This window comes from Ammospiza nelsoni, chromosome 1 (genome assembly GCF_027579445.1).
Source record: "Ammospiza nelsoni isolate bAmmNel1 chromosome 1, bAmmNel1.pri, whole genome shotgun sequence".
In the NCBI taxonomy this organism is placed as follows: domain Eukaryota; kingdom Metazoa; phylum Chordata; class Aves; order Passeriformes; family Passerellidae; genus Ammospiza; species Ammospiza nelsoni.
In genome coordinates, this window is record NC_080633.1 from 72117066 (window position 1) to 72261244 (window position 144179).

General features: G+C 41.5%; 1 protein-coding gene across 1 annotated transcript; it reads right to left on the bottom strand.

Moving 5' to 3' along the window:
- Positions 1–2492: 2492 nt before the first annotated feature.
- Positions 2493–119682, bottom strand: CDH20 (cadherin 20). The gene is made up of 12 exons (XM_059467913.1): positions 119481–119682; positions 39783–40150; positions 32984–33278; positions 31165–31284; positions 27870–28037; positions 25856–26043; positions 21008–21261; positions 17518–17654; positions 14921–15042; positions 12880–12997; positions 5519–5770; positions 2493–4101 (listed from the first exon to the last, which is right to left on the bottom strand). Exons 2-12 carry the CDS (start codon positions 40023–40025, stop codon positions 3602–3604), a joined length of 2397 nt encoding a protein of 798 aa, XP_059323896.1. The 5' UTR covers positions 40026–40150; positions 119481–119682; the 3' UTR covers positions 2493–3601.
- Between the last annotated feature and the right edge of the window lie 24497 nt (positions 119683–144179).

The window sequence follows — 144179 nt, forward strand, 5'->3', positions numbered from 1 at the left end:
TAAGTCCTTTTTTTTTTCCATGAGAACTGGCAGCCGAGGAAAAAATGTCATCAGAGAAACAAGTCAAAATGAATAGTGGAAAAAGCTCTGTACACTCAGACCAGCCTTGGAGCACAAGGGGATTAGGGACACTGGTGAGGGCACATAGGACCTTGTCCTGGCCCTCTGACATTTCTGTCCTTACAGCAGGGCAGTGGATAGAGTGGCTGCCATGCAGAACTGAGACTGTCCCTTGGAGGTGTCTGGTGGCGTGGCAAAGCCCAGTCCCTCCACCAAGGCAGGCTGAGCTCCCTGGCTGTAAACCATGAGCAGGTTTTACGTAGTGCTGCAAATGTTCATGCACACAGCCAGGGCTGCCCTTGAGCAGGAGGCTGAGGACCTGTGTAACCAGTGTGCTTGTTTTACTGACAGTCTTTGGCACCATGCATTTCCTTTGGGCTTGGAGTCTCCTCTTCTACTCTGGGCCTGCTGAGCCCTGATGTGTCTGAAAATGGATCCTTTTCATATCTCATCAGCAAAACCAGAGGGTTCTTCTGTTTTGTTTGTGGCAGTGTGATAGATGCAAGTGTTGTTTGTTGGCATAGAGATTTCACAGACTGCAGAAACACTGTCACCTGCTCCATAAAATGGAAAAAAGGTGCCAGGCTGCCAAGTGCCTACTAAACACCAGCTGGTAAGTGTCGCAACATCAAGCTGTGCAGCTATTGACTGTGATCACAAGTGGAGGCAAACCTGAGGACAGAGAGCCTAATGCTGCCATGCAGCTTAGGAAGGTGGGTTATGAATTCCCCTGTGGCATGAGTGCAAGGCCCTGGCAAAAGGGCTGCTTTCCATAATGGGGGATACACATCCTGGGAAGCTGCTCCTGGCTCCTGCACAGCCTGTCTGGCAGAGACCACATCTGGAGGCTTCTGTGGACTCAAAACAGACCATCAGGCAGCTCATCCTGGGGTAACTCTCATGCAAGAGGTTGAAGGCAGTGTGATGCTGGACTGTACTTTTACACCCCATCCTCCCACTCTGCCTGCTATAGGAGATTTAAACCATCATGGAATCAAGATATGAAGAACAATCTAGAGGCTTTTTTGTTACTGTAGACTGTGACTACTGGGAGAGACAGTAATTGTCTGAAAATTCCAAATCATAGCTCTGTGGAGGGACAAGGTCATCTATGTGCATTGCAGGCTTGTATGGGGTACACGCCTTATACTTCCCCTGGAAGGCTTTCAGCAATGAGTCTACTGATGCCTAGAAGAACTGCCTGGAAAGGTAACAGAGCTTTAACAGCTGAGGCTTTAAGAAGAAAGAGGCATCTGCTTAAAATATGTAAAACTATTGTTTAGATCAGACAGGGAAGTGGTGGAATAGATGTCCTCCTGCCTGTGTTCTGTGGTATCTGTCATGGCAGGAGGCAAGGAAGCTCTCAGACTTGCAGCAGCAGCTTTGTGTCCTTTAGACTACTTCGTGTCCTTTAGACTACTTCCTTGATCATGATGGCTGCAGTTCTAATTGAATGTTTTTAAATCAATATGACATGTGAGGGTGAGTGTTTCAGTATGAGTAAAAGAATCACTATCAAATAATTATCAGTGCTCTTTCTGCAATGGTATAAAGCATGTTCAGGTGATAAGCAGAACCCTTGGCATACTATTTGGGAAGGCCCAGATTTTCATCACATCAGATTAACAAGAAAGAAGTCACTAAAACCTTTTTTCCTTGGTGGGTGCATAGTTCTCCAGGGATGCGTGGCATTGTGTGAGTCTATGGAAACAAGGCTCCTGCCTTAAATTGGTACAACCTAACATTAGCAAAGGACAGACTGCAATGTTTTGTGCCCATCTGCAACAGGAACTGAGCACGGCACGCCCATAGTGGAAGTATGGTAGCTGGGTGGTTACGTGCACTATGTGTGCACATCTATTTTCTGGGCAACTGGAGGTGTAGAGAGTCCTTAGCTAGAAATAAACCTGCAAATTCCATTGCAGACTGTTCTGCTTTCAGAGGCCTTTTGCCACTTTCCATGAAACTTGTGTTAGTGTAATTTCCCTAGCTCTTCTCATTTACACATGCAAACACCTGGGCACAAAACTGACTGCAGAGTAAGAATAAATAGGTATTTTATCTTAGTCTGTCATGGCTCTAAAGGCATGAGACTTGTCAGGGCTGTGTAACTGGTTTCCAAGCCTATCAATGCCCCGGCCTTAATGTTTCAAAAAAATCAAGCAAGACTTTTTTTTGACTTCATCATGATTTGATTAGAAAAGTAACTAGTCTGGTGGGCTGTACTTGGGCAGATTCACTGCTAAGGGCAATGTCCAAGTGACCAATGATAAAAGAAGAAGACAATCTGCTCACTTCTGCAGACTGAAGCTTTGTCTCCTTGACATGATGCTGATGAACCATTTTTTCTTGATGCTCAAGGCATGTCAAGCTGCAGATAAGCACTAACTGCTGTGTGCAAAGTAGTCAATAAATTGCCATCAGACTTTCCCTTCTGTTTAACTTTTATTAAAAGAGGTGCTAAGGTACTGTACTGTATGCAGTACATCATATTTATTACCAAAATTAACAAATATACAAAACTTATACATGTAATTTTCTTACATCCATTTATTTGTCTATAATACTGCATTTATTCAAGTAGGTTATCTACAGTATGTAAACATCCCTTGGATTGACCTCACACAGATTAGGAAAGCCCATCTAACCCATGTAGTTACCAAATATAGCTTTTTCTTATTTTAAAATTTATTTGGCTTTCATTGGTAAAATCTAATCTTCACATTTGGCACATGGAAGAGACATCTACAGTGCAAAAGAGGCAGATTTTCTGGTTTTGTTCTGAGCAGTTTAGCAGAGTCATGGTTTTAAAGAGTCAAGAAATAAATTTACACAAACTTGATAGGAGATGGATTAGTGTTAACGCCAGTGACTCACAGATCAGCCACTAAACTAGAGCAGAAATTCAAAGCCTCTTCCCCAGCCCTCTCAGTCACGTGGGAAAAGAACCTCCAACCTCAGCCTTGTTTCTAAAGGATTAAAAAAGAGCTCTGTTAGCAACAGAGGGAGGAGTTTAGTTTACAAGAAGCCCTCTGAGATTCCAGTTTCAATTTTCTGCTTTGTGGATTTTTTCTTTTGTTAGCAAGCAATTCTTTTCTGTTTTAATGGGGAAAGAAATGACCAGTGGAAAGCAACTCTTCTGTGGGGACAACTTCTCAGTGAGTTGGAGATTACAGTTGGAGTTTAAAGATCTTTGAACCCTGATGTATAGAGCTCAGTAAGCTGCCGTGTACAAAGGGGAAGAGAAAGGAAGAGAGAGAGAGAGAGAGAGAGCAATGCCATGGAGCTCTCCAATTTTGCTGTAAGAACCAGGAAAAAACTTCCTTCCTTCTGTTTCTCATAGTTTCAAAAATGTGACTTAATTTAACTGAGTAAAGCTGATCCAGAGAGAATTTCATTCACACCCTTCTTCCCATTCTCATCCAAGCACTGTATTGCTATTTTTTCATGAGGCCTCACCCATGTCCGTGGAAGCATCTGATGAGAATGGACTGAACTGGACACCGTTTCACATGGAAAGCCCTCTGCCATTCCTCTCCTGTTACCACAGAACCCCGCTGCTGTCCGTGGCCCCGTACATCTCAGCCAGCTTCTTGAAGCGCGGCCCCCAGTCCGTCAGGTAGTCGTAGCTCTGGTCTGAGTCTGTCGTCACGGACTGTAAGGAGCTGAGCGACTCAGCCACCGAGCCATTCCCTTCAAACATGTAGGTCTGCAGGGAGTCGAAGGGAGGTGCCCACAGGTCCATGTCAGCTTCGTACAGCTTGGCGAGCACGTAGTTGTGGACATTGTTGTCCATGATGCACGCCTGAGGCACGTATCGGGAGAGGCTCTCTATCTCAGGGAGCATGTCCTGCCGGTTCTTCACCACCATCTGGGCCTCCCGCGGGTTCCACATGGCAGCGATGTCGAAGGCCTCCGTGTCCTCCTCCCCACCGCCCTCGTCATCATACCTGACGATGTTCTCGTGGATGTTCTCCTCCTCGTCGATGATGTACGGCTGCTTCCGCTGGCGCCGCATGGAGAGGATGAGGAGCACCAGCACTGCGGGAACCAAGCAAGACACAGGGCTGTCAGCAAGGACACAGATCTTGCTGGGGCTTCAGACTTTCCTCGGCCCTACTTTCCCCTGAGCCCAACTAGCCCCTTGGATTTAAAGAGCTGCGGTGTTGGAAAGCTGAGGGGTGTAGAAATCTCTCTCTCTCTCACACCCCAGTCAAAACTGGTAACTTGAGGTCCTGCTAATCTGTCCCCTTCCTCACCTGAATTCTTAACTCCTGGTGACACAGGACATGGATATCTAGTGGTGGTTGCCTCTTTTAAGCTACCCGGCTCAGAGGTCAGTAACAGTTTATCTGCAGCAGCAGTGCCATAGAGATATTTTGCTTTCTGCTCTGTGGGTGGGTTTTGCAGCCTGCTTTGGGGATGCCTCTTGAGCTGGCCACTGCATGTGACAGAAATGGATGGTCCTAAGGCACCACCATGATATGTCTGCCTACACAGCAAAATGCAGAGCTAGCCCTTAGTCTGCTGTAAGGAATTTTTTGTTTATCTGCAAGCCTCCTGCAGTGCTGCAGTGCTGGTGCTCCTCACCCCCGCTGTGCTTATTAGCATGGGGAAAAGTGGTTGTACAGGCACCAGAGCCCTTTTCTTTTGAAAATGTGCTTGGTGACTTGGTGACTATTTCCAGAGTTAGAACTCAGAAAAGATTTTGGATACTGAAATTTGGAGCAAATGTATCTAGGCTCCTTTGAACAGCCAGAACTGAGGCCCTTTAAAACAATTTTTCCTGTATCTTACTACACTGTTCCTCAAACTGTGTCCTTTGAAACTTCAGAGAATGTGTGTTTTGAGCTAGTATATCATGATTTGAGAGAGCGAACAAGGGAACTGAAGTTCTTTTGGTACCAACAGCTAACAGGGGACATAGGATGTCTGGGCAAGGAAAGCATGAAATTTAATTGTGGAGACAGAACTCATGCAAGACCCTCAGCCCCTTTACTGCAGCACAGGCACCATTTAAATGTAGAGTCACAAGGAAAAAGGATGGAGGTGGGGATATCTCTCTCCTAGACAAAAAATGGAACTGGGTTTACCACTACTGTTTCCTGTGGATCAGGATGAGAAACTAACCTGCCCCAAGCCACAGCTCTCAATACTTCCCACTGCCATACCCTTGCAGGAAAGCATGGCCATATCAGACATCCTAGCACTTGGGGCATCTGGCAGAAATATTTACAGGCAATACCTTTTTCCCCATTCCTACAGTCCAGGTCCTGAAACCATATGCAGCTGACTACACCATGGAGTCCTTGATTTGGCCCTTTAGGCATGCATGCATCTACATATATAGGTAAACACAGATATGTGTGTGTGTGTTTGGGTCCTACACCTTTGGTGCATCAGCACCATGGCCAGAACCGAGAAGTCTGTCCCTCCCAGGAAGAAGTGCAGACTTTACCCAGCAGGACGAAGATGCAGGCGAGGATGGCGATGAGGGCCCCTCGGCTGAGGCTGACGGGCAGGACGTAGGCCTCAGCGTTGCAGGACATCACCACGCCCTCCTGGTCACAGCTGCACACGTGCACGGTCAGCGTGCCCGTGCTGCTCAGCACCGGGCGCCCATTGTCGCTGATCAGGATGGGCAGGTAGAAGGTGCTCTGCTCGTTTTGTCTGAAGCCAGAGCGCCGTGTCAAAATCCACGCTGTATTGTCTAGGGGCAGGGAGTAAACAGAGAGGATGGCTTATAGGCAGAGCAAGTACATTCAGCAGAGAAATAATGTTTAAAAAAAAACAGCCTTGGAGCCACATCCATTTTTTCTTCTCTCTTCTTTTGTTTTTTTTAATTCGTCAATCACTAATTATTTTGCGACTCCTTCCCCTCTTCCAGTATCTTCTCAGGCCATAGATCCAAACCTGAGAGGCATACACACATTAAGAGTTGCCTTTACCCCTTGTGATATAAGATGCCAGAGCAAACTCACAGTATTCAGATTTCAGAGGCCAAGACAGAAATGAGCAATTGAAGGCAACTTGTTGTTCCTGTTTGCTTATGCTCAGCAGCTTTTCTAGGTCTCAGACACTGCCACCATTTTGGAGATGCTGGCATATAACCTTTGTTGACATGTGATGGTACTCTGTGGTTTTTGATACATGGCATGACCATCTGCTTGAGGCAACAAGGGGACAAAGGAAAAAACCCAGCTTGCTACCCTAAAGCAGCAGTGAGTTGAAAATTCGCAACTAAACATTTTTTCTGTGAAGTACATGCAATTTCTTTAGTACTTCTGCCATAGAAAAAAGCCAGAATGCTTTGTGTTGTCGTCAGAATTAGTCTGCTTTGATTTGACCATTCTGCTTCATTTAGTGTGACTGCCTGTTTTTATAAGAACTTAAATCAAAAGGAATCAAAATTATGCTGCTGACAAAAATAGTAAAAGAGTGACCTAACAGCCAGTTGCTGTTGGCCATTTCAGGGGAAATTCCTACCTTTGGGGCTTTTTCCTTCATATTCAACATGCTTTTTAAAATGTCAACATTTACCAGTGGCATTTGAATTCCTTTCTATCTCCTCCCTCAAATTTCTCAGTATGTGCACCAAGTTTCCTAATCTAAAAAAGTGGAAAAAAAGTGAAAAATGGATTCAGGAGCTTGTTCTCAATTCTCATCTCAGGATGCCAAAGAAGAACTCTTTGGAGATGACTGTTGATTTTTTCAGTGCTTTTGGAAAGTGCAGGACTGAATGTCTCCAGTGTGAACTGAGTCACCAAAGAGACTAAAGAAACTTGCATGAAAATTGTCCTTTCTTACAAACATGTCTGCAAAGCTAGGGCCAAGAAAGATTACTGGGGAACAGTACAGGTATTTTTTCTCTTTGGCAGACCTACAAGCTCTGATTCTCTGCACTGATGCTGTGGCAGTTTTTGGGAAATTATCTTCATGCAGTTTCTTTTACTACTTAGTTTTATTTCCTGTTCCCTTTGTTCAAAAGAGGTCACACAGTCTGGCCATCTGCATCTCCAGGTTGTTACCAATGTACATTTGCTATGCTTGAAAATGCAGGATACTGATCAGCTGTCCCAGGTGGATTGGCACAATGGGATTGCTGCCTGGAAAAGGCAATAAACCTTCTGATCACAGGTAGACTCTGAAAAAACCTAAAATATTAACATAGAAGTGTTCAATTTCCTTATTATTCCTCTGTCCGTTCACTGCTAAGATTTAAATCTTGGCTGATTTTTTTTTTCAGTGTAGATACTCAGGTTACATGCAGATCAATTCAGCTATATGATCTACTGTAGTCTAGACATCAAAAATGATTTAATGGCTTGTTGAAGGGAAATCAGGAGCTTCAACTCCATGTACAGCCAACTATGGAATACAGGCAAACTCAAGCTAGATTAGCCAGATTTGTCTCCTAGACTAAAACTATGGCCCAAATTACAAACTCTGTGCCTCTAATCTTATGGCATCAGAGAGTACAGGCACACCTAAGTATTGAGATGTCAGGTTCCACAGTTTGTGAGATCAATTTAAATTTGTGACATGTTTTTAAAAAGAATCTCAGGGTCTTTTTTCTTGCACGTGAAAGACATTTCAAGCTTTTACTCTAAAACCATAAAATTCTGAAGTGTGCTACATGTCTGCATGCAAATATATAGTGATTTGTAATGTCTTGTTAAATCATGCGGTCCTAAGAGCTGGAGCTTCAAGGAAAAAGCACCAGGTGCAAGAGAAAATCCAAAAGTTGCTTAAAACTGATTATGTGTCAGTGTTTACTGATTTCACCTTTGATATGTAGTGCAGCTCTGAGTGTGTGCAGTGGGTATGGACAGACATAGGTAGGTATCTTCCTCGGAGCAAACAATAGGATAAGAGAAAATAGCCTCAAGTTGTGCTAGGGGAGGCTTGGATATTAGGAATAATTTCTTCACTGAATGGATGGTCAGGCTTTGGAGAAGGCTGTCCAGGGAAGTGTTTGAGTCACCGTCTCTGGAGACATTCAAAAGATGTGTAGATGGGGCACTTAGGGCTATGGTTTAGTGGGGGACTCAGAAGCATTAGATTAACAGTTGGACTCAATGATTTTGAAGGCCTTTTCCAACCTAAATGGCTCCACGATTCAGGAATGTGTCCCAAAGCTCATCAGAGAGCAGTACCCCATGCCTCCCATGGCTTCTGGGCAAAGGGAATGCTGTGGACAGGAGCCCTTGCCCGGTCAAGCCTTTCCCTTCTCTCTACTGGGGCACATACAAGTGCTTTCTCTCCCTTGGGCTGTTTATGTGCCCTCTATATGTGCTCCACAGCTATTAATATCACACCTTTTCATCACTGGGCCAGTTTTGGCACAAGGAAAAGCAGCCCAAAGGCAGAAAGTGGCAAAGTGCTTTTATGCTCTGTCAATGAAAATACTTGAGTCACCCTAACTGGAGTAATTTGGTTGTATTTCTCTTTCCTGGGTGAAAGATTCACTTTCTTTAAACTGACTTACACTAGAAGTCACAGCTTCTATTCAGGTGACAGCAAACCTTCATTTCATGTAAAATTGCTCTTTGTGAGGGAAAAAAAGATTAATTATTCTGAGCTGGTCGTACTTTGCCTGCAAAAGAAGTCACAAGCTGTTGACAGAAGCTGAGCAAAATTAGGTAGTGAGAGCTCTCAAGAGTTTTTAACCACTCTTTTCAGGCCAAAACCAAGTTTCTATAATCTAATATTGAAAGATATATATGTATAAATACCTCTGCTGTGATGCCCTGACCATATCATCCAGGTCTTAAATGTTCTTGGTAATTAAATTCTCTTTGTAACTCCCAGGATTACATTCTGGGCCTTTTGCTTCATTTTGCTTTGTACTAGGCAGGCATCCAAATCATCCCTAAAGAATTGTTCTACCTGTTACTCTGCAAGTGAAATGCACTGGTGCCAAAGCTTGTTGTGTGACTCATCAAAAGCCAATGTGATTTGACGTGCTAGCGCAGTGCGAAGGACGAGCTGGAATGTGATGCAGCATGGCAGAAACTGAAATACACAATTTTATTCCAAATTTGATATCTGCTAAGCCCCAGCCATCAAGAGAAGAGGGCTTGTGAGGACATGAAAGCCCTATTATATTAAAAAAGAACAAGCAGGCCTGATAAGAATGCACAATGTTTTTCCTCTCAGCATCCAGCCCAGCAACTTTGGCTCGTGGAGGGTGGCTGGCAGCACTTAGCTCCAGCACTGAGCAGAGATGCTGAAGGTTGCAGCATGGCTGGTTCCACATTTGTGTGAAAACTGAACTTCCCACAGGCCTGCAGGCTGGTGTCTTCATGTGGTTGTGAGAACAAGCCAGGGAGCACCATCTTCCTGCAGCTTTCTGCCTCTCTGGAAAAGATGTACCTCTCTGGAGAGGTCAGGGGAGCTAACCACTGTGTAGGTCCCAACCTTGAGATCAGAGCTAACCACTGCTCTTCTCACAAGAAAGGCTTGGTTTCTTTCTGCACAAACCTGTAGAAGAACTGGGGATGATCAGCCTGACAATTTTGTTAGACTTTAAAACCTGATTGTAGTAATTATGAAGAGCTAGGAATAATATAAATAAATATTCCACCAGGAGTGGGAGAAAGAACACAAGGAAGCAGGCAAACTAGACACCACTGAGTTGGGGAAAGAGTCAAACCTTTCCTTGAGGATTTTCAGCTCACTGCTTACATGTGTGAAGTAAACCACAGATTTAGGGAAGGGAGAAATAGCTAAAATTTTTCCCAGGAGAAATTTAATTGTAATGCAAAAGACTGCCAGGATACTATGCCTGGGTGGGTATGACAGATCCTGATTGTGCACCTATTATAAGAGGCTTCTGTCTTCAACAGTTCCTGGCTCCCAAAGATGGAGGGCAGTGATTAAGGTTCAACAGAAGATAAGCTCAGAGCTTAATCTAGAAATGCAGTAAACTTATTTTGTAGCTTGTTCTTACAGCAAACCTCTCTTTCTAACTTATTCCCAGCATAGTCTCACCTAGAAGAGGGTGGAAGGAGGATGTCTTGCCAATGCCCTACAGCAGACAGCGAAGAGATGGCAGACTCCAGCTCAATTCCCTGCTTCATCACATTTATCCTATAAGGCCTTGAGAAGCCATTTGTGCCCAGATTGTTGCAGCTACTTAACATGTCTATTTCTCATTGATTTTACTGAACTCAAAGAGAATCCAGCATGTAAGTAGCTTAATTTCTCCTTGCCCCAGATCCCCATCTATAAAGGAGAACAATAGGATTTCTCTGTCTGCTGAAGATATGCAAAGGATGAATAGTCTGAAGAAGTTCTCAGAGACTAAAATTACAAGGGCCAAAAAAAAATGTAAAACAGCTCATCAGAATGCAAACTGTGATCTATGTGTTGCTCAGTATAAATCAAGGTTTTAATTGTTGCCAAGGAGGCTCCATGTCTTGCAGTTTCTCTTACTGCTATATTGGACAACCAAGTAATCAGCACAATTGCTAATCCTAACAGCGCCTTCCCGCAGCCTGGGAAGCATTCCTGTCTCGTGTTTATGGGCACAGGCTGTGACTAGCAAAGTGTGTTCTGCTTCTTGTCTAGCCACCCTGTGACAAACAGTGTAGCTACCCCCTCTGTGCCCAAGTTAAATGATTTATATAGCTCTTAGTGGCCCCTAGATGAAAATATAAGCATAAATTACTTTTACTGAAATGACTACTGCTCTCCAAATTGCTGAGGCAGTAAATAAACCCTTAATCATAGAGTCATAGAATATGCTGTGTTATAGGGGACCCTTCAGGACGAGTCCAACTCCTGACCCTGCACAGGATACACCAAGAGTCACACTGTGTGCATGAGAACTTTGCCCAAGGGCTTCTTGAACTGAAACAGGTTTGGTGCTGTGACCACTTCCCTGGGGAGCCTTTCCAGTGCTCATACAGCCTCTGGGTGAAAAACCTCTTCCTCATATACTTCCCTGACTTAGTTTCACGCTGTTTTGTCAAGTCCTGTCTGGTAACCAGAGAGAAGAGGTCAGTACCTGCCCCTCTGCTTCCCCTCACATGGAAATGGTAGAGTGCAATGAGGTCTCCCCTCAGTCTTCTCCAGGATGAAGAGATAAGTGACCCCAGCTGCACCCTATACAGCTTCCCCTAAAATGCTTCACCATCCTCATGGCCCTTCTTTTGGATGCTCTCTAATAGCTTAATATTCTTCTTATGCTATGGTTTACTATGTGGATCATTCAAATAGTCAGTGGTTTGATACTTATAATTTTTATTTCAAATTTGTAACTAATAGTACCTTAAGCTTCTTGTGATATATACATATACATATACATACATATATATATATATATATATATATATATATATATATATGGAAAACTGGTATTTTATAGAGAGTGGGAAGCACAGCCATTTAGTCACTGCTGTCACTATAAATTATTGCAAACATGGCCTGAGACAGAAAAAGTGCATCTGATGCTGGGAGTTTTGTGAGTTTCTTTTTTTAGAACAATGCCTTGAGGTTGAAATGAGCTTTCTTTGCCAAATGATTTAGCGATAGTTGTGTTATATTTGTTCATTTATTTTGGCAATAAATACTCACAGATAAAAAAGGAGAGAAAGAGGGGGATAAAAATGCAAGAAGTTGTGTGGGGAGCCTTCAGGGACACTACAGAGAAAAATACTTTTGGGATGAAAGAGCATGCTGTGGAGGAATGCTCCAGACACTGCAAGTATCATGTTTTAAGACATGTTTGGTAAGTGAATGCATGGGATTCTTTATAAGCCTTTCTGTTGCTCTTTGATATGCCTGGAGTGGGCCAGATAGCAGCTTATGTCAGTAAGTGTGGCAAGCAGCGTGTGGGAGCAAGGCTGGGCTTGGAGGCTGGCCATAGATGCTGCAGGTGGCCAGTCTTTCTCCCCATTTATCCTGGATTTGCTGATCCGTGGTACTTTACACACTAAACTCATACAACCCAGCCCCTCAGTACTGACTTTCCAAGCTCTGCACCAGGTCACTCAAGGTCATCCCTCTTTCCTAATGAAGGCTGGTGTGGGCGTGATTTTAGCCATGGAAATCATCTATCAACAGCAGTCATACAAAGGCCTGCTACGGCAGGACTTTCCTGCAGGCTCCAAAACCACCAAAGCTTTCCCAAAAGAATCAAATTCCACTGGTTAAAATGCTCAAATGCCAGTGATTTGCCATGAGTCTTCCCACTGGTGTTTCAGTTTCTACTTAGGTCATCTTACACAGACCTTTAGCTGTACACCAAGTTACTTCCCCAAGGGTCTGCGAGTCCTCCCTACTTCCCTCTTTCTCTAGGGAAATGAGGATGTGCAAGGAGAAAGAAAAAAGAGCTTGTGGGAAAAGACTGAAACAGTACAAAGACCTTCCTTTTTTCTGTGCCTGGGAGAAAACATGAAGAGTACAACAAAAAAAAAAAAAAAGAGCAATGTAATTCCCTTCAGATTTGTCTTCTAGTTCCAGTTACTATCCTACCTTTAAGCATATCCTTTTGAGCAAATGCAATTTCCACTCCGATAATCCGAGATGCCTGCAGCCTGACCAAAAGACCTGAATTTGCACAAAACACTGGCACATTTTCCTCGAAAAAGGAAAAGGAGCCTATTGCTAGAGAATATTTATAGAGAAGAAAATATCCTATAACCTTCAAGTGTATTAAGTAATATGTCATTTTATTATTGCCTTTAAGGAGCAGGTGTCACTTGGTATTATTTGAAATGGCAATCTTATCACCCACTGTAAGTCACAGCTTCTCAAGTCCAATTCAGGCATTAGAAATTAGAGTAGCTAACTGTCTGTGTCCACTCTGATTACCTTGATTGTCCCTTAGAGTAAAGTTGGGGTTGTTGGCTGCCTCTGGAGCCAGGCTGTAGTAGAAGTGCTGACCCTCCTGTGGGTCATCCTTGTCGATGGCACTCACTGTCTGGATCAGCTACAAAACACAAGAGAAAAGTAGAAATGGGTGAGAAGCAAAATATTTATAATATAAATAACAATCAAACTGATAACAGGTATTTTATATCTGTAAATATAAGGAACTGGAGCATTTCCATAAAATTGCTTTCCAGAGGTACAATCTTCTGTCAAGAAGAGACTCAAAAGCTTGCAGGGGTCATCTATTTTTCTGTGGTCATGCACATCACTTTTAAACAAAGGAAGGTTATTTGGTTATTTGGTTTACCTCAAATAACACATGCTTTCCTGTCATGCATCCCTATCTTCTGTTGCACATTTCTTTTTGTCCTTTGGAGGCCCAGGTTTTTCAGAAGATTTATTGTGCATTAGAGAGCTTGTAAGAAAGCTCATACTTACTTTCAGCTTCATTATGCAGGTAGAAAAGGACTTCAGGTTGATTATTTTGCCACTCTTTTAGTTTTAAATCAATAAAATTCTTCCCAAGATGTCAGTGGAAATGAGAGAAAAGCCAACCATGCAGAATGCATATGTAATAAATAACACCAAACTAAAGAAACTAAGACAATGCTAAATCCAGAAAGAGATTTGTTACTTCACTTATGGAGGCTTTGTAAAGTAGGTCTAACAGCTTGAAGCACAATGAGCACTGTCTGAATAAACGTTCTGGCATCTTTTTGGACAAGGAATAAATCTTCACCTGGATTTTTTAACTTGAAAGTTATTTTGGGATTCAAAGGCAAATGTCAGACCCGTAAAGGCTCTTTCACCATGTTAAAACTGATTTCAGAACTTTTTAAAATGTGGTAATAGAATTTAGTGTTCCCTGTTGAAGGAAGTAGTCCAGGTTAGCATTCATAATAATATTGAACTTAAACAGCTTATTACCTAGGACACTTACCCTTCAAAACCAGGAAAAACGGTCTAGGCAGTGACTTCTATTGCCTATATTACTAAAAAGCTCTGTAAACTGGTGAGATGAAAATATCCTATCCATGATAGTTGTAAGAACAGTTACCCCAGCAGTGAGCAGCTATTTCATTCTGTTTCACACAGCTGGGAGAAGGTTCTGCAAACACACAGTGATACTACTTGTATATTTTTTCCTTCACAGATCACGAGAGGTGTGTCTGTGTGTTTAAGTGCTATTTAAGCTAGTCAGCTGTGCATGAGGAGGCACCAGTCCCCACCGTGGATGCTGGTGGTGGAGCAAGAAGAGGCTCCCCACAAACAATCAGCAGCAGAGCTTGCAGCAGGTCCTGCCAGGGAGAGCTCACATCTGTCTCTGGCACTGGTGACCTTGTTCAAAGGCTTTGATGGGGTTTTGGAAGGGAGAGGAGAAGAATCTTCACCTCTTGCTTGAAGCTGATCCTTTAGAGTGCGTGCAACGGGAAGTTTGTGTTGCTTTTGACTCTCTGTGGTCTCCCGTTTACAGCAGAACATATTCTGCTTGGCACCCCTTTGAACCTGATGTAGTGAGTTATGTCCAGCTCCCATAAGTCCAGGTGTGCTTAAGGCTCTTTAAACATTTAGTAGTAAGACTTGTCTGTCACACGTGGCCTGAGCTGGTTCTGTGGCACTTCTCATAACACTTCTCCTCTCTTTGATGCTGCTACAGGACACACTGGCTGTTTGCCTGCTGGCACATGCCTAAGGGAAGGCTTTATTTCAGCTATGAAATGTATTGTGCAGTGAGCCTAGAATCTACTTTGGGAGAATAAAAGAAATGTGGGAGAAACAGAAGAGATAGATACTCTATGTGATGCTCCTTCCAGTGGGATATGCTTGCCTTTGGAATGAAGCACAGACAGCTGCTGATAAGAGTTTAGATGAAATGTGTGAGTAGCTGAGCCCTCTTCCCAACACTCACCCTTCCTGGCATGCTGCCTCCATGTAGGACAGCATACCCTTCCCAACCCCTGGGGGTACAAGCATTTCTCACCTGGCCTGCTTTGGCATTTTCACAAACAAAAGCTTCATAAAATCTCGCAAACTCTGGCGCGTTATCGTTCACATCCAGGACTTTCACTGTCACAGAGACGCTGCCCACCTGTGAGGGGTTATCTGGAACAAGAAGGTTTAATGTAAGGAAAGGCAGAATGTGGGAAGGGGAAGAGGCTGCTCCTCACTTGGCTCAAGAGGTAAATCAGGTTTTCCACTACTAGCTTGTGTTAAGCACATTTTCCCATTGGGAACTGTGGTGACTTGGGTATTGTGTGACTCAGAGTGAAGCTGCAAATGCTGCTCTCTGTCTAGCCTGACTTCCCATTTAATCACATATTTTACAAACAAAGCAATTCTGTAAAAGACTTCAACCTGGTTCAGTCCAATGAATTATTTCTACAGCAAATGTTTTAGACAATGCCCCATTTTTTTTTATTGTCCTTCAACCGGGCAATACTCTTTGTTGAGCCTCCCTACTGATAGCATGAATTTGGAAGGTACTTTTTTAAGGACAGACTTGTTATTTAGAACTTGTTAAAAATGGCAGTTTCTATCTCCAGTTCAGAGATGGTTTTGCTCAAAATTTATGTTCCTTGAACTCAAAAATAGTGTCAAGTCTTTGATACTTTGTACAGAGAGGTTTAAAATGTAATAACACATGAAATTGAACAGAAAAGCTTTCAGTGAAGCTTAAAATTGCAATGAAAATTTTACATTCTGCATGACACCATTTGTGATGTTTCTGTCCCACTGGTGCATTAACTTTCTTTGTCAGTAAATCTGTACATCTTTTTGCATATCTTCACAAATTCCCAACTAAGTGGCTACAGAATAATTTGTTTTTCTTACTGTTCTTGTCTGCCTCAAATCGTCTTTCCCCCCCTCATTTAATGACAAAATAAAACTGTAATCAGAAAGAAAAAAATGTTAAGGGATCAGAAGAAGTGCAAAAACCAAGAAAAATTTTTAATATTAGTATTTCATCTTCTTTCAGCTGTAGCATTTTGTACATTTACCTCCAAATATATCTCCCTTTATAGCAAGAAATGATATATTCATATAAACAATAGAGAGTTTGCATAAACTCTGGAATTTTTATTAAATGTTCAGTGTACTGCAGTTCACAACATGTGTTGCATTGTGTCATTCAAATAATCCTCAAACTATGTTGTTTCTCCCTAATTTGTAATGTAATCCTTCAGCTTCCCACATATGCATACATACATCTTGCTAACACACCTGTTGTTGTGGCAGGTGAGTTCACACTCTTAGAAATAATTGATCTAACCTTTAGGGCTATTCAGGAGTGTAGAGCTATGAAATTTTTGAAACTATTCACTAAATTAAAATGCACATGTACAGAGCAAAACTGACAGAGGATTGATGGAAAGGGAACAAAGGAAGACGTGCCTTCCTATTGCTCTCACCCTCAATGCTGCTACAGGGGCAGCTTTTACAGACTCATGGTATTGCAATGGCCATTGGTGGCTGAAAATAAAAGTAGTGTCAAAACAGATGGGGGTGAAATCCCATTGTCTCAACCACTTTCACTACTTAAAAGGGCACAGAAAGGCATCATGTGCTGGAACAGCCTGCAAATACGTGGCAGAGTAACTCCAACTCTTGTGAAATATTTCCCCTGCTTTCAAGCTGGCTGATTGCAATTTGGGCAAACTTGTTGAAACTTTGTTCCTCTCAAAGTGCTCCATATCTCTGGCACAGGCTAGATGTGCAGGAATCTTTCTGAGACACAAGGAATGACTCAGCTATTGGCACCAAGCTGCAGAAAAGCTGCTGCCTCTCACAGATGAACTGAGATCTTGAGCAAAAGTTATGTGAACTGAAGGAATTTCAGGTGAAGACTAGGTGAACCTTTTCTTTGCTTATATGTCTGAAGTTCCTTTATGAAGCTCACATATGTGAGCATTTCAAACTCAGCTAAATTTTTTATACTGACACAATGAAATGAGCATCTCCTTCTTCTCACGGCCTTGAAAAATACCCGGCACAGATGAATCCTGATCTGAGTTTTAGCTCATTGTAAAACCCAAAAGCATAATGAGTTCAGCATACTCAAAGATACCAAAGCACTCTGGCCCAAATTATTTATGTAGCAAGCAGATGGCGATGTCATTTACTTGCTGCTGAACCAGAGCAGATTTCAACTAGTGACCTAGCAGTGTAGGATCACTGCTGCCTACCCATCCCTGCACCACTCAGTCCTCCCAGGCAGGACTGGGAGCTCTAGCAGCTGTGCAGCCTTTGCAGTATTTTCTTTAGCCTGGCTTTCTGAAGTGAGAGGGCTCTGCCAGAAACACATCAGGAGGAGTTTTAAATAAATCCCTGGAATGCAAATGAATTGAAAAAGAAGGACTCTGCATTTAATTGCCATCCTCTATGCCTCCCACCACCCCGTGAAAATGAGCATAAAAAAAACATAAAATGCAGTATTTGCTGGTTGATGTCAGAGGAGCAATTCACTTAATGCGCCTTCCCACTCGGAGCATAACAATATGTGAACTTTGAATTCAGGCCCCTCAGCCTGCTTTGTCTGCTGTATCTCTTTAGTCTGTGTCCAGTCTGCATTCTCCTTACTCAGCTCCATGGCCAGCACAGTGATGTTGTGCCAAGAAATGTCCTCTCGGTCAAGAGGTCTTGCGGTCATCAGTGCTCCCGATGTTACGTCGACATAAAAGAACCGTCCCGGATCACTGCTCCTGTCAATCGAGTATCTGCAAGAACACATACGAAAAATATTATGCAACCCTTGTGAAAACTGTGTGTTACAGCCACCAAAGTATCCCAGCAATGGGGACAGTGTCGTACAAAGCAGATCCACATTCTTCCACAACCTAGTTATGTGCTCCTTTGACTTGCATAGGTCCAGAGTGAGATGCTGGAAAAAGTTCATGTGGCTAATGAATTGGTACTTGAATGAAGCTGGAATACAGGAAGATTTAGAGGAAGAAGCCTCAAAATAAGGCACAGAACAGTGCAGGAACATCTGCTTTACAGAGAAAATCTGCCAGTGAGAAGTATAATTTTTTTTCTGAGAGAACTAATTATGCCCTGTCTCTAGGCAAATTCAGACAGGATGAAAATGGCTTCAGATCAGCTCATTCTCTGAGCCCCTAGGTTGATGAGGAGGAACCATTCCCTTCCTTTTCTTCTGTATTCTCTCCTTCTTGAGGGGAATAAATTCCACCTGCATCCTGAAGCATGTCCCTGATGGAGCTGTGTCAGCACAAGGGGGATGTGCGCCTTTCTCACAGCATCCAGTCAGAGAAAACAGCTCCTTCTGTGAGGCTGATTCATTGTAGTTACTGAACCTTCCTGACCAATGTTGTGTCAGTTCAGTGCTGGGAACCAGCTTCCTGCCCCTGTGAGTGGGGGAATGTGGTGAAGCCTGCAGGCCAGAAAACCTGGGCAGGGAGGCAGCTGATGGACAGAGGTCACTGCAGTACTCGATCAGAGGGATGATTTCTCAGAGTGGGTAAAATACTCAGTATCCTTCACAGGCATTGCCTTGCTCTTAAAGGCACTTTGTGCAAGCTGCCTTCCCAGCTGACTGCTAGCATGGCAAGGGATACTTTGGCCAAAGCCATACACAGGCCTAGGTAAATGTCACAGCCTAGAACAGAGACCAGACTTTCTGTCCTTTTTGTTGGTACTTTCATTAGAGTGGATGGGAATTGAAAGCATTAGTCACAACAGAAACTGAACAGGGCTTATTCTTCTGAATTTTCTCCTTTCAGCATGAATGCATTCACTGGAACAAGCATGTCAGCCTTTTCTTTACATAGGGACTTATTAAACCGGGATATAAAACACTATTGAGATATATTGTTGGGAAATTCCTTTACACTCTTTTTTAGAACAATCAAAGAGGAAGGGATGGCAGGTTTGTATCCCTTTCCTTCCCAGGCCTTCCTAACTCTTCATCAATAAAAAGATTCCTCAGGCATTTGATTTATTTAGACAATGAGTGTTCCTATATTTTGATATAATAATTATTCTTGTATGAGTGCTATAAAAATAATTTCTCTGACATTTTAAGGCCAATGAGTATCTGAAATTGACTATAGCCTTGTGATTAGTGGTTCAAAAATAAGCACCGGTGTCAAGAGGCACAGGTGGATTTTTTCTAGATTCTCCAGCTAAGTTCTCTTGTTAAGTGTACCTGCTCCTGCACACTTGTTTCCACGGTACTATTTAGATAATCTTCCTGAATCATTTAACAACAATCATGGCATATTTCCAGCCATCAGAATTTCATAGTGTGGGAGCCAGGTACTGGATGCATGGAAAGTGAGGATTTGAGCCAGGTCACAGTGTAAATTTCAAATGGATTTCAGCTTGTGCAACATAGTAAATCTTTGGGATTATTGTCTTTTTTAGCTTGCCTTGCCCTGTGCAAAGTGAATTCAGCTTAAAACGTTGCCAGGCTGATACTGCACAGAGTTGGAATGAATGGAGGAGACCACAGAAAAGGCAAGAACTAATTCTGACTATCTGCATTTTAGACAGCACTACAAATGGTATTTATTATTACTTTTTAAATCTGTTCCTTTACCTCAACATGGGGGAAAAGGAGGGAAGGAATGAGGGAAGAAAGGGCAGTGGAAAAGGAGGAAGGGGGGGAGAAAAGAGGAAGGAAGTTGTCGAAGAACAGAGTTACAAAAGAGTCTGTGCATATTTACAACTTTTTTTTTTTAAATGTATCTTTGTTGATGGATTCTGTGGTTTATAGAGTGTTGTTCATCAAGGGCAGAGCTTCAGTCACTACAAAGCTCTGAAACAACTAAGAAAAAACTCATTAAAAATAACAATGATCAATTCTACCCTCTGATAGTCCTCAGAATTATTCTTATACTATTTTAAGCAGATTAGCAGAGAGCTGTTTGCATTGCAGGGTTTAGATGATGCTAGACAGTATTCAATCAGCAAAATAGGATGCAAATGGAAAAAAAGTTTAGAGTAATGAAATTGTGATGCAGACAGTATAATAGTTTTACTGAGGAATTTGAGGCAATGTCATGAGAAGTATGATAACCTTATAATGTAGGCAGAAAAGATAGGTATATTAAAGTAGCAGAGATGAAAAAAAATAATTAGACCAGCAACACAGAGTGCTGTACCATTAAGAAGAACAGGCTTTGTGTCTGCTCAGATCTTCTAGCTGAAGCCCACAGGATTGCTCATTTAGATTTTACTTTTTTTTCAAAAAATCCTAGTACTCAATGTTTCAACTCCCTCCTGTATTTCCCAGGACTGTTCCTGAACACAGGCATGTCAGAAGCTGGGCCAATGCATGGGTAGTCAAACAGCAGCTCAACACCTGAAACTCTCAGATGAGAGGAGCAGCCAACCTCCTGGGATAATCAAAGTGCCTGCACTAGTAGGTAGTGAAAATTTCTGTGTGGGCTGGCCTTGGACAAGAGCACTCTCCTCTGATAAATGGGGCTGGCAGTGGCCGGCAGCCACTATGGAAGAGAGTGCTGTGATCACACAAATCTGCTCCTTTGGCTCCTTGCTGAGTTGCACCTATGAAGCTCCCATGGTTGTAAATGCACCTTTATCTTTCTTACTGCCTTATGGGAATATCTAACTCTGCATCTTTGACCAGACACTAGATAATTTAACAGTTCTTGTATATTTATTAGCATGCATTCACTCTACTCTGAAAGTAGTTGTGTGTTTTAGCTTATTGACAAGTGCAAACTTTGAAAGAGAAGGGGGAAAAAAGAGAAGCAAGTTGATCCCCTTGCCATCAGGATGGCAGTGGGTTTTCAGCAACGCTGTCAGGTTTTGTGCCAGCACAGGGAAGATTCTGAGGTTTGTTTTTAATGTCAGGACATGCCTGACCAGCTCATTGCAAGGTTTGATGCTGATGTCTTCCACACCACAGAACAGGGAGAGCTCCTGCATCGCTTTGACAGAGTCCTCAGTGTGTGAGGTCTGGTTTGTCAAACCCACTGATGACCACTACTGGCTGGAAAGAAAGAATCCCTCTTACTCACCACTGCCCCACCAACCAGATGTGTTAAGGACTGCTCGTGGGGCAGCACACAAAGAGAGGACAGACCTGATGGAGTTGTTGGTCACGTCTGGGTCCTTGGCAGAAATGATCTGTATGGTGGTCCCAATCTCCACATCCTCGGGCACTTCCACAAAGTAGATGCTGGGCTCGAACACAGGAGGCTCATCCACGTCCTCCACACTGATGTGGACAGTGGTGGTGTCACGGAAGGGACCCAGGTTCAGGAACCGCATTTCCAGGTGAGGGTTGGCACCCTCTACCTTCAAGGTGTAGCTTTTCTTGCTCTCAAAACTTAAAGGCTGAGGAGAAAAAATTAAATCTACCATCAGGCACACCGAGCCATATCATTATTACTTTTAATTTCAATGGCAACAAAGATAAATATTTGCAGATGCAGAAAAAGCTTTGAAAGACAGTAGTATTAGAAATGGCACTGTATGTGTTTTCTGTCCTTAATTTGATAGTTGAGCTGAAAAGGCAGGAGAAATACTTGCAGATCACTTCAAAAGACATACTCTTCCATTCTTCTTGCTAAAATGAAAATATAAACAGCCACCCTGCCACTGCATCATGATTCACACAACCTGTTTCATGCCACTCTGAGGAAAATACATGAAGAAACAGACAGTAATAGGAGTACCTGAAAATAAGGTAAGGCAGTTGGTTCCTCAAAAATGGGCCCAGTGGCAGGAACAAGGATGCTCACACAGGAGGTAGAGGTCCCAGTTAGCATCCTCTTTTTTCTCCTGAGGACACCAGAGTCTTGTCTCCAAGAACCCTGGTTGCCAAGCTGGTAAGGGGCTCCAGTGGGAGCAGGGAACATGGTCAGCCTCTCTTTCAAGTTCTTGTTCCAGTTTTTATCCATAATCCATCCTTCCTAGAAGTGAGGTTTTTTCACCTCCTCCTTTCAGTAAGTATCCTAAACATGGGTTCACCATCCAGGTGTAATGAGTGCTAGGATTTGAATCTGCTCCCTGCCTAGAGAATAGATTAATTTCAAAGTGGTTTAATTATAAAATATCCCTGATATCTTCCTCTGGGGACTTTTGCACTTCATATGAAATGTGAATTATTAAAAACTCAAGTATTATTTGAGGCAGGGAGTGAGAATGGTCTCTTTTTCCCTTTTCCCTCTTCCCTTTTCTTTCCTTTCTGAGACAATGGATAAAGGGGGCCAGCTTACTCTGTTAGTAGTTACCTGAATTTGATTTCCTATCTAGATAAAACTACTTATTTGGTATACATGGATATAGAAGTAACTAATGCTGACACTGAACCTTTCAATAAATAACATTTTCATCTCCCTTCCATCTTCTTTTCACAGATCCCTGAAGAAAATAAGGTATCTCCAAATCTTCTTAGATCTGAATGAAAATTTCCATATTTAATGTGCTACTTACCAGTCTTGGTAAGAGATTACAGTAAGGATTTAACAAACCAGAATAACAGTATGGAAGGGTCAGTCCAAAATATAAAAAAATGCCACCAGATGAAATACAGCTCACAGAGGATACAGTCATGCTTCTCAAATTGCATTCAGAAGTTGCAAGCAATTGCAGTGTGGTTAAATGGTCACAACCCTTTACTTGGATAATCTGGGCAGGTCTGATGCTGAAAACCAGCACAGTGAATTCCCTTAGCTTGCACAGATTCTGAGCAAGACAAATCTTGTACCAGGAAAGAAATGGCTAATCTCAGGGTCACCCAGTGGGGCATACCCCTCTATGCTATATGAGCAGTTTTCAAAAAGAGCGGCTTTATATGGACATAAGGATTTGAGCCTCATGTGTGGAATTGCCACACACAGCAGCAGTTCATTTTGACTGCAGTAAGATATCTGCTGTTCCCATCCAATCCCTTTGCTTCTTCTTTTCAGCTCTTTCTATTTGAAGACCAATCACCAGACTGACACATGGAGATGGGAAGCAAAATAAAAGAGAAGGAGGATGCCAACACCATTGGAAGTCAAAGGTACAAAGATCATGACTGTGGCAGTAAATTTATCCTTTGCCAGTCATAACCCATTTCTTTTCTGCCCTGTTCAATGGAGCAGCTGACCCTGTTCTGCAGCCATGAGGTGTGTATTAGTTTAAGCAGCATCAGCAGAAGATTTCCATGCTCAGGCATGCCTCAAAACACCTCCTGGATCCAACCAAGCCTTCAATACTTGTCTGCTGCCCCAACAGCTTCCTCCTTCAGAAGTGGACATGTTACAGTGACATATGAAAGCTCATGCTTTCACAGTAGATTACCAGTACTGATGTCCTGCATAGGAATGCCTGACTAAAGACTGGCATTCTTGAAATTATAAAACTGAAGATCACTCAGCATTTAGTACATGAGAGTGAGAAATGAAGACTGGAATGGGAACAGGTTTCTGTGCTGGGGACGTGATGGTCCAGTATTGCTGGAGATGCTGCTCAGTGAGTGAGGCAGTACAAACTGTGCAGTCTGTGGCAGCAGCTACAAGCAGGTGGTCTGAAACCTGCTCTAGCTGCCTTTAGCTCCACCTGGTACATCAGCAACTACTGCAGGCATAGCACTTGTCAGTTAGGGTTTGGTGAGGTCTACAAATGTAACATCCCTGGCTGCAGAGTCATTATTGTCTACCAGTTGCATATTTATGAGCTGTAAAAATAGCAGTAAGATATTCAAAGGACCAAGCTACACTTATTGTCCATCTGGCTGGGAATGTGCAATGCAAAGGTGCCTAAACATATACTAAGAAAGAATTGAATTGTTTCACATGTGAAGAAAACTGCATGAGAAACACTGCATGTACACTAAAAAGCTAAGATATAAAAAAGCAGTTAAATCACAGACTTAACAGCTGTAAAACCCAATTACATTATTAAAACACATAATCACCTAGATCAAGTTAGAAAAATGAGAAAAATCAGACAAGTGTGCTAGACCACTGCATTTTTGATGTTCCTGTTCGCCTTCATTGTCAAAGATGACTTTACCTCCCATTTCTCTCCTGTGCTAATGCCTCAGCACACTGTCCCTCTCATCAGACTTTTCTCCCATGGGTGCATTCAAACTTCTTCCCAATGCTGGTCCCATGGAGAGGGCAGGCAAGTTACCTTCTCCTGTGAACTTAGCATGCTGCAAAACACAGCCAAGAGGAGAGGCAGCCCATGGAAAACTCTCCTTGTCCTTGTCCTTCTGGCACTGCTGACACAGGCACTGAGAGAGGGCACCATGCAGGGGGGAATTTGGCAAGACCCACTGTGAGAAAGTGGTTGATCAGGCAATGTCAGGGAAGGAAGGCAGGACAGGACAGGGCTCTCCTGTGTGCTGTGCTGGCTGGGTTACCCAGCACCCTGCCTTCCATGGGCAGTGCAGAAGGGAAGGCAGGGAGAAGAGGAAAGTAGGGTGAGCATCAGTATCCCAGGCAGGCAGCCTGGAAGGTACTGTAAATCTTCAGGAGGTGCTCAACATTTTGTGGGATTAGTAGGCTGTGATAAGTAGCCACAACACCACAAGCAGCAGTCTTGCCAGTAACTGTAAGTTCTGGCTTTCTGATGCCTGTGTTAGAAGTGCTAATTATTTTGCTTGGGAAATCTGTCAAGAAAAATTAAAGGGGAAGTTTTGCTTACTTTTAAAAAAGATTTCATTCTTGGTTTAGAAATTCTCTCTTCCCTCTCCTCCCATTTTGATATCTTTTTATATCGACACCAGCTGAATTTTTTTTGGAAGGAATTCAAAGGACAACAATCCCAGTATTGATAATCACAGCATTACATAAAGCTAGAGACATACATAAAATATTACGAATGTTTATGTACAGTAGGTGGATTGAGCAATATGCACCTGATGCCAGTATATCAGTATATATCTGGTATGATTGATACCATACATTTTATAACTCCTCTGGACATACAAGAAAATGTAGCAAAACTGTATTCATAATAACGAAGGTCAAGCTTATTGCCACATTTGCTCAAAAGAAACTATTTTCTTTCATTGATAAATGAGTGGAAAATTACATTGGAGTTTGCATTCAGCATCTATTTCATTCCAGAAGATATGCTTAACTTTAGGGACTAATATGCACAAAACAAAATGCTGGGGAAAGGTGACCATAAATACATGCTTAAATGCTTTGCTGCAGGGCATAGAGGCTTGCAAGGTCAAAGCTCTCCCCTGTATTGTTCCATTTTAGTGCACAATTTAATCCCAGGCCATTTAAATGGAAACTATACTTCCTTATTAGTACACTAGAGATGCTTAGGCAGAAATATGGTTACAATTTCATAACCTAGAAACAGAGTTGAACTTCTAACATTTATGTACGATTGTAGAATAAATATCCCATAGCAGGGAGCCTAAGCAAAATACTCAATGCCTTCCTGCATAGCCTGTGGTACAGAGTACCAGCAGTTTCACAGCTGCCATTTTAGAGACAGCTTCCTCTAGACTAATTAGCATTTATGGATCTTCAAGCAGCAATTAAAAAAAAAATAAACACTGCCTGGGTTTTATTGGTTTATAAATAATTCCAAGGCATGCTTTATTATTGTTTGTGGAACACCACAGTGAAAAATATGTACAGTTCAAATGCAAATATTGATCTAATTTCTTGCATTGTAGGATAATTAAGCTACAGAGAATATTTAAATAGATAAATAAGGAGTCAGAGCATTCCTTTGGTGGGAAAAGACATGTTTATGTTAATGATGTTCCCACTTTATAAAAGTTGTTCTTAGGAATGCAGTCTGCTTTCATATTTTAGCAATAAATGTTAAAGAAATTGTGTTTTACAGCCAGAAAGGGGCTACTGTCACATAATGGGAACCAAGTTACTGCAGGCATAGGGAATATTCCACACATAAAATGTAACCCGGACAGTTAGCCATATAAATCACTATAAAAAGGAAACTTTTTTACCTTTCTTACAGTGATGATGCCAACTTGGTAATTAGGATCAGTGTTAATATCAAAGACATCCAGTCCATCTCCATCCACAAGGCTGTATTTCATCTCTGCATTAATGCCTTCGTCCAGGTCTTTAGCAACCACGCGGCCCACGGTGGAGCTGATGGGAGCAGACTCCAGCACACTCATCTGATAATGCTCTGGCACAAGCAGCACACAGGGAGAGAGGGGAAAAACAGGCTGTGAGGAGGAACCAAAAAAACTGCAAAACAATGCAGTGGATCAGGGAGGCCACAACACTGCATGGCCTGCAGAGAGTCTTTAGCACCTGTGCCAAAGTTGTGACTGCCACGTGATTTCCTTTAAAAGCCACAGCCCAGCTAAATTTCCTGGGGAAGTTTTATTTAGGTGTTTGTTATAGGAACAAGTTTGTTGAATGGGTTTTTTTAAAAACAGCAATACATCTGAAGATAGGAACTTCAACTAGAAAAATAGGGCAATTAGCACCAGTGCTGTTGCAGCCATGATATAAAGCAGGATATGTAACAGATTTAATAGGACAGGTATCCTTTTATTTGAACAGTTTGTACAGCAGGAATAAACAAGTTTTGAGCAACACAAATCCTTTCTCAAGTCCCTTCAAAGTTCTTTTCAGCCCTGAAGAAGGAATTTACCAGTTATTCTATTAAAATGTATTGCCTCTCCCTACAAATACTGTCTTGACCACATTTGTGGCATTGCTAATTTGCTTAACAGCAAGAGTGGGGAAATAACAACCTGCTATTTTAAAAGTGTATTTTGAAAATATAAATGCTGTACCTAAAATACTTCTCTGGCGTCATGCTTTACTTTCAAACCTTCCTTGCTGCACCCCCTCTGTTGACTGCATCAACTTTAGAAGGCTATTCTAAGCTTTAGAAGGCAGAATAACACCAAGGACGGGGTTTGATGAATTGTAATTTTTCTTAATCAAGAGTTTGATATCAGTTATAATTCATGCCACTTTGAAAACACAGCTGGCAATGGCGTGCTCAAGAAGTTGCTCTAGCAGAAGAAAAGTGGAAGTTGAGAGTTCTTGCTGATCCTAGTGGAATACTTTGATTTACCAGTGCAACATGCAGTAACAGATGGAGAAGAAGAATACCATCAAAAAGAACTGCGGGAGTTTGCATTACTCAGCTAAATGAGAAAAAAGTCAAAACCAAAATGGCCTGACATTGATTTACACCACTAAAAGAATCCATTTTCTTTAAAAATCCCAAATTACATCCCTTGGAAGATTTAGTCCAATCAAAACTGAAAAGCTTCTTTCAAATTTTTAATGGCAATATAGAATTATGTAAATGAATGTGATAAAAAATCTTATTAACAAAGAGCAAAATATTGCAAATCTTGTTTTGAAGTTCACTTTTGTAAATACAAAGTTGTGTTTCTGGTAAGAGTGGAGCTGCCTATTTTTGCATCCATTAAGTATGGCTCTTACATATCTTAGGGTTTAACTGTATATTGCCAAGGTTTAGATGAACCTTTCCTGGAGAACAGCCTGTGTGACAACCCACTCCACACTGGCAGCACAGCTCCCAGATGCTCCCCTGCTGTGGCCTGGCTGGAGTGTTGAATGAATTGTCTTTCAACTTCCAGCACCACCACATGTCCCTGATTTGAGAGACATCCTCTGGAGATAAGATGAAAAGGCAATCAGAGTAGCAATTAGTAGCCAAAGGCAATGGCCATGAGCAGTCTAAAAACAAAAGTTCTCCTTCCTGCCTTTTTCTGTAAATTAATTTCCCATCCTTTTAAAAAAAAAAGTGTTGCTTTTGATAATTTTGGAGGTCAGAAACTTTTTCTGCAAGGCAAGGTGTTGAATAATTCCTTTTGACATTTTTTTTAAGGACAGTTCCATATCAAATCTGAAATTCTGCCCATCTCTAGTTGTCACTATCCTGAGTTTGAAAATGGCTGTCATGAGAGCAAACACAAAACTCAGCCACCCCTTTTTGCCTGTCGTGGCCCCAAGGGTACTCACTCTGTGGAAATCTGGGTGGATTGTCATTGACATCAGAGAGAGAGATGTTGACTGTGGTTGTTCCAGCTAATCCTCCCAGCTGTCCACCCATATCCTTGGCCTGGATAATCACTTCGTAATATTCTTTTGCTTCTCGGTCCATGTTCATTAGAGCTGTTCTAATTAAGCCTGAGATTGAGGGTGGAAAGGCATTTGGGGAACAAAAGAAAATGGCTGTTAGAGAATACACAAAGAGGGTAGAGGGCTCTTGCTCCTGCATCCTATTCTCTGTGTCAAGAGTGACTCCAGGCTCTGCACCGAGTCCCACCTTTCCTGGCAGAGTAAAACCCACCCAAGTGGAATCTAGGTTAACAGAAGGTGTGAATTTTAAAGAAGCCAGTTAAAATGCATCAGCTCTGGGACAGGCTGCACGTTCAAAATTAAAATGTTGCCTTCCAAGGAAAAGCTTTTTGGGAACAGTGTGCTAGGTCGAATTAAAGGCCCTGCCGAGGATGACAAACTCTGCACATCACTGGAAGTGTTGTGCTTTGCTAAAACATCCATCAAGACAAGTTTTCCAGAGCACGCAGTCCCAGCGACCACCTGGCAGGAGCCCGGGGGGCTTTGCTCCGGGACCCAGGCTGGGGCTGTGAGTGCAGAATGCGGGGAAACACCGCTGCCCCCCCTCCGGAGGGGCCACCGTGCTCCCCAGACCGCAGGGCGTCCCTTCCCTTCGGGGTAACACTTCTGCGAGACGACATCAGGTGGCAGCAGCACTTCTCTTATGGAGGCTGCGAGCGCCGGCCCGGGCAGCGCCGCGGGACTGCCGGGCGCTCCGGGCGTGCCGCTGTGCCCGGGCCGGCTCCGCGTCCCCGCTGTCCCCCCGCTGTCCTCCTGCAGCCCTGCCAGCCCCAGCCAGCCCCACAGCACCGCCGGGTGCTCCCTCGAGCAGCCGCCAGTGCAGCCCGGGGACGCGCTGCCATGGGACAATCCCTCGCTAGCGACACGTTTGGGATGTCCTTAGGGCGGGGGCAGGCGTGTCAGCCCCAGGCACCATCCCAGTCGCACGGTTCAACAGGCAGCACTTGCACATCAGGACACTATTAACTTGACTGATCTGCATTTAGCCTTTATTTTTAGCAGAAAGGCAATGTATGGGTTTAATAAAAAAGCAGTAAAAAGATATTGTGTTGGCAATTATCGCTGTGTGCGAAGGGAAGAAATAGTGACCATTAGGAAGAGCTCGCAGTGTGCTGCTTTAATCTTCCAGTGTGGAGCCCTTCAGAGTCCCATCCTGCAAAGCTGAATGCCTCCTGTGAAGTGCTGTAGTTCCCCACCTCCCATGGATATATAAATAAGATATGAAAATACGTAGCATTTTGGGAGGTATTTTCTCCATATATGAACACTTTGTAGGGAATTTCCACTCTTGGCTTGACCTAAAAAAAGACATCAGTGCCTAAACTCCAGGCTCTGCCATGCCTGTCTTTGGGGCCTCCGGTCCCTAGAGGACACCAGGACTCAGAACCAGATCAGGTACCCAGAGATGCAGCAGTGCAGAGCAGGGAGCATCTGATGCTGCTGCACACAGTCAGTCAGCAAAGAAATGCTAAGGATGGTGGTGAACATAAAACAAACCCATCCTTAGGGCTATGGGAAAGGCTATGGGAAAGGTTAAGATCCTCAGGTCTGCCAAAGAAATGTACTGGAACCATTTCTTTCACTAAAGTGAGTGAGGTTTGTGCTCTTAAGGAAACAGAAAAGAGCAAAGGTCCTTTTTTTCTATAAGAGCCAGTTGGTTTCTTAGGAAGTGGGAGAGTTCCTTTATCTTCTAGGGGAATATGATTGTGGTTAGGCTGTAAAAGTGTTCTGGAAAAAGGGAGGAGGAGGCTCTCAACTTTCCTTTGAAGCTGTGCTTTCACGTAGACACTTGTTCAGCACCTGTGAGGACAGTGACAGAATAGGAATAGGAGCACACCTCTGGAACCAAGAGTCTGTGTAGGGAGGTAAATGGTAGGGACTCCAAATGCTACTAGAGGAGGACTGTGCTGAAATGAGTTGTCCACTACTGGGTGTTTTAATCACTATCTATCAATGCAAAGGAGCTGTTGGTCACTTATGCTCTAGCTCTATTTTAGAAAAACGTCAGAGCTGCAATTGCATTTTGTGAGCTACCAAATCCCACAGGTGAGTTTGCACAGGGGAAGTTGATTACAGTCCTGTGTTTGTCATAGGGAAATGGTTTATGGCTCACAACAGTGCTTACCCTAAATGGGAGTCCAGTTGCTGACTGAGGCAGCTAAAGGCTGAGGCATTTCTGAGCCTGTCTAGAGATGCAGGTCTAGGTGACTGGGAAGTTAATCAGAGGAGAAAAATACCTTTTCTGGTTTAAATACTGATAAAGTACATGCTTTTGGACTTAAGGGCCTATCTTCTGTATAAGCTGCATTCTAGTGGTTAAATCTGTTCTGGATCTGACCCTGAATATTGATACTTTGTTTTCTTAGAAATAATTTGGTTCTCAACAAATTTATAATTACATCTTTATTTGTTTGTCGTTGACACCTGATTACAAAGGAGCTTTAGTAACTTTTTAATATTATAAATATAAACAAAACTGAGAAAATAGCATGCCACATACAAGTTTGTCTTTACCTACACCGTAAACTGCTAACTTTGGAAGAAGTTTATTCAGTTTTTTTCCTATGTTGTCCCCTAGGGCTCTGCAGTGACTATTGTCTCACGAGTTTCTGACCTTAGCACTACAGATACCCTTTAGAAACTGTCAAAATCTGCCAGATTCCACTTTTGAATATAAACCTTGGATGTATAGAGAAAAGAGAGAGAGAAAGCAAGTGAAACAGAGAGGATGTCCTATAGATGAATGTAAGGTTATTAACAAGAATACCCTTAGGTAAAACTACTCTAGATAACTGCATCTTTAGCTTGCACTTTCCAGTCCTGGCTGGTTCATAGATTTTTTTTCCCCCTAAGCCTTGTTATCAACTAGATCTGTTTTAAGACATTTTTCAATGATAGAAACCAACAAGAGTATTTACAGCACCAAACCCATCTAGATCCTGAGTTGCAGAATATGGTCATTCAGGGGAATATATCACTGGAAAAAGCACATTCTTCTTCTGGAGCTCACTGCCACCGCATTACTTTACCCCTCACATAGTGCTGCTCTGTCTTGGCTCCAAGCCACAAAGCCACATTTTTCTGACCACAGCTATGATGCACTGCCCTTTTTTTTCTGCTTGCAACTTTTTCTTTTGGTTTCCACACTGACTCATTCCCTGATGAAATAACATACCTGTCCGAGAGTCCACAGAGAAATATGGTTGTCCTTGGAGAATACTGTATACGACTCTTGCGCTGTTCCCATAGGTTGGGTCATCAGCATCTGTCGCTGTCACCTGGATAACAGAGGTGCCTGACAAAAAAACCATCAAGGTAAGACTTTGTGGGATAAAGGACTGGCAGGAAAAGTACACAATTCAAAGTAAATTGAAATGCCTAACAAGAGCTTTCCCACACAGAACTTTTTCACTTGATGCTCGTAGTGCTTGTACTTATTGTTCATACTTGTAGCTCATTATCACTAAAGGAATTAATAGGTATTAAGTCATCATGCTTCTATAAGAAGATATAAAAGAGCAAGTACGCTATGGACCACAGTTACAGAATTGCTGAGCTAACAGTACTTTGTTATGGTTGACAGAGAGATGGTAATTATATACTGCTTGCTTCTTTTCCCCTTGTCTTGATTTTGAATATTTTTAGGAGGCAGCTCAAAGAAGTTCCATAGCTCTGCTGACATAAATCATGAACTGTTTTAACCGGCCCATAGATGCTGCAAGTTAACTGAGGGATGGAAATTGTACACAAACAGTGAGCATGAAGGGATGTATCTCTGAGATAATCTCTCTGTGGGACTGCAGTTTACATTGTATGGCCTAAAGATTATACACTGCTGAAGTGCCTTTGCAACCCACACAGAGGCGTATATATTTCTTTTTTCAATTGGTTTTCAAGGTCTGCTTCCTCTGAAGCTAGTAATGGCTTGCAGGTGATGTAATTTATCAAGAACAAGGAGAAGGTGAGGCACAATTGAAATATGTGTGGGTTTTGACTCCTTAAAATGTCAGGCAATGCCTTTATGAATGTATCTAGCCTTCTACATAATGTTTTGTGTTACAAACAAATCTGATGTTACTAGATAAGTGCTTGAAGATAAATCTGAATTCAAGCTAGCCATTACCATTAAAAATATTATTACTGACTGGAACTTCTGTATTTGATGCCTCTCTCTAGCTTTATGTCAACATAATATTGAAGAATGAGAAGTTGAAGCATATCTGTATCTTCAGGACTTGAAATTTATATGGTATTATTATCTCTGCAGCGATGTCACAGAGACAAAAAGCAGTAAGCAAACAAAGACAAAGCAAAAAGAAAAAAAAAAGTCCAGAAAAACAATATTTTATGTGATTATTTGAATTCTTATATGGAAATGATTTCTCCTGACTTGTGTCAGGATAGGAAAATAGGAAGGCTGCTCTTTGTCTTCTGCGTTGCAATAACAGAAGTGTCTTCAACATGATCCCATTCTGTAAAAGTGGAGGGCAAATAGTAACAGAATCTCAGGATTCACTGAACTTTTAGTGCAGGCTTACATGAATTAGAAGGAACCAATGATTGTTTTATGTCTCCCTGTTTTCAAGGGCTCCTGGACAGTAGCTGAGCTCTCAGTATGAAATTGATTAGGTTGCTAGGACTGTGTTATTTTCAGGATGGTAATGACTGTCCAATGGATTTTATTATTTCTACCATCTGATGTCAAAGGAGAGGGGGCACTATGTAATACAAATTGTCTAAACATGGCATGTTTGAATCACACCTTTTTCATCTCTCAGGCTTCCCTTGGCATGTTTTCTTTCAGAGGAGCTGATGCTGTTGTAAAGCCTGTTGTCTCTTTCCTACAGCAAGCAGGCACCCCAGGATAAACTCCTCTGTCCTGCAGCTCCTGCACAAGGGGCAGAAGCTGAGATCAAGGAGTCAGGGAATTTGTGTTTTGGTGACCATCTCCAATTTGCTCATAGGGGAAAGAGACTCCACAAAATCTGTCTTACCCACAGGTGACATTTCTGGAACAGAGGCTATGTAAGGTCCATCGAGGAACTTGGGTTCATTGTCATTGATGTCTTGAATTTTGATGATAAACTCTGACTCTGGTTCCATGGGCCGGCCCGTTCTCCTGTCCAGAGCCTGTGCTCTGAGGGTGTACTGTGACCTTTCTTCCCGGTCCAGCCGCTGAATGGCATGAATGTCCCCTGTCGTGTCATCTATTGTGAACACAATGCCAGCTCCCTCTCCTGAGAGGATGTACTTGATGGAGCCATCTCCCCTGTCCATGTCAGAGTGGAGCTGTGGAAAGGAACAGGATTCAATTAGACCATGGGCTGGGTAAGCAGCTGCTGAGAAACACTGAGCATGTGATCATCCCCAGCATTCTGGTCTCACTGTTGGGACTCACAAGCTGGTTCTAATGAACTCGCTTTGCTGAAAGAGGCAAATAGTAAAGTTGGTATCGCGTAGCTGCAATTAAAAACCCTCTCCTGTCTTCCTGCTTCTGCACCCACAGCTGTGCCAAAAGAAAAGGCAGAGGCACCCAAACAGGAACAGGCTCTGTGCCTTTTTGGAATTTCACTCAACACAATAATTATCTTTTGCCTTGTTACAATGGCCACTGAGAAGATTTGGGACAAAGTGAGGACAGCAAAGCTGCAGACTGTGATTCCTCACACGGCTTAAGAGGAGTCAAATACTACAGGAGTAGCATAATGTTGGGGCAAATAAGGCAAATCTGTTTGGGGTCAAGGGGAAAGCAGAATGGGAGAGCTGCCCAGTAAGTGTTATGATTCAGAAATATTTTAATCTTTTTCCATTAAATTTTAGTAATAAAATTAGCCTGGATCATTACATCTTCAGGAAGGAATATTGTCAAACAGCGAGCTAAGCAGCAAAAAACAGTTGCTTATGCCCATGGCAGGCTACAGAAATTAGAACCATCCCAGATTATCTAGGAAATCTGCAAACGAATTTATTGCATGACTGCTAATTAGTTCTGAGCAGCCACAGATAACTGTGAGTGCAACAGAAAAGAGCAAGAGTAAACATAGTACCAATTATAATCTAAAACAGGGAAACAAATAATTCTGGGGACTACATTCTGTTAAACACCTGGTTCCCATGAAATACTGGAATGACTGTCAAAAGCAATCAAATTGGTTAATTTCACTCACACTATGAAAATCCACAATGGTATGCTCATACTTCCATGCCTTTGAGGAACAGAGCATAAAGATCAATGCCCAGTGGCAGTAATCATTCAGTACCAAAAGACAGGAAGGCAATAGACTTGAGGTACAAAAATCAAAATGGTTCAGATGTGAATACTGTTTTCCAGTGTGATTATCATTGTGGGTGATGAATAAAGGATAAATAATAATTTTAAAAACGCAGTGAAAGTGGGCTGGATTCAATGAAACACATTTTAAAATGCATATATGGGCAAATTATCTCAGAAATTTGGTCGGAATTAGGTGTGTGTTTAATGCTTTGATGAGCTTAAAGGACAGATGGGAGTAATCTTGGAGGATGGGGCCAAACATAGGTAAATATTTCAACTGGAGAGAAAAATCTTAGAATAATAAACTGAATATATGAACACAGTATTTGAAGAAATAATCCGAACAGAAATGCATAATTTGTGTCAAAAAGCAGAAGTCAAACTTTGTACAGTTGATTATAGACTATTCTGTCAAGAAAGAAAGAAGAAATCTCATCTCTGAGCTGTTTAAAACATAAGGATCATATACAATAACTTATTACATAGGAGAAAGTTCAATAGGAATGTGGGCAAAATGACTTATCTGACCTAAGCATTTCTAGTGCCACTGAAGCAGGTCCTCAGCTGTTTTAGGGCACATGATGCTGATCCTGTTGGCTGGGGAGTGGCAAGACCTTTTCCCCCAGTAAAGGGTCTGGTCGGGAGACACTCATTCTCCAAAGCGTGTCTCCCCTATTTGCCTCTTAGTTTGGTCAGGTGATCTATGCAAAACTTGGACCCTCTCCTGATTTTAGGGCGAGAGTGCTTTCAGTTGAGGTGGGATCCCATGGTTTTCCATGGCATATCCCAGCCTGCAGACAGGTCTGTATGGAGGTGGCCCATGGGCTCCAAGCAGCTTCTGGGACAGTGAATGTTAAGGGCAGCAGCGCTGCAATGTGGCTGCAGGAGCTGAAGGTCCAGGTTGAGACAATGGCTGTGTCAGGCCACTGGTATTTCACTTCCTCCTCCTCTGCCTCCATCCCTGCAGTGGCTACTGCATCTGAGAAACATCGGTGTTTTGGAGAAAATCTGGCAGCTTTCAGGCGATGCATTAACTGAATGGTGGAAGAACAAGCCCAGAAAAATTTGGCAGTGGTAAGCAGTTAAATTTAGATGGCTGCCATGTGTATTGATTCACATGCAGGCACCAGGACTGCAAACTGGTATATCTTCAGGAAACACCATCTTGTGATTAGTTTAAAAAAAGACAGTGGTTGTCATTATTTATCCTAAACACCCATTACTCAGAGATTATCACTGCAGGAGCTAGTAAACAGGATACTTCCACAAGGAGGACACTATTATAGCTTTTCAAATTGATTCAGAACCACTAAGCTACATCTTGGGCATTTGTTTTAGTGCATTAGTGCTCCAGTGAAAGAATACAGCTGCCGAGACAGATACAGATGTTAGACCTGATTGGGGAATTAGAGCTGGGCTTGATGGAAGAAAATGTGTTTTGGAACACCAACAAGTCCTCATTAAATAAGGAAAGGAAAAAAAGAAAAGAGAAAGAGGAAGGCAAAGTCAAATGCAAAGTCAAAAGGCAAAAATGAAACAGAAAAGAAAGAGAAAAATGAAAAAGAAATTAAAAACAAGGAAAAAAGAAAACAGGAAAAGAAAAGGGAACAGGAACAGGAAAAGAAAATTAAGAAGGAGAAAAATAAGAAGGAAAAGAGAAAGAAAAAAAAAGCATTTTTTTAAATAGCAGTAGGTGTTCAGGAATTTTCTGAATACTTAGAAGCAAATAATGAATCAAACTTATGGGTTAAATTACACTTTCTGCCCAAAGCCCTGTTTGGAATAAATGCAGTTGTGAAGGGAGCAAACAAGGAATGAACATGGCATGCTGCTAAGAATTTGGGAGTACAAGAGGATCTCTGTCTAGCTGTGATTTGTTAGAAACATTGGGTCTCAACCAAGGCTAGGCAGTAACAAATGCTAGCAGCACTTTTGTAGCTTCTTGTATAACCCACTCTTTCAAGACAAAGCAAAAAAGAGTGTAAAAGACAAAAAGACATAACACTGCCAGACTGCAATAAATTTGAAAGAATTTGGTGTCTGAAGGGACTGAAGTTCACACCAAACCTAATATCAGAATGCTGTAGTTTGGAGTGTAAAAGTCACTGTGTTGGAAAGGTGATATAGTTTTAAGTTGGCTCTGTTTTATGGGTGGTGCAATAAATTGTGCTGCCATGTGGTGGATACAGAGTAGGAGGAATTAATTTTTACTTTCTCCTTCATATTAAGGAATGGGTTATTGGAGGAATAAAGCTGATAACTCCTGAGAAGTTTTTAACTGTGTCAACCCGCGTTGCTCCTTTTGATGAGAACTGTACAAAAAATTAAGGATGTTACATCTGCATTGGAATGACACATTTCCTGGCAAAGGGCATGTGGAAGAGAGTAGCATTGCAGTGAGCGGCTCAGGGGAGAACCCACACAGCTCTGCTAAGCAGTCTGTGAGTCTATGACTCCATCCTTGATGTGCCTCTCCCTTCTCTGCTTCCAGGGAGGTAGCACCTGCAGGGGATTTTTGTAAGGATTCAGGAGTGAGTGTGGCTGATGTACATTGATAGTCTGCAGAGAGGTTGCATTTTATTCATTTATTCAGCTGCTGTGATTCAAATGCTTCTTTGAAACAGGGTTAGGGAGCCTCCAACATGGCAAAATGGTGAAGTGTGTTCCCAGTTCAATTACTGACACAGTGTAGGCTGCTCATTGAATGTGGAAAATACCTGCTGTAGCAAATGAAGGGGCTTTGGTTTCCCTGGTTCATCCTATTAGCCAATAATGGCCACCTCTAGGAAAACCGAAGCCTTGTATTTATCTGTGACAGGACCAGGAACCCTCTGAAGCTGAAGTACTTTAAATCACTATCATGAGCACTGGAGAAAAGGAAAATTGTACTGACTCCACATCAGGAAGTTTCTTTCATTTCTCTGTCCAAAACATATTTTGCACCTTGCCTTAACAGTTGTCTAGGGAAGTTCACAGAATCATAGCAGCCTTGGAAATCAAATTAGGCAAGCCTGGACCTGTAGTTCAAGCCAAGGTGCTTTTTTGGTTGCTCCAGTCATACAGAACCAGCCAGAACCAGCTGCACAGCTGGCTCTGTGCTGTGCATTCTTTCTCCTTCTGACAGGGGCTTGGAGAGAGCAGATGGATAAAAGCAAGACCTGGCTATGAGGATGTTTCAGGATGCTGTGATTGATATCAGTTATACCTGGCCTGGTATGGGACCCAGGGCTGGTGTGAGCAGCCAGCAGCAGACTGAAAGCCCTGTTGCACCTCTACCCCACTCTGTGCAAGCCTTACAGAGCTATTTTTGAGCCAGCCTGAGGTGACTCGGGCTGAAAAATTTCTGGCCTGCAGAACAATTAATTCACCCCACAGTCTATTCCCTAATGACTCCTTTCCTAAGGATCCCTGAGACTCAGGCAGCGCAAATGCAGGCGAGCGATAAGTTGAGGGAGGCTGCTGCCTCTCTAGAGTGCCTGTGCTCCAGGCTGGGCGAGGCGAGGGGAAGCCTCTGCCTCACAGAGCACCAGAGCCACCATCCCACTGCTCTGCTGGCTGCTCCCCACCCCACTGGGGGTGGGACACCATGGAATGTGTGAGCCCCAGACGCCCCTCCTGGCAGCAGAGTTCCCTGGTGCCGGGACGACATGGAGCTCTGCCGAGTTAGGAGGCCTTGCGAGGGATCCAGCCGTGTCAGCTCAGCAGTGCAGGGGACTAATTGGCCCTGTTAACCGTGGGTGCTAATTAGCCCTTGTGCACCCCGGTGCGAGCACAGCCAGTGCCCCGGCAGCCTTGGAGAAGCTCCCTGATGGCAGCTTGGGCTTCAGAGCGGAGGGTGCAGGCCATGAGGAGCTGTCTTGGTGTCCTCGTGTCCTTCCCTTGGGCAAAGCTGAGCAGTGGCAAGCTCAGGAGTGCTGCTGACTGTGCCAAATATGTGTGCTCCTAATGACAACAGCAGGTCTAAAAGATGAGCTGGTTTCTCCCCATGCGTATTTTACCTAAGATTCGGCTCACAAGCAGAAGCCTGAAGTCATTTCAGATGTAACTGAGAATGTGGAATAATAAGTCTGGCCCTTGTTCTGAAGCTGGGAATTGCCTGAAAACAAATATTAATTTCTTTATTCAATAGAGATCTCAAGACCTGAAAAGCTAGGTGCACAGATGAATGAAGACTAATGAGGTCTCATCTGGAGGCAATCACTAGTAATGCCATTCCTGTGGGAGGAAGGCAAGCACATCTTGCTGTCAGTCATGCAGGGATAAATCAGGAGGAGGTCTTCTGAAGTCTGCAGATCCATTTTGATTTATATTGGTGTGACTGAGAGCACAGTTTAGCTCTATGGAGCTGTAGAATGATAAATATGAGTCCAAACTGGGCTTCTGGATATGTAATTTTTTTTTCTGCAGATGGATAGCTTGGAAGGAAAACTGGAGCCTATATCTCATAAAATATAAACAATGAAATGTGAAGGAATTCTTTTCTGACATACTTTCTAAGTTATTTTTCATATATACCTATGTGTATTCTCCACTTGTCATAGCTGTATCTGATATTCTAGGCATGTAAATCTTGATTGTGTTGTTCAAATACTTAAGCACATTAACTCTCTCTGCGTTATTGTCCAGATTTGTCACCTTGGTGTAGGATAGAAGCAAACTTGATGCTGACCATAATAACACCTTGAATAACAGGGTTAATACAGGGTCAGTGATTCAGGTCTTTAAAAACCAAAAAGGAGGATGGTTATAGTAAGACAGATTGTGACAGCAGACGTCACTTGTCTAATTTCCATCATCTTCTTCCTCAGAGAGACACAGAAAAGTAAATGCAAAATATTACCAAGTATATGTACAGGATGGGCTCAGGAATATATTTTACACATATTTGTACTGATGGGTAGGTTCGTGGGGCATAAGGGATCTAAAAATAGGGCCCTTCATAGTTGGATTTAATGAGGTGCCCATCTACCCTTCTAGATGTGGAGAAACTTTTCTGTAGTCCACAAAATTAACCAGCAGTCAAGACGTGGTAAACCAGAATATACTCTGACCCTGAAGATTTACTGAAAACAAAAACTAAAATGTCAGTTTTCAAGGGAAACTGGCTACTTAATTTGATTTTGAATTGCAGTTTCTAGCTGATTTGATCATGGACAGAAGCATGATCACAAACTCTTCCTTTCTTTCCTAATCCTTATATGTCAATATAACCTTGCTTTGCCTTGACATTGTAGGAGTCCCTGGAAAATATCCTGCAGATTTTCTAACACTACCTCAAATTGCAGATGATGATTGATGCAGCAGATCTCTTTGAAATAGGCAATATATTGACAGCCCCTTGAAACAGAAATTCTTCCCAAACAGAGGTGACATGGGGGAAAAGCTCTTGGGAGCAGAAGTGAAATTAATGCGGATGAAAGAAGGCAAAGGCACTCGAGGAAACATCCTGTGTTTCACCACAATCTACAAATACTCAGATGGATACACTCTTATAGACATCTTCCCACTGTGGATCTTACCTTCCCAACATAGAGAGGGTCAGTTCCTGTGTATTCCTCCAGAACAAAAAACTGGTTCCACACCCAGCTCCTCTTCATACGCTGGTGCAGCTTGTCTGACAGGTTGTCTTCTTGCCCTTCAGTGAGGGGCCTCGCACTTCCTGACAGCACAGTTGTAGTAAGGTCCATCAGTCCCCAAAAATACAAGGAGACACCAAGTCCAAACAAGTTCTTTGCATTGCTCATTCTACCTGAAGTCCACATCCGTATACTAGGACTGACTTAAAAGTCCAAACACAATAACTTGGGTCCCTTGAGAATAAAGAAGGTCCTCTATGTAGTCCTTTGAAATGTCCAGGAGAGATCCTGGTTCTCAGAAATGCAGTATCCTGTAAAGTAAAAGGAAATTCATAAGAGGATGCCTTTTTTCTCAAGGCAAATGAGTTTTCTCAATAGGCAAATATGCTATAAGGTATTTAATCCTCTGTATAAAAATGTAAGATCACGATGCACAACTTTTGAAAACAGAAATACTATTACCATATAAGCTGAAGACTTGAAGCCTTAGGTACAAGTCATATCAGGGTTTAGTCAATAAGTATGAGTTCTTGACTTTGCTAATTTACCTGTAGGGTTGCTTTATGATATTGATTGGCATGAGTTAAGTGCATACATTTTAGAAATATTTATGACCAGAAGTCCTTAGAGAATATTTAAATACAGTTCACTCTGGAAAATTTTGATAGCTGGAGAACAATATTTGGCAATCATCTTTCTGTTTGGAAACTGTGCCATTGTCATTACACACATGTCCATGCACACATGTCTACATAAATACAGATATTATTGCTATATTGCAAACCTTGAGTATAATTTCTGGAAGCTCCAAGTTATTTCTGGCTTTAATTATACTCTCAGCCTCTCTGTTGCTTGAATTCAGGTTTCACACTCTGTTGCCTCCTCTCTGAGGAACTGATTGCTGCTACAAATGCAACATTTCTAGAATTTGAATGGTCAGTTAATCATTTTATAACCCACAAAATGTTTCACAGTGCTGATGGCCACATAGTCTATGTCCAAGCAAGTCATGCTAACATGTTTTTTTCTTTCACAGTCCTTAAAGATCTGTTTAGACAAAGGAATAATGACCTCTATCAGAGGACCCTTTCTCATCAGTCTAGGGTCTTTTCTTGTCATAAAGTCAGTTTAGTTGGTGACCTCACTCCAGGCTATGGATTATGGCAAACCTTTAGCAAACTATTTTGCTGAACTTAATGATCTAGTGCTGCACACAAGTTACTCTGTCAAAGCACTCCATACATCCTCTGTTGGTCCAGTATTTTTACTGCTTCTTTAAGGAACATTTATGACTAACAGAATGTTTTGTTTTCATGACAAAAAATAGACATTTTTCATGACAAACAGGCTAATTAGGAAAGGTACGTGGAGCTCTGAGTCTTAAGCCATTAGTTTGCACTTCCTTTTACTGCTGTTCTACACTTAGGTGTTTAGGCTTAGTTAATTGTTTCATCCTGTGGAGATAAATGTACAAGATGTCTGTCAAACATTTCCAACTGAAATCTTTGAAAGATTTCAAAAGAATAAAAAAGCATTTTAGACAGTTGTGTGACATTAAAGACTGAGACAATGCAGTGTTTTTAACAGAGAGGGAGAGTATGATTGTGAATTCCCCGGCATAAAGGCAGTTACAACTGGAGAACTGGGTACACTTAGAAACCTACTGAAATAGAAATTCAAAAAATAATCCGAAAGTTGGCTGAAATCTGAAAAGGGCAGTATAAGACTGGAAGTGATGTCCACAGGGGGAGCAGAGATAAAATGACCATCTAAGACTAACTTCTACACAAAATAATGTTTCCAAGTATAAAGCCCAGAAGTATGACCACACAGTGCTGCTAGCCTATACAGCTGTAAAGTGTAGCAAACTAATGGATCCTTTACCTTGAAAAAGTTTACAACCTAAGCCTGAATAGATATGACAAAGAAAGTCAAAACTATAAGCACAGAACATGGTAAAATCCTTCTAAGCAGAGCAATGTCCAGAACTGCTTGTTGTTTAGATACTGGCTACATAATATGCCAGGGTTTGTTGTCTGCAAAGCTAAAGACTGGGGATTTACCCCAAGCAGTATAAGCCCAGAAGGACCACAGTAATCTCTGTGTGTCTGTCACTTCATGAAGAAGTTGTCAGCTCTTTGTGAGAGGCAGGGACGTGGCTCACAGTCCCTGCTGGATGCCCACAGCCACAGGAGAACTATGTCCAAGAGCTATGTGTGCAAGGCTTGCCTCTGTCCTGTGATGCCTTTGCTCCAAACCTCCAACGCACCTCTGCCCTGGGAGAAAGAAGGCTGAAGCCCTCCACTCATAAGCATGCCCACCATGTTCTTGGTGTGTTCTAAACAAGAAGTTATTCTTAGCAAAGTCAGGGGGACATTATTTACAATCCATGTTTTGCTGGTGAGTAAATGTAGGGAAGAGCTTCCCACCACCCCCCAGTATAGTTTGAGGGAATACACCCTGCGACGGGAAGAGAAACTGTGGGCAGGCTATGATCCAGCAGCTAAGGTCCTACCTGGAGCTTTTGCTTTAAGAAACTCCCCCTACTGCACAGATTAGTTGCATTTTTGTTAATGTGGCAAAAGGGTGGTACAGCACTATGGACCAATTCCTGTGGCAATCAGAATTGTTTGCAGGTGAATTCTCAAACTACAAATTCAAAACTAATGGTGTCAGGTGTTTCCTGCAATTAAGTTCAGCCATCAAGGATCAACAGTGCTTAAGCAAAGGTATCAAAACATTGTTAAGTGAACTTGCAGAGTTACCAGTATACCTGTAAGGAGGCAATAGCAAAAGAAATCTGATCATCAGGATGCTTTTCATCCACATGTGCATTAAATCAGGAAGAAGCAAGGTAAGTAAAAGCAGTGAAAAAGAGGTCAAGAGGAGTGATATAAATGCTTCAAGCTCTTTGTGAGAACAGCATTTGCCACCAGAATGTGCAGTTCCATGAGGAACCTTTCTTGAAAACAGTGTGCAACTCAGTGGTCCCTGGCAGCAATAGCCCTAAGAACATTTCTTATTCCAAATGCAATCTCATTCTGCAGTATGGCAACTGTCAGGAAACTTGCCATTAAGTAATGTAAAGTCTTGTAAAAGGATGTTCCTTCCTTGAGTACCAGTAATTTCCCCATTTACTGCTAGCCCATGGTGACATGGTCATATATTTTTGTAGAAATGGAAGAAAGCAGTAGTATTGAAGTGGAACAGAGTTTTTTTTTTTTTTTCTTTGTTAATAGCAGAGTTTCTGCTTTCTCATGCCTTTCCAAAACTGTGAGCAAGCAGGCTCAAACCCATTGCATTTTGCTCCTTGCCTAAGGGCAAATTGATACCATTAATAACAATGTTTAGTCCACTGTGGTTCCTCTCCGAGACTGAAGGAGAATGACATTTTTTTCTGTCTAAGGTCTTCAGCTGATGTTAAAGGGATGAAAAAGGCCTCTGTTAACTCCTGGGCTGAGGTGCTGCTGATCTCTCTGGGTCCTTTTTCCCACAGTGTCACCAACTTTAGGTGTGTGCTTTGGCTTCTGCATCTGCAAGGCCTGCAGGCCAAGGCAGACAGGCAAGGCATTTCTGAGTGGCGTAAAAAGGCACTCACATAAATTTAGGTTTGGACTGTTTGGTAGCACAAGTGGTGGCTGAGATAGAGTTAAGGCCATGGGTGACTGAGTGTCTCAGGGGACTCATGCAGATGAGTGTAATGGACGAGTACAGGGTCACTTCAGCTGTAGACACAACACTTGGTTAGGATAAGAGCCACGTGCTTGGGGTGGATTAGCTTGGTGGGGTCTCTAGACTTAGAGAGTCCACAGTGGTTTTTGCCACAGATGGATGGCTCAGGCTTGGAGGCAGATTTTGTTCCTTGCAGGGAATTGGGGGGCCCCACACAGGAAGGGTTGCTTGGCATTGCTGAGTGAGGCAGAACTGAACTGTTAATGTTCCCTTAATGCAAATTGTTTCTTGGAGCCGTTCAAAATGCATTCTTAAGGAAATCTGCAAAGATGAAATTGATGAGCCTGTGCTTGCCATATGAAATATATATTACAGAAACATATTTCATGACTCAGCATGGGGATGTGAAAAGAATTTGAAGGCAGTAAAGAGAGGGAAATCTTTGTTTTCCTTGCTCAGACACAAAATTTATTGAGCCTGGGAAAACTACAAGACCAAAATCTGTGAGATTTCTGCAGAGGGTGCTTTGTTTTTCAAGAATAACTTAAATGTTTCATTTTGTTTCTCACAGTTGTCTATTCCGTGGTAAAACATGTAGGTGTATCTGTACAGTTTATATCCCTGACCCAAAGTAAATGTCTTTCTTGCCCTGGCTTTTGTGATGAATATTTGATTATCAGCTCGGTTGTTTAGGTTACTTTCTCTGTTCTTGCCTTGCGCCTTGCAAGCATTGCTGAAAATCCTTTTTTTTTTTTTTTGTCAGTCAGCAGTTACCAATACAACTTTTGGCTTCATAAAGACCCATGAAGATCTGATTGATCTTTGTGCTACTTGTGGTCCATACATGGTACAAAAGAACTACCTAATTATTCTACAAAAAAAAAGAGTTCACCAATGAAAGTATTAATTTCTCTTTTAGCCCGTATTGCAAATTAAAGTAGGCATATTCCAAGTGTGAACTACTCTACATGCTCCAATTCTACAGAAATTTCCACCCCCCCCACCCCCCTGCCCCAGCACATATTTATTCTGTAATTAAGTTGTTCTTAATTGAATAGCTAATTCTGGACAAAGATGAAAAGGAAAATGAAATAACTGCCAGAACCAACTTCTGGCATTTCTTGCAAGTGACCCATTTATCTTGTTAATTCTGAAGAGAACAACACTTCCAACAAAAGGATAAAACCATTTATAGTTTGGATGACCATATGGGCACCCAGAGAGTTCCACTGGGATTGAAATGTATTGTGCTCAACACATATTTACATAAATGCCAAGGATTTTATAGTCAAAAAGCTCAGACTTGAAAAGCTTCACTGACATGCTTACTGCACTCATCACAATGTGCAAGTGGTCTCCCAGAAAGTCAGTGCACTATTTGCATTCATAAAATTAATTACATGCCTATATCTTTTATGCCTGATCCTTGTAATGGATTTTGCTGTGGAGATTCAGGACTCTTGTAGAATGCTACAGACCTTAGTGGAACCCATGCAGACACCTGGCTTGAGTGGGAGCAATTCATTTGTAGCATTACACTGAGAAAGTGGAGAAGAGAGGCAACCAGTATTAAACTCCCCCTTCCATTTTCTCTGTACATGAGTACACAAATTCATGTTATCCTTAAGTAAACACTTCAAATATGTCATGCATAGTAGTACATACACTGCACTAGGAATATGCTAAAGAAAATGATTTATGTGTTGAATAACACATTTAAAGATTTTCCCCCCAGTATTTTGCAAAAAAAAACTAAACAGGTTGGTAATGACCACAGTAGGAAGAAATTAAATTTGACTAAAAAGAATTCTCCAAATGAGCTATTTACTTTGTTTCTTGAATTTCTCAATTTTGATATTTTAAACCAAGGTGGAGGTGGGAGTACTGTGCAGGTTTTTACCCACCATGAAATGGATTATTCTTTTATGTTTTCACAGATTAGCTCTTAGGGCTCCTGTACCCTCATTTGCTGTTGCTTTGGCATACGACACTTTTGCAATAAGCCCACAGGAGCACCAGTCAGTAAGCAGCTGTAGGCTGTATTCTGCACCAGACACACCACCACAATGGGTGTTAAAGTCATCCACCAGGGGCGGAGGCTCTGCTGATCCAGGAACTAAAATTTCTTAAGAAATTAATGCCCTGCTTGTCTCCTTTTCAGCCCTAATGAGGTTATGTCTTGGAGTGCTGTTTCCAGTTCTGAGCTTCTGAGTACGAGAGAGAGACATGGGGCTCCTGGAGCAGGTCCAGCAGAGGGCAATCAAGATCGTCAAGGGACTGGAGCATCTCTCCTACAAGGAGAGGCTGAGGGAGCTGGGCCTGCTCAGTCTCAAGAATGACTGAGAGGGACCTCATCAATGTCTATAAGTATCTGAAGGGAGAGAGTCAAGAGAATGGATCCAGGTTCTGCTCAGCAGTGCCCCACAACAGGACAGGAGGCAATGGGCAGAAACTGATGCCCAGGAAGTTCCACCTGAACACAAGGAGGAACTTTACTGTGGAGATGACTGAGCACCGGAACAGATTTCCCAGAGAAGTTGTGGAGTCTCCCTCACAGAAGATATGCAAGAGCTGTCTGGTTGCAATTTTGTGCCATGTACTCTAGGATGACCCTGCTGGAGCAGGGAGATTGGACCAAATTACCTCTGTGGTCCCATCTGGCCTGACCCATCCTGTGATCCTGTAACTCTACAATTTTAGAAGTCCTAATGCTTGCAGTACCTAAGTTAGTTATCTCTAAACAGGCATACTCCTAAATATTTCTGTACTACTTCCAGAACTACCTATGTTTTATCTCTGGCCCAGGACACTCCTACTGTTACTATTACCTGTTGTTGTACTTTCTGGGCAAGTTTAAGTTAAAAGGAAAAATCTAGAGGCACTATTACTTTTCTTGAAAACAGACTGGGCCTAAACATGTATTTTTATTTTTACTTCACTTTATTAAGATCTTCATAAATACAATGAAACTTGACAATGTACCATATGGTGCATAAACATTAACTCCAAATACAATCCATTGTCATAAAATTATATCTACAGACTAGTCAACAACCTCTCCTGGGACACATCAGTGAACTGAATTTTGTTCAAGATCCGAAGTCCTTCAAAGCTTCGGAGTGTCTGCAGAGTGAAAAATCCCACAGAATGACAGAGGGAGTCTCATCGTATAAATCCCAGCCCTATGGTTATAGATGCATAAAAAGATCAAAAAGAATGAAAGACACACAGAGTCACAAAGTAAACATTTCCAAATAGAATTATGCTGATAAATTGCATCAGGGGAAGATTTGATCCCTAGCTTTTACTCAGTGTGAGGCACTGTAAATACTACTGTAAAGAGCAGTACAGAAGTACAGGACTGTTTCTAAAGCTCCATGCATGTCTAACTAACTCTGCTGAAGTCAACTTCAACAGGAAGTAAGTGTAGCATTGCAAATACACTGCAAAATTCAAATAAATTTCAGATAAAACAGCCCCTCTTTCAGCAAGGATGTGCAAAGATACACAAAACCTATGAAAATCATACTAATTATGCTTTCATTATTGAGCAAAAACTCCTTTTAATTCTAACATCCTGACTACTTTTGCCATGCTGTCAAAAAGCCTGTACAAACAACTCTAAATTGTGAATTGATGTTCACATAAAGTAGCACATATGGTGATTAAAAAAAAAATCAAACAAAAAAACCAAACTGTAAAGCCCTTCCTCTCCTCAAAGTGTGACCTTTCTTTGCAGCTGTACCAGGAGTCTTTGCTCAGACTTGTCTCAAGGCCCCTGAGCAATTCAGGCATCTGCCATTCCCTTGCTATGGGATAAAATCTGTTCTTGTTGCACACCTGGAATGCATTTTGAACCTGAGGTGTCCCTGCCTATGCTGCATGGTGGCTACGGTAGCAGATCATGTTCTTTAGCTACAAAACATTGCATTTTGTGTCTGCTAGTCCCCACAATATGGCATATTTCCATGTAGCAGTGAAAAATTATCTCTTTCTTATCCCACACCTACTGGACAGTTGATAAGGCTCTCTGATAATCCCAAATGCCAAAGACAGAGAAGGTGTTATCTCCTATCTGGTGACAGATATGAGAAGCAGCCGTCTGCCTGCACCGAGTAGAGGTAATATATCCTCCCATGCATAAAGATCAAAACCAATGATTGACAAGGGCCTATGTGCTGTTGCTGGTGAAGACAACTTCCTACTTTCATTGTGACTGCGTTCCTTGTTAATTTGGAATTTCATACAGCATTTTGTCATATTAGAAATGGACTCCAATCCATTTCCAAAAGCAGCTTCAACATTTGTTGAAGACAAAGAAGTGAACAGGTAATTTCTTTTTCTAACCAGAAATTAATATTTTGTTATCTCTCATAATTACTGTATGCACCCACTGGCATTTAGTGGATAGTGGAATTTTCTGTTGTTTTTGGTTTGTCTGTTTCTGGGTTTTGTTGTTGTTGTTTGTTTTTTTTATGGTGTCTTTTCATAGGAAAGGATATTCTTTAAATTAACTTTTAAAATAGCTGTAAGTGCTCTAAAGGTGAAAATCTTTCCTCTAATTCCCATTTCTTGACTATGACATTGCTCAGCAGTACAACACTGGCACCTGCACCTCCCCTGATCTCATTGATTGCCTAGTCTGAGCAGGAGGGCATACACTACTAACCAACAGGACGAACATTTTCAAGTCATCTCCAAGCTACAGTATATGAAACCAAACCAGCAAAAGAAACAGAAGTCTTACAGCCTCCTTCTCTGTCTGAAATACTAGAATCTACCTTGTTTTTAACACCTAGCTTCAAAGTGTTTCTAGAAATAATAGAATATGAGTACTTAGCCTTCACAGGACACTTTCAAGCTGCAAGAATAAAGTAAGAAGCAATAAATGTGTGCTGACCTCATTTGTCCCAGTTCTAAGACAGCAAGCAAAAGGTTCATAAAGCCTGAAAAACAACCTCCCATGCTTTGCATGCCAGCCTCTAGGTTTTGGTCTTCAAACTCAACTGTTGCAGTTTCCATGAAGAGTGTGTGTAATGCATTATCTAATTGTCCTCTGTAAATGTGACATGCTCTAACAACACCTACCCCTCACAAAGAAGTATGTGTTATCTATTTTCCATCTTCTTCATAATCCACTGTTGGGACATGTTTCCACCTTTCCCAGTGCCTCCCATTTCAGAGGATGAGTATCCTAGATGAAGCTCTTCCTCTGTCTGGATTGCTTAATGGCTAAGCAGAACAAGCATTTACTAGAATATAAAAGATCTTTTGTCTTGCTGGCAAACTCTTTGCTTGTCATTTTGTTACAGGTGAATCGTTCAGAGAAGAATCCAAAACCCCGTGCTCCATCTGTTTTAGTATTCAATTTGTAATGGTGATGTAATAGCAGCTTTTGTAAGAGCTGAGGTATTCTTGGCCAAAATTCCCATCCTTCCATTATCTGCTGTGAGCCATCTGGTTGCTGTCCTTCAGAGGGGAGAATCTTCTGCAGCTGTTTTGAGTCTGATTTCCCAAAGAAATGAGCTGATACAGCAATATAATTGCACTGATATTCTCTTAGCATTGTGAAAGGAGAGATCCCAAGGATTACTGTATTTCATAAAATCATAGAATCATTAGTGTTGGAAAAGACCTTTAAGATTGAGTCCAACTGTTTGCCCAGCATTTCTATCTGCTCCCTGGGGATTAGCAGGTTTATTTGAGAAGTGGGAACCAGGTTAATGTCCCCATGAGGAAAGTGCGGGCAGTTATACAATCTCCTTGACTATGGGATCATCTTGCATGCAGCTCTGCCATAGTAACTGAGGTATGCTAGCTGTTATGACAAGGCAGCTGCAAGGAGCTGTAATTATTGTGTATGAAGGAAGAGATATGAGGGAAAGACATTTCCATAATAAACCAGGCTTTGTAGTTCTATTCCTTTTCACTTGTTTGTTATAAGTCTTAGAGAAAAAATTTATTCACATATAAATTCTAGGGGCCTCTCTGCTGCTTTAAAGCATTTCCAGCAATCAGTAGAGCACATCAATGCAACCTTTTGAGTATGCACCTGAAAGTAAAGTATGGCTTTCATTCACTGCTACTGATGGTCACTAAAAGGTCATTTGGTGCCTCTTCAATATTTAGGTACACCTCCTCTTTAGGCAGGGAGACATTGGTGGTGTACAAAGAATGAATGACCCTGAACACAGCACATGGACACAGAGAAACCCTACAAGCAGCATCTGCAGGGACATCAAGGCCCATTTCTCCCACTGTTGGTAGCCACTTCATGTAACCCCTCAAATAATTTGAAGATCCTTTCTTAGATCTGTATGTGTACTTCAGCAACAAGATTCTTCTTACATACCTTCTAGATGTATTCCTTCTTACTTATGGATCTGCCTTTTTATCAGCAAGTTCTGCACTGCAATCTTTTGAGATACCAGGATGGGCTTGTCAAACTAGATTTCTGCTCTAGTGTTGGGATTTTGCCTTTGGAAATTGCCAGTAGCTGGTACTTCCAAATAGTTAAACACCCTCTTCACATGCTTTGAAAGAGATAGTTCAGAAATGAAAGAAATTCTGACAAAAGAAACTTGACATCAGAATAGCTGTGACTAACAGCAGCAAAGAGGATTACACCAGGACGCTGGAAAAATGGTACATCCCAAGTGGGAATGGAGTGGTCTTCTAGTCTGACACAAGTGAAATCCTAATGAGACAACATGTAAAAAAGGAAAAGTGGTATTTTTCTTAGATATTGAACTACAGATTGCTGGGAAAATGTATGAGATGTGAAAGATGTGCATGCATATTTAAATAATTTGCCTGAAAGATGGTTACACACGGAAATTTTGCTTCAAGTTAAACCTGAGAACTCCAGACTTGATGTAATTTGTTTCTTCCTCCTTGTTGCAGAAGTCTGATTAATTAGCTATTTTGTATTTGAAGTTTCGGAGAGGGGAAGAAGAAGTGGAAAATAAAGAACAATGGGAATAAGCACTAGTGCTCAATGCTGAGGTCAATAATGTGATACTGCTTGATACATAATCTTTAGTTAACCATAAAAAATAAGATTGTAGTGTTGTGAGATGATGGAAATGGTGAGAACAATTCCTTGCTGACCCTTGTAATCAGTTTATGCACTGAAGCGTGAGTTTTGATTTCTTCCTTTTGACTGAAGAATCGTTTTTTCTCTTTAAAAAAATGTAGCCATATAAATACTACCTTCAGTTTCTCCCTTTTTTTCCCCAGCCTTTTTCTGAAGCTTTTCAGCTTCTCTTTTAAATTTGAGGGAAGCATGAAGACATAGATTGATCCATTTTTATTTCATCAACTTCATCATAGCCAAAAGCCAGATACAGTGCCCAGTGAAAATTGATGGGATATTATATATTATATTCTGTCTTCTCTCAAGTCATATAACCTATATTTTTGAAATCTCTTGCAAAATTAATCATTCCACACTGAATTTTCCCCCAGGTACTTCAGAAACCAGCTAAAGCAATAGACAAAATTAGTGAATACCTTCATGTGATTACAGAAGATAAGTGAGTTCCTAGAGGACTGGCAGGGAAAAACTATTATACTATATTTAAGGAGAAGGGAGCAGTGGGGAAGAGGAACCAGTGAATTAGTGAATTACAGACTCTTCATTATAACTTTAGTATGTGGATAGTTACTGGAACGAACAACCAAATTTTCAGCATCTAGAGGATAATAAGTGCTAGGGATTTGCAAACATGTATTAATGTGTGAAGAACAAGTTGACCACAAAACCAGACTGATTTTCCTCTCTGGTTAAGATAACTGGCCTAGTCTATGTGAAAGGAGAGAAAGGCACTACAACTTGACCTTTGTGAAATGTCTCACACAACTCCACAATTCATTGTCAAAGGCAGCGTAGGTCAGTAAGACCCAGGTGAAATGACAGTGACAGACCGGAAAACAACCTGAAGAACCACTGTCAGCAGCTCAGTGTTAAACTGGGAGTCAGCATTGAGTGGTCCTGCAGGGTTTTGCTTCATGACCAGAACACTGGATGGTTATGCTAAAAGTTACAAAGTGTGAGAAGGACATCAGGCTGGGAGATTTTGTAAGCACTCGGGAATATGGGGGTAGAATTCAAAATGATCTTGGCAAACTGGAGAAATGTTTGGAAATCAATACCAGAAAATTCAATAAGGACAAGTGAAAAACACAAGCCTTGGAAGAGCAAAATCAAATGCCCAGGTATAGAGAGAGATGAGTAACAGCCTATGAGTCAGCATTGTAGGAAAGGAGATGACCACAAACTGAATAGGAGACAACACTATTGCAAGGGTCGTTCCAAAGGAGGAAAATGCCACTCTGTGCTGTGTCCACAGGATGCTGGGCAAGCTTCTTGTATCGTGTCTGTGGAGCATTTTTACTGGCAACCTCAACATAAAAAAGGCAGCACCTCACAGCTGAAAATGAGACATGGACAGACTCCCAAACTGCTGCCAGGAAAACAGCAAGAAACTTTAGCAGAGGTCTGAAAAAACAGGACTGGTGAAAAGGTTAAAATTTGTATTTTCTGAGTCGGGAGAACAAGATTTGGGTGAGGGCATAAAACCAGATTAAAAAAAAGTATAATGCATACTAACAGGTATAACAAGAAGAGTACTGATGTACATCTTAATTTCCAGGACAGGTGAAGTGAAATAAGCCTATTTTGAAGCAAGAGGAATTTAGGTTACAAGTACACTAAACCTCTAAGAATAAGTCAGGTGGAAATTGGAACAGGTGACTGATAGAAATTGTGTAGTCTCATTTTTTTGTTTAGCTTTTAAGAAAAGACTTGAGAATAATCTTGGAGTTGTTCAGGTGATCTTTGATTTTGCATCAAAAACAAAAGACAGAAGTAATTTAGAAAAGTTTTACATTTCTACAACCCTGAAATGCAAATAAAAATTACATCTTATAATGTAAAATAAAAGGTCTGAAGACTCATTATATCTAGACTCATCTATAATTTCTTTGGATCTTTCCACCTCGTTGTCTCCTCCTCTGTTAGGCTGAATCTACATGTTCCAATTGTGTTTACTGCGTGAGTACTCAAATAAACCAGCTGGTTGTACTGTGTGGTAGAGAGAAACCTAACCAGGAATGGATAGTATTGTTAGGCATATGTGTACATACCAATGCATCCTGGAATGATCAGTGTTTCTCATGATAATTAGGAGAAAAGATGAAGAAAAAAGCCCTCATGCTTTTCTTAATCATCACAAGAAACATCTCTTTCCAGGGAAGAGATGATCAGAAGGTGTTTGTTCAGGATTGCCATACTGTGGGGCTAATGGGGAATAAAGCATTTACTCCCGCTCCACTTTGTTTGCTCTGGAGGGTCCCCACTTCTGTACAGCAGTAATATCATGACAGGTAAATCAGATCCAGAGCTTTGTATGCTTAAATGGTGTTTCTTTTAAAAGAGACTATCCTGTCAAGCAGGAGGTTGTACCCTCGATCCCAATATAAGAACTTTTGTGTTGCAAGCTACTCTGTAATCTCCCTAACAACACTGAAGAGCTTCCTTACTTCATAAAATGACCATCAAAAGATGTTCCATTGATTCAGAAGGAGCCTCTGATTCTGCATGTGCTAATTGATACTTTATTAAAGTCTAAGTTAGCATACAAAAGTGCTAACTAGGCCAAACTCCCTGCAGCTTTGTAAAAGACCATTATTCCCCATTGCCTTTTAAATCCCTATAAGAGAAGATAAGGACTATCTACTCATTTTTTCTCATTGATTCCCACTTCTGAGAATAGGTTCACATCCATATATCCAAGCAAAAATAATTAAGTGACCCCTCCTATTAAGTACAAGGTATTTTCAATGAAACAAAGTTTGAATGCCAGTGACTCCATCCTAGCTAGCTGTACAGCATCACGGGGCACAGCAAGAAATGCTTCTTTGCATTAGGCAGTTAACATGGAAAAGAGACCCTAGGTATGTCTGCCTTTTAAAAATTGATTGACACTTTCTGTAAGAGTACAAGTGTTCTTTTTCATCTCTTTTAAACTCACTTTTTTGTTTATATAAATCCACCTAAAGCTGGCATTGATTGTCTTACTTTTGGCCTATGTCTAACAGTGATGCTCTTTACATTACTGCATTTGATCTTGGACTTGCCATGCTTCAATGTGAAGGGTTTCAATACGCATAAGAACCAAATTCCCCTCCCCAACCAATTTTTTTCCCCAAAAAAGCTTCTGTCCAAGTTTCTAGATTTCTACAGACTTTGCTCAGGGTAAATCTTGCTTGGCTCATTTGCACCTCCCAGGGTACTTCAGTAAGAATATTCAGGTGAGCAGAGCCATGAAGATATGACCTACAGTTCTGCAGATGCATTTAAAAGGCATAAAAGAATTTCAAAACCTACCTATATACTTTGTAGGTACCCCTGTAGGTTTGATATTGAAATGGCAGAATTAAATGCCTATATTGTATCTTTAGCCTATTAATTGTCTCATTATCAACATTGAATAACAGCAGGCACAAAATATGTGTCAAGAAACTAAAATTTTATTCAGATACTATTTATACTACTGTGACATTCCTGGGGATGGATGTGCAATATAAATTCATAGTATTACCTGTCAAAAATCTATCACCTCTTCTCCAGTCCCTGGAATATCTTTCCTTCAAGGAATATTTTTCTTGCCAATCACATGATAATAAGCAAAATGTAGCCTAAATGAAATTTTCTACTTTTTAGTGCCAGAATGATCTCCAATTCCATAATATAAGGGGATGGGGTTTCTAAATATTTCACTCAAGTAAAATTAAATAGCATAATATAATGTTATATAATATACTATAAAGGGATATAACATAATTTAATACAATATGATGCATATGGAAAGCATAGTGTCCATTTTACCTAGGAGATGAGGTGTGCTTATGAAAATGCATCACTTGATAATACCAGGAAGAGCAAACTAAAGATGCATGCAGCTCATGTCCCAGCTCTAAAGCAGGGGGTTATGAGACACCTTTAAATCCACAGTTTGTGATGCACTGAAGAAATGATCAGATTTGATTAAGTCAGTTGCTGATAATTTCTAGTTAAATATTGAAGGTAGAGTAATAAACCAGTGAATGTGATTGACTTGGGAAGCCTTGGCAAACATCTGCATTTTTAGAGGATTTAAATAGAGAAGTGGTATCTTGCAAAACTGATATAGGGAGGGCATTGCAGTCTGCTGGAGTGACACAGACACCCGGAGGACCGGGGTTGCCCCGGTTCTGCACACAGGCAGTCTCAAGCACCACCAGCAATTACTTGCTGAGCTGTGGTTTGTCTGCTGCACCCACTCTGCCTGCCTGCACTTCCCACCTGCTCCAGCTGGCAGAGACCATGCCTGGGATGCCAGCTTTGAGAAGCACCTGCAAATGGCTGTGGGGCCCCAGTGGGTGCCTGGCTTGCATCCTCACCATTCTGAAATGGAGATGAAAGACCCATAGTGCCTGTCCTGGACGGAAGCTCTGCGGAGTTTGTACAGTAAAAATCAGGCAGAGGAAAGTCTCTGCCCCATGGACTGCAGAATCTCTGCCTGCTCTGCTTTCAGAGACCCCCTGATAGAGAGCCACTCCACTGTGTGAGGAGTGTAGCTGGCTGGGGAGCTGGAGGGATGGCTCCAGTAGAGCAGCAAGGTAATCATTGCCTCTCATGCAGTGTCAGAGGCAGGAAGAGGAAAGTGAGGATTTCCCCATGCATGAGGACCACACTGCTTTGCTTGCAGAGAATTTTCACAGGCAGCCTGTCTTTGCAGCCTTTAAAAAAAAAATAAATACAGGAGTTTATTCTTTAATGATAATCCCCACACAACATCAACTTCAGAGTGAACTCTGTAGCAGTAGTTCCTGGTCATTTTGCTATGAAGAAAAACTGTACAAACTAGTAAAATGTGAACAATGTTACTTGGAAAAAATATGTCAAGGACAACAAAACTTTTGATTTCTGGTTTAATATTCATTTAGTATTTAAAGAAAAAAACACAGTGTCTGTCCAATGTTATTAATTAGCATGAGCTTCATTCACTGTAACTCTTCTTTCTCTTCAAAGAAACACATACATTGTTATATATCCCCTATTTTGTATTCCCACAAGGCCCATTTCAAAACAGCTTGTGTTGTTTCTGATGCAATACTATATCAATCTGATTATATTGTACATAATAAGATATGCCCTCAGATAGAGCACTGCATGGATTTTTATTTAGAAGGACGCCTTTGATGTTATGTGAACTAGGAAATTTTAAAATTCTGCTGAAATAAAAATGAAATTTTGTGTTACTGTAATCAATCTTAATCCACCACAGAAGTCTGGGCTCTGCATAAGTGCCAGTCTAATCTACTTCCAAATATAAGCTTCCATCTAGACACTCAAGACATGCAGATTAGCTGTTTGAACAGGAATTTTCTGAATGCACAAATAGAAATGTATGTGCCTAATGCCTATTTTACAAAACATCTTTTCAATTAGAAGAGTTTTGCAACCAGTTTAAGAATAATTTGTCCATGTCACTGTCACTTTCCAGTAATGCCTAGGTCTAAATTTCCAGTCTCCTTGAACAGACTACAAGGAGCAAATAATAGAATTATTCTGAGCCTCTTATATGGATACCAGTGAACACAAAAAACAGCTACCAAATAATTCTGAAGCACTGCCTCAGACAGCTTGTCCACATATTAGAGAACATAGCAGATTAATTGTTTCTTACCGAGATAAAAATACAATGCTTTTAAAATCTTTCCTTGGTTTGAGCAACCCACTGCATACAATAGGAAGCAATAGAGAAATTGTACTTTCTGCCACTGAGAAAAATAAATAGTAATATTACAACATACCTTTCACTATGTTTGCATTTCTCTGTTCTTTCATTTGCTGCTGCAGCTCAGTTTACACACTGCATTTCTCTTGTGCTCTTCTGGGCAATGTGTACAACAGGTTGCCTCAGCAGCTCTGCCTTATTTTCAACATAACCCACTCCAAAGAACAAGTCTGGTTTGTACTACAGCATGCAGCAACTTTCAGTAAGAAGAAAAGACATCATCACAAACCAATCAGACACTCTTTGTCTGATGATCTCGCCTCTTTCTCAACTGATGCACCAGTGTGTGAATGGAACCAGTAATCCAGGAGTTGACGTATACAGACACCATTCACTCGAAGGGATGCTGGGAGAATATAAGCTACATGAGAGAACAGTGGAAACAATAGCAAACTCATGTTGAGGTGGCTGGGAATGAATAATGCATGTGTTGGGGAAACAGTTGCCCCGTTCTGGTGTAGAGGGCGTGGAAAGAGTGGGTGTGTGAGGTACTTCCCTGATCATGTTAGCATTTCTAATTAAAATCATAGTCTGCTCGGACCCAGAAGACACCGTATGATGGGAAAACAATGCACAAACTTCCAAGGTGGGACAAATTCTTTTTACATGGACCCACAGAAGAAGTAGCTCAGATGCAAATGTAGTATTTTATGTAGGCAAGCAGGCACTGACAAGTGAAACCAAAGGACCAAGAGAAATCCTAGCAGGTGATGTGTTTTGATCTGGTATTGTTTAGATACACCATATAAATTAATGCTTCATCTTAGAAGAACTACCCTTTCAAATTGTTGTTAATTAAGTAATAATCCCTGAGAAATGTGTTGTTACCAACAGTTAGGAGCAACTTTATTATGCTTTCCCCAGGCTATTAATGCTCAAACACAATGGCCACTAATTGCAGTAAGAACTAATTTCCCAGCAATTACACATGCACTTTCTAAGTATCTGGTGGCACAGTTCTTGCTTTTAAACTTTGTTTTTTCCACTTATCTAACTAGAGCATTGGTCAGTCATAAAAATTCTCTAATCGTCCTGCACAGAAATTACCATTAACAAAAAGAAAGCTGATGTGCGCTACCTTCGTACATTATTAATTTTTTGTCGCAGACAACAACAGCAAAGGTTATAATCCCTGTAAACAATGCATCAGCTCTAAGTTCAGCAAAGCTAGCAAAAGCATTTTCAATCAGTGCAGTGAGCTTTGGATAGGTCTCGACAGTTTCTTTAAAACCAAGCAGGGGGTCTGCTGTTTTCTAAATTTACATTACAGCTTTTCTTCTGCAATATGTTATTAATGCAATAAGAAATCATTTTTGGAATGCCAATGACCAAACTTTGACATTTCGTCCTGTCAGCTGTTTTCAGTGTAGACAAATTAGGTGGCCATTATTATTATTATTATTATTATTATTATTATTATTATTATTATTATTGTTGTTGTTGTTGTTGTTGTTGTTGTTGTTGTTGTTGAGCATTGTTAAAGGGATAAATTGAGAAAATTAATCCAGAGGCATGGGAAAAAAAAAATCTACCTGGAATTTAAAGTGATTTTCTCCACAAACACTTTTCCCCTTGGCTCAGGAGCAGAGTATAAGGAAAAAGCCTTAAAGAATAGCTGCCATTGTCATTACATTTTAAAAGCATTCACATGACAATTTAAAAAGAACTGCCATTTCAGCTATTTCTTAAATAACCTCTTTCTTCCTCCATAATCATGGAATATATTTCTTTCACCTTTTGACTAGCACTTTGGTTTTTTTTAAATAAACTTACACACTCATTTTGCAGGAAATTATATTTTAAAATGCTTCTCAGAGGTGTTTTATCATAACACATTCATTTGGGTTGAATTAATGTTGAATCCTGATTTTCAGAAATTGAGGGAGAGGAAGAGAAAGAGAAAAGAAAAGAAATAAAGCTGAGCTTCCACCCCAGCTCCAAAACACACTTACCTTCCATTCACATTTCTAAATCAATCTAAGCATGACCTTTATCTGTAATAACAGAATTATTCTGATACTTCTGAAACACAGAGAGCAGCAATGTAGTTATCTGCTGGACTAGCCAGTCCAGTTTTTTCCCCCACTCTCTTCACCAGTGCACAGTTTGTTTTCAAGCCTTCAATGCCACAGTGTCAGTCCTCGCTTCACAGTTTTTATTCCTTTTTCTTTTTTTTAGGTCCTTGTCTCTCTCTTTTCTCCATTAAGATGCGGATGGGCTGGTACCTCAGCCAATATGTCTATACATGCCTGAATAGACTTGCAGAAAAGCAGGGTCTCCTTTTGTCTGGGCCCGTGAGGCTATATGTCATTCCGCACCAACAGGCAAGGGCTCCTCTCTCAGTGGGAGATTTCCAATAATTGCCAGAACAAATTAAACTCGGGCTTATCTGCTCCTCTCCCTTTTCAGCTTGAAAATGGAGGAACAAGACCAATTTTAGCTGTGACAATGTGGCATAGAAATAGATTGGATACAGCTTATGTGAAGTCATGCTGTAGATAGCAGGGGCTGGACACAGCTTGGAGGAGTGAGGTGATGTTGTGCTACATGGACTCAGTGGATGCTTCTGATTTGACAAACAGGAAATGAGTTGGGAGGTCAAGAGTAGACTATCTAGTTACCATTGTCACAAGTGAAGGACTATTACTGATAATAAATTTAGATGTGGCACTCAGGGACATGGTTTGGCAGTGGACTTGGCCTGTAGGTTAATGGCTGATGATCTTGAGGTCTTTTCCAACATAACCATTCTATGTTTCTATACTGGGAGTGGACTGGGCAGCCCAGAAACACAGTACAGGCTGAAGATATGTAGGCATGTTTTGAAAAATAAAAATGAAATAAATTCAATAAATTCTGGATATTTCCCCACACAAACACAGCTCCTTCCCTGCCTTTGTCCCCCACAACTTACATCTTGTGTCTTAATCTACATGAAAGCATCACAAAGAACAGCCTTAACCTGTGACAGATCAATGGGGAGAGTTCTGCCTTGTCTCTGCAGTGGGTATTTGGAAGTCTTGGGCTGAAAAGACTGTATTAAGAGATAGTATAATTATCAGACACAAATTTTCTATAGAAAAGAGCTGTCATCTTCCTTTGCAGATGAAATAAAATGAGCTCAAAGTGCTTTCTCCAGGCAAAGCCAGACTGGAAACCACACAAAGGAATGAATTCTTTGACACTGCCTGACAGATAGAAATCTGAACTATCAGATTTGAAAGGGACCCTTAATTCTTGGGGCTGCTGAATGCCAATGAGAAGTATTCGGATCTTCTCTTGACCAACACCATTACTGCTATCAAATAAGAATATGTCAAACACCTTTCAACACACTGTTGTCAGTCAAGCTCTAAAAAGCCATCATTCACTGTAAACTATCTTCTCAACTAGCACTTTGTCTTGGTCAGACTCCTCCAGCCACAAAGTCAGTGAGAAATTAATAGAGAAAAAAACTCCAGCAGTTCTTAGTACTGGCAGCTCTTCAGCTCTTTTTTCTCCAGCTCTCATGTCCCTGACCCATGTCAGAAAATCAAGCATGAAGTGTGACAGAGTAATTAATGAAGACCAGAGGAGGTAACTTCAGATTGCTAGAACTGGATGGAACATCTCTTAGTAAGGTCACCCCTGTGTCCTATCACAGGACACCAGAAAGAAGAGATCACCACCTCCCTCTCCACTTCCCTGTCAGGAGGAAGGTGTAGACAGCAATGAGGTCACACCCCTGCTGTCTCCCATTCCCATTCCCTAAGCTGAACAAACCCATTATCCTCAGCCACTCCTCCTAAGTCAGGCCCTTTACTCCTTTCACCATCTTAGTTGCCCCCCTTTGAACATTTGCCAATACTTTAGTATTCTTATATTGTGGAGCCCAAAACTGCACACTGTACCAGAGGTGAAGTCCTGCCTACGTTGAGTTGTAGAATATTTTCTAAGTACTTGGGACAAATGTTTGCCTAACATAATAAAGTACTAGGGTCTTGCTTTTGTCATTTATTTAGAAGAGTTCATTTTAGCATGACACATAAAAAGTAAAAATCTAGTAAAAGAAGTAAAAACACTGGGGAAAAACCAGACAGATTGAAAAAAAAAGTAAAATGCAAAGTCATATTTTCAATTTATAATGTCAATCCCAAAAGTGCCCCTTTGACCTTGATAACTTCAGAAAATTGTGAAACTTAAATAAGCAATTTTGTTTCTTAAACAGCCCCTAACTAAAATAATTAGCTAAAGACATGGCATAATTTTATATAATTTTTAAGTGTCTCTAGAGGAAGTTGTGCAAAATTCAAAATAGGTTCATTCTCTATTAGATATGCAAGAAAAAAATAGCAAAATGTAAGTTTTACAGTGTGATCTTTAGTTCTAAAATCTGTGAACAGTCAGCAAAACTGGAACAGCAAGTCCATTCTGAATTGACTTTTTATGATCATAAACCCAAGAATTCAACTTTTTCAGAAGAATGGACTTCAGAGAGTCTTCAGTATTTTATGCCTCATGCATTCTTGTTACCAGTTATCCTTTTTGGTCAGGTCATATATGGGTGAGTCACCATCCAATGGACAAATGCTCACATTCAAAAAGGGTATTTTACAGTGAAGACAGAACTCAGGTTTTCTGTTTTGGACTTGAAACCGCAGCTAAGTCAATAAAACTTATACTGCTGCCAAGAAAATATGATCAATTTCAATCATTATTTATTGTCTAGGAACATTTATTACTTAGAGGGAGTCATTAAAGTGTATTCCATGCCTATAATGTGGGGTAGATTGTCATCAGCCTTAACTAGAGCCATGCTGGAGAAAAGTGAATATAAAATAAAACTGTCCTTTCTTTTTATAAACAGACAAAAGAAAAAATGAAAATAAACTTTTGAAGACAAACATAGAAGACTAATTGTATGTCAGGATGAAGTTATGGATGACCTCTAAAGTGGTTGCCAGTACAAAGTCAAGAAGAAACAGCATTCATGGGAGGAATTAGTACCCACCTGCCTGCCCACTGGTGACCCCTCTTTGGAGCCTTGGGAATGAGGGCTGACTTTGCTGGCTGTGGCACTGAATCTGCCTGGTCTGATACTTTAAACAGGAACAAAATCAACCACTTCAAAAGGTGCCCTGCCAATCAGCCATGAGACTGGGCAGGGAACAAAACTTTCCCAAACCAATCACCGCAGGATTGGTATCTGTTGGACCTTTTTTGGCTCATTTTAGCTGTTGCTAAAGTCTTAAAAGCCTTGCTGCAGCCACAGTGAGTGAAAAGCAGCCACAAGCAGTTTTGTGTGGGTGGGCACATGGCTGCCTTGATGCCCCTATCCTTGGAGGTGGGCAGTCCTACCTAAGGGGTCCCTGGCTAGAGGGTTTTCTCCATTCTAGCAGTCCTGGGACAAGAGGCAGAGGGCCCCTGCAACAAGGCAGCACTTGCAACCATGCCAGAGGAGACAAGCGGGGGAGGAACCCGTGCCTGACTCACTCCTTTTCCACTTCCCCTTGTTACTGATGGCTCAGATATTTTCTTGTAGTCTTTCCCTCCAAAAATTGGAGACAATGGCTCAAGTAAAGGAGCTTCCATTTGGATTAAAGCAGGGGATCCTGACTGTACAGCAAGCAGCAGCCTTTAGTGCAATAGTGGGTGGTCCTGAAGGGTCGGAGCTCTCCTACTCTCGTGACTGAGCAGCATGTCTCAGTCAGCAGCTCCATGCAACAACTCAGTTTATCAGCAGTTTGAGCTGGCAATTACTGTTGAATATCAGGCCAAAGAGGTTTGGCCTTCCCTTGATAGGACAAGCTAATCCCCTGTCCTGTCTATTGAGGACTGCCTGTTCTGCTGTTTGATGTACTGGGGCAGAAATGATACCAGGCTGATCTCCACAGCCTTTGTGCTGCTGGCCTCATGCTCAGAGCTGGAGCACTCTGAGGGCCATTGCAGCTGCTCAAGTTTTTTCTTCATACACAATTTTTTTCCTGGTTCAGCAAACCTCCAGTGCCCAAACAGAAACAGGCCCCTTCCTTGTTTCAACCTGCAGTAGCTTTTGAGCACTCATGTCACTTTGCATTATGATTCCCCATGTTTTTAAAAGTTGTGGAAGGGCTGGAAAAAGTAGTGAATGGGAGATTCCTCAGGAACATACACTTGCCACAGATACTTCTTGTTAATTCTGCAGATGGTGTTCTTTCTTCTGAACAGGACATTAAAATGAGTTCTTGTTTATGTGAGGCTATTAAAAGATGCACTAGTCCATTCAACAAGGGCAGTAATGAAGTCTTCTGTCTCCTTTCCAAATTCCAAATCAGTTTAATGACATGTGCAAGGCACTGTGCAAAGCCCCATCAATGGATGCTGGATTTCTGCTAATACCTTCTGTCTAAGTAAATTCCCTTTGTTCTTTCATTTGTGTGTGGCAGTCATCTTCAGTGCCTACCCTGGCTATTTGAGGGTGTATATCCCCTTTCACTGCTGTTCTGCTTTATTTCAAATGTGGTCTGGGGAAAAATGAAATTATTCTTGCCCACTTAAAATTGTGATGAAAGATTCTATAATTGTGCATTAATTATTCATCACTGGTAGTATTACACATACTGATGTTTTCCTCAAATTATAGTGTACCCCCCTGAGCCATAAACATGTTAAAGAGCTGTAGCTCCTTAAACAAATTTGGCACAGAACTCAAATGAATTTCACCAAAGAGGTAGGATCAAAATCAGGTTTTGTGAATAGAGAATCACTTCATCACCTAGGGAAAAGTTTAGAGAAGGAAACAACAAAGAGCTCAGAAATGTGCGTTGTTGATAGCTTACAGTGTGCCATGAAGCCTTTGCATCAGAGAGAACACAGTTCAGAGCCACTAAAGCTCATCACCATATGCACAGCAAAGACATTGAGATCTCTGCTGAGCACAGGGCTGCCTAACACCAGCCTCACAATTACCCTATAGGCTGTCCAGCCTGATTAACTACGGACATCAACAAAAATGATGGCTGGAAATTCCTGCAGCTAAATATATCTTTGCTCTGTAAAGCTGGTTTGGGTCTAAATACAAAGTTGTCTGCACAACTGTGCGTAACAATCAACTACCAGCAGCAACCCTTAATGGCTCTGTTCAATGTAAACTGTGCACTTAGGAGTGATTGTGGTGTAATTATAGAAAAATACATTAACAAGTAAAGCTTTAAAGCAAAAAAAGCACCCAAAAATCAAATACTAAGTTGGAAATGATGTTATGAATCTCAGGTAATGTCAATACAAACTGCAGTCATTTTACATAGGGACAGCAATAAAAAAGGACTGGTAGTAGGTTGTTATGAATGTGTTGGTGAATGTTCTGCTGTTTTGTTGCTTTTTCTAAGTCCTACCAACAGATGCAATTAAAAGAAAACAGGACTAAGTTCTAAAAAGGAATCTTCTGCAGTGATAATCACAATAGGCTTAATGGCTGCCAGTTCTCTACTTCCAATAGGAGGCAGCTAGGAACTTTCCACTCAATACAGTGGTATTAATGCTGGAATTTTCCTTTCCTCTCAAGCCTTATAGAGTCCAGGGTCTCAGCGAAACAATGGACTACAGGCGGTGAGCAGTGAGGTGAGAAAGGATGCTGGATGTTGTCCTGTTGCTAGATGGAAATGTCAGTATTAGTGAAAGCAAGTGTAACTGCATATATGTGGGTATACTTTTTAGTTAGCCTACTATCTTCCTATCCAAGAGGATTCAGCAACTTCCCAAATCTGTGGCAGAAAAGGCAGAGCAGGAAGCTGCTGCTGGTCAGTGGGGAAGTCTTTCCTATGGTGCCTTGCATGAACCCAGGACTTTGCTGGCCTTTCCACTAATGGTGATTGGAAAGCACAATGATTGCTGCAAGCAGGAGGAGAGTGAAAGCAGTTCAAAACCATTCTATGCTTTTTGGCTGTGGCACTGCACTGACATGAGGAAAGTCTGAGGAGCCCATACTCAATTATTTAGATTTGTCTCATCTGTCCAGACTGAAGGATTATGCAGGGTCACAGAACTGTTATCTCGTGTCTCTTATGTCAAGAGATGACAGGATTTTTGTTACACAGGAAAATCATGGATACGTACATCTGACATGATCTGATACTACACAGCCTGCCTGCACTCTCCAGCAGTACATGAAATATGCAGCCCATGTCAGGCTGCTCAAAAGGCACGTCCCTGGCACTTCTTGTGAGCTGCAGTCTCATCAGGAAATAAGATGCTATAAATCATTAAATCAGCACCAATCAGCCACCTATTGCTGTGCAGAAGAAAGGCTCACTCAACAAACATTCCTAGTAAGAAATAACCACTAACAATGAGCACTGCACTAATTTCTACATTATCTAACACCGGCTACGGTACCAAAAAACTCCTATGTCCACTGCTACTGAAACATCAGAATAATGAACAAGCATTAGAATAACATTCAAAAAGCTGTTTGTAATTCTGTGTTTGTATCAATAATTGTGCACCCATTTAAGGACTCTCAGAACTGGCAGCTCCCAGTGACATGAAGCATCCAGAGAGGCATTCACTGACCATGTTTCATGTGAAATTCTAGGGATGGTACAGTGGCAGACAACTTTGTTGTGAAAAACCTAGCACCTTATAGCACTTTACTTTCCAGCTTATGTGATTGGAAAACACAATTTCCCCATAATATAACATGTATTTGCAGGAGTAATTTTCAGCTGAAACAAGCACTTTCCTCCGGGTTTCTCATAATAAGTGAAGTCTGTAAATTTTTTTCTTTTCTTTACTCTTGGCTTTTGGAGAGGTCAAGGACAAGCAAAGGTAAAAGAATTTCAGGTTTCTCAGGCTGTCTTGCAAACACCAGACACAACCTACTCTGGTCTGTGCAAGCACAAAGTTGCTGCTCTGAAAAGATAGCCATATGGAAAATTTCTCTTTGGCCAAAGAAAGAAGGAAGCTCTGCTCATCTTCCACTTCTAGGTCCTCTTCTCCTCCCTCTACCATCTCATTAAGGCAGACTCTTTCATCTCCCTTGAATTCTCAGTCTGAGCAAGATGAGGGGTTTATGCAGCTTTTTTGCATCTTTCTTTGAACGCCCAAAACTTTTTCACCTCTTCATTGCAGACACAAATGTTCCTGTCCTTTGCCTTTGTTGAGTCTCAGAGTTCACTTGACTTGCAAGGCAATGGGGGCAGTGACCTATTTCTATAAGGCTGGCATGAAAAGTTTGCTAGCACTCATTTTGCTCAAAAGCAACCCCCCTAGGCTCTGCAGATGTTTAAACGGCTCAGGGATGCCCAGGACTCACTCAGGCAGCAGAAGAGCTGCCTCTGATACAGAGCATCTGTATAGCCTGCCACGATTTGAAGCCTCAAAATTCAGCTGTATATCACATTGCTGGGAGTAATACCACTTGTATTGTCTACCTAGAGAATAAAGGATTTTTAGCTGGATTTCCCAAAGAAATGGCTGTATAGTAGTTTCTTTCTGCCTGTCAGTCCTCATCTACTGAAACTGGAATCCATTTAGCCAATTTCAACCCTATTTGACAGAAAAGATGTTATAGTGTATAGGGAAGAGGATTATCTGCGATATACCCAAAGGACTTATTTTTTCACAGAAAATTTTGTATATGCATGCATTTAGGTTGAGAGCAAGCTCTTCAAGTATATCTGCTTCTTTAATATGCCACATATACACTGCTTGCATGGTTGTCTAATGGATGTCATCTTTTTAATGTGTATTTACAGACAGTTTAAAATATGCACTGGGATCTTAATTTGGAATGAGAATGATAGTATGCAATTAAAATCTGAAATGAAATACAGCAAGAACATTGTAGGTTATAATTGCAATTGTTACCAGTAAAAAGATGACATGCCTGAGATATGGTCTGTCTATCATTTTGTGAGTGAAAGTTCCTCAAGGAAAGAACTGCTATTTGTTATAGGGTTGTACACTGTCAGTAAGAGCGGTCACCTTGATCCTCTCTACTAACATAATAAAGCTGAGTTGAATTGAGTTGAGTCAAGGGAAGATAAAACCAGGCAGTATCACAGATGACCATGAGTGACACTAGAGTACTTTCCCAAGTTTTAGAAGATGATGCCAGCACTGCATCTTTAGCAATCTCTGTGTGGTAAAAGTTAGTGACCTTTTAATGGTGACAGTTATATGAAGTAGTTTGAATAATTACCCCTGAAAAGATCCTTTTATATATCTTTACAGACATCCTGCAATGAGATGCTCTTTTGTGGCATTTTCATTTCCATTCTAAACCATATTAACGATTCACAGAGTTGGAGAATCAGATGGGGAGAAAAAAACCCCAAAACAATTTCCTGCTTTCAGTGCTATTGCTTAGAGGCTCTGCCTCAGAAGCAGCCAAGCACTCTCTGCAGCCATGATGGCTCAGAGCTCCTCACCAAGCAGGAAATTTGGGGCACTCTTCCCTCACAGTACTTTCTCCATTGTAACTGCTACCAGGCAGATAATGGGGAAAGAGCATTGCTAACAGCTGCAAAGAGCAGTAAACAAAGCTACAAACAAAACTGCTTAGGGAAATTATCATTTGGTGTTGCTGGCTTTAAAACCTGCATCTGTAAGTTTGCAAATAATTGCTTGTACTTAATTCAGTATAGAGCATACTGCAACAGAAAAAATGCAGGAGGAAGGAGGTGATGAAAATTGGAGAGAAGGAGACTGTGTAACAAGCAAGACAAGAGACCTTAAAGTTATAAAGGCGTTTAAAACATCAGGGGGTATTTTTGTTGTTGTTTTTGCTGTTACAATTGTTTTCTTTTTCCTAACAGATGTTCAAGGAATTATATACAGACTAAGAAATATCCTGGCCATATAGGAGAGGAATAGAAGTTAAATTTTTTCTCTGCTCTTTTGCAAGAAATCACTGAGGTGATGGACTCAGTTGTATTAATTTCATCAAACCCTTCTGCATTATTATTAGCCTGCAGGAAAGTTAAGCCTACATAGATCTGAACCTCCTTCACTCAAAAGACAGATCCCAAATCACTGCTCCTTTTCTGTTTTGCATTTTCCGCAAGGTAGACAGAATAAAATAAATGTTTAGCAAGGGGAAACAGGCTCCACAATACCCACACAGACCTGTACAGGATATGAAATGGACTTTAGAAGCACTTTGTGCCATGTTCTTTTAGCTTGTTGGTGTAGTTTAAAACAAAGGTGATGACAACTGATAACAAATATTCATCTTCTCAGGGAAAAGTACCCTCACATCATTATGAAGCAGATGCTGAAACTTAGTTTTGTGAGATTCAGAGGTGGCATCCTTGGAAGACTTAGTGATCTCAATCAACTTTATTTTTCCCTGAGGTTTGTTCATGGTTGCAAACCATCAGTCAGTTCTCTAAGATCTGTTGCAGGTGGAGACAGTTCCACTGTTTTGAGAATCCTGACATAAAGGGGTGTAGGGCATAAAAATTACAAACCTAAGGAGCATTCAGGCAATCAGCGTTTTCCCAAGGGTTTAAATATTCTGTTAAAAAACACCCTGAGTGACAACAGTACTTCAACTTTCCTTACATTTAAATGGGCTAATTCTTGTAAGAAACAAAGAAGTGGGGTAGAAGGAGGGAAGGTAGATTTTTATTCCAAGGTCTAAGCAGCTGTTGTAGAGAACGTGAAAAACACAGAGCCTGAGACCTCATAAGAAAACAAGCATCCTTAGGTCCTTTTTGGACATTTTTTTCCCCTCAGTGAATATTTTCACAAATTCGCTTGATCTACTACCTTCTGTCTTTAATTAAGATGCTGGCAGGTATGTTTTGCTTGAATTCATGCCAGAGGATTTATTCCAATCTCCTCCTTTTATGATATGTTCATCTGGAAGAGCAGAAAAAAAATTATTCACTAGTTCCTGTGAAGGGTACATACATACTCCTTTATGTGTTGGAAATCCCTGTGGACCTTGGCAGAAGAGAAACGTTTAGAAGATATGACACCTCTAAAATAATCAGTTTTTGCTGTCTGCTGTGGGCTCTGACTTCCTGACTTGCAGTGAGCAGGAGTGAAGTCACTGAGTGGTCCCATGGAAGTTTGTGTTGCTTCAATAGCTGGAGCTGAGGGAGATCCCTTTGGAAGGTCTGAGGCAAGAGAGAAGAACCTGTCTCTAAGTCATATATTCATATGTCCACATTCATCAGAAAGTCAGAAGTGGAAAAAAACCATCAGTCTAGACTGTTTCCAACACAGTTACTCAACCAGGGCCAAATTTGCCATTGATGCATATTAAGAAGGTATTTACGAATAGCTCACAGAATAAGGAATCAGCATGAATACATGTATTGCAAACTGGCCACAAGCAGGGAAAAAAAATGCTGCTTGAACAATATCCAGCAAATATGCTATTCAGCTGATCTGTATGGTTTTTGTTTAAAAAAAAAATCAACAAAACCTCCCCCTCTCTTCCCACTATTCAGATTGCTCTCCAGAAATGGTACAATATGTTCCTGCCATTGTAAGCATCCAGCAGCCCAACCCACGCTGACAGTACAGCTCTGGCACAGCACATCCTACAATGAAGGGCTCCCAGTGTCCATGAACTTGCTTTCAATGCTCTCTGTACCTGCTATTGACAGAAAGGACTCAGAGGAGATGCCCCCTCCCTCTCTCTCACCCACCTTTTTTCCCTCATACCCTGCTCCACAGTGGCCCTTTGATGAGATCACATAGTAGTACTGATTTTTATTTTCACATTTTGACTGCTGCAGCATTTTTCTGTCCCACTCTCCTTGGCTCCAGATCTGTGGGGCATTTGTTAGCAGCCTGGTTTACCTTTACTAGCTAAATGCAAGGCAATGATGGTGCACCCATCTGGCAATGGGCAGAATGAGCCAGGCACAGCCCAGCAGCACCAACATTGTGCTTGAAGCCCCCAGCCTGTCTCAGGACTGAAATTCCTGCCTTTATCAGAAGCTGTGAAAGTTTATCTTTAATTAAAGTCCAACAAAGATACACTGGGGCTCAGAAGGCTTGTGCTTTTGCTGCTAAGGTAAGAAGATAGGGCATCACTCCATTCTGTTCTGCTAAAATGAGGAATCAGCATGAACTGTGTAATTAAGGGCTGAAAGGAGAAAAAAATGAAATTGAATTAAACCTTACAGCATAATGCAAAGAATCAATAGCTTTATTTGCTGCTTAATGATGATGATACTGTTCTCATTTCATTATGTGTGAGTCACAACCAGCTTTTTGTTGGCTTAATTACATTCTTTAGCAAGTAAACTGAGGCATAAAATTTACAGCAGCAACACCTGTTAAAAAAAAGCTTAAGAATGTCATCAGCTGGTCTGGAACAGTAAAATGAATTTGCTTACCAGCACACTCGATTATTAAGATATGACATTATCTTTTTTCCCTTTTTCTCTCTCTCTTTTTTTTTTTTTTTTTTTTTCTTTCCTTTTTTTAGCAATAAAGGCTTCTTTTGTCTGACAGGACAGAAACCCCAAACATCCTCTGGCAGTGCATCCTGTGATCTGAGCCCTACAATGACCTGTTTCAGTTTTCACATGTTTGGGATTACAGAGTAAATCCTAGATCACTCTGTCTCTGTGAAGTGACTCCAGCTTTTGGCAATGGTTGAACAACATTGTATTTTTTGCCTTTCCTTTTCATGGCCTCTCTACCAAAAATATCATGTAAAGAAGCAGAAAGAGGAACAGAAGTGGGTGAGAAAAGAACTCAAAGGAGACAGCTGAGGAAGGAATGACTGTCACAAGACTGAAGGCATTGTAGGTGTTTTTTGAAGCAAAATGGCAATGGGAAACACTCATTCATTTTATTTTGAGGTCTTACAGAGTGCTTCAGCCTCAGAGAGGTTTAGTTATGGTGAATCTGGGAAGGGACATAGATGTAAATGAGTTCCAGTAGACTGCAGATGCAAGGAGGCACTGGCAAAATGAGAAACAGATATAGGGTAGGCAGTGACCAGTTTCTTTGTCTTTATTTCTCCTCTTCCCATCTGTTTTGCTCATGGTTCCTCTTTCTCCTTTGTCTGTGTCTCTGTAGGTCTGGGTCTTGTTAGCAGCCTCCCTTTTTCCCCAGCACCTTGGTGAGGTCCCTAGGGGCTATTTCTCTTACAACAACAACAGCAATGGGGTGAAAATTCAGGGCTGCAGAGGCCTCTGGGTACTTGGGCTGCCCTGTAGCTCCTCCGGGACCCAGCTGCATGCCCAGAGGAGGCTGAAGGTGCAGGCCCAGCCACATCCATCCTGGACTGAGCTGCTACAATGGGCAGGTGCCAGGGGCCATTCTGGCACACATCCCACAGCAAGGATGGGGTGCCAAGCGCGACTGCTGCTCCTCAGATTTGGCTGGAAGTGGCAGGTCTTTCTGATTGAAATACATTAGTTTACTTTTGCCAGAAAAGCTCTCTTTTCCCTCCCTCTTGTGCATTCTGCAGTGCCTGTGCCACCACTGGACATTCCTGTTCCAGGGCAGCAGCGGGACTCATAATGACTGCTGCCATTTTCCAGTTGCTTTACAGGTCTGCCCTTAGCTCTGGTCTCAATTAACAGGGATTGCATATTTTAATATTACTCTGAACTGCAGAAATGAGGAGCTTTAAACAGCTCAAAAGTCACATCAAGCCTAATATTGTTTTCCTCTAATCAGAAGATCTTTGCTGTGAAGAGGTGGAGAGGTGGCCCTGACAATGGGGTGTCTGCACAGAGCAGACAGATTTTCATAGCTCTTGTGGAACCTGCAGATTTCCTTGGGGATCTAATGAATTAAACATTAAACCAATGTATGTTGCAGTAGATACAATCCCATGATTAAATTCAGAAAAAAAATTATAAAGACATCTACACATGAAGACCCGCAAGACCTCTATGTCCCACAGCATAACTGGGAGTATTGAAATGCAGTGTTCTCCTAGGAAGTTCTGCTACAGCAAAAATCACATTGTGCATGTCTGTGATTATTATTTTATGTGTGATTTTCTGCATAATATACATTCAGCTTGAGACTAAAGGGGATATTTGTTTTCTGACTGCAGACTTTGCAAACCATATGTACACCTGGACTGGTGAAGTCTTTTACACAGCTACCAAGCATGAATGGCTAATTGGCAAAACTGCACTGCTGCTGCTGGACCTCGTACAGTTCTGTTGGCCTCACTGCAATTAGTCAGGCTGCGACTAATTAGCTCTCTGTAAACACTTCTGAGGATGATGCTTATGATAGAATAGAAACCTCAGCTCCTACTGTCTGCCTATCTGCATTGAGTCTGCAGGACAAAATAAAGGGAAAAGCAACTGGAGAAACTCAGACTTTTGTTAGACCCCCTGAGCAAGAAGATGCTCTTTTTATGTGGTAATTTTTCACAGTAAAGTTACATACAAATGGATCAAAATCCCCCTCCTCCCCTGTCTTTAGGCTGTCGAATGCTTTATTAGATGCTTTTCTCCTAGAGACAAGGAATCTCTGACAGAGGACTGTCAGCCTATTAGAATGATAATTCAGGATCTTCCCTCCAAGTTCATGAGCCCTTTTCTTATACACAAGGCCAGGAAGGATTCTAAGGGAGCTGCAAACTAAAATATGCTGCCCAGTTCTTTCCATGATAGCTTTTGGGAATAAAAAAAGGAAAGTGCTGTGTGAGCAGTTGATGCCCACTCCCTTCCATTGCCATGCATACATTGTCTTCACATTGCTCATGGCTTGTATTTACTATTTTCCTTCTATGAAAGCAGAAAATGAGAGAAAGGGCATCATCCACTTCTAAGGAGGCTGTGACAGATAAAGATTGTCAACAGCTTGGGTAACTGGGGACCAGAGAGCTGGAGATCTCTGTGCTGTGTACCAGGAGTTGATATTTCAGTGCTGGCACATGCCAATCTTTTTCTACCTAGAGGGGAATCTGACTCTTAAACAGCCAGGAGACTGAAGGTCTCTGACTTCTGAAGGTCTCTCTAGCCCTTCAAATTAAGATATTTCAAATGGAGGCCATTGTCTGATTAAATAATATACCAGGACTGGTTTTGCAGGGATTTCTGTTTTGTGAACTGTTTAAATTGCTTTAAATACAATGGAACTTAGAGGTTACTTTTGTTTTGTGTTTTTTTTTTTTTTTTTCCTCTGAAACCTTAAATAAATGAAGAAAGAATTGCATAATTAGAAAGAGCCCTTACATTCAAAACAAGAGGCTTGACTAATTTTGAGTAAATAATAACATTTTCCTTAGCTTAAAGATCCATTAAGTAAAATCAAATTGCAAGGTCCTGATTGTGATGTGGTAGTGAAGCTGTGGTATATTAACAGCTTTGTCTGTACGTGAGTGGGAGTATGGAGAGGGAAAATGCTTTCATAGAAAATAAAGCAAACAGCGCTGTTGTGTTTGCAAGGATGTTAGGAGTCTGCAGATGAGGGAGGTAAACAATTGCTTTTATTAATAGCAACAGATCAATGCCACTAGATTAGCAGAAACTAGGAATAAAGCAAAAGACAAAATATTTTTTTCTAGTTGCACCCCTTCACCTCCATTGCTGAGCACAGTCCTTAGCTATGAACTGGAAGCAGTAACATACCCTACCAAGTTTGGGCTCAAATTTTGAGACCCAATAAAAATTTTTCCAAGATATATAAACTAAACAGAAAGTATCATTGTGCATACACTGAGGATGCTACATGTAAGGATGGAAGAGCAGATGAATGAGTCAGTGGCTCAGTAAGTGCTCCTCTTTGTCTCTCCAGTTTTCCTCTGGGAAGAATAAACTAATCCAAACCAAGAGAGGTTTGCTTACTGCCTTGGCAAGGAATAATATAATAAAATAGCTCCAGCTCCAGATGTTTCACCTGTACCCATGGTGGGAGGCAGGAGGTAGGAAGTAGGAGCTCCTGAAATTTCTTTCAGGCTGGAGCCAGAAAATGATCAGATCTCATGAAAAAGCAAAGGTGTGGAGGCAAAGATGTGCATCTGGGACTTTTAAAGGGGTTTTGGGAGCTAATTACCAGGCTAGCTAGGCTAATTAGTACTGAGTGTCATTGCACGTGTAGCTTATCTTCGGGCTTGTCTCTTCAACTTGTCAATAGCTGCCTGAACGTGAGCCAGCACGTGCCTAGGTGGCCAAGAAGGCCAGTGGCTTCCTGGCTTTTATCAAAAGCAGTGGGGCCAACAGGAAGGAGCAGGGCAGTGATTGTACCCCTGTATGCTGGGGTTCTATGAGGAGCAGCTGAGGGAGCTGGGGGTGTTCAGCCTGGAGAAAATGAGGCTCAGGGATGACCTTATCACTCTCAACAACTGCCTGAAAGGAGGATGTAGCCAGGTAGAGGTCAGCCTCTTGGAGGTTAAAAGTGATGGGACAAGATAAATGCGGCCTCAAGCTGCACCAGGGGAGATTTGGATTGGATATTAGGAAAAATATCTTCATGGAAAGTGTTGTCAAACATTGGAGCAGGCTGCCCAGGAATGTGGTAGAGTAACAATCTCTGGAGGTATTTAAAAAATGTACAGATTTTTAAAATGTGGTACTTGGTTTAGACATGGTTTAGTGGTGGATTTGGCAGTGCTGGGTTAATATTCAGACTTGATGATCTCACAGGTCCTTTCCAACTGAATTGTTTCTGTGATTCATTGGTGTTGGAGAGCTGTAACTCTCACAGGCTACAAAAGGCTGTAGGAACCCCTGTCCTGCCAGCACGTCAGTACAAAAGCTTCCAGATAAAAAGGAAAACCAGAGTTATTTACATAGGCAGTTTAATGGGAAGACACCCATGGCTATACCAGAAATTTTGCCCATGTATTAACTGGAGAAAGTCTCATAGTTCTCAAGGCTTAGACAATTTTGTCACTTGGGAAGCAAAAGTGCAATTTAGCATATTTTCTTTACAAATACTCAAAAAATTCTCTCTATAAAATTAACAATTAGAATCAAATTCAGAATTTATAAAAAAAATAAATCAATGGTCTAACTTCTGAAAATTCAAGTTCAAGATATCAAACTAATAATTACAAAATTTTTCTCTCAAGAGTTCCTTCATTATGTTTTGAATATTTGGTTTTTTTTAATGTCAGCCTCTAAATGACATTAACATATCTGAGAATTTCCATTTGCCATTGTATATATATATCACTGCAGTATCAGGGACAAAACCTTAGCTCCTATCTGGGTCAAAATACTCACTTAATGATTTGATACATTTCTGTATTTTATCTTTCCTAGAAGATCAACAGCCATGAGCTCCTGAGGGAAGTTATCTAGTCAGATCACACATTTTCACAAGACTATAGCCAAAATCTGTGAAAACTGCAAAAGGTTTCTGATTTGCAAATCCACACACAACCAAATTTTTCGACACTGCTAAACGTTGTCATGCAGTTCTCAGTCATAGAGAATTCAGACTTTAGCACAGGATGTTACGACTAGATGATTTGCTATTGTAAGAAATAATGAAAGCTAAATTACACTTAACAAATGAATAACAAGAGCCCTTTCCCATTATCCTCTTTATATTATCCTGATCATGTGGTATATTACAAAATTCAGTCATTCAAAATGGGTATCCCATTTCTTATTTTACACTGAATGTAATTTGAGAGAGGAAAAGTAAGGTACACACTTTATTTGGGTTAATCAGCTGTGCATGTCTTGGGGGAAATAATTTGCAACTTGCAGCTCTAGGGAAAAAACCTCAGAGGTTGTAATGGATCATACACACCAAACAAAATTCAAAGATGTCCTGCACATCCAAGAAAAGGAAACACCATAGTGGAATGTATGGAGAGGAAAAAAGCAAGACATGTGAAAGAGCCCTTCTCATTGCATTGGCACTGAAGAGGCTTCCTGGGGGGCTGCACTCAGATTTGGGCACTGTGCCGCAGCCAGTGTGTGGCTCAGGTGGAGGGAGGGCAGAGGCAAGCACCGAGTGAGATCGGGGTCTGGAAAACGTGGCTTCAGAGGAAAGTCTGCGTTTAATTAGCCTGAAGAAGAAAGTACTAATGAGGCAACATCACAACAGTCACCAAACACACAGAAGTATGGTGTGAGGCAGAGAGGCAAAGCTCACGGTGCGTGCCCACAGCAGATGCCCGAGTTGGGGGCCCTCCCTGCCTGCAAGGGACGATTGGCCACATGTGACCTTGCAAGGACAAGGCTTATCAGGCACTGCAGAAGGTTGCATGTGGAGCCACTTGCACCTCCATTCCCAACAATGTTTAAACCCAGGCCAGGATAATTGATCCTTTGCTCAGGCAGGAGTGGCCTCTTGACCCTGCAGCCGTGCTTTATTCCCATTTTAGAGCCGTACAAATGCTGCTAGGCCAGAGCAGGGCACTGACACCTGTCCCAGGCTCTCACCTGTGCCAATGGTTGGTAATGAATGTTTCAAAGGATGTGCAAAAACTACATAACGCAACAGTGGAACAAACTCGATGTCAAAAATGTGTTAGTACTTAGCTTCCTTTTGGAAGATTATGGCTTTATGACACATTGTCTTTTTAAGCTGACCCAGGGTAACAATAGACATTCTCAATGTACATATACTTTTCTACCCTTTTATCATTTTTTACTAGATGATTTGCTTCAGTGGTAGCTAGTGGCATTGAATTCCATATTTAACTGTGCTTTTGGGTAAAAATATGTCCCATCTTAGCAGTTAGTTATGAGTTATAAAGAAAAGGTAATTAGGAGTTCCCAAGTTGCCTCATCTACATTATTCATTACTTGGTGTACTTCTATCATGCTCCATGTTATTTATTTAATCTCCAGGCTAAGGAGGTTCAAGATTTTCACTATCTTTTCATATGGAAGTCTTTTTGTGTCTGTAGTAATTTTCATCACTGGTCCCTGAATCATCTCTGCTGAGCAGCATATGCAAATCTTTTTTCATCTAACTGAAGCAAGGGAAGAAAATGCATGGATATTTTTGAGTTTTTGGGGGCAGGGAGGGAAGATTTTATGTTCATATTTGTTTTCAGATCATTCTTTGCATGGCTGATTTTCCACAGATTTCAAAATATATGGCTACAGTACAGGAATTGCAGACAGTTCTGCAAGTTTGTTCTGAACTTGGGAAACAGTGCGTGCAAAACATATTGATTTCTTTGTCTGTATCGATCCTTCTTCATTACTTAAGTCTCAAGCCATAAAATCTGATAGTTAGAAAAAATTCTGATAACCTATACTTAGCCTATTAGAATTTCTGTTACAGGTGGCATGTATTGTTCCATTTTAAAAGCATAGCAAAAAACTGAATTCAATTCAATAATCAACTGATTATTATTTTCTCCAGTAAAATTTAATCTAATTAAATATAAGGAAATACAGAACAACATGCAAATTACTATATGCTCTGTTCTGCTTGTCTATGATGTATGAATGGGACCCTTGTATTTCTTGTCCTTGTCCTCTATTTTTTAAGAACTGTGTGGATTTTTCAACCACTATGCAGTGCATGACGATAATCTGCACTTTTGTTTCAATGCTGCACTTCTGCTCCAAGGCAAATTGCTAGCACAAGCACAGTCTTGACTCCTAATAGGCAGACAGAGGCTGAGAAGACACGACTGCATCCTAAACTCAATGTCAGCCCCACACCCTTGCTAGAGGACCTGACTGGCAATGTAAGAAGTACAAAACTGACCCCATCAGAAGAAGTGATAGTGACAGGAGGGTTTGATAACATCAAGGAGGTGAGGAAGGTTCCCCCAGGCAGAATGTCGTTAGGGCATCTTGAGGAAGAAAGGGAATCTCAAGCTTCCTCAGAGCAGAGCTATGTCTCTGTGGGGTATTGAACCCTGCCTTATCAGGTAGCAAATCAGAGCGTTTAAAAAATGACAACGTTACCATTGTGAAAAGTGATCAGCTGGGCATACTCATTTTATCTGCCTTCAGGTCTTCCTGTCACAGAATTATAGCATAAAAGATGACATTTTGTTCGAACTTTTTACTGATTTGCATTGCAGTTAGAGGTAGGCAAAGAATTCTAATATCATCTATGGGTTGCCTGGCATTTGAGGGCTTATGTCAGATCTTTTGGGTTATATGAATATTTTCTTTGATGTAATGATATTTTCTATTCTTACAAGATCTATTTAAAAGACAAAGAAAAATCTCTCTTCAAAATGTGTAGTTAATGAAATAGCTGTCTGTGTCACCTAATGCATTGTGCATTTCATAAATATATATTACAAGTTAGGACAGCCAGCTTTCCCATGCTCATCTCAATCTAATTCTTTGAGATCTTCTGGGTCACAGTAGTTTTATTGGAGAAATACAGACATAGTGTTGCAGCTGATCAGCCTTTTGGATATTACATTAATGCAGATAGCTCATAAAGAGAGCAGATGGACTGAGAGCTCCCAGCCTGCGAGTACTAGAAGTATATAAGTATTAATTTTATTTATTTGATCATTCATGCATCAAACTACAGTTTAGAACAGATTCCTCTATCACTGGCTGCTACTTCTAAGCCTCTATAGACCTATTCTGACTGTATGCATGTTGGACTGCAACTTCCGAATATTCAGATCTGGCAAGGCTGTTTTTCTTTACTTTATGGTGTTTTACACAGTCATAGAGCAAGAAACAACCTTTTTCCCCCTTCCCTAAGGTAACATGATTCCAGTTCAGTCTGTTGCACAAAATTTGTTGTAAGAGTCAGCAAAAGTCATGGAGAACACAAGGTGTCTGACTGGTAAGCCCAGCAAGTGTGCTGAAGTCTGAGCAGCAGGCACAAGAACATAAGACCTGGAGAAATCAAGAGTATAGAACCAATATGCTGAGAAATAAGCTAAAAAATAAAGTGGACATGCTATTCCACCTTCCATTTCCTTTGGGAGAGCTCTATTTGGAAAGTTGATTGGAAGAAATTGTAGTGAGTACTGCACTCACTACAACACTACTGCACTCACATACCAATACAGGTATGCAGATAATAGCGTGTGTGTTGGGGTCACCTCCTCCGATCACACATTGCACCCTAACACTGTGGGACTTTACTTTCCCTGTTCCTGGAAAATTATAAGATTGAACCAAGCAAGGACCCCCAATGGGGGTCCTTGAGGACATGAGCATTTTTTTGCCACAGAACTATTTGTGGCCAGGATCTATCTTGTGCAATGAATGAATTCCTAGTTCTCTCCTTTCTTTCTATGCTTTCTATCTCTTTATTGTCCATATCTATCCCTATTTGTTCCTTTTCTATGCTATTTGTTCTTTTTCCATAATATTTTTTTCTTTGTGTGTGATTTGGATGTTCTTATATACATTTGTGTGCTTTTTGATGTGTCTGTGTCTTTTTTGTGTGAATCTGATCTGCTTAACTAAGGTGGCAGCTTTTGTTGCTACATTAAACATATCATCAAAAGGGAGCTACCACCAAGTCAGCCCAACACCAGTACAAGGACTGAATGAGCTAAGAAGACTAGATGTGGTGCCTGCTATTCTCTAGGAGCACTGATGCAATAACCAGTCTCAGAGTCCAAAGCCAAATTTTTCTGTCCTTGATGCTCTTTGCTCCTTACTTAGTGCACATTTTGTCCTTCGGGGAACCAAGATGTGACAAAACAGCTGCAACCCAGCCCAGATGACATTTTATCTTTTCTTTAACAAGAGCAATTACTATAATTTCTAATATCGGTCAAATGGTTGCCAAATGGTCTCTCTACAGCTAAAGTCTAAGGAAATATGGCATATTGCTAAAAAGAAGTAACTTCCCTGTTTATATGTCAGAGGCATTAATCTTCTTCTTTTCTTATTCTGAATCTTTTATAAAGGATGATAGATTTTTAGGCTAGTTGTTTACCATGGTATTAAATGGATTGAGATATCTCTGTCAAAACCATAAATGTATTTAACTGTACAATGTTCTGAAGTGACAAGGTTGTGCTAACAGCCCTAAGCCCATTGAAACCAACACAGAATTCAGCTGTTCTTCCCTTCATGCCTCTCTGTGTCCCAGGAAGCACAGAAGCTATTTCCAAGCCAAATTTCTCCCTGTGCTCACACCCAGGTAATTTTCCCCATCTCCCCTCAGACTGCACTCAAGTTATGTTTTCTGAGTATCACTATCCTTCCTTTGGACATAGCACCAAGGCTACTCCTCCTCACAGGTCCCAGGCAGAGCTTCCAGTTGCTGCCTGTTTTTCCAGAGGGATGGAGGGCCTGTCTTTAGAAATCCAGCCTATTGACTCATTTCTGGACCATATTCTTCTTGCTTTTCTGGCTTCTCATGGGAAACCTACCTTTGAAGCTGTAAAGCTGACTGCCCATCAGCCCCCAGCACTGAAACTCAAAAGTAAGGCCATGCCTGCACCCTGGGTGATTTGTGCTGCTCCTGTGTGATGATGCACCAAGCTGGGTGCATGATGGTGCACTGCAGGAACTCTGGGCACAGCACAGATGCATACAGGGGCTGCACTGCTGCATCCACTGAAGGGAAGGGAGCTGCATGGGAACAGCAGCTACTAATCCAAGAGCCTTTGTATTGATTCTGAAAACAGGCAGCCTCTGCTACCATTGGAGTTTTGAGTATGCCCTGAGAATGTCAGCTCTGGAATTGAACAGTTAGGCTATCTTAACCTTTAGTAAATTAAATAATGGTGCCTGGGTAGTGGATGGTGGCAATCTGTCTTTCAAGACTGTCAGAATAGTCCCCAGACTCATGGAATGTTTCATGCTTACTGGTCTCAGTGCCAGACAGAAGTCCTGGGCATGTTTAATTAACTAGGATAGATGCAACCTCAGGCTGCTTTTATCATCTGCTGACTGGCTGCATTTCTCACTCTCAGACCTGATTCTGCTACTGCTGAGCATCTGAGTATTTTCATTGGCATACAACTGCTGTCTCTCATAGGACAAAAAACAGTCAGCAGTACCTAAACTGACCATAATTTGTGACCTGATAGAAATAAATATGCAAATGTGACAGTAACTTCTGTATTCTGTATTCTCCAACATTCTGTAGGAGTGTGTGGATCTGTCTGTGTGTCTGTGCACAGTGTCTTCTGAAGTTCCCTAAACTCTCAAGAAGCCCAAGCAATCATCTTTTGTTACCTATGCTTTTGTTAAAGTACAACTTCAAATAAAATGTGCCAGATATTGTAAACCTGAGCTTATGCAGGTGTTAAACCCACTTGTTTTTTATAGATAATGTTGGCAGATACATATAGCCTATCAGTTTTTAATGTGAAGTGATAATACTTCTGAGTGCATTTAATGAAATTAAAGCTGAAAGGAAAGCAGCTAATATGTGTTCTCTTGCCAACACTCAGACGTCTCCAATTTAAAAATTATAATTTGAAGAGAATAAAAAAAGAGCTCATCTGCATCATGAACTACTATTATGCAACATTTCGTTCTAAAGAACAAAAGAGTTTTAAAATTATGGGAATCTTGAAAATAGCCCAAATTAACTAATTCCTATTTTCACACATTATAAGCAACCTGAGAAGAAATTTACCTGAGGTTTTCTTTTTTCTTCTTTGGATTATGACGTATTAACAACATTAGCAGTGCAAAATTAGCACTCTGAAGGACAAGAAGTAACTGCTGCAAGGAGAGGTTCTACTACAAAGCATCAACAACATTGCAAGCAGTTGTCTGACAATAACTTAACATTTCTTCTTTTAATACTCATTAAAAATATCAGATCAATAATAACAGCAGCATAGCACTTCTGGCTCTATCCAGACAGCAAAACCAAAGGCTTTTGTCACCTACCATAAAAACACACCACCTGTGCATCCAATTGCAAAGGTGTTTGCAACCATTCAGTACTTTTTCTCTAAGATTACAAAGAAGGTCATGCCAGCTGGAAAACTGGAGGTTTTGTTCTACTATGGTATAAAAAAGCAGCTATAAAACGTTAAGTCTTCCTGAGAGGAAGACAGCCAAACAGCCAAAACCAAACAAAAGAGAAGTACTTCAAGCCACATTTGGTTTTTGGCTCCTCACCACTGAAATGGATAAAAATTAATCAAAACATCCCCATTTCACTCTTCCTCCTCCCACTCTTTTCACTTTCACTGAAAAGAGATTTCAGTGCTTTGTGAAGTTTTTGGAAGAAAAAAAAAAAAAAAGCAATCAATAAAAATTAAAGCTTTAAAAGTAAACTTAGGGGCATTCTACATGTATTTGAAGAAGCAGGAAAACAGGCTTCAAATCTCTGCTTTGAAATAGGGAAAGAAGAGGTGTCTCAGATTGGACTTCCAAAGCTAGAGGGTCATAAGAAATTTGGTTATGCATTGCTTTTAATCTCTCTTGCTTATTTTATGCCACTTTGCATAAATAATTAAGTGTCCAGGAGAAGAAAAGGGAAAGGAGAAGGACTTTATAGCTCTGCAGTAAGGATACTCACCTGAGAATAAGGGAAGCTGCTTTCAATTTCCCCTCAAAATAGTATTTGTCTGTTTCACACTGTGGAGCAAGAGTGCTAGGATGCAGAGCAGAGATGCTGTTGCCTGAAATATCCAGTATCCTTTCTAAGGGTCCAGAGAAGCCAGGCTTTCAGGGGGAGGAGATAATTGACTGAGATTGCTGGGATCCTTTTAGTGGGCATCAGTTGCAGACCTCTTTCCCTTTTAGCTAACACGCTGCACTGTCCAGCCAAGCAGTTTTACAGACACAGCCTAGCTTCACAGTTATGTCTGGAAATGGCATATTTTCAAAAAGCATTATTTTATATATTTAAATATACTGACAGGCAGATAGCTTTTCACCCTAATTTTCACCAATCATTTTTGAAGACAGAAAAAAATATCTTTCTGAGGTTGGCTGGTTCCACATACTATATTCAGAGCAGGCTAATCATTTGCCATTTTCTAAGTCATGCAGACTTGGTTAAACTTTAGGGAGCAGTTGTATGTGCAGAGACTTACTTTTAAACTGCTGACATACTGCAAACTGTGAAAGCACCATTAAAAAAATTAACATTTCTCAATATAGGTCTCTAAAACACACACATAGTTTAAAATAAATTGACTGAACATTTAAACCTGCTTAATTTTGGAATCAATTCCACGTTTGAAATAATCTACAAGTTGAAACAGCTGAAGCATAAAATGTATTTGAAACTGAACAAGTTTAAATATTGAATCAATTTTGACATAAATGTGTTTGCATATTAACGCATTAAAAATGAATCCAGTTTAAATACTAAGCTGATGAGAGAAAGAGCTGTGCTAGGGAAAAAAGATTAAAGATGACCACTAAAATTACAACACGCTCAAATATTAGAAAATCCTGCAGTTTGTTATTTAATCTTAGTGAAACAGCTACGGTTAAAGGAAAAAGAAAAATCCACTAAGCATTGGTATGTAAAAGAATGAGTAAGGCATTTGAGAGTACTGAGTGGTGATGGGTGAGGATTTTCTTACTCAGATTTTACTCAGTGTTTACCTGATTTCAAGGGCCACCCTGCAAAATCATCTTCCATTTGCAGCTCTACTTTGTTTTTTTAACTTCCCAAAGGAGTGAAGCAAGGGCCCACAGACCTCACCCTTCTAGTCAGTAAGAGTACTCACAAGCCACAATCCCTTGTACTCACAAGCCATAACCTTTTGATCGGTTAACTATAATTGATGGGGACTCAAAATGTTGGCTTTCTCCATGTAATCAAACACACCACATCAACCTCTCCGCTGCAGACTGAGGGGAAATGGCCTCTGCCTTGCACCCTGCTTTCCAAGTAAAGAATAAACTAAATGGCATGGTTTTGGTCCTCCTTTGGCTATACCTGTGTGTGCAGGATGCACTCTGGGGCATATGGGGAGGAGGTGAAGAGGGAAGCAACATCAGGGAAGAAAGTTCTGCCGGTAAAAAGTGGGGCAAATGTGCTCAGGCAAAAAAAAAAAAACCAAAAAAACAAAAAAAACAAAACCAAAAAAACCCCAAAAAAACCAAAAAAACAAAACCAAAAAAATCCCAAACAACAAAAAAAACCCCAAAAACTTACATGCTATTATAAACAATTTCCTTAGTTAAGAAGTCAGGCTAAATTAGGGCCCCCTGTGCTGGCCCCATGCAGCTGCAGGAGACTGGTAAGACTGACAGGAGGGAACCTGTCTTATGGCTTGCCAGCTTAGTGCTGCTGCTAGAAGCAGCAGGAGGTTCAGTAGCTCAGCCCACATTTTTCACCTGAATTCAGATGACTGAATATTGCCAGATTTCATGCTATTTAGTCAATTATTCACTTGGGCTGCTCATCCTCCCTTTGGGAAGCTGCACCCACCTTGCTCTGCATGCTGCTCTTTACATTCTGCCTCCAATGTTAATTTCACAGACAGAGGGAGATGATTATTGCTTAACCATTTCACCTCTGAAACTGCCCCTTTGTCCACATCATTGCCCAGTGCTGTTCCTGCTGCAGAGAAGAGCGGAGCTTAAATAGGTGCTCTGGGTAAGGAATACGCTCAACAGGCAGCAACAGAGTCTCTGGAAAACACCCTGTAACCATGAACTTGCATGTAACATCCATGTGGCAAGTTTTGGTGCTCACCTGGTCTCTTGAGACCTGCTTGTCATTTCTGTGAGACTTCACAGTGCTGACTTCTACTCACCTCAGAGGCAAGGCCCATACACCACCACAACATCTCTCCTTGCCCTAGGCACAAGAAGGCACCATTTTGGTAAGGAGAAGTGAACTGAGGGTCTGAAGACTTGCTTATCTGCAATGCTCAGGGCCATATTCACCAAAATAATTATTACTACAAACACTAAAAGTCTATAGGTTAAATCATTCCTTGAGGAGAAGACCTCTGTAATGGAGTCTGCTTGCTATTGAAGTTTCAAACAGGATAGCAGTTTTAGTTCTTTGCACTCTCTCCGTGGAAATCTTAAAGAAGTTATTTTTTACTAGAATTTTATTTTAATAATAGAAAAGTTTATGCATGACAAGAACTATTGTCTGACAATGTGAATTTGAAGGCCATTAAGCTGTGATTATCAAAAGATAATGCTAAAGCAATGCTCCCTGTATTTGTGCAATGCACAGCAAAAATGTAGTCTTCAGAGAAAAGAAAACAATGATGTTTGACAGTAGGAGGTATAGAATCAGCCTCCTACCCCACAGCTGTGGAACTCCCCACTGTGAGAGCAGGGCACACCCATGTAATCAGTCCTATCTGTATTTTAGGTATTTGTCTGAATATTTTAAATAACAAATATTAAAACCTGAATATAAAGTATTTCTCACTTGTCTTCATCTTCACTTCTATAGATTCTCCTTTTGGTCATAAGAATGGCACAGTTTTACTCTGTGACATGTTACAGGTCCCTTGAATAGGCTGACTGGAGTTTACTCATTTTTGTTTGTTTTAGGGTCACAGAGAGATTTACTAATATTAAAGAGTGGGAGCAGCACTCCAATAATTTTATCAACTACTTAACAGTCTTCTTTTGTTTAAATGACCTGTGATCCATGAAAATTGATGATCCATGAAGTTGCTCCCCAAAGTCTTATGAATGCATTTGCAACACTTGACACAAGAGCAGCTCACGGAAGGGCTGCACGGCTCTGGGAGCCCAGGAGCACAGGGAGTCTGGAGGGCAGCAAGACAACTACAACTGTTTTGCACCACGGAGAGCAGATGCAGATGCTTTGCACACACCAAAGAAAACTCCTCTAGAGCACACACTGGTGAGCTGTATCTCTCCATATGCTTTTCTGGGAGAAGTCCCAAGCACAGCTTGTCTTGGTGATGTAAAGCAATATCCTTTATTCTTTCAAGTGTGGGGATTGTCATTAACTTTATTGGGGGTAAAATCTAATGCAGCATTTGTCAGCCCTAGCTGTGAGGACTGGCTCTGTTGGATAACTCCTCAGCAGCTCTGGAGCACAAGAACTCTTCCTTCTGCATGAATTTTCTTTAATTTCCTTCATTCATTCTCTGACAACCTTTCCTTCATCCTTTATCGCATGTGAAGCATTTTCTGCATAAAAGGAGTGAAGGAACTTGATCCTGCTCCTTCCTATCTCAGACTGAATAGGTTCAATTGCCATGGTTACCTCTCCTGTGCTGCTAGGCCTTGAAATACATCTCTATTTCACTTTAGCTTTCCAAGCTCAAAGCTGAGCTCTAGACAAATTTAGGAAGACTTTTCATCAGGATATTAGATCCCCTCCCAGAAGACCCCTTTTGGGTTTTGTTCATGCCTCCAGCTTCCTTCTGTGCCTGTTTAAACCAACAGTTGCAGCAAACCTCCAAATCAACAGCCTTGTCAGGATGAATAATCTAAAATTAATGTGCACTTGTCGACATGCATTACTGTTCCTGACAGAGATGTGTTGCCTGCGCTGGCTACAAACCGACAATCCTTCAGAAGAAGTTTGCTCACCGCAGACCGAGGGCTGATGGAGAGCCAGGATAGGGCTGGGAGTTGGATTTCAGATGATAAGTACAATGGTTCCTGACATATAAGACTCTGAGTGAATTCACCAAAGACCAGGCTGCTTACTTTTTTTCCTGCTGTTTGCTTTATTCTCACTGGTGATGGTTATCACATTTATACAGCACCCCTTGAGAAATCATCTAGATGGGTTTTGAACATCTTGTTTTTACCACCCTCAATTTCAAGTTGTGGAGCAGAAGCGTGAATAATCCAGCACACCACCACTGTTACATTACAAACGCATTCTTTAACTTTGTGCTTGGTGTTCCCACTCCACCTCTTTTTTTTCCCCTATCCTCAGCTCTTGCAAGCCTTTCTTGACAGCCAAGTGTGCTCTTTTGCAGTGCTGTGGGCACGCTGCAGTGAGAGATGGGGGTTTTGGACCTAGAGAAATGCCATTTGTGAGACCAGTTTAGGGTCACAGTGGTTAGCACTGCATCTGCTGAAGTAATACAATCAACATGAAATGAATAAAATACTGCTCTGGTGGTTTTTTTTTTGATTTTGCCCTTTTTTACATGGCTCAGTAATCAGCATTCAGCATATTGCTGCATTTTTAAAGTTAACTGTTATGGAATTAATGAATTCTTCTTCATGAATACCAAAGGACTTGGTCTTTTGCAATTTAATAGGTAACAGAGTCGCTTTAAATAAACTGTCGCTTAGCTTTCATATGTCAACACAGTTGTGTGAAAATTGAGAAGGGCTTTTATTTTTGGCTTTGCTTAAACTTACTCACTCGCCCTCTCTGCTAAGCCACAGCTTTGACTGGACTCCTTTGTCTTCCAAATCTTTTCATTCCATGATGATCTGGCAATAGTGGTGGTAGTTAACATGAAGGTGATCTTGTGGGGGACCCAGAGCACTTTTGAAAGCCCAGAGGCAAACGATGTGCCTTGTTGGTAGGATGTATTTGGGAAAGAAAAGGTGCACTGCCCATGCTGAAGGCAGCTGCAGCCTGGCTGCTTTGCTCCCTTTGACCAAAGAGAGCCTTGGGTGCCCAGGCTCACCCCACCAGCACCCTGCTCCTCCCAAATTTGGGCTAAGCCAATTTGAGACAGAGGTGACTTGCAAAGGCCTGAGCACTGCAGCCGTCGTTTCTGTGCTTTATTCCATCTTCCACCTGGTTCTCATCCCCTGCCAAGGACACCATGAGGAGGAAAAGGGCCTTTCTGTCCTCCATGCACCAGGGAGGAGGCACAGATGCTGACATTTTAGTGACTGACTTCCTGGCTGCTCAAGGCACTGCAGCTTTCACCTTGGGAAATGCTGGCCAACTGCCTTGATCTGGCTGGATGAATCCTCAGTGGGAAAAACCTGCCCCCATGAAAGGCTGCTCTTCTGACTACTTGCTGCCTGTTAGAGTACAGGTTACATCTCATCAGGCTATGCCATGGCATGTGCCTGCGAAGACAACATGAGGCGAGATCATGTCACAGGAATTAACAATGCAGAAAGACATTTTCTTGATTCACAGCAAGGCATTAACTTATACATCTGAGTAGTGGATTAAAGGCTTCCAGCAGTGAGGTGGGGAGGAAGTAAGAGAACAAGCTGCCAACTGGTAAAAATCCACACTAATTTTGCAAATGCAGGTACTTCATGTCTTTCCTAATCTAATCGTGAATGCAAACTGGATTACTGCATCCGACATGACAAGAATAAAACAGCACCAACAGACTCCTGAAATTAGCAGAGTGAGTTTGCTGGAGGAATTACATTGCTGATACAAGTCACTCTCATAATAAAGGGCACTCCTAAAAAGGGAAAAAAAGAAAGCTGGAGGCAAAAAAAAGGCCAGAGCAGGCAGCCTTTCCCCCTAAATGAGAAAGACAATTAAGAGGTTGGTTCTATTTGCAAAAAGAATAGGCAATTTTCCCTTCAGATGGTCAGTGCATCATAGAACCTAGAGAACCATCTATGATCGCTTGACAGGAGAATATAGAGAAGGATGTTGAAAATACATCCCTATAAATATGCCCTACCTATAGGGCAGTGGAAGCACGTTCACAGGGATTGGAAAAGATGGGCCCAGCAGAGATTCCTGGAGGTTCAAGGAGGCAATCTGTGAAAGTGCAGAGGTTAAGAAGAAGAAGAGCTGTAAGTAGGTACACCTCCTTCTCAGAGTGATGCTAAAAGGGGTCTTGCCTGACTTTCCAATGCCCTCAGCTTTGGGCAGCCATATAAAGTACTACATATTTACTGCAAAGATAAAGCACTCAAAACTGGTTGTATTTCTGATATCATGTGCTATGCAGAAGTGCAGAGAAGTAGAGAGTCTTGCTCTGAAATCGACCTTTTATTTCTGTGTCATTTTCAGGTTATTAATGGAACTTTTACTGTCAGCAAAGCTGCTCTGTTTCTCTAAGCTCCTATCTTCTGTATGTAGCATGGCTGAGGCGGTCCTCAAACTAAATAAAACACATGCCTGGAAAGAGAGGACCTGCATCTCAATCTAACCTCCAGGCTGTTTTCTGCCTGCTACAACAATAAAGGATAACCAAACAGTGAAAACTTGTTAAGAGAGTGGTTGCATAAAGAAAAGTTCTAAATCAGAGATGGAACTGAGGAAAACACTAAACAAGCAGGTTAAAGAAAGCCAAAGTAATTAAAAAAAATCTTTTACAGGTGCCTTTTGTGGAGAAACTGGGCTGAAAGCCAAAATGAAAAAGCTGTGACAGCAAGGAGGATCCCACAGAGACAAAATAGGAGAGAGGATTTTCTCTGCAGGAGTGGTGTGGAAAAACACAAACCATTGACATTGTTATGGAAAAAAACAATTCAAACTGAAAAACTAAAGGAGCAGAAGTTATTTCTTCATAGGCACTGGGGTTAATGGGTCCCATAATCCCTTTCCCTCTTCCCTGCCCCGAACATGGATGTGCCTTTGATAACAAATGATCAAGGCTGGGGTCGAGAGGCTGCCTTCAGGGAGCTTTGTGCAGTACCAAGGCTTCCTAGAGGAAAGGCAACCTCCTCCAGTGTGGCAGGGGGCAGGAGGGATGCTTATGAGCCCTTCCACTGGGGAAGCTGGGACCAACAGCCACAGGATGGCAGAAAAAAATATAGCAGGACACTGAGCACAGCCTGCAGGCCTACAGAACGGGGAGCAGCAGTGATGGAGGACTTGGGGATAGGAGGCAGGTAATGGACAACTCTGTGAAATAATCATCCCCAACCTGCATGGAAAACCTGCCTTCAGGAGGGAAGTGTTAAAGAATATATTAAACAATCAAACTATTCAGGCCTGAAGCAAAGAGAAGCAAAAGAAAAAGCAAGAACCAAAGAGAAGATGGAAAAGATCAAGCCTTGAGCTAGAAATGAATAAGCTTAAAGCTACTGAAGACAAAAATTAAGGCAGGAAACAGTAAAGCACTGGATATAATTAAAGAAAGCAAAGTGACTGTAGTAGCAGGCTGATCTTTGTTTAGCTTAGCTGGTCTTCAATAAAATTTACCATAAGGCACAGCAGACTACTTTGGTGTTAAGAACTCTTTCTGGAGTTAAAAACCAGAGGTGGTTTGAAAGGAAAGCCAAAGTAGTATGAGAGAAAAGCCTAAGCAATAATACTGGTTATTTCATCCACACCCAGATGTTTTGGTCATCTCTCATATCATCCATAATCAAGGATTTTCCTCTATTGCATCTGTCTTTGCCCCAGACCACAACAGCACTGAGACAGAGCAGGTATTCTCATGTTGAGGAACCATGAGGGCTAATTTGCCTTGGATGAAAATGTTGCTGCTTAATTCCAGTTTTGTCTCCGCTGGCAATTTCTTAAGTTAACTACATTTTTAGCTTGGCTGCATCATGCCTCCAGTTATAAGTTTCTCATCCTAATATGTCATTGTCATTAAAAATGTCCTGTCTACAACTGTAATGGAAAAAGATTACACTTGTGGACTTTTTTTTTCAGAAGTGAAGGCTGAACTCATTTCATTTTAGCCACACAATTGGTTCTTACATCCCCCTCCTTGAAAGCCTTCTGTCAAGCAGCTATGTTGTTTTGGGGACACATTTGGGAAGCCATGGCTGACTTTTTAGCCCCACATTTTCCCAGAAAGAGATGTCTCTCTTAAATAACAAGAGGGTGAAGGAACGAAAGTACAAGGAAATAAACCAATAATAACATAAATGTGAAGCAGGCTTGCTTTAGCTCAGTTTTCTGAGAAAAAACTTGTCCCTAAGCTTTCAGGGCATAGATTCAAACCACAGCCCTTCCATTGTTTTTTTCCAGATATTTACTAGGATTGTCCCCGACTTAGAAATTTTAGAGGTAAGACACAGGAGGCTGCTTGAGGAGACCCTGCCTGAGGAGGGAGGTTGGGCTAGATGACCTCAGGCGTTTGCTTCCAATGTTACCTATTCTGTGCTGCTGCAATTCTGTAACAGAACTTCAATTCCTGGAAATAATGCTGGGTTTGTTGGTATTCAAATAATAACCAATTTTAAAACCTAGGAGCCTAGAAAAGCAGCGATAAAATGACTTTGCCTACATATGAAGACAATACTTCCTACTCTGTGCCTGCCACCGTAGAATTAGTCTGAAAATTACTGAATGCTCTCCAGAGCAAATCTTCCCACATGGTGGCATGACATGGCATCCAACAAATCTCATTCCTGCACATCACACTCCCAAATCATAGGAAATGAGTCATGACTTTCCTTTAGACCTTTTTCTTTTGGACTGATGAGAAGCCAGACTTGGCCAGGATCACTGAGAAGATGGCAAGTGGATTTTGTCCCAGAGACTGAAGTTTTCCATGACTCTGCAGAAGATGATTGTGCTGATCTAAGTGGTCCTGCCAGCACCCTTCATCCTCACAGTGACTGAGAAGCTAATTTTTCCCAATAGATTTCACCAGTTAAATGTTCACAAATGAAAAAACTAATGGCAAAATATAACACACGAAGGCCATGACAATTTTCCGACTTCTGTGTAATCTGCACTTGAGCCCATGGCCATTAAGTAAAAGGCTTTGTTTTCTCTCAGTGTCTAATAATTTAGTTACCCATGCAGATGTAATGAACACCTGGCTTGACTTAAAGGGGAATAAAAAGAAAATATAAGAGAAAGGGAGAAGAGGGATGGGGAAAGGGAAAATGCAAAAGCAGAAGGGGAGAGAGAAGGAAAGCAATTAAATCAAAACTGACCAAGTTAAAGTTACCTGGAGCCTGCACTCGGCAAATAGATGCTGCAATACAATGATTTCATACTACCATCTTAATTTAAATTTACAGTGCTGTTCTAGAAAAGCCCTATCGGGGCTCTGTGCCCAATGCAGTAACAGAACCGCCCCCACCTCCATTGAAATTCATCTCTGTGCCCTGGCAGCCCATACATAAGGAAGGTGAAGAAGAGGGACAAGCCTTTGTCTTTCCAACTGGCTGCTCCTGCCCATTGTGCGCCGGGTTTGTAACGCCATGGCATTTTGCAAAGCGGCATTGCTGCATGGTGCCAGATGGAAGCATTACAAGGGGAGGATGTAGCTCAGTTTGGGGTTGTCTAATAGTGTTGGCTGCAATCCAGGAGCAAGCACTGTCCAGCTCACTCACTCATCCCAATTAAGGGTCAAGGCCTTACATGGCACTGCCCCCACGGACGCTGGCGCCGCGCAGTCCCAGGGGGGGACAGTCAACTCACATCACAGTCCCTGAGCAGGCACCGGTGCAGGAGCAGCTCCTCTGATAAAACTTAAAGGAGACTGAGGTGCACGCAACTGATTAGACAAAGCAAGTTAATGGAACTGATTTGAAACAGTCTTAATTGTATTATTCCTGTCTAATTATTTTTCCTAGTGGGAAAGAGAAAAACCGAAAAGTCAATCAGTCAGAACTAATGAAGAAATATTTCATGGTAACCATTTGCATTAATAATAACATGAAATGTTATGATGAATCAGAATGGTACAAACACAGTGAGTTAATTGCAGGTTGCTCATTACAGATTCTGAGAGTAGGACTAATGCACTGAGTGGACACAGAGTCAATTTTAAATATGAAGCAGCATCACAGATTACCCTGAAGTTTTCAGCAGCATAACACAAATCCAGATCTGACCCATGGTCTTTATTTTCTACTTGGTCTGTCCTATTTGGAGAGGTAATTAGGTCAGCTGAACACCCTCTTCTTTGACTTCAGCACATAAATGAAAAAGCTTTGTTCATCAGCTCATTGTGAGCCTCACCCCACTGAAGCAAGGGCCCATTCAGTCATTGACTCCAGAAGTTAATGACTTTGCCCTATATTTTATGGGAGAGGGAATTTGGCTGTTCATTTGAAGGGCAAGGCATGTTCTGATAAAGAAAGAAAGCAACAGTCACTAAAAGGGACAGGCTAAGGTGAGAAGTCTGAAAAAGTATTCTGTTGGTTTGGGATGATGGGCATTATGTGGGTTGCACAGTTCCTAGGACATAAAAGCAATTACTATTTAAATAAGCATTAAATCCAAATCAGGGACTTGGGGTTTCATCTTGAGGCAAAATAACTACAAGGGTTAGAAAGAATTTCCTTCTGTTTTCCTCCTGCACCTCCTCCACAATATTTCATAACTGAATAAGCCCATTGGAGGGGTTCTGCTTTGTTTTTCTGGTTTTTGGAAGAGGGATAACAGACTACAGGATTGTTCAAGTTTTGGCAATGCGCATATTTCATTACAGAAGTTTCTCCAGCAGCACCTAATCAACACAGATTTTAGTTGCAGGTAAGCACTATTTATATTGTTGTTCAATAGCTATTCATAAATTTTTAAATAATAGTGTATTAGCCTATTAACTACATAAGAATTCTATCCCCTCAATACCTGTAATAAATTGAACAGTTCAAGGCATGTTCATTTCTAGGGAGATATCTTGGTACTCGAGATGATTATCTGCTTCAGAAGTGGATTACAGTTGGTACATAGGGACTTTCTGAAAGTTAAGCAGGTACTTAACTGCTGTCCTGCAGTGGGATGGACTTCAGCACCATTAAATTCACCAAGGCAGAAACGTGCATCTTTTCTTAAGCATGTCCTTAACTGAATAGAGGCAATGCCAGAGGACAGGGTGCTACTGAAAAACAGGGTCAGGCTTATGATGCAGTTTTAACTGCATGTGGAAGAGTGAGTTGCATCACATTCATTTTAAAATTGGCTGGTTCCAAATTCACTCAATTTCACAATAAAAAAGGGAAATATTCATTTGCAGTTTACGCTGGGTTTTTCCTGCTTTGCTGACATCTCTCTGCTCCCTCTTTCATCTGAGAATATGATCCTTCCCAGTGACTGCACCATTTAAAGCACAGGCTCATAAAGAAATGACATTTTGCCATCCCTCTGTCTGTGGCAGAGCCACCACGTGAATGTTGAAGGACAATGACAACTGAGGGCCATAGAGATCCTGGATAAATACCTACTACAGAAGGGAATGACTCTCCCTGGCCTGTGAAGCAGGGCACGCTGCCCATGGGAGGCACAACCTCCCTGCAGATGCAGTCCAGTAGATCAGATTTACAGACCACAGCCAACTTATCTGCAGGCAAACAGCAGTTGGTTTCTGGGCATGCAGCGGCCTGGGGTGCTGGGGATGTTGTTGCCACAAAAATACAGAAAATATCCTTTCCCTCAAAAGGTTTCCTCATCTCAGATCTGGAATTGGACTGTATATACAGGACTGCATAATACAGGATTATCTCTATTATCAAGCACAATCCTAGCACAGACTGATGGGTCTCCAGAGTCGTTCAAGGCTGGGGCCCTGAGTGCTCACACAACTGCAGCCCACTCCTTAAGACAGGGTTCTTTCTGCCTGTCTGTCCTGGCTAGTCATAATTAGTTTCAAATCTGTTGGCCTATTCCAATTTCAGTTCTTTCAGCCAGTTTCAGCTGGCCTAATTCAGAGCTGACAGCAAGAGAAATCATCAGGGCCCTACACATATTATACAAAACTGCAACAAAGAGAAGAAAGAGCCAAATGAATATCCCATGGAGAGAAAATCTGCAGCAAGTTCTTCTCTCTTAATTGTGGTTCTGGCCTTGGCCTCTGCTGGGCAGCTTGGGGATTTGGCTGGCCAGCTATCACATGGGTGGCTTGGACCTTGTCATTGAACTGATCCCCATGGCCTTGAAAGAATCTTTAGTTTTGTGTGGAAACTGACAGGGCATGGGGGCAGAAAACAGAGATGGGGTGTCTGACATAATGGGAGCCACAACAGAAGCCAATAAGGCTACTCCAGCGGAGGCATGGGCATCTATGGGTACAGGAAACAAATCTATATGACCCTAGGCTTTCTAAATTGTGCTGCTCCTGGAACAACTTGTTAAATTTTATGATACTGACTGTATCTCTTCTGACTTCTCATTTGGAGGTTATATGAAACAAATCCCCAGTGAGCTTTCACATCTCATTATGGGATAGAACTCAGTATTTAAGAGTCAGGAAATTTATTTTACCTTTGTGGTCCCTAGTGACTTCAATTCTTGTAAGCCTGATTTCTGCTGCCTAAAATATTCCATAGTCATTTGTCACCATTATCTACTGCTTTACTAATGTTACTTGGGAAAATTATTATAATCTCAGCAGAAAATATTATAGTATTTCCTTTACAACTTTGTTTAAAGTAGACTTAGCAGAATTAGACTAATAAAACGTGCCTTTCAATATACTTCAAAGTAACTTTAGCAAGATATGTGCATACCCATTAATTCTGCAGTAATAAGCAGATTGTATAAAGGCTGATTTTAACCAAGTAACCACAGCTTCTATTTCTCTTGAAAATCTCTCTGTAACGTAAGACGTTTGGTTCACCCTCAAAATCAAGTGTTTTGGTCACTCTTAACAACATACTTCATTAGGCAAAAGCACCTATATGAGACATGTTGGGTTCAAGGGTCATCGTTTTCTCTAAATATCCGGATATGTTCTGCTTCCTTATATAACTTCCTTTTTCTGCATCAGCACTGCTCCTATTTATCTACTGGCCCAGGCCTACACATCCTTTGGTTGCCCAAAAGCTGTTTTCACTGCCTTTACAAGAAATATCTCTCTAAGATATGCTCTAGTTCACAGTCAGAAAACTCCTGAAGGCTCACTTCCAGTTGCTCTTTGGCATTTAATAAGGCTGAATTAATGTACAAATAACTGTAATCTGTTTATTCTCAGGTAACTACCTTTAAGAGCAAAGCCATTATGTTATCAAGACCTACATTACCGATATTACAGTGCCATTACCATGACCTATTGCTGCCTTAACTCTTCTCTTTCCAGTAGACTTTGTCTGAACACAGCTTCTACACAGGCTCTCAAGCGGCAGGAAAGTCAACCTTGCATTTTTTGTTTGTTCCTCCAGCACACACACACTGAATGCTATCTGAATTTAGTAACAAAGGTCATATAGCAATGGAATGGAAATCTGAATGAAAATTAAGACACAAAACTAAGATTGTGTCTTGGGCAGCAATTCTAAAGTGGTGCTATTTTAAATTGATCCATAGTACTTATTAAGCACAGTTCTGATGTCTTTATTAAAAGCAAAATAACATCATGCACAATACTTGAATGGCATTTAAAAAAATTTACTAAAGAGTGGAAAAAAAAGGGAAGAAAAAAATTAATACATTTTATCTACTCTCTGTGTGGGATATGGGGCTTTTGGGGTAAAGAATGCACCACATCATTCTTGTGACATACAGAACCTGACAAGAAGATCTGTGACTATTTTTTGGCAGTGTCAAATATAAGGGGTAAAAAAAAAAACTTATAATTTTTGAAAAAGCTTTCCACAGAGACCAAGACCTGGTGCTTTAGAGTTTGAAGCTGCCTGCTGCATGGGTTGAGTTTTTCTACACATTTCTGTACCCTAGTACCCAGCACTCTTTTAGAAATGCCTTTTAATAATAAATAATAGCAGTGTAAGATGTAGCTTAGCTCCTTATTTCTCCAAGTTCGACTGATATTGTCTATCCTTAGCTATGTGCATTGGTGAGCCTAATATTTCAAGGGAATTCAGTGCCAAATCTCACATCAATCTCAGTGAAGCTGGAATTCAGTCCTGATGCTTAAGATACATTTGATTATTTTCAATTGTACCTTTATAAGCAAATATTTCATGCTTGAACCTGGCATTATAATGACTGAGGTCTGCTGTCAGGACATTTCTGCACTTCCACAATCACAGCCTTTTCCCATACCCTTTCTAAGACATGGCCATTTCCCCTAGAGCAGGGGAAAGGTGAAGAAAGAAGGAACACATTGCTGCAGGCTTTCACTGACACCCCTCTGCAGCAAACACTGCCCACTGGTCTGAACTGGGCAAGTCAGGGAATGAAACTATTTCATTTCGGCAGATGGGAAAGGGCTCTCTTTTCATTGCAGTCTACCAGTCACTTTCATGAAATAATTGGTTTTACTAGCATCCACTGCAGTGCACTCCATAAACTGGGAAGAAATACTCCTGAAGGCTTGAGGCAAGACTGAACACAATTTCAGAGGCCTTTTTCATAAGTGAAATCAACAATCCATGCTAAGCTATTATTAGAAGTTCAAGGTGGAATTTCTATCCTGGATAAAAAAAAAAAAAAGATGTGAACACCCTTGGTTCAAAGTCTGCAGTGGCTGTTGAAAGGGAATAAGGACCCTATCACTTTAAAAAGCCTTATCTCTTTATAGTTTTTCTGTTCTGCCTTCCTCACCATGACATATGTGAACAAGCTCCCCAGAGAGGGATTTCAGTGTTATTGCAGGAACTCGTCAGAAGAGTGCAGTGCATGGTAACAGAGAGCAGGGCTGATGTCACACAACAAGTCCTGTGATCAGACTCAATACCCTCCATTGGACAGGCTGACATGTCTGAAGCAAAGCTATGGGTCCAAAATCTTGCCCATCTTCACCAGCTGGACTAACAAGGGTTCCTACCTCTTCTCACTCAGCTCCTTTTGCTGGCTGGAGGTGCAGTGAGCACCTCCCTGGGCAAGGCTGGACTGGGCCTCCTCTGAGACGTGTGGGGTGCAGGCTGCACACCCTGCCTGGTGAGGTACAACACATAAAGCCACCTCCATCTCTGGAACTCTGTGGAATTTTTACAGCAGAGTACATCTAATGGATGCTTGTTTTGTCAAACAAACTCCGCTTGTTTTGTCACAAGAAGTAAACAGGGTGAACACATCAACTGTATTTAGGTACTTACGTTCTGCTTTAATTTTAAAGTAATGTACTTAGTATAAAATTTTGTAGCCAAGAAGTGTAGTAGAATGTAGTCTACTAATGCATAACACTTTTCATCCTGTATATTGTAGCCAGACAGCTTTTTACAATTAGTAATGCACATATATTCATTAAGAACTGCAGTGTAATGCACAGGGCGCCCACAGTTCTCCTCCTCTATATTCTGCATGAAGAAAAAGAAAAGAAAAAAGGGTCACCTAACATGACTAGAAGATGCATGCATAGCTAAGAATGAATACTAACTGTGTGCTCAAAGAAACCTATTAAAGCATTAGGGAGAGGCATTAGTAATCCAACACTACGTGCTTTAGAACAAGTCACTGCCAGAAAGAAAGATAGTGAGAACAAAACTAGAATAAAATAAACAAGGAAGCAAAAAAAAATGAAATTATGATTTCTTCATACAAGCTAACTGAAATATTTGTAGCAACAATATGGGACTGTTTCAGTCACAAAACAGCCTGATTGAATGATAATCAAATTAATTATCTACATTAACTGAACAGTTGAGAGCCCAGGTTGAAATTTAATAAAACACACTGCATGAGGATGCTTAAAGATAAATCACAGCATGTGACTCTGTGAGCATAATTTATTTTAAAACACTGCACTGTTTCTGCAAATTGCATTTATTAAAGCTGTGCAAAGGCTTCAAATCCTTTCAAAGGTGAGGACTTTTTGACTGTGCTGGTTCTTGTTATTTAAGACATACTTCACAGAATTACAGAATTACAGAATTACAGAATGGGTCAGGCTGGAAGGGATGCACAATGGGTCATCTGGTCCAACCTCCCTGCTTAAGTAAGGTCATCCCAGAGCATGTGGCACAGGATTGCATCCAAGTGACTCTGGAAAATTTCCAATGAGAGAGACTCCACAACCTCCCTGGGCAATCTGTTCAGTGTGCGGTCACCTGCAGAGTAAAGAAGCTTTTCCCCTTATTCAGGTGGAACTTCTGTGCTCCAGTTTCTGCCCATTTACTCTTGTCCTACTGCTTGGAAAAACCAAGAGCCTGTCTCCATCCTCTTGACACCCTCCCTTCAGACACTTATAGACACTGAAGAGGTCCCTTTTCAGTCCTCTCTTCTCAAGACTGAAGAAGCACAATTTCCTCAGCCTTTCCTCATGAGAGAGATGCTCCCATCTCTCAATCACCTTTGTCACCCTCCACTGGACCTGCTCCAGGAGCTTCCTTCTCTCATATACTGAGGAGCCCAGAATTGGACACAGCACTCCAGATGTGCCTCATCAGGGCTGAGCAGAGGGGTCACATTGGATCACCTCCTTCAACCTACTGGCAACAATGCTCTCTTTTCCTAATGTACCCCAGGATACCTTTGGCCTTCCTGGCCACAAGGACACACTGCTGTCTCATGGACAGCTTGTTGTCCACCAGGAACCCCAAGTTCTTCTCTGCTTTCCAGCAGCTCAGACCCCAGCTTGTGCTGGTCCATGGGATTATTCCTCCCCAGGTGCAGGACGCTGCATTTGCCCTTGCTGCATTTCAGAGAGTTGCACTCTGCCCATTTACATCTCTCCAACTTGTCGAGGTCCCTCTGAGGGGCTGCGCAGCCCTCTGGGGTATTGCCACTTGTCCCAGCTTTGTGCCATCAGTGAACTTGCTGCCCCTTCATCCAAGGCATTGATGAATATGTTTAACAATACTGGGTCCAGCATTGAACCTTGGTGGGAAAACTACCAGTGACAGGCCTCTAACTGGATCCTGTGACAGTGATTACAGCCCTCTGGGATCTGCTGTTCAGGCAGTTCTCAATCCACTTCAATTTGCGTCCTCTCCAGCAATTCTTGATGAAATTTATTTGGCAGTCATGCTGGGAGGAAAAACATGGATCCAACCCTTTGCCCAACCTTGATCCCATCCCACCTTTTCCTATTTTCTCTCTTGAGCTCACAGTTCCAAACACATTTGTTCCCCCCATTCCCCCAAGACACAGGCCAGTGTCCCAGGCACATGACCCGCTGTGTACACGGCTATTCCTCATTTTTATTTGTTGTCCCGATGCTAAGATGCCCAGGGCACAGTCAGCCTGGTCTCAGCTGCTGACAGGGCTGGAGGAGACATGGCCACAAGCTTGTGTCTTACGCAGAGACACACCCAGCTCTGCCCAAAATATGGGAAGGAGCCTGCCAAATGTCTACTATGACACATCCTACCAGCCCTTTGGTAATAACCAGGACAACTAAGAGAAGCAAGGCCAACCAGACTGTGACACAGCTTCCCTCTCCTTTCCCAGCTGGCAAGACCCCGGGCACCAGGATTGTGCCAGGATGGGGGATGTGGGAAATCACAGGTGGAGAGAAAGCAGCCTCCCAACCACGGCTTCCACAGGGACTGTGGGAGAGCACAGCGCTACCCATCAGCATGGCCCCAGCTCTGAGGGGACACGCTCCCCCTTGGCCACTGGGTGCCTGTGGGATGTGGGGCAGCAGGGCTGTCAGCACACCCATGGTGGGGAAGGGTGGCCTGAGGGCCAGGTGGCTCCTGGTGGTGCTGGCATGGGAAATGTGCTCCTGTCCCATGCAGGGACATGGCACCTGTGCGCACTCGAGTGACGTGTGCAGTCTGGACCCACAAGGTTAATTACAATGCCACCTGTAGGAGGTACTTTCCCACAAATACGAACCTTCTGTTTTTTCCATATGCTCCCATATGGTCCAATTTTTCTTCATAAGTGGAGTTGTACCAGAGCTAAGAAATGACAGCAAAGCTTTACTTGTGTACCTGTAATGTCAAAACCAGAAGTCACCTGACTTTGATAAATCCAGGGTTTGAAAAAAAAAATTAAATAAATTCCATCTTTTCCTTCAACAGTCTAGCTTAGGAATAATTTACATGCACAAGATACATAAAATTTGATAAATTTTGTCGTGAAACATTTTCATATGTGCCTGGCAAGAGGTCAGTGAGAAGACTCAGATTTTCTTATCTTGGTGTCTTCTCTGCAGCTTTCTTACTTTGCACCCGGGCTGCAGTCCAATTATGCCCTGCTCTACACATGTAGAAAACATTACAGAAATCAGATACAATCTGTGTTAATTGTGGGAGGAGCAGAAGAAACAGTTTGGTTGTAATGCACTACAAAATACAGTATTAATGTGTGATGTACTACAAAACATAGTATTAATTCGTCAAATGATAGCAGAATTAGCACAAATGTTTTTAATCAATTTCTTCTAATTCTTTTCAACAATAAGGAAAAAAACAGATGATAAAAATGCTTGAAGCATTTCAGGTGTCTCCACATGGTGTCTGAAAACAGACTTTGTTAGCAGATTGACTGAAATCTTTCTGGTTTTAGAGATGTGCGAATGGTTGTGAGAGGAATGCCTGAAACAAGTCACTTCTAGAGAAGCTTTGAACAATAAAGAGCCTCTGTTTTCCAGTGAATTGTGCATATGCACACAAACGCTCATCCATAATGTGAATTTAAAATAATCCTGATGAGAGTGAGAGGGGGAAGGGACACATGGAAATAACTAGGCAGACTTTGACCCTTTGTGTCAGAAAACAAAGCCTTGTAGTTCAATCTGAGATAGCAGCTCCCATTTGACATAGTTTCAACAGACGTACAAGCCTTCTGGCTTAAGCCTGTCCCTAAAGGATACTAAGAGCAAGCAAAGCTTGCTTACAAGCCACGCAACCACAACACGATGGTTTTAAGTGGAAACAAATGAATGGAATAGATGTAATTAAAAGTCCAAACTGAATTAGTCAAAACCGCTACAGCTTCACTTTACTAAGTCAGTGAAGGGCAGGAATGGAGCATCTGGAATAGCTGTTTGGCATAGGGTCACTAGGAAGATGAATTAGGGTTAATTTTCTACTGGAGTGTAGGTCAGGCTCTGTGCTGTGGCAGAGCACTCAATTTACTGGGTATGTTTTGGCCTACTTAGAACTTTAGAAAATAAATATTACAATGTTAAATTAAATATGCTCTGTGACAAGGACTTGCAACATTGGGAGAATGTGATTTATATGCAATTGGCTCATATATACCATCTAATATGATATGCACAGTGTAATGAAAGCTCAAGGGTCTGATCTGCAGTGCAGAGATGCTTTACAATCCTCTTTCAGGTTGCACATTGTTTTTTCTTTCTCCTTTTCTTCCTTTTTTTTTTTTTAATGACTACATGAGTTAATTAGTGGTTATGTACTCTGTCTCTTTGCCTGGCCTAGCTTATCCCTACTGCAATAAATCTCTTTTCTCTCACTCTCCCAAGGATCATTACAACTTTAGCCAGCATTGAACAAAACTAATTGAAAGCCACCTGCTTTTAGGATCACCTTAATGAAAAATGAAGAAGTTAAGAAACAAAATTCAATCAACTTTCTAACAGTCTTTAATTTCCTATTAATTCACACAAGTGCAGAGGCAGAAAACCCCTCACATTATCCCTTTTGTTTTCACTGCTGGTCTTATCATCCAGTTCTCCTTACATCTGTAGAATTAGAAATTATTATTTTTGTAACCTAAATCCCCCATCATTCTTTAATGTGGAACTAATAGTTTTGCATTTCGTCTTTTTAACTGCTGCTGTACAAAAAAGGAAATGTACTTGCAATAGCCTTCCTATTCTTTTTGCTAAATGTTTGGGTTCTTTTAATCAGGCAGGTCCAGATTCAGCAGAACTTTTATAGATGTCAAAGTCCACTTAAGCACCTACACAAATGATCTAAATCTTACTGCCTTTGATGATGTTCAAGCACCTGCAGAAATCTGGGAAAAAGGCTGAACCTGCAAGACTGAATAGTTATGGATTTTGTGAGGTAAGGCCTTGGTACCCAGACATGCAAAACCTCTGAGCACATACTGAACCTCAGGCAGGTGACCAAGTACTATTGAAGCTGATAGGAAATAAGCACACGTGTAAAGATATGTGCTTTGCTACCACTGCACAAGAGCTCACAATTTAGTGGAGTGAGCAGGAGTAAAGGAAACATTCTTGAGATAGCTTGATGGCTACGCTGTTTCTCCTAACTAGTTTCACAACTCATCTATAATTGTGAAGAAATAAGCCTGGAAATGGTTAAGAGTGGCTGATTTATTTCCTGCAGGTCAGCTGGAGCAAAAGACTGAGAAAAGAAAAAAAAGAAAAAAACTACAAAAGGGGAACAGGAGACAGATGGGACTAACGACTATTTGTGTCGCAGCAGGGCTTAGATGTCCCAGTAAAGCCTGGGATCCCACAGCGAGACGCCGTGCAAACATGTCAGGGAGGGTGTTCAGTGAAGGGGAGCTGCCTCTAAACACTGCAAGGGATGTCCCTTTGAAGTCAGCAGAGCCCAAGCATGCAAGACGTTTGTACTGCTGGGCCATGCATTTCAAGCTGTATGATTAATTGCAGTGGAGTGTGCCAAAGAAGGAGACAGGCTCTCTCATAGGATGGCCACCAAAGATATATTGAGCTGAGGAAGAAAAAAAAATAGGGTCACAGATAATATATTGGTTTTATTTAATAGTCCACTGTTTACTTCCTGTGAGTGGAAACATGTCATTATTTCTCTTGCTCCAAAAGAATAAGAATTCTATTTTGATGAAATAAGTTTAAAACAGTGCACGTGACACGCAGTATGGAATAAATGTTACCTGCATGTAAATGTACGCTTCTCTCATTGATTATAGTAATAAAATATGCAAAGAAAGATCAGAGGAATATAATTTGATCCTTTTTTGGAAGCTGCTCTGAAATCCATGCTGTATGTAGCATGTGTGCATGCACAGAAGAGAAAGAAGAGTGAGGAGTCACAGCACTGCAGAATCTTCCCAGAGATGGCAAATTCCTGCTGCTGTAGAAGTGAACTGATGGCTACAGAAGGTCAATGGACCTAGAAACAAGGTGAGTTTCCCAGTTTGTGAACCTGCAGTTTCAGTGATGCAATCATTGCTACAATACACAGTAAAGGCTTAAAAACAAAGGCATACAGAAGAACGAAAGGAAGGAAAAAGTACCAGTCAGGAATAATTATCACAGTGTATAAAACTTTCCACTCCTTTATTATCATAAATTGCAAAGTTTTATTGATGCATATTTTATCACAGCACTCTTGCCATATGTGATCTGAAGATTCAGAGCCTGTCCCTGGGGACAACGGTACTGATATAGATAATCAAGAATTCCTTTTATGCTCCTCTCAACACAGCCACAGCTCAGATTGAAATTAACATCTTTTACAATGAAACACCAGTTTTCTGCCACAACTAGACATGACAGCTGGAGAGAGAGACCTGCTTATCCAGTTATTCCTTCAAGTCTCGGTTTCATTACAGCCATGAAGATGTAAACTAAGTACAAAGCAATGCGGACGGTCACTGAATACCAGAAAAACGAATCTGCATGCAACCTGCCACATGGAGAAATGGGAAGAGAAATGCTTCCCAATAAATCTGGGGATGAAAAGCAAAGATCAGACGCAGTCCCTTAAAAAAAACGATGAAGAGGAATCCAAAAGTTTTGAACTTTTGCTGTGTTCACTGCCTGGACTAGACTGGGTGTTGCTTGCACACACGCATGTGCACACAGGAGTGGAACCCATGGCCAGAAAGAAACCCAGCAAGGGGCTCTGTCCTACTTAAATCCTCCAAAGCAAGGATTTGACCTAGTGGAAGCACTAAGGCTGCTTAGTGCTGGTACTCATTCCGGTCATTTTTTTAGCTTGACTGCTTCCACCTGCACATTGTCCCTGTTTCTCACGCTACTGAGGAGGGGGGCATGAAAGTTGTTTTACCCTGCTCCCTGTGGGGTCAAACATCACTGTGGCATCTGACTGTCTTTCTGTAGAGCATTAAACAACCAACATCTGCCATGTAACTTCTCCCTCTCATCCTGCTCCCAAGGGAGAACTGGGTATGCACTGCAGCGTTTTGTTTTGTTTGATTTTTTTGTTTTGGCATGACTTTGTTTTTGTTGTTTTAAATCTACATGCTGGGTATGTTGGGAAGGAAAACAAGGGCAGCACCTTGCTTGTGAAGGAGAAGGTGGTGGGTTTTTGAGGGGGTTTTAAAAGGTCATCAGTTTCTGAGGAAGTTAGTGCCAAAGTCTCAGCCTAGTTTCCCAGAAGACACAGCTTCCTGCTGGCTGCTAGAGCTGATAGAAAGGTGCAAACTTCACAGACTGTCACAGGGAGCTGGAAATAATAATGCACTGGAAAATTGCATCTGTTCCATGCGTAAAAGCTGTTCAAGTCCAGCTTTGAGCACTTGCCTACCTATCACAACATTTCAAAGGAGCCTGTTGCTTTGTTATATTACATGCTGGGACAATACAGAGCAAAACCTACTCCATTGATTATTGTTTTGTTTCTTTTTTTCCCCTTTTCTTTTCTGATTAACATCCTACAGCCTAAGGGTTGTCTCCAAACAGGGAAGCACAGAAGAGAGGTTATCAATGTGTTTTGAAACATGTAAGTGGGCAAATGTGCCGTTAGAGATGCAAGGATGCTTGGGAAACATTGAAAGGCCATTGCACACCTTCAGGTTAGATCAGGAAGGAAGTACCAAAAGGCACATGTCACTTTTCTAGCCTCATGTCTTTGTCTTTCTACAGGCTGCACAAAACAGTACTTCCACATTTCAATTCTGTGGATGAGCTCAGGCTAAAAGCACATGTAAATGTAAGCCCACTTTAAGGCCATTATCAAGTAAGACAGGGAAAAAGAAGGCTATGAAAGAAGACAGATATGTGGCAGAGCTGCAGTGTAAGGATCTAATTGAAATCATCAGCAAAAAAAAAATAGCACTAACACATTAGTTGGATGAGTCTTCAGGGGATAAAAATGAGAGGGCAGGACCTCTCACCCTGCATTAGGACACCGTCATTTTCACTTTCCTTAACCAAGGAATGTTTGGAATTTCCTGCTCCTCATCCTACTGGAAGGGCTCATCTCACTGGGAAAGCTGATTCCCAAATACTCAAAGCCTTTTGCACTCATGAAGGAGATTCTTTTTTGGGTTACTCATTCTGCCTTTCATCATGTTTTTAATTGACACATTTCCTAGAGTTCAGTATTATAGAGTGCATTGGAAGGATTTAATAATGAAGATATTCTTCTGCACGAAGGACTCTTTGGAACTCAAGTTAGATGACTGGGATTTCTCCAGTCTTGCGTGCGCACACACACACACACACACACACACACACACAGTGATAACTGCAACCCACTGCAACTACGAAGTCTAGATTAGCTAAGAGTGTTTGAAAGAAATGTAACAGTACCTATTATTTTTCCTTTCACAAGAGATTTAAGATAGAATATTTACTATGATCCTACAATTTTTATATCAGATTGAAAAACAGCATTTCCATCTTGCAAGAAGTTATAGCACTTGGCATTTCTTCCACGTCAGGCTAAAAAGCCCAAATAATGCAATTTATCTTTCCATGGAGTTCTTAAAAATCAGTTTAAAAAGGCAAAACTTTAACATCTATGGTATGATATGGGTCATCTCGAAGTATTAGAAATAAAATGTTTAGTGTTAAGGAGCAAGAAGGGTGTTGCTCCTTCACTCCAACTTCAGATGGCCACAGCTGAGAGCTGATATTCTTGATCCACTCATCTCTATCTGACTATGGACCCCTCTCCCCAGACAGAATTAGAACCCCACCAGACATGAGAATCTCATGGTGTGGCTGTTCCCAAGAGACTTCACACCAATGCAATGTCTCATCCCAATTACAAAATGTAAATGTCAGACAGATTTTCCTGTGGAGCATTTTACTAAAGGGTCTATTTTCACTATGAACATTTTTAAATTTAATGAACAACAGATACAACAGAACAATAGATACAATACTTAATTGGATACTTCAGTGATCAAACCTAGTTGTTATTTTACAACTTGCTTTTTTGAATCCTTTGGATGTGGCTATCAAGGCAGAATATCAGGTAAGAAGACTAGTATTCAACTTAGAATCTCAGTGTAATTTGTAAATAAGAAAGGACTTTGAAAAGATTTGAGATGAATCTTTCTTTGCAGCCTCAAGTTTTAAAAGTATATAAAAGTTTTATAAGCAACTCTTTTTATAATTCTTTTCATGGCAATACTGATTTAAAAAATTATTTTACAACTAGAAATCAAGAAGCACACTGGAATACTTTTCTATAAAACTCTCATTAAGGTAGAGACCTCATTGGGAATCTGTGCAAGGTCTATCATGATGTATAGAATTAACAAGCCAGAGGTTGATTGGGTCATTTTTGTAACAGAACAGTAACAATAAATTCATTAAAAAAATAATCAGAGACAATCAAACAATCTAAAATCAGTTGCTTGCTACAAAGAGAACTCAGACCCTGTTTGAGTGAAATGTATTCTCATTGCACCACCATAACCCCATTGAAACCAGTCAGCTTGCATTATGGTATTAAAGAGCGGAGCAACAGAGACATGCCATGCTGTAAAAGTTCTTTACATCTTTCTTTGAAATAATGACATGGGTCATTGTTCCAGACACCAGTCTGTCCTTACACAGTAAATCCTGAGTCTTTAAGATAGATGGGTTGTTATTAGAACTAAAACATAGCCTATGGGGAAAGATCTTTCCCGACTTAAATCACATTGTTTTCATTGCTGTACTGGTGTAAATGGTATTTTTATGTATGTTTCCAGAAGAGAACTCAACTGCAATATTTCTTTTCTGCTGCTGACATATTAACATTAAAAAAGCAGTATTTTACAAAAGTCATATAAACACAGTGCTTCCAACACAATCAATTTTGTTGAAATTATTTTACACCATCCTTCATCCTTGAAATTATATCCCTTCCTATGTGGATGGTTTGAAAACTTAAAAAATTCTGAACTTACTTGAAGTAAGACTCAGCAGTACATTAACTGGTAAAAATCAAAGTACTTCTTTTTCTCCCCAAGCCCAGAAGAATTAATTTTGTTGCCACTAAAGAAGAACGGGCACCCAACTTTTGAACAGAAACTGACCTAATATTTTTGAAAACCCTGCATGCAATTAGCTTCTTGTAAGAGCCATCTTTCAAGCAGTCTTTTTCTGCCTCTGAACTCCAAAAGCTGCTCATGAGATCCGGCAAAATTAGGATATTAATAGAGAACCATTTATCAAGTTTGATGGGTTTGTTAGAGGCACACTTGTCTAGTTAACCAACACCGTCAGGGTATCTTTTAAAGCAGACAATACTGTTAAGGGCCTACTTATTATTTCTACTCCCCGTTTCTCACAACAGTGTCTGTCCAGCATTGGAAGCAAGGCTGCCCCTCAGACAGCAGACGGTCCCCCCAGAAAGGGACCCTCCTTGGCTATGGGGTGGTCTGGCGGCCTTGTCCCAAGATGTGGTGATGTCCAAAGGGACTCTGGTACACTGGGGGGAAACACCTGCACCTCTCAGTGCTGTGGGCATGTGGGACATGGTGAGTGTCCAAAGCAAAGAGGGCTGCTGCCCTCCTGATCCCAGGGACTGCAGCTCATTTCCCAGAAACTTTGGCCTAGGCTGAAAAGAGGATAATGGCTGGTGAAATGGGATGGCAAATTCATGGTACTGGATTGGGAACCAGGGGCTGACTCCAATGTTTGGTTTTTCTCTTGTATTTTCCCTTGATGGCCCACACTGTTCTCCGGGCTTGTTTTACATTCACTCTGCCTTGTGTTCAACAGCATTTTGGTTTTAAGATATATTCTCTTCAAGCAAAAAAAGCATTTTTTTTCCCCCCACCAGAAACATATGAACTTCAACCTTTTCCAGAAAAAGATTTCTCAGATCAGGGCTCCTTCTTGGCACTTTGGGACACAAATCACAATCTTGACCTGTTCATTACTTAGTGTGATTGCTCTGACAGGTCTTTTGTCTGAGCTTTTCCTAAAGGCTTTGGTTTCTCTCTAAAACATGATGATTTTGAAATCTAAGCTTTGACAAAACAGAACTGTGATCTCCCAGCTCTGGTATTTGGACTGCAAGCACTATGCCCTATGCGTTTGTACTGTAGGGAATCTGCATATTACCTAACACCTGCAGGCACCTCTAAACCACAAATTATAACTAATAATACAAGTTTTACCTTTGTCTGGTGATTCAGTCTCAGAAACCTAAATCTGATGTATTTCTTCAAGCACTCAGATCACTCTGTGGACAAAAGCTAAAAAAATGCTGTTGTATCAGCAGATACAAAGCTAAACTCAAATATTGCTCTTATCTAGGCAAATAATCCCATCAGATTATTAACCATTGGCCTTGGCAGTAGAGCATCCAATGGTGGTAGAAGTTGTGCTAAGGCTGGACACTTACCCTACCCCTTCTTTTTCACCCAGACTCACTTGGCTGTGCTGGCAGCACTCATTTACTGGCACCAGTACTGCACAAGTTTCAGATAAAGGAGCACCATTTTATGCAGTCCTAATCCTTAAACATTTATTGTCACATCTGTGACTTTTTCTGGTTCCAGGGTTTTATATAAGACAGGAACATTGAGGTTATCTGATCAACTTATGTTGACAATACCCCACACATGGCAGAGGACAAGAGGATAAAACACTGTAAACATTGTGAATGGTGTGCCTTCCCCCTTTCCCTTTTTATTTCCTCTTAACATTACTGGAGAAGAATGTACTGCAAAGTCATAAATAAAGTATACTTGTCAGAAGCTATGATCTTAAAATATTCTAAGGGTTTGTTTGTGTTCTCTCCATAAATTGTTTATTGGTCAATATGGACAGAATTTGCAAATGCATCCTCCTTTGCAGTTCACTGATATTGTCTCCATTCTAAATACTTTCATCTAGTATTAAGCTTCCAAAAAACTCCCACTTTCTACTCTTTTTTTCATTGGTGAGAAATTTTCTAATGCTGAACATTCAATTATGCAGCGTTACTTTACCCTGTGTTTCTTATCCTTAAGGACATGGTGAGCATTAAAGGACTGTATGATTTTTAAAGTTACTATCAGAGGCAGGGTTATGTAGTTGGCTTGATGCTTTTTGAGTCATCTCAATCTACACAGTAAAGCAAATAAAAAGAAAAATCTCTGTAGAAAATAAGTTTCTAATTTATATTTTTATTTCCCTGTGTCATGTTAATGACACAGTAACAGGTCAACACTGTGAAATGTGACTCTGGTGAGCAAATTATTATGAAAAGAAGTTTATCAAGGCAGTGATTTCAGTGTCTGAATAGCCCATGAGGATACAGAACAGGAAAGATCTCTTTAGTCAAAGACACAAACCTTTAATACAGAAACTAGACATTCTTCTAACTCTTCTGGAGCCCTGCAAAGCAAAGTGGTCTTCCAATAAAATAATCATCCTGCATAGGGTGATATTGTAAATCAGGAGTTAAGTGGTTCAGTCCCCTCTAGATAGTTTCTAAGAGGCAAAAAACCCTGACCAGTTGACTTAAAAATGCTTTTAAATGCATGTAGTTGTTGATAGATTGGCTATTAACAGCTAGTAAGTCAAATCTGTTATGACATTTGGTAATTACCTCTTCAATAAATAACTTGATAAGTTCCCAGAGAAAAGAAGGCAATTTATCTCAGAATAAAAACAGTTTTGGTCCACCAACTCTATGAGGACATTTTGATAGGTAACTGTAACTACATGGGGAATTTGGATGCTCAGTGATCATTAAAAATAATGGGAACTTAAGTGTCCAGATCCTACAGCAGTTTCAATACTCCTATCCATGCTCTCCTGGGACAAATACTTTTTGCCCACTGCTAAGGTATTAACACTTAAACACTCAGGAAAGAAAGAGAACAAACTGCATAAAACCCCAGTGTCAAATGGCTATCTATGAGCATTTTACTGATCTTTTACTAAATTGGCACAATGAAGAGGAAACCGGAACACCTTATAATTTATTTTTGATATGGTAACTCTTGATGTTTCAACAAAACAAGGACTTCACAGCCAAAGGGTACATTGGCAACAGGATTAAAGTGGCAACAGATTTTAATGGGAATGGATTTTTTGAGGCTAGGAACTTGTAGTAAAAAATTAACACCTACCTGCCACACAACCATATATGTTTGTTCTGCATAAACACCTGTACAGCCCAGTAGGGGATTACAGAGGTAATGCAGTGGAGCTCTTTCTCCCAAGGGTGAGAAACAAATGAGGTGGAGATAGCAAACAGCAGCAGGGAAAAGTTATTAGCTATACTTGGTATCACTGTTGTTAGCCATGGCTGATTCATTCCCTCACTAACAGTCGCCTATTTAGCAGGCTGTAATACAAATGAGTCTTTAATGTGAGCCCCTTCTCTTGCACAGAGCAGCAGGACAGCAAATGAGGGCACTTGAGGAGCTACACAGGCCAAGCAGGCAAGGCAGAGTGAAGGAAAACAGACAGGCAGAGACTGACAGCTCAGTGTAGAGCGGCTCTCTTTTCTTTCTCTCCTTTGCTTCCATTATTGCTTCTACACATTTGAACCCAGCAGCCAGCTCCTTTGTCCTCCACTTCATGCTGAGATGTACCCTGGGCAGGAGACAGCAGGAGCCCACCTGGAAGAAAGCATCCTCAACCACAGTATATTTAACACAGTGCCTTTAGTGGCACCACTGAGCTCACCCTCATGAGGATTTGCCTTTCCCAAGTCTACGCTACACAAAAAAAAAGGTTTAGCCATGGTCCAGACCAACATTTTTATACAATGGTTGCATTTTGTATATAGCCCTAATACCTACAACACATTGCTGACTGATGCCTTTCTCTTGGTGTATTGGTGAGCTGCAATCTGAAACTACATGCAAATCTAGGAATATTATTTTTTTAACAACTCCCTCAATATTCTTTACTCACCCTGGAGACTTCTTGTGGGATCCAGATGCTGTCATTCCAATCTTTATCTGTTACCACAAACTCTTCTGCTTTCTGCCATGCTCATTTACCACCCTGTGGAATAGTTATTTGTCTTCTTTTTGTATTAGTCTCTTTCCAAACCAGAGCCAAATTCTATACTTGCAACTGATCAGATCTGTCCTTTTTTGTCTCTGTTATTCTATGAAGACATTTGTCATTTCTTTCTGTCTGCCTCACTATACAAATCCTGTTTTCTTGCCCTCCTGCAGCTTCTTTCTCTGTTCAGTCTCCTCAAGGTTTTGTTGCTATTATCATCATTTTGTCTCAGCATGCTCTCTGTCCTCTTGAAGGCTGGTTTGACAGATCCTCTCCTGTCATCTGCTTGAAGGCTGACTTCAGCTCTTCCTTGCAGCACTGTGCCTATGCGCCTCCTCTGCTACAAGTGTTTGATGTGGAGCTTCTTCTACCAGAACTGCTCCTCGTGGCCCTTCCTCCTGAGGAGCGTCTCCTAGACAGAAAGTGAGCAGGGCTGTGGGCCACAGAGCTGGTCTGATAATGTCAATAGCTGACTGCTGCCTTTCCAACAGGCCTGGCAGCCCTTCCCCTTGTCATTGTCAAGGATGTGCACTAGTCATTTGACAGGATCTCCTCTGGCTGTTCATGGGTGCCTAGAAAAGATGGCGTTTAACCTTGCTATTAGAATAAATTCACCAACTTGTGCTCACTCCTCATGCATTCTTTGCATTGAGACTGTCCATTTCCATACCCCTTCCTGATGGAGACAGAGCAGCAGCTCCTCTCAGGAGGTATGGTAGCTGTTTGCTGCATGCAGCCCTCCTTTGACATTGAAAGAAACTGAGTGTCCAATTAAAACACACAGGAATCACTGATACACAGTATTCCCATACTTCCCTTTCTGGGAAAGCATTTTTCTGTCCTTCATAGGTCCTTCACAAGGCCTGCAGATTTCCTTTATATTTCTCCACTCTCTTCCTTAAAAACACATTTTTGCTCTGAAGCCTTAATATATTACATCTGCAGGTCAAGTAATACATAATATTTACTTTAATGGTTGATGTCCTCCAGATTATGCATGGATTGGAGAATGCTTGGGGCAAAACTTCAAATTTTATTTCAAGGGAAATGCTTCTTTTCATTAAGGAAGCTCCCCTTTCCAGAAGTCAGACTTCTAGATCAGAGAGAGAGTCACCATAACTTCACCTCTTAAAACCTGTCTCTCCTCTTCAAAAGTATTTCAAAATTAAAAAAACGGACTAATTTCAGCAATGGGCTAAGCACATAGAAGGTACTCCATAATCTAGTGAAGTACCTACATTATTCTTAAGAGATTTGCCAGCTAGTGATCTACTACTGCTATTTTAATTTATGTTACATCGTGATTGCAATTCTAAATTAAACTCATACAGGCAAGAAAATTTATAGTTAAGCCTTTCCGTCAATCCTTAACTTTCTTCACAGTAACAAAGTGACATATTGCAGGGCTCTCGACTGTGTCTCACAATACCTAGGCATGTGCAAAGGTTAATTACTGTATTGGATTTGAGTGACAAGGCTTTGCTAGTGGGGGGGCCTACAGGGGTGTTTATGTGAGAGGTGCCAGAAGCTTCCCCCATGTCCATTACAGCCAATGTCCACTGGCTCCAGGATGGACCCACTGCTGGCCGAGGCTGAGCCCATCAGCAACGGTGGAACCACCCATGGGATAACTTACTTAAGAAGGGGAGAAAAATCCCTTGTGCAAGAACAGCCAGAGAGGAGAGTGAGAACGTGTGAGAAAAATAGCTCTGCAGACACCAAGGTCTGTGAAGAAGGAAGAGAAGGAGATGCTCCAGGCACTGGAACATAGATTCCTCTGCAGCCCCTGGTGAAGACCACGGTGAGGCAGCTGTGACCCTGCAGCCCCTGGAGGACCCAAAATCAAGGCAAATGGATGCCCAAATGTGGCTGTGACCCCCATGGGAAGCCCTTGCTGTAGCAGGCTCCTGGCAGGACCCATGAATGTGTGTGGAGAGTCCATGGTGAAGGTAGCCTACGTTGCTGGGACTTGTGATCGATCCTGCAGGGCACCCATGCTGGAGCACTTCATGAAGAACTGCAGCCCATGGGAAGGCCCCACATTGGAGGATTTTGTGGAGAACTGAGTCCTGTGGGAGGGACTCCATGCTGGAGCAGGGGAAAAGTGCTAGGAGTCCTTCCCATGAGGGAGGAGAAGCAATGACAATGAATGATAAACTGACTGCAGCCCCAATTCCCTGTTCCACAGGGAGGCAGAGAAATTTGGAATGAAGTAGAGTCTGGGGAGAAGAGCTGAGTAATAAATTAAATTGATTTCCCCAAGTTGAGTCAGTTTTGCTGGTAACAGTAGTTGGTGAGGGATATCCCCTGTCCTCAACTTGACCTGTATTCTCCTTGTATTTTGTCTCACCCTGTTCAGCTGGGGGAAGGGAAAGAGTGGCTTTGGTGGGCACTGGGGTCAACACACTCCAATTACACAGACTCATTTTTTACCTTTGATTTGCTGAAAGGAATCATGTAGAAGAACTCAGCCCTGGTGTGCTCTCTTTCTGAAAACTCTTAGCACCTCTTGGGCTATGCTGTTGGTTGCTGCAAAGCTCAACAGGGCAAGTCCTACCCCTTTCAGTGAGTACTTGTTCCATTCGGTATCTGCACAGAAGCAGGAAGGGCATCAAATCTTCTGAAAAAAGTAAAATAATTTACAAAAAGGCCTTACTGAGAAACAAATCCGCATGTTTTCCCCAGGGGCTCCGTGGCAGCCCTAGCCAGCACTATTTCTTCCCTCTTTGGTGAGGACATGAATTAATGGCATGGGCGCAAAAAAACATCCCAATGCTCTCACTGTCAGAAAAAACAGAAGATATTGAAAAGAAGAAAACCAAGAGGGAAATTCAGAAGGCAGCCCTATTACCCAATTACCTCTGTGTTTCACTGGTTCCAGCTTAAGCTTGGACTGGTTGTGGTTTGGGGTATCAACCCCTGAATGCTCAGGGGTTGTTGAAGTGCCATTACAAAAATTGTCACAGACAAACATATTTAACATACAGAATGCATTTAGTAGTGTACCTTGAATTTATTTCTTAGCATATGAATTATACTTGTGTTTTTCAAAGCAAAACAAGTAGTTTGAAAATTGGAACTGAATGTGGCTGCATGAAATGCTCCTTTCATCCATTCATTCTGTAAACGAGGACCCGAGTCAACTCCTTCACAACAGTTACAGTTTCTCAAGTCTGCAAACACTTTTCAAATGTGGGCTCTATCTTTTGGAATGCCATCAAGACATGCTTGCTAGTGTTGTAGCTGGTGAATTTTAAGTGTTTAGCTTTCAGATGAAATGTATGTAACTATGTTAAAAATTCCTCTGAAAAAAGTAGGTCTTATACATGCGTTGCTGTCAGCTTTCACAGTTCTATCCTTTTTTTAATTACCCAAGGCATTCTGATTACAGAGCTACAAAGTAATCTATTTAAAGCTGGGTTTTACAGTGATCTAATGGGCACAAAAACCATACAGAATTAGAAAACATTTACTTCTCTTCCCCTTCCTCTTATATTGCCAAATATGTTTAAATCAAACTTGTTTTAAAAACAAATATTCCCAGGGTAAGGACTTTCATATCAACTTCTGGTTGTTTCTGTTGAATTAGAAACCTCTGGCAATTTTTTTCCTACTGAAATGTAAATGATGACATATCGTTAACTAGCAGCATTATACCACTAAAATACTAGGATGTGTCTTGCTTGCCTCAAACTTCCCTCTCCTTAAGTGCAATGCCTTAGAGGCAGCAGTGTTTAAATGGTACAAAGTACTCTACTAGCACCAGCCTGAATCTTTATTTAGGAGAACAAGCTTCACATTCTTCCCTGCTAACACAGTATATGGAAATGTTCGGCTCCTCCATAAAGCACACTCATACACGATTACTGTCTAGCCCAAGGTACAGCACTGACATGACAGATTCATGTTCCCAGCTGTGACATAAGGGCTCTTTGACAATGCCACAGTGAAAGCCCTATTAAGAAAACATGTGCCGGACCGTGCATCTGATGCAGTTAAACGCTATAAAAGATTTTCCAGGTGTTAATGAGTTGCACGAGCAGAATGAAAATGAGGGGGATCCATGTGCTTGGAAATTCTCAAGGAGCAGGACTCAGGCTCTCAGAGAGACGGACAAACAGCGCTTTATAAGCACCACTGGCCACGCTCTGCACCTGACCATACGAGGTGATGAGCGACCCCGACTATTCACTGGGGGAACTGTTCATTGACGATCCTTTGCATGGGAAAAGACAGAATTTCATGTCTTCCTGCAGTTTACTACATCCTTTTTACTTTGCTCTATTTGGGAAAAAGCACTAGTTATTTTCCCCCTTTTAAGCTTTTTTTTTTCCCTAAAAAGAAGGAAAACATTATGCCTGTTGCTTCTTGTTTTTAGTTTTATGAGGAATTCAGCTTGACCCAGTATAGATAAGAAATTGTCATTTAGTTCATGTCAAAATATCACTGCTTAGAGTTTATGTTTTAAAGGACAGACAGACAGTTCTGTTGAACACTTTGAAAAAGCAGTGGTTGAAATTTTTCAAGGCAATGATGAGAGCTAATATTGATTCCCTTAAGATATGTATAAAATCCTATGTATGGGTTGCCCTGACAATTTCAACCACTGATACTTCAGAGTATGTGCATATGTTATTTTGTACAACAGTTACCTACAGGAGAAATGCTTATTCATATAATCTGTTGACTTGATAAAAGATTATTTCATTTCTTTAGCATGTGTGAATTTTCTGGTTACTCTACTGGAGGAGGTAAGTTTTGTTTTATTTATATGTGACAGGTACAGTGAGGGAAGGCTGCAATGCAGACTGTTTCATGCTGTTGTGACCACAATCACAGCCTTAAGCCTGGCATACAACTGTAGCTAAGGAAAAAAAAAAGATAATTTTGTCGCCATGCTAATTTCAGCCTGATTTTCTGAAAAGGGGTAGCTCCCAGTAATTATCACAACCAATGGAATGTCTCTTCTCAGAAGTTAATTTAGAGCCACCCATTTTATTTCCCACAGAAAAGTCAGTACTATTTTATCTCTCATTTCCAATCTAATATCCCAAGTTGTCTACCCACTCTTCCCCCGCCCCAACAGAGTTACTTAAATTAACTTGGAGCACTAAATTTTCTTAAAGGCATAAGAAGACTAGGTGGAGAGAATAAGCAAACCATTGTTATAACACATTGACACAGATTCTTGAAATTGATGTCTTAAGGGTTAAATTCCTCTGGCTTGCCAGGTGTTCTGTGCAAATGCTGCATTCATACAATGTAGTATCTGACCATTTAACCATATGTCAAACAATCTTTGCTATGACAACCAGATGTAGACATTGCCATGGAATGAAATTATCATTTTATTAATTACCCTTTAATTAGTTGATACAGGAGAGAACACGCAGTAATTTAGTCATAATTGGCCTGACTGAGACTCAATACTTAAAGGGATGGAATCTGTTTGCGAGACTACTTGTTATGAATAACAATTATGTCTGTGACAATGCAATTTTATTATGAAGACGTAATATGCATTTCAAACAGTACAAATTGGTATTAAGGATAGGTATAAGATAGTATCCAGGATTCTAGCTACAATTTGATGGAAAATATTTTCCTTGAATAAAAGTGTGTAATCCTCTGTGTATTTTGCTACACATTGTAACAATGCAAGAAAGACCCCTTACCAAACTCCCTGTGATGACTTAAGTGTGTTTTCAATGCATTTTATTATAGAAATGAGGAACCACTTGCACTTCAGGCTCTTTGCAAAATCTTTTTAGCAGTCTTCAAATTATTCTAGACTTTAATATGATATTTTTGCAAGGGGTGCACCATGCAAATTTTTTGAAACACTCTTTGACAAAACATTGTAATGCTCAGAAACTTGAGCAGAGTCTCTTATGTGATCACATGTCACTATACCTTTTGGATTTTTGTAAGAAGTGGAACATCCCTAGATTTCTCAGACTACATAGATGCAAAAAAGTTGGCAGCACCCCTCTCTACACTGTAGCAATAGGTAAATGTCTTGAAGACATTCTTTCAACACAGTTAAATCAGGAATACTCTTCACAGACTGAGTATTGAGCATCACTGTAGTAGGACAGAGCACATTCAACAGCTTAATAAAAATGCTTGTGAAGTGGATCTTAACATTGGCCCTTACATACCCAATTGTTAAGAGATGTTTTTGCCATTCTGGAGCCATCATTCTGTCGTTGCTCTTCTAAACTCTATGACCTGAGAGAAGACTGCAGTGTTTTATATTAGTTTTGTACTTTTAGATGGACAACATGCCTCAGGTTTTTGCCTCTTGTCTTTCGACAAAAATCTCAGAAAGTGCAGGTCAAAACCTTCAGCAAACGCAGCTCCAACAAAATATAACCAACTGCTTTACTTTCAGAGCTGAAAGAAAGCTGTCTCCTTCTGTTTTTTCTCATTGTAGGTAGCTCTTATTTTTTTTGCATGTGCAGTGACAGAAATGAGACTTAACTGAATTACTTTTAAAACCTTGCCCAATTACAACATGGTTATTTATTTATTTATGATGGATGTGCAGGCTATATAGATGTCTCCAAGCCAAATAAGTCTTTCATGTAAATGTTGTAAGGTCAAGGAAATTATACGAATGATAAGTCTGTTTCCTTTTAGAAATCCTTCTACCTTGCTTAAATGACTATGGGCTGCTTTCAAAATTGGTTTTTCCTTTTCTTTTTAAACACAACATCCTTCCATCCTTTCTGATGGTTAATTCACTATTATGCTTCTTTAACACAAATGTGTATATAAATATATATGGAAAAACATGCTATATAGGAAAGCAAAACACCTTTTTGCCTAGGGTGCCACCTTCCAGTTAATATCAGTAAGTCATATTCTGTTGCTTATAAGTGAATCTTGCTCAACAACTTATCACCACCTCCAATACAAACACTCACAGGTTGTATCTTCCTGCTGTGTCACAGGGAATAGCTAACACAGTGTAACAAGAGATCATTTCATTAGATTACCATGAAAGAATCACTGCTGCGAGGAACTTGAGCTGAACAGGGACACAATCACAGTGTTAAAACCTCGAAACAGTTTACCATTAAAGCCTTGTGTGACTGCTTGAGAAATGTCTTAGAGCAGCAGAAAAGCTGGCACCATTAGCTTTCATCCCTGCTGAGTTGGCAATAAAGTGCACACATAAGTAAAATGCATTAATTGGTATTAGTCAATCTAGTTAAAATGTTCATTCTCCAGGCATCTTCAGATTTCATTTCCATAAAATAGGATTTCTTTAAGTCTCATAATTTGATTTTGTCCAGCCCAAAATGATACTGACACAGTGGCAGCAAAAGCACAATTACACCCCAGCTTTATAAAGGTGCTCTCTATCTAAATAGACTGGGACCCACGTGCTCCCAGTCTCTCTCTCTCTCTCTCTCTCTCTCTCTCTCTCTCTCTCTCTCTCACACACACACACACACACACACACAGAGAAAAAAAGCATCCCACAGGAAAAAAAAAAACAACTGTGGAAGAGGAAAAAGTGATGCATTTTCCTATCATTTTCCTAATGCTATTTTTCCTCCATTTCCCCTGTATCTTTCCTACTGTGCACTACTGATTACTGCACTTTTAAGATCAGAATGAACAATTAACTGCCTAATTATTCCAGTCACACCAAGCCACAATGAAATCTTTATTCAGTGTTTACAGCAATCTTTGGCAGAGACTGTCTTGCTGTTTTTAAACCAAGAAGAACTGCTCCCTTTGGCTCCCTTCAGCATCAGCTGCCTGGGTTTCAGAGCTGGATGCCAATAATCAGCCTCCTTTTTCTCTTCCAAAGTGGCTATTTTTTTTTAAGGGTGAAAAGACCTATTCTCATCAACTCCCCATATATTCTGCCTGATTTATGTCCCAGCCACTGGGTCTCTTCCTTCCGTATCTTTTGCCATTTGTGTCCCCCGCAGCCCCTCCGGCGGCGCCCGCCGAGCCCCGGGACACCCCGGACACCCCCAGAGCCGCCGGGCACCGCGGACAGGGGGGCGCCTCTTCCGCGGGAGCCCCGAAGAGGGGGCGGGAGGCGGGATGAGGGGGGATAATTCCCATCTCCGGCTGCACAGCATCCACACGCATCCACACACGCACACCTTCTCCCACAGTTTTTTCTCGCTCTGCCGAAATCTCGGAGGAGGCTCCCCGCCCCGGGAAAGTTGGAGGGAGCCGCTCCACGCCCCGGGCGGCTCTTTCTGCCCGCTGTCCGTCTCTCCGAGCTGCTCCCCGCTCCCGATGCTCCGAGCCCCGCTCCGCCCTGCGCTGCCCGGCTCTGCCCGCTCCCGCCGCCGCGCCAGGGCACCTGCGGAGCGGGGCAAGCTTGTCCCAGCCAAACTCCAGAGCGACCCGGGCTGGGCTCGCTCCGTTCCCCACTGCCGCCTCCTCGCCCTCTGGCTGCGGCTGGACAGCCAGGGGGTCGGGGAAAGAAGGAAAAAAAAATAACAAAACAGGAGGAACAACTAAGATGAAAAGAATACTAAAATCCTAAGGAGAAAAGAAAGAAAAAGTAAAGGAGAAGGGAGAAAGGAAAAAAAAAAAAAGAAAAAAGGAAAGGGGAAAAATAAGAAAGAAATAAAGGGAACAAAAATAAAGAAAATGAGAAAAGGAAAAGGAGAGGGAGAAAGAGGGGGAAAAGGAAAAAAGCAGAAGAAAAAGTCCGCGAAGGAGAGGTCGGGTTACCTTGCAGTGTGGAGGAGCTCCCGACTCCCTTCCCGGCGACGGGACTTCCCTGCTCGGCCGGGCGCGCCCCTCACATCCCGCGCCCCGCTCCCGCCGCGGAGGGAGCAGCCGCTCGCTGCTGTCCCCGGTGCCGAGAGCCGCTCGGGCTGGGGGGGCTGCGCGGCCGCGGGCGGAGGCGGAGGAGGAGGAGAACGAGGAGGAGGAGGAGGAGGAGGAAGGAGCCCCGCAGCCTCCCCGCTCCGCAGAGCTGCCCGCGGGCAGTGGCCGCCGCTGGCCCCGGCTCGGCTGCCCGTGGGTGTCGCGGCGGGTCCGACGCTGCCGCGGGGACCTGCGGGAGGCGACTGGTGCCGGAGCTGCGCCCTCCTGCGCCGCCCCCCGCCCTCCTTCCCGGGAAACCCCCGCCCCAGCTGCGGCCCCCGGGCTCCGCGCAGCCCCCGGCTATGGGAGAGAACGCCGGGTGTCCCCTCCGCAGGGCTGGCTACATCTCGGGAGGATGCCAAAAATGCACCACATTGGCTGCTGAGGTAGACCAAAAGTCACACCGGAGAGGGGAAGCGGTCCTTTATTTAACTAAAAGGGTACGGAGATGAAAGCTGAATTTCTTTGGAAGGCTCGATTTTAGTTAATAAACACGCTGAGACTAATGTCAGAGCCACTTTTATGAGGGCAAACAGTAGAGTTTCCTGGAGGGTTTGTGTAAGACTTTGGAAAAACAACCAAATAATAAAGGGGTTTTAAGTCCACCTTTAAAGATCATTTTAGTGTTCATAAAAGCTGCCAGGCTTGCTGAAATACTCCCCATCCACAGAGCAACCACTGCAAAAGCAGGGGCAGGACAAGGCATCCTTTCTGCCAACTAATTTGTCTCGATCTTGACCTGAAGCAGCCAGGAGGGCAGGTATACCTTATCCACCATTCCTGTGCTAGCCTTCATCTTTCTGCACAGAATGGGAAGGCAGCAAACTTGCACCAACTTTGATGATGTGTATGTATGAAAAAGAGAGGGAAACTTGTCCATTTGGGTATGAGGAGGTTATTACCTCTCTAATAGCTCCCTGTAGCAATAACTCCTTGTTGCTGCCAGCACACAGCCCATTCCCTGTCTCAGTTAAATTGGTAAATCTCAAGCAACTCCACTAAGGAGAGCTGTGCCCCATCAGTCTGTGGCCAAGCCGGTGAGTGGCAGTAGGAGACTCTAAATCTCATTATCGATTACCTGGGACACTGCCAGTCCCTCAACAATTAGATCTTGAGATGAGGATTCAGATTATACAGTCAAGATTTGTTTTGGGTGGGTTTTTTTGTTTTCTTTTTTTCTCTCCAGATTTGCACTAATGATTATTTGCAGAACCAAGGTCTCACTGGCTAGTTTTCTGGCCCTGCATTTTTCATATTGATCGTAACATAGTCATTTCAGCATTACAGAAGAAAAAATGGCAGTCAGATCTCTGGAGAGAAGTTGCTGGAAGTTTGAATGCTGGCAAAGTGCCCAAAACAAATGATGAATTACAGCTATGATAAATGAATACTTAGGTGTGTTGGGAATCCATACAATGTTCTCCCAGTTTCCTTTATTTAATGTTCATCTTTGAGCTCATCCTCAGGCTGAGGGAATATTTTTAATGCAGCAGTTGGAGGAGGCAGGAATGGCCTTTGTCAGCATTACTGGTCAGCCACAGAGTCTCGACACACTTCTGACAAAAATAAGGCAAAAAAGACCACTTTTCCCTAGTACTAGGACAGAATACTTGTAATAACATCTGGAAAAGTATGAGAACCCCATTACTACTTTGAGTATAATTGCAAGAGCAATGACCTCTTGCTAGAACTGACCTGGTTACTGAATCAATGCACTTACTTCTTGTATTTGCACACATCCCCATTCCTCTGCTTCAACATACTTGGAATAAGTCTGACTGCAATCTTAAAGGCTAATAGATGCCACTTGAAAAGTTTGCATTTCAGTCTGTTTCCATTCATAGTCTGTGAGTTTTTCTTCCCTGAGCTGGACTGCAGTAAGGGGAAAAAGTCAGAATAAAATACATGTGACAGCTTTAACAGAATGGCGACTCTAATGGATGTCCTTAGATTATTGCATGTACTGCAGTTCCATGAAAATAAAATGCAGTACTGTCTATTGTTTAAGTTTATAATTTAGGGTTAATATATAGTACATAAGGCAGCACTCCTATGTGACACAGAAAACACAGGAGAATTCTATGATACACAGAGTAAGCACTAGAACAAATCCATGCATTTAATAAATAAACTTCTCAGTTTCACACACACAGCCAAATGGGTTATCCAAACATTGTGTTTACTAAAGCAGATGTGGCTGTGCACTTTAAATTCTGTCTCATGTGTTGTCTTCTTTCACAGGGACATGATTCAGTAACGTGCCTTTGACTTATCTTTTCTGAGACCTGTGCTACACAGTAAAATAGGAGCAACTTACATTTTCACTGTCTTATGCTCCCCTCCCAGTACACAGCTGAATCATGCAATCTGAAGAGTGCTTTCCTGTGCCTCTGAAACTGGAGTTGAGAGTTTGTGGCAAAGAATATGTTCATCAACTCACCTGTCGCGGCATCTCATGTTTTCAACCACCAGGCTTTTTCAGGGAAAATGAGAGAAGGTTTCAAACATTCACATGTGAAATGCACGTGCAGAACGGGTGGATGAAGAAGTGTCTCACCTCCTTCCCCAAAAACATGAAATACAATTACAATTTTAAATGAAAAAAAAAAGGAATCGAACTATTAAACCTTACATGAACAATAAAAATCAATTGTTGAATCTAGACCATTTATTAAGCACAGTTGTGATTAAGTGTCCTTACATGAAAGAAGTGAATCTTTCATCTCCAATACTCCCTGCCACCATTCTATACATAATTCTAAAGCCATACAGAATAAAAAAAAAATACCAGAAAATGCAGCATGCTGAGTTGTTTTAAAATTTAGAGGCTTTCTGAGAGATGAAAGAAGCATTTTGCTATCACTGTTTGAACAAGAAAATTTTGTATGCTGCAAGGTATTTACACTGTTCTCCTACAAGGAAGACTTTGAAGATGAAGCATTATATATGGATATTGCTTATGTGTTCATATAGCTTTCTGTCAAGCAGGACTGAAACAAGACATGAGTTGCAACTTACCTAAATGACAGAGGTGAAGGAGCAAGAGAGGAGAAAGCAGGAAAGCAACTATTTTCCACTTTATTGTCATTGCATGTCATACAACAGCTTTTATGTTTCTCTCTTCTGCCTCACTTTATCCAGCTTGGTTCATTATTCTTCTGACAAGAAAAGAGGGTTTGGATTTTGCAGGTGTGGACTGTGTGTGGTGTCACTTTAGAGGTGGCTAACAAGAAACACTCTTTACAAATACTGGAACGGTATATTTGCACCAAGAGATGTCAGAGAAACTGATATGATGGAATTTTTGTAGCACTTCTGTGACTTTTTAGAATAGTGGGTGTTTATTTCACCATTGATTTGCTTTTGTAGTTGATCACGACCTAAACTGTAATGGTTTGTATTGTGCAATAAATCACAACTTTTTAAAATACAACAATTGTTAAGGGCACTATAGAATCTATTTGAGAAGGCAAAAAGAGTGAATATTAACTAAAAAAAATTCCATATGCCAAACAATAAAATGAATCCACAACCCAAAAGCAGTAAGTTTCCAAAGCAATAAAACAATATTGCACATTGCTGAAGAAGTGACATAGCAAGACAATGCATCTATAACAAGAATGGTGAAAGGAATATGTGCGGTCATAAAGTCACATTCATCTCTGTAAAATGTTACTAAACCAGTAATAGGAATAGCTTTCAAGTTGTCATGTCCACAGGGAAGAATATCAGCTGTACTTGCAGCCAAGAAAGGCCAAGCTGTTACGTGCTACAATGGTGAAACTCCTGACTGCTGTACAGTCTGTTCAAAAAGCATGTATGCACACAAAATCCAGTGGAGAAATTAATAAGACTTCAGTACAGGACACAAAGACACTATATGGCTGAACCTGTTGTGCCACATGTGTACAGATGTACCCCAGAACCTCTCATCCAGCAGGCTCCAAGACATGACTTTCCCCATTACAGGCTGTTCTTTTGGCCTTCACTCTCCTTTTCTTCCAAGGAATCAGTGATGTGTCTCTCAGGCCTCACCTCCCCTTGGGAGTAAGGCCTGATTTTATTTCTTCTCAAGGGGTTATCTGAGCTTACCACTGTCAAAAAATCTTTGTAATGTTTTCCTCCCTCAGAAAAGAGGGATCTCCTCCCTCTTTGCTCTGCCTTTTTTTTTTTTTTTTGTTTTGCCTTACTCAGTCACTTAATATAGTGGTTTATCTCCTCTGTTGCTTATGTAGGGTGGGGAAGACAAATATGACACAGCTTTCTTCTTAGTCACCTTTTCTTCTATATCAATTAAAGAAAACCTTATTTAAGCATATATTTAAATCTGGTAGCCATCTGGAAATACAGCCTTGATTTGGGCTATCTCCTGCTCTTTAAACTAAAGTCTTTGTCTCTGCCACCTTTCCTTAAACTTAATTATCAGTTTATCATATTAGTCTTGTTTTAGTCTATTGTTTATTGGAAGGTCTGTAGGATTCAGCTTCTCCTTTCTCAATGGCTGTTCATAAGTAAGAGATTAAATTAGAATATGGATGTCTATTTCTGCTAAAAAGACCATGAGCCTGGTTTGCTCCATCAGTGTCTTCAGCAAAGTAATTTGTGGTCTGGAGTCACTGAGGAAAATACTCTTTTTTTCTTCTGCTGAGAGAGGCATTAGCTTTTCCTTCACACAAGTCTTTAAAACTCCACAGCAGTGGCAGGGAATCCCAAGAGTAGGAGTCAGCTTTACAGCTCTGGTCTTTATTAATATAGTTTGAAACCTGATTTGTTTCAAGACAGCAGCAAGAAAGTTTACTGAGTCCTATTCACATCTCAAAATGTCACCTCAGATGGAGGGCACCAGGGGACTTGCATGGCTGAAAGCCTCAGAGGGAGCTGCCAAGGAACTGCCATGTCATCTTGGCCTCAGCCTGGCCTCTCCCTGACTGTACCCATTTCATTTTGCTTATTTTTATCAGGGCATGTGGAATTTCCAAGTGAAAACAAAGGAAAAATACACACAACTGTATTATTACAACTCTACCTACTCTTAACAATTTTTCTCCCACAATGTTTCTAATGGAGTGCTGATGAGCAGATTTTTTGCTCTTCCAGGCATTTACTAAACCAATTCTGAATATCTCTAACTGCACCACTTAGGTAAAAGAAGTGAATTATTTGTTGTGGTCCCTGTACCACAGGATATGAAGTGTGTACTATGGACAAATCACAGGTAGGATGCTGGTTGGTAAACAAGCAATTGTCAAATTGCCTTTGTCTGCAGACAACTACAGACAACTGTAGGTAATCAAGGATTGTCTTCTTGCCATGCATGATGACAGGGGCTAATAGAAAAGAAATAAAGTGAAGAAGGAAAAACACTTCAGATGTCTCTATATGAATAGAAAAAGGAACAGGCTTCTATTGTCAGAACTTAAGTCAGTGACGTCTGTGCTTGGGCTGCTTTTCCTGCTTGCACTGAATGTGACAATACAAAATGCAGCATAACTCTGATTGCCCAGCACTGTTCATGTTCTCTCTATGGGCACTGAGCAGGGATTTTTCTTTGAATATATCATTTACAGCTTGCTACAGCAATTCTGCAAAGTCAATACATATACTTAGCACAAAGCAGAGAATGAAGGGCATTATGGAGAAGGAGAGAAAGATACTACATTGACAGAGAAAGATGAATTCCACTGCACAAGCACATTACAGGTTCCATTCAGAGGAATAAAATTACTCTTTTTTTCAAACAGAAAGTATTTTTCAAAATACATTTAATATGGTTATATTTAAAAAGATCTTGTGTGCAGCTTATATGTCACTACTGACAAACTCTCTGGCACTGAATTATCATATGATTATCTATTGTGCAAAGAAGATCTATTTATTGATTCAAGTCAGATGTACTTGTGAGGCAAGGTTTGTAGACACAAGTAATATTTTTTATTAGACCAACTGATTAGAATGAAAAGATGAATCAGAAACACAAGAGTAAAAGCAGAGTAAAGAAGAGTCTGGTTTTTTTTCCCCTAGGTGCTCAAACTGGCTACATAAAAGATGTTATTTCTCTGGGCAAACTTAGCTGCTGTTACAATCTTAGATCACCATGACTGTTACAATGCTGTTGCTTATGTAATTATAAAATACCTGTCTGAGAACCTGGTTCCTCCTCTGCATAATTAATAGCATCTGACTTGTTTTCACTACTGTATTGGGAATATATTTAAACAAAATCTTCTCCTCAACACCTGAAACAATCAAATTGGAGCCCACAAGTGTTGAGGAAGGGTATGGAAAGCAATTTTCAGCCACAGGGTGGCTGTGCTAGAAGTCTGCTAGAAAGCAGACAACCCTTGGGCCTGCAGAAGGTGCTGCATTGAGCTTCAGAAATGCACCACAGCTAATCAGTTTTCTCTGGAAAGGGAACAGAGCATGGGAGATTGCCGGGGGACAAAAATGGGTGTGCTGGGCGTCTTTGCAGAAATGCCTCTGGGTATTTTGAAGAACAGTCCCTGACCTCCTGCAAGCAGTGTGGTGGGAAAAATGCCGAGCTGTCAACTATGTCAATTAAGAGAAGTTTTAGTCTCATCTCACCCCTTCACAATGGCCACTGACAGGTGAAAATTGAACACATCCCTAACTCTAGAGGAGAGGAATCTATTCCAGAGTGTGCTGCAGGCATGATCTAGACAAATTGCACCTATATTTTATTTGAACCCATCACAATACAACATAACAAGGCTTTTCAATTACCTCAACAAGCTCCCAATACAACTTTATCATTTCAATTTTTCATCAGTTTTCTCCAGCTCGGCATTTCTTCTATATATCACCGTAAATCTCATCAGTTCCAGCCCAGTTTAGGCTAATAAATTTCAGTTACCAGCTCAAGTCTAATGAAAAGGGGAAGTTTCCAGTGAAGAAAGACGAAGGCAGGGGTGGCTGCCTCGGGGTTTGAGCTCACGCCTCTGGGCAGGGCAGTGGATGTGTTCATCCATCCCCATCACCCCAGGGATGGTCAGGGCACAGGGAGAGGCAGAATGTTGCAGTCAGCAGAGCTTCAGGGTTGGGCTATCCCCAGGAACAGACCTGTTTGTCCCCCTAAAACCAAATTTAGGCAACGGTTTGAAACACACCGTGCCAGAGCACGGTCTTAGCTGGCACATGTAGAGCCCAAACACAGACCAGAGCTGTGATTCAGGACTGGGGCAACACATCTCACCACAGTAACTTGCATGTTCTTGTGGCATGCTATTCCTGTCTTCAAGGAGGAGGACAAGTTAAGCAGGAAAATACTAATTTGTTTATTATTTGGAAATGCACTGGGATTACAACAGAGCGAGGAAAAACAAATTTTGTACCATAATTATGTTTTCTTCTAAAAGACACTGGTAAAGCTTAAAGTTTTCAAAGATTTTATGCACACACAGAAAAGGCAAACAAGCTAAAATAAGACTGCAAACCAGCAGACCTATATGTTTATTAATTCAGACTAAAATTTGCCATCTGCAACTGAACATTTTACTAAATAAATCTCACAAACTAAAAATTATTTTAGCTAAGAATCTTCACGGCACTGCTTTTTATGTTCTGATACTGAAATAGCTCCACTGTAAATTAATATTTACAATAAAAGTATGCTCATAAAAGTTCCAAAGCATTTTCTAGTGACAGTCTGTTCAACTATTTAGTGATTCAAAAGCAAACTTGCCAAGAAAAGCTCCGTATCAGTGCAGTACATAAAATATAGAAATATATGAAAAATGACAAAGGCAATATGTTACTTTTGAGGTGACTCTAACTTGATTGTTAAGCTGGTTGGAATAGCTTTTCATAAATGAAATATGTTCTCAGTTTTCCTAGAATAGATAGAATAAGAGCAAAGTCAACAAAATGCCTCATCTTTATTTTCCTTTGAAGACATTATTTTCTCTGGAATATGGTAAAAATCTGCTCTCAGTGCACGTTAGCTAATTCTGAGGCACATGTTAACAAGCAGACACACAAGGGGCTAATTTACATGCTTAAAGGCAACTGAAACTTTGTTTTGCACATGTAAATACACCTGCCCAGGGTAAGAAGTGGGCTTGCCAGTGTACCTGTGTGTGAGCTGGATTTACAGCATTGAAAAAGCAAAGTCTGGTCTGCTACTACTGTCACTGTAGCTGTCATCACAGCACAATTCAGGCAGAAAACCTCAAGACACCTATCAGACCAAATCCTGAGGACCTTACTCAAGCAAAAAATCTTGTTGATGTCAACAAACATTTTCCCCAAAGAACCTGTGCACAATTGAGCCTTTTTTTGTACATGCATATTTTAGTATCATTGAATATCTGCATGGAAAACAAAATAGGCTTGTTCTTTAAGTCAGAGATCAAGACATCAGGGAATGAAAACTAAAAACCGCCCTCCTTTAAATCCAGAAAGGATTAAAACTAGTCAGTTTTATAATTTTAGAATATGTTAGAAGGCTCTGAATTTTCCAGATGAGAAAAGAGGACTGTTCGAAGAGTGAGTGTCTTTAAAGGCAAGTCACAATGGTCAGACAAAGGAGTATTGGCCACTCAGAATTTTCTTTCCTCTGAAGTAATATTTTTAATATGAGAAGCATGCATTTTATATCCAAAGGGCTCAAAATAGTAACTGTTGGTCAATAAATCTGCACCTTGAGTGCATTTTTAGGACTCTGCCAAGACCAGGGGATGTTCTGTCAAAGACATTATGCCCTTAGGCCATAATTCTAGCTCTGGTCTATTTGCAGGGGACAACAGCTTCACTTTACATATCTGGCTACCTCACTATCAGTGACCCCAAATTTAGGGTTTTAAGGTAAGCAAACCACAATAAAATGACAATGGCACAGAGGGTTTCACCCTTGATAGCCTCTTTGGGTCCAAGAGCTGAAGAGAAGATCCCAGTCACCTTCTGCAGAGGAAAGGTACCTGCTAGAGAAAAATATAAGAGAAGCAAAGAGAACATTTTCAGGAAGCACCTAACTAGTTGTCATAGTCAGAGGCCAGCAGAAAAATCATAGAAATGAAAGAGTTTCTAGAGAGCTCAACCTGCTTTCAAATTCAGCAGACATTTTTAGCAACACTATAGAGAAGACGGGTCTGGACATTTTCAAATGGTTTCAGAAATGCAGAAACAGTCCCCAGTCCAAAACAGCAAGGCACATTTGAAGGTAGGATTTGTGCTTGCTGGAAAATTAAAGACCTTCAGGAAAGAAAATTAAAAGAAAAAAACATTAAAAAATTCCAAATTACTTTTAAATGAAATAAAGCATTTATTTTTAACGTATCTGTAGAAGAGATATCACTCTAATAAACTCTATCAGCTATTAATTTATCATAATGTAAATGGTTTAATTAATGTTTAATGATACAGCACTTTCCACAGGAACTGATCTCCAAGTACACTTCTTTAGAAGAGGGATATGATACTCTGATAAATACATTTATGGGAGATGGGGCAAATGTGTGGTTCATGTAAATCCTTTTAGCTCCAACAAAATCAAGAAAGTGATGTTGATTGCCTCACTATCTGCAAATGATATTACAAATAACATATTACCTTTGTGGTTATCTCATACATCTGTGCATATATATCTTGGTAGCTAGTTTTGTTTTTCAACAGTATAAACTAAATTTGCAGAATCACTGAACTACATTTCTTGAGATAAGTACTTTTAAACTACAGTTTTTGCAGTCCTACCACAAATGCTTTTTACTCTGAAGGCAAACCTCAGCAAGTAGTCTACTTGCTCAGTTAGATAGCACCAACCACAACAGATAAAATGGAAATACAGTAAGTAAATGCAGAGTACTCAATAATGTTACTTAATAAGGTAACTTTGTAAAGTAATCCCGAAACTCCAGCTGCTAAACTGCCCGTTGACATGGTAAAAACAAATTCAAAATTATTCAAAATGTTCCGACCAATATATATCTCCTCCAGTTGTACAGCATTGTAATCACTATGGGTATCACAGAAAGTAAATTAAGGATCTGAGTAGCATTTACAGCTTTTCTTACTTGATTTAGTATTTTTCCTTCTTTCAGATGATCTTCCAAGTGTCTTTCTTCCACACAATAGGGAAACAGAGCAAAAGACATTTCATTTCCAAAGCTCTCCAAATTGTGGAGTTTCAGATACAATTTTCCAAGTGCTCTGGAGGCTGTGTCAGTCACAGGGCTATTCTTGGCATAGCCACTGGCAATCCAAGAGCAAAGCAGAATGAATTCTGGAGCAAGAAGATGACCAAGTCAAATTCTAACTAGGTGGAATAGTCTGTAGGAAAGAATTAATAAATCAAATTATCAGAGTGCTTGGCCCAGAAGTGTCTGGCAAGTGGAGAGATACAACTTAATGTAGGTGATAAAATTTTATTTTCTTGATCTACACCTTTAAATATCAGGAGTTTCTGATTTTTCGTGTTGCTCTCTTTCACATGTTAGCTTTTAAAAATGGAGGGATATTGTTTTTAGCTATAGCAAATTTGCTGCTCCTACAGCTTTAGCTGAAACCCTACCTATATTGCTTTATTGAAATTAAACAAAACACTGAGGTTCAACTTCAGCATAACTGTTTTCTGAATCAGTTACCTACATGCAAATTTATAATTTGCTTTCAATTTCTTCAGTGGTTCCATCACATGGTACATGTACTCCAGGCAATTTAAGCTAACTCAGCAGCTTTGTCTCCTGCAATGCAGGCCCCATTTCCTTCAGTGACAATTTATGTTAATGATAATCAGATCCTTTTTTAATTAACAATGACCTACAAACATCCTAATATATTTCTCTCTCTCCCTGATGGTATTTTTTTTACAGGACTGTGTCACTCTGTTTCATTTGGAACTTGGGGGCTCCTATATCTGTTCAGACAGCTCAGGTCCCACAGCTCCTTCATTTTTGCTTTCACAGCATTTATGTTCATATGTCCCTGTCAATGTGTGCAGCTCTAAAACCAGTAGCATGGTGGGAGCCGTGTTGTTCCAGCAGGGCAGAACTGATCTTCACATGGACAACAGCTCTGCAATTGCCCAGGCTGCCTAGACTTCCTACATGTACCTGAAGGGGCTGCATATTACACATATGGAAGTAGGGTGGCCTTGGATGCACTACAAAATGGCAAGGTTTTATGCTATCAGGAATAGTTATGGTGTGCAAGACAACCAGCAAAACCAGGCTGCAGAGACATTAGACATATATGTATGTACACAAAAGACTGCAGCATAAGATGTAATTCCTTTTATTCCATGTCATGTGTATTTCTAAGAAAAAGTACTAATTATAAATTCTTTCCATGCAGTAGGATACAGATAAGGATCCTGGTCCCGTCTCCTTCACAAGAAAACAGAAACAAAAATCCCCAAACCAACAACCAGGTTTATAGTTCTGAATTGTTCATAATTGCTACAGTTTCTTTTCCAGACCCTTTTTCCCTGCACTTCTTGTCAAGGCTGTTGGTACCTAAGAGATAGTGCAGGCAACTGTCTAAGACAGAAGATGTCAGAGGGCAGCAAAAAATGTGCCCATATCTCAGTTGTCCCATATCACTCTGGCATGTTAGTACAAATCTGCTTTCCCCTTTGACTTTTGCTAACAATGCAGAGCTGTGAGCAGTGCTGGCCGAGGCACTGTGCATGTTGGGCAACCTGCCTTCCCTGTCACAAACACATCAGCCTGCCACAGAGAGCAGGGCACACATCTGGCACTTGCAGCTGGGCCTTGGACATCTGCTGCAGGTCAGAACTATCTAGTGAGCTGTTGGCATCCTTTTGTGCAGTCTGGTCATAACCTGGTCATAACCTGGTCACATGGCTAGGAGTGTTGTACTGGAGTCTCTTGAAAGCAATTTTCTCAGTCAATGCTCTTTCCAAGACATGGCTACGTGGATGCAACAGTTTTCCTTCAGTAGGACTGGATAGGATGTGAGATCTCTCATGTCCTAAGACACATTTTAACAGGAAAAGGGAGGCAGAATAGGATGCTATAAAATGCTGATAACTTCAAATGCGGGAGAGGTAATTTTATTCTCATATCCAGGTATCCATTCTGTAGCCTGTAGGCCATCACTATTTGGCTTTGGGTTTTGGACTGCTGTTTTGATAACTGGAGCTGTCTCAATACAGCTCCTGCAAATTAACCTATAATAATGAAGGCTGCAGTTGATGTCAGACAATCCTAACCACATCACTATAACAGAAAGATTCACCTTAGCAAAGAGCATTTGGACTATTTCTAGACAGCAATCAGGCTCTGGAGGCAGCAGAAAGTTGACTTTTATGGCTGCAGCTGATGCATCGTTTTAGGTACAGGGAATTTTGTTAACCCAGCTGGGAGCTGTTAAGTGCCTAATCTGGATCACAGGAAACAAAGACACACTAGGGATAAAGGATCAGCATTTCCCTGGAATCTGAAGCTGATACACAGTGTGTGTGGGGAGAGTATGTCTGTTGTGGGTGGTGTTTTGTAATCACTGGCACTAGCTGATCATCCAGGCTTAGTTGATGATTCAGATAGTACCCCAAGGTTTTATCCCTCTTTGACAAATTCAGCAGTATCCTTCACAGACTAGTGGCATACGTTATTCTGTTTTTTTCTTTTAATTTGCCTTGGTGATCATGAAAGAACTTACATAAATGGTGAATTTGCAAATAAAAGTCGTCTGGTTTTTTTCCTAAAGGAAAGGTACACAAACACAGAGTTAATGTACCAGCTTGACAATAATTTTATATGAAGCATATAAGAAATCCAGATTATCATCAATTGGCCGTAATTGAAATAGAATTACTGCAGCTAATTCCTGACACTAAGACTCAGGAGGAGGTATTAACAGCCAGAGAAGGGGCAATCAGAGAACCATAATGACTGCAGATTAAAGACTTCATACTGTCAAAAGGCTGCACTAGCTGATTTGTTATCATTTATTCAGAGTGTTTGGATTGTTATGTGATGAGTAGACCACAGATTTTAATTTTATCTTAAATTTTTCCAAGAAATACTTTGCATTTTGTCAAATCAGAATAAATTACACAGTTTAATTTGTTTTTTGGCAGATCAGTTATCAAAAATATACATAAAATAAAGTGATTCCTGAAGAAAGAGCTGAGCTCTAGACATCTGCTGGGTACTTAAGTATTTGTTTCCTGACACCATGTTTGCTTGCCAGCCTGCAGGATTGGTGGTGCTGATGGGAAGGGAGAGGAAGGAGACTGTGGACAGGCAGTCCTTGGAAGTGAAAAAGGAAATTCAGCAAACTGTACTCCAACTGAGACATGACAGCACATTGGCTAGTAATAGATGTGCCTATTTTCTGTAACATATTGGCCTTCCCTGTTTGCGTGCACTTAGCTCTACTGGAGGAAAACAGAGAGGAAGGCGTGGGGATGGAGGCTGCCAGAAGCTTGTTTTTGCCTCTATTTTTTCTTGAATCAGGCAACAGTGAGAGGCCTGGAATATTTACACACTGAAATGTATTCTCTAGACATTCCTCAAGCTCATCTTTCATCCTACACAATGTTCAAACTTTTGCTTCAGCTCCATTAAAAGCCAAACACCTGTTTTGGCTGACACAAATGTTTTGAGTTCTGTTTTGACAAAAGGTGCCAGACTAAATGTACTAGATAAAAATGTCCTTCATGCACTTATACTCCTGCAGTTGCAAACAGATCTGGTACAGACATCAAAACCACGTTTCAGTTCACGAGAACCACTCAGGAAGAATAGGGGTGTTTATTCACTCCTCATGTTCTTTCATACCTCAGATAACCCAGAAGTTAAAGGAACTAGGGGTTTAGATTGCTTTCCTTAACACCAGCATTTCCCTGAGGTGAGATACCAATTCATGGCCATCAGGGGTCCAGGACATTGGCAGCTGGGGTTTTTTGTTGCAATTATAAAGATTATTAAGGATACTAAAAGCGTCAGATGAAATCCATCTGGGCACATAAATATTATACATTAATGTGAAGACATATGAATGTGAAGGAAATTTATACAATTCACTTCATACAGCAAAGTGAAAGTAAGATTTTTATTTCCTTCCTTCCTTCCTTCCTTCCTTCCTTCCTTCCTTCCTTCCTTCCTTCCTTCCTTCCTTCCTTCCTTCCTTCCTTCCTTCCTTCCTTCCTTCCTTCCTTCCGACACTTCCTTCCTTCCGACACTTCCTTCCTTCCGACACTTCCTTCCTTCCGACACTTCCTTCCGACACTTCCTTCCGACACTTCCTTCCTTCCGACACTTCCTTCCTTCCGACACTTCCTTCCGACACTTCCTTCCTTCCTTCCGACACTTCCTTCCGACACTTCCTTCCGACACTTCCTTCCGACACTTCCTTCCGACACTTCCTTCCGACACTTCCTTCCTTCCTTCCTTCCTTCCGCCACTTCCTTCCGCCACTTCCTTCCGCCACTTCCTTCCGCCACTTCCTTCCGCCACTTCCTTCCGCCACTTCCTTCCTTCCGCCACTTCCTTCCGCCACTTCCTTCCTTCCGCCACTTCCTTCCTTCCTTCCTTCCGCCACTTCCGCCACTTCCGCCACTTCCGCCACTTCCTTCCGCCACTTCCTTCCGCCACTTCCTTCCGCCACTTCCTTCCGCCACTTCCTTCCTTCCTTCCGCCACTTCCTTCCTTCCTTCCGCCACTTCCTTCCTTCCGACACTTCCTTCCGACACTTCCTTCCGACACTTCCTTCCTTCCTTCCGCCACTTCCTTCCGCCACTTCCTTCCGACACTTCCTTCCGACATTTCCTTCCGACACTTCCTTCCTTCCTTCCTTCCGACACTTCCTTCCGACACTTCCTTCCGACACTTCCTTCCTTCCGACACTTCCTTCCTTCCGACACTTCCTTCCTTCCGACACTTCCTTCCGACACTTCCTTCCTTCCTTCTGACACTTCCTTCCTTCCTTCCGACACTTCCTTCCGACACTTCCTTCCGACACTTCCTTCCTTCCTTCCGCCACTTCCTTCCGCCACTTCCTTCCGACACTTCCTTCCGACATTTCCTTCCGACACTTCCTTCCTTCCTTCCTTCCTTCCGACACTTCCTTCCGACACTTCCTTCCGACACTTCCTTCCTTCCGACACTTCCTTCCTTCCGACACTTCCTTCCGACACTTCCTTCCGACACTTCCTTCCGACACTTCCTTCCTTCCTTCTGACACTTCCTTCCTTCCTTCCTTCCTTCCTTCCTTCCTTCCTTCCTTCCTTCCTTCCTTCCTTCCTTCCTTCCTTCCTTCCTTCCTTCCTTCCTTCCTTCCTTCCTTCCTTCCTTCCTTCCTTCCTTCCTTCCTTCCTTCCGACACTTCCTTCCTTCCGACACTTCCTTCCTTCCGACACTTCCTTCCTTCCGACACTTCCTTCCTTCCTTCCTTCCTTCCTTCCGACACTTCCTTCCTTCCTTCCTTCCGACACTTCCTTCCTTCCTTCCTTCCTTCCTTCCTTCCTTCCTTCCTTCCTTCCTTCCTTCCTTCCTTCCTTCCTTCCTTCCTTCCGACACTTCCTTCCTTCCGACACTTCCTTCCTTCCGACACTTCCTTCCTTCCTTCCGACACTTCCTTCCGACACTTCCTTCCGACACTTCCTTCCGACACTTCCTTCCTTCCTTCCTTCCTTCCGACACTTCCTTCCTTCCTTCCTTCCTTCCTTCCGACACTTCCTTCCGACACTTCCTTCCGACACTTCCTTCCGACACTTCCTTCCGACACTTCCTTCCTTCCGACACTTCCTTCCTTCCTTCCGACACTTCCTTCCGACACTTCCTTCCGACACTTCCTTCCTTCCGACACTTCCTTCCGACACTTCCTTCCGACACTTCCTTCCATCACTTCCTTCCTTCCTTCCTTTCCTCCCACAGACCATTTCAGCTGGAAGGGACCTACAATGATAATTTAGTCCAAAGTGCCTCTTCAACTCTTGTCTTGGGGCATCTACCACCTGTCCATGAAGCTCATTCCAGTGTTTGACAACCCTCTTGATAAAGAAATGCTTCCTAAGGCCCAGTTTGACTCCCCTTGGCACAGCTTTGAACCATTACCATGTGTCCCACTACTGGTTACTAGGGAGGAAGGGATCAGCACCTCCTTCCTGCCTTGCCAAGTAGCCAGGTAGGCAAAGGGGCTTGTACCATTTATGATCTTGCCTTCCACAAAAAATCTGAAACTTTGAAATTTTTTCATACCTGCAACACAAAATTTCTTCTTCACCTGATCTGTTACACACAGGCTCTACTGAGAAGCTGTTTTGCCTTTGGAACTGGAATACTTTCTTCCCTTTCCACATGACAAACAAAAGTAAATCACACCACTATGTATGTCAGCCTTTTTCCACCTGCACTTGCAAAAATTTTTGCAAATTAGAGCTTCTAGAAAGTGCTACTGTCCCTTTCATTTAAAAGAATAGGCATTCTGTTGCATTCTTTTGTAGAGATCAATTTGCAGGTAGGTGCCAATTTGTAGGATTTGATCCTCAACAGGCATTCCAAAATATCCATTTCCCTTTTGCATGGCTAAAATGTAGTTTTGAATAGTTTATCAAAATAATTTGATTTGTTATTTGGGTTGTTTTATTGTTTTTTGTTTTTTCTCTTTTTAAATCATACAAGCATTATTCAATGCTTCCTTCCCAAGAACTCCTATGAGGGTATATTTCCCTGTTTACAAATGGCACATAGGCTTATAAGACTGAGGAAACTGTAAAGAGAAAGCAACATGCAAAAGGCAGAAAAAATGGGTAATATTATACCTTAAAGATCAGTGGATCTTACTCCTAGAGTAATTTTCTTTGTAATCCACTGCCTGCATGTTCTGGTGAGAACATACAAAAGACAAGGATAATTTGTTGTATACCAATTCCCATGCAGTAAATATTATTCATGGTTTGGTGGCAAGCTCCTCCCTTGGGAAATATTATCTAGTTTTGCTTTGAGACTCCTGCAGTTAACACATCTCTGATGATTTCTGGAGTTTTTTTGCATGAATAGGCAGGAGTAGCATCATAAGGATTCACTGCGATCTGCTCTCATCCTCTGCAGTTTGCAGTGGGTCTCTCTCACTAGGAGGACAAATTGTCATCCTTGACTGAGGAGTTGTCCTTGGTCATTGTACACTGAACACTGCTCCCAGCTGTTCAATCTTTCCATGGGAAACAGCCACCCTGCCATGGATATTTGAGAATAAAAGTCTTTCTCTTGCTCTCAGTTCAGCTTGGCTCCCCATCCAGTTTTGCTTTTATTTTGTAGTTATGGTGGCTGCTACAATATCATCAGGGGGACTTGATACAGAGAAGGCACATTCTTCACTGACTTCTCCAATCCCTGCATAGTAATAAGAAAAAAAATTCTCAATTCCTAAAGTTTCTGCTCATTTTAAGCTCTGGGTAAATACACTGAGAAACTGTCTCTCTACATGTTCTTTTATCCACCCACCAAACACAGCGTCAGAAAGATTGCTGGCCACCACATCACATTTGTATCTGGCAACCTGAAGATCACAGGGCTAGGAGCAAGTAAGACACCTGTAAATGGAGCTTCAAATTTTGAAGGTCCTGTGGGTCAACGAGTTTTCTCTAGATGAACATGTGTGACTTAAAAAGCAGTGCCCATCTCCATCCACTGTGATTTTCTGAGGAGTGAAGCCCCTGGCTGCTCCTGCAAGTGAGTACCTCTGTCCTCAAGGGGATCATGGGCTCACACAGGATGTAACAGATATCCTGTTGCACATTTCTGAGGGCATGACAGTGCTCTCTGGAAAGTTAATATTCATGTTAATTTTTTGGGGGGCAACTCCTTTAAAGATTATAGAAAAGTAGGAAAGTGGAGAATCTAGATCAGAATGTTTACTATGCTTCAAGAGGCCAGGTTTTCATATTATAATCATTAGTATTCACAAACATCACTACAATTATGTTGATACTGTCCACATCCAGATTGTTTTGAAATAAAGTACCAGAAAATTAAATGCCAGAATTTACATCACTCCAGACCATTTTTTGTGCTACATGATTATTACACCCTTCAAGTGCCAAATGCATGCCACTTGTCTGAGACAGCTTAACGTCATCTGGAATAGCTTTGCTTTTCTAGGCTGGGTCTACGTTAGCAAATAGTGCTGCACAATAGGAAGGATGTGTTCAGTACAACAGGTGATACAGAGGATGTGACGTACACATTTTGGAATGGGTTTGCTTTGGACTGGGTCTAATCTAATCTTGTAAGCTGAGTGCTTGGTAGTGTTTGGAGCACCCAGAGTGTATATTTTGGTTTATTTTCATCCAGAAGTTAGCATGTTTTCACTAGAAATATGAAACATAGCAGAGTAAGAGTGACAACTGAGAAATTTGCTTGAAAAACTCATTCCTCGCCTGAACTGAAACTCTTATGTGGAGGTACCTTAGAGACAAATTGGTTTTCAATGTAAGGAATCAAAAGAAAACTGAAAGTCAGAGAATCCATACTACAGGACTGTAGCTGATTAAAATGAATGCTGAAAACAAGTGACAGGGTCCCATGGGAATTTTCCAGCGTAGGTTTCAGGCTGCTGTGCCCACACTTGGCTCTAGCATCCAGATGTGGTTCAGACAGTGTGGATGGCAGGGGGATGGGGCCCATGCAGAACAAGACAGAGCACATGTGCACCTCATCTTATTTCAGAGAGGGCAGATCTGGTCAAGGCCAAGGTGTTTCATGAGGAAGACAGAAACTGGGACTTAACACTGAGCATGTCAGCTTTGTAGGCTGCAATTAAGGACAGGCTGTGACTCTCTGTCTAAATGCGGTAAACTAATGTGGACTTCTGAAGAGGTGAGAGCTGCCTGAAATATTCCAGCCTGTGAAACATTTGGATTTGGTTGACAGACTGCAGGGGGAAATAGGACTTAAAAATATGTGGTACAGAAAGAGGAGGAAATAAAAATGCTCTTAGTCATTCCCTGGAGCACAAACAGACATTCAAACAATATTCTTAGTAAAGATGAGATTTAGAGCTCAGTGCATGGGACAGACATTGTAAAAATCAGGGAGAAATTTACATTTACATCTATTTCTAATGTTAGAGCTTTGCTGACTGGCATAAAACCTCATCAGCAGAAGATAACCAAAGCTCCTGAAGTGTCTGATAGGTGAGATTATAAATTCAGTAGGTGTAATAAAACATGCCACTATTATAGTAACATTGGAACTGACCTACTTGGTCAGATCATTTCTGAGGTGAAGACCACCAGAACCAGAGATGATACTGAAAGGATGACAAGCTACCAATATCTACAACATCAGTAAAGTATTGTCAGGTTTATTGTCCTGACATTTCTTTCTGCAGTCAGTTTTGGTTTACACTTCAATATTTTTTTGTCTCATGTGCTTACCCTTTCAGTGGGCATTTTCACTCAGCAGGATGAGCTGTGCACTGTGGCCCATAGGCTTTCTAGGATTCATCTATCCAGAGTCCAGCAGAGGATTTTCCACCTGTTTTTATCAGACAACGTCTTGTTATCCAAATGTTTACCTCTGGCTTGGATTTGTTTATTGAAATTTTTATTGAGATCTATACAAAGAAACTTCTCTCGTGTATTCTCACATCCAGTTATCCCAAGGGACTCCATTGTTGCACGAGTGTGAAGGGCAACATGAAGTCTTGATTCAGAGACAGTGTGTCTCTCAATTTTGATTTCAACAACCTTTGGATCATAAACCAAGCAATAAATTCCTGCAGCATCTAAACTTTGTCAAGCACATCATGGTAGGCTTGATGGAACCTCACCAAACTGCACCCCAGTCTTTTCGGGGAGGCAGCCTTATTTAGCCCAAGCAATACAAAAATTTACCCACACTCCCCTCCAGGAGTGCTAATGACATCAGCACCTTATTCATCCATCTGAAGTCACTGCTAAGCAGAAGGCAAACTAGAGCTGGTTGTCTTGACCTCTACATGACATGCCCATTGCAGATTCTCCTGCCACTCCCACCAACAGGTGAAAACACACCCTAGTGCAACACACTGCTCTCAGCTGTGCTGGAGATAACCCCAGATCAGGCCTTGCCTGTGATTATAGCTGCTTCAGGGGTATGTCAGCTAAGCTGAGAACAGCATCTGACTGATAATATATGTAAATAAGAATGATGTTCCAGTTACCTGAACATACTGAAGAGATTTCTAACAAACCATCATTCTGCCAATGTTGCTGGTGGCTCAAACACTTCTTTTAAATGGCAAAACTTACAATTATTTCCTCCCTGTCTGAATCTGACAATGTTATGCTGTTGTTGTACTCAATGAAAATGTAATCTCTCCGCTTCACTCAGTTTGCACCTTTGTTACAGCTCTTCTGCATTATTAATTCACAAACATGGCAGTCTTCATCTTTTCATCACTGAACTTCAGAGTTGCTACCTTATTTGTAAAAATCATCCAGTAAGATGTCAAACAAAAAGCCAGAAACAAACAGGCAAAACTGCTCATCATTACATTTGAGAACCCGCAACAACTTTCTCATCTTTTTTTGCAGCAGACAGTGACTTAAGGGCAAGTTTGATGAAAAGAAGTGAGAGACAGTGTCTAAAACCATATGACTTGTTATGTAGCACCTGCTTTACTGAAGTCCTGCTCCTTGGCCTTTGCCATTTGCAAATGCCTTTATATCTTCTCAGTGGAGGTAACTTGTCTCCCTTTGGCTCCTGAGTCATGTTCTCTCTAAAATCTGATCTACAACTTTCTTTCCATTTCAGCCCCAAAGAAGCAGCCTAGAATTTCCTTATGAGTGTGTTTATAAGAAGCTTTTTGCTTCTCCATTCCTGCACTCATCAGAGCCCCCAGCATTTGAGTGCTGCTTGGAGTCCTTTCTCTGTGCTTTAGAACACCTAGAACCTACCTCCCTGCAGAAGTGAAGTGTATGGATTCTTACAATGAAGGGGGGCACTTTGGCCCACCACCTGCTAGCAGGGTGAGATGTTCGTTAGATATTCAGGGCTTAAGACTTCTGAGAGAGCTGACTCCTGGGTCTATGGCCAGAGCCAGACAGCTCTGCATAGCTTCATGAGTTTCTCAGTACTTTGCAGAAGCTGTGTTTTGGGAGCTGAGCACACTGCCCAGCTTTTTTTCCCTTACAACACAAATGCTTACCCTTAAAAAGCTTGACTGCAAAGTTTTTAAGACCTTTCTCTACACACTTGCAGCAAAGACTAACACCAACACCAGGGGCTCAGAGAGAGTATGCAGCACTGTTGCTCAAGCTCACAGACCTCCCTTCCAACCTCAATGTCACTTGTCCAGGGAGGCAGTAAACCTTTTGATACAGCTCTGACATGTGTGTCCTGGAAGTCCTGACTGTCTCAGCCTGTCGCGCTCCCTGCCTGGCAGAGGACCCCTCAAGAGAGAGCTGGCTGACCTTAGGCAGCCCCAGCCTCTCTCCTCTCCGAACCTCTGAGAAGGTGACTCCACTGTCTGGGCTGACAATTCCAGGCAGCTGCAGATAACCACTACCTCTGGTGATACCATGGCAATTCACAGCCAGTATTTACTGACGTGGGGAGGTGCAGTCTCTTCCCGTGAAGTAGCAGTGGCCCTGGGGCCCCTGACTCTCATCACTGAGGGGGATGTTTTGCCTTTACTGTCACTCTGCATATATGTAATTTCCCAGAGTCTCTGGCATCTGTTCCTAATATCTCTGGCATTCTTCTTTTTAGCAGAACAAAATGTTATGCCTACGGACTAGCCACTGTCAGAACCGGTTACCTTCTGATTGTCTCTCCTTCTTAATGCACCTGTGGGTGCTGTTTGCAGACAGTCAAAAGCCATCTCACTTTCTCCTTGTTTTCCACAGTTCCAGGCAACCTTGGGACTTCCATATTTTGCTTCTTCCTCTCAGCACAACAATCAAATATATTTTGATTGCCTTTTACTTCTGGAACCATGGGACTGTCAGAGCTCACTTAGTGCTCCAACTGCTTCAGGGTAATTGGATCCAGCCCTCGTTGTTTAGGTTGCTCATTACATCAGGAAGAGTTTAAGCATTCCTGACTCATACTTACTGGATTCAGTCTGCTTAGGTGAAACTCCTAAGGAAGAACTCAGCAATAACAAGAAGTGTGAAGGAGCAAATGGTGAAGGAGAGAGGAAAATGGGAGCTGTTCTCTGGAATTGCCTCTCACTCATTCTCCTCTCTTCATTAGCATTAGGAGGAGATAAGGAATGTAATGAGATAGGGTTCCTCCTAGAGGCACCTTGGAGGAGTGAGATGGAGCTGGGCCTCCATTCTGAGCTGTGAGCAATATAGGTTTAGAAGGTTTTCTGTGCTTTTTGGCAGAACTTCTCTTCAGTTGAACAACTGTAACAGGAAACTGACTGACACAGTTAAACACCTTGCTTAATCAACACTTCATAAAAAAAGCAAACCTCACTGAGAAATAGAATTACTTAGGGATTGGGGGGGGATTAGGGGTGCTTTTTTGGTTTCTCACCAGCAGTCAGATCTTTCCCAATGAAAACCTTTTAAATCACAGTGAGCACAAGGTGCACAAGGGCTATTATATTAGCAAGCATACTAAAATCTTTAGTTAGACTACGCAACATATTAGCATTTTTCAAAAAATGAAATGTTTTCCTTGGGTAGAGATAAATTCAAAGAGTTATGCACTCCCTATAGCAGAGAGGTCTAAAACTCAATTACAATGAAATTCTGCTTTTGTCCCTGATGTCTCAAGAGGGCAGGGAACTGGCATAGGGAACCTCCTCATGCCTTCACAATACAGAAAAGCAATTGAAGAGGAGAGACATACCTCTCACTAGCTGTGTGCACATGAGGACATTACAACACCAGAACTGTAAATGTTGGTAAATTGTTCTATTTTCTAAAAATATAAAGTAAGAAACATTACACATTTTTCATGGTAGAGTTCCACCTTGTCAAAGAAGCATTCTCCTGTCCCAATGGATGTGGCACAGGACTCTACAGCCTGTTGGGCTAAAGGAGCAGCTTTTTTTGTAGCTGCTTCTTGGGGACACTTGCACAGGGACAAGACCAAATCTTCACTTTGTACCTCTCACTCTGGGATGAAGGAACTGCCTCCTCAGAGCAGTGTCTCTGTGACAGTGTCTGGCAGGAGCCTTCCTGCCTGATCCCACGTTATTTGGCACGTTTCAGAACAGCTCTCTTTTCAGGGTTGATATTCTGCAGCTGATGCCTCTCTGGCTCATAAATGCTGAATGTCATACCATAATCAAATTCTCATAGGTAATTTGAGACAATAAGCAGCTTTCTCTTCTGTGGTTAAATACCACAGTCAACAAGGTACACATTGGAGCTCTGGCAATTCATTTGTTGCTGTGAGATTGTGGTTAACCTTGGCCAGCTGCCAGATGCCCACCCAGCTGCTCACTCACTCCCCTCTCCAACAGAGAAAATAGGATGGAAAAACTCATGGGTCACAGAGTTCTCTCGCCAATTACTGTCATGGGCAAAACAGACTCCACCTTGGAAAATTTAATTTGTTGCCAATTAAAATAAAGTTGGGTTGATAAACAAAACAAAAAAGCACCAAAGCACCCTTTCATTTTTCCAGGCTGAACTTTACTCTTCACTCCTGACTTCTCTACCACCTGCCCTAAGCTGTGCAATGGAATGGGGGCCTGCAGTCACTCCATGACAGCTCCTCTCTGCCACTCCCTCCTCATGCTGTTTCCCTGCTCCAGCCTGGGGCATTCCCACTAGCTGCGGTCCTTCAGGAAAAACCTGCCCCACTGTGGGCTCCCCATGGGCTACCACTTCCCACAAGGTATGTCCACCTGTCCCACTGGTTTATGTCCTGGGGCTGCAGGTGTGTGTCTGCCAGCACCAATGCACCTGCACCCAGAACAGAGGGTTGCAAATATTTCCCCCCAGATACAAAACATATGTGTATATTGTGCCTGTATATCATATATAAGGCTTAATAAAGTGACCCCAAAAGTGCAGTTTAGCCTCTGTAAACTCTGTGTTTGCTTAGGGAACAAAGAGCCATTGTTGAGCAAAAAGCTCACTCATTGTTCAGTGACTCTTGGCCAGACCCTGGCTCTCACCAACTGGGCACCAGAGCAACCATGTCCCTTTCACTGTGCAATCACTGTGGAGCAGCCTCTTGAAGCAGCACTCGAGCTAGGAGCTAAATCAGGATGAAATACTCTCCTTCTTTTTACTGACTACTTAGGTAGCTCATCTAGGGATTATTTGATCTACTAGGGACACTTGTGTAAATCAGATTTTGGGCTATGAGTTCTTATTTAAGACTGTATGATCTCTGGAAACTGTGAGTGGAATATTAGTATTTCTGCACTAACACTCCTATCAACACGCCGTGCTCCCAGATTGTTATTTTTATCTGCAGTTTAGCTCCATGCTATTTAGAGATAGAAAAAAAAAATATATTAGCTTATCTAGCATATTTCCCATAAAAGTGCCATGGCTCCCTGAAGTATCTTGTGTAGGATTTTTGTCTCTTTAACATACACAGAACAGAACCATTTATGGTTAAGGAACTTGAAGTGTGTTTAATGTTTTTGGTGAGAAGTGCTTTTTCCTGGGTCACATGGCTTAAA

Coding starts and splice junctions, on each gene's coding strand:
- CDH20 (XM_059467913.1), bottom strand. CDS start 40,025: ATGTGGACTTCAGGTAGAATGAGCAATGCAAAGAACTTGTTTGGACTT. Junction 17,655..21,007: donor GTGACCAACAACTCCATCAG/GTCTGTCCTCTC, acceptor GTGTTCTTGCAG/ATACTCGATTGACAGGAGCA. Junction 5,771..12,879: donor TACTCTAAGGGACAATCAAG/GTAATCAGAGTG, acceptor CCCTGCCCCTAG/ACAATACAGCGTGGATTTTG.